The sequence below is a fragment of the Manis pentadactyla genome, chromosome 1 (genome assembly GCF_030020395.1).
Source record: "Manis pentadactyla isolate mManPen7 chromosome 1, mManPen7.hap1, whole genome shotgun sequence".
In the NCBI taxonomy this organism is placed as follows: domain Eukaryota; kingdom Metazoa; phylum Chordata; class Mammalia; order Pholidota; family Manidae; genus Manis; species Manis pentadactyla.
The window spans coordinates 85,712,403-85,849,682 of NC_080019.1; the positions used below are offsets into that span (position 1 = coordinate 85,712,403).

At 36.4% G+C, this 137,280-nt stretch overlaps 1 long non-coding RNA gene and 1 pseudogene across 1 annotated transcript; one reads left to right on the forward strand and one right to left on the reverse strand.

The window, feature by feature from the left end:
• Nucleotides 1-6,389: 6,389 nt before the first annotated feature.
• On the reverse strand, nt 6,390-120,507 carry LOC118921879 (uncharacterized). Its single transcript, XR_008996719.1, has 4 exons — nt 120,237-120,507; nt 118,155-118,220; nt 8,817-8,871; nt 6,390-6,443 (listed from the first exon to the last, which is right to left on the reverse strand). It is a non-coding gene; the product is annotated as an uncharacterized LOC118921879 (long non-coding RNA).
• A 3,261-nt stretch (nt 120,508-123,768) lies between these two features.
• LOC118921852 (dynein regulatory complex protein 8-like) lies at nt 123,769-127,671 on the forward strand (annotated as a pseudogene).
• Nucleotides 127,672-137,280: the final 9,609 nt, after the last annotated feature.

Genomic DNA, 137,280 nt, shown 5'->3' on the forward strand with positions numbered 1-137,280 from the left:
TATGTGTGGTTTTGGGAGGAGATTTCCGCTGCTCTACTCACGCCGCCATCTTCCGCACCCCCCAGCATTCATCTTTCTTAATTAAATGTTTTTACCAGGAAGAAAGTTGAATTCTATCAAATGCCTTTTTATTTGAAATACTTGATGAGCTACAGTGAACAAAATTAACAGCTTTTCAATTAAGCCATGCTTGCATTTCTGAGATCAAATATAGTTGGCCAGGCTATGTAACTCAGTAACATGTTACCACATTCTATTTGGGATTAATTTCATTAACATTTGTATTACTGTAAATAAGAAGAATGATTCTGAAAGTTTTTTGAAATTTTTGAAAATGACTTTGAAAATCTAAAATTGTTAAAATTGACATTTTTGACAAAGCACAAGATAAAATATAATGTGCTAGACATTCCTCCATTCCAAAGTAGGTTTTATACCTCATACAATATTTACAACAAAAATATCCCTAAACTGATAATGCATCTTAAACCCCAAAACCTCCCTTAAGAATTTAAATGGTTGAGAGTTGGTATTAAAGAGGAAGTTCTGTGAAAAGAAATATTAATGTCATCAATGTCCTGCAGCAGGGAAGACTTGGGTGGGTCTGGCTCTCACCTCAAGGGTAGTAAAAGAAGTTTGAAGGGACTACTTAGAAAGCTATTTGTGTTCCCTGAAATTTGTGACTCATGCCTAAAAAACGCTGAAGAGATTTTGAATAAAACTGGAGCTGGGAAGTTACTTCTTTCTCTCTGAATGTGGTTCAGTTGTGGGGTAATCATGGTGACCACATATGGATCCCAGGAAGAAATGCTATCCTAGAGTTATTTCAAGTGTGACTCCTCCCCCCTGTCCCCATCAGGAAGGTTGCCTTTTAGAGTGAGGAGTTCAGCTGGAAAAGGATGTCAGGTGTCCACCTAGAAGAAAACCCTCTGTGGTGGAGTTAGACCTGACAAAGGATGGAAGCTGCCATGGCCCAGGAGTTTTAGGAAAAGCACTCCACGGATTTATCTTTAGAAAACCCATGAGAGTAGCAAGTAAAAAAGTTGGCTTTAAATATCAATGTCCAGAAATCATGAAGATATCTGTCAAATATAAGCTTTCCTACTCGCCTTACTTCTCTCATATTTAACTCCTCTCCCAATCCCACCTGTCAACTTTGACTCAAATGCTGTTAGATTAAGGGATACCAAGTGGAGAGAGAGAGAGATCAGTGAGAAGGAAAGAGAATTAAGCACCCTATCTTCCCCTGCAAGTAGTCAGCATAATGGAAATCCCAGCTGGAAGGGAAAGAAGATTTCATTTAAAACCAACTTCAGGGTTTTGATCATTACACAGAACTAGTTGTTTCAAAGGTTTGCAACTTAAAGGGATGGTCAGAAAGTAGTGGAACCTAGTTCCACTTTTTTTATCTGGGGGCAAAGAAAGGATAATGCTCACTAATCAGGTTTAAAAGAATGGGAGAGTCAAAAATATACATGATTTTATAATCATACCTAGAGTTGTTTTTGTTCAGTGTACAGTATCTATTTAGTACAGTGAGATTTTGGTAACCATGAAATGCCTACTTCAGAAAAGTATTTAGAAACTTCTTTCTTGGAGCTTTAGAACAGTTTTGATAGACACCTAAACCACCTTTGGGAAAATCATAGAGCTATTCAATTATTTAATTTTCCTCTTTGCTTACAGACCAATGTTGGTCACTTTTTAGGAAGGCACAGCAACATATGAGATCTGTTTATCTTTTTGGGTCTTGTTCTTCCTGATCCTTATAATATCTTAACTTTGCTACTACTTACCTTCCAAAGACTACCAGAAAAACATGATAGTCAATCAAACTTAAGTTTATTATACCTACTGCAGCAAAGGAAAACTTTATCTTGACAAAGTCTTTGAAGGCTCTCAGAGGGGAACACCAAGAGAAATGTACCTTTTTAGGGCCTCAGCTGGATCATTATAATTTGCATCTTAAAAGGTAATAGAACAGCTATATTCAGGCAAAATTTTATGATATGACTTTGGATTGGTGGGCCCAGCAACGTGATAGTGAGAGAAGATTCTCTAAGCAACGTGAGCAAGCTCTGAATTTGATTTGTAAACTATTTTCACACTTGATCAGGAGCAACTTTTTCCTGAATCAGTAGCTAAGTACTTCTTGCTTATTCTTAGTATTGTTTAAATATGACTTAAGCAAGTATGCTTAATCACAGGAATTTTAAGCTGGATATGGAAAATTATGTTTCGTCCCAGTATTAACACAGAGAAAAGGACTTGTATCAGTTTCAGTTCTCAAAGTTCCACATACTCAACTCTTGGAAAGGAAGTGTCTTAAAATTATGATTTTACACCTTCAGTGAGTAAGCCTCAGTGAGTAAGCCTCATTGAAAGAACACACAGAAACATGTAGTAGCATGTTCACATCTGTTTAGTATGCAAAGTTTTCAAATGAATTTATGTGTATATTCTGCATAGCAAAAATTGCCATTCTAGAAATTTGCCATGAGGTGTCTAGTAAGACATTGCCCACAAGGTCTAAATGAAGAGATACGTAACTTGTATGAGACTCAGATGCTAAGTTCTACTCTAAGCCTGCAAAATAATAATGCTGAATTGTTACCTTACGTTCATAAAAATTATTCATTTATTAAACAACGTTAATCAGCATCAGTCTACCATTCATTGCAAATGTTATTTAAATCAATTTAAAGGCAAAGTTTTTAAGTGCAATTGAATGTTTATCTGAAACCATTTTTATCTTTTCCTTAATCATCTCACCCTGAATCATAAGTTGTATTACAAAGACATACCTCGTATCTTGCCCATTCATCTAGCACAGGGTTTTGCAATAATAGTGCAGCTGACATTTTGAGCTGGATAATTGTCTGTCATTGGGGGCTGTTTTATGAATTGCAGAATGTTTATCAACTCAGTAGATGCTAGTATCAATGGCTCCACCTCACCCTAAACCAGCTATGACAACCAAAAATTTCTCCAGAGATTGCCAAATATAGTGGAGTTGGGGGTGGGACCCCCTCCCAGTTGAGAAAACCCCTCCCTGCTGCTTTAGGTGAACATTAAGTTTTCCCAGTGTGCCTGTCTTGCATCAGCTGCTGTATCACTTAGAGAGCCATTGTTTATCACTTATTATGTCTGAGCTAAATGATGCTTAGTTTACCTTTCCCACCTCTTCCATACTCAGAACACACACGGCAAGAACCAGTTAGGGGACTGAGATGCCTCTAGGAGCAGCCTTGACTTTGTTTTCTTCAATTACAAGGTGTTATTTTCCGGCAGAGGACTTAGCTCTGTACTTTCTTCCCCCTAGGATCACTTCTGGTTTCCACATTATAGTTCCATGTCAGTTTCCAATAGCAGGATCCTGCCAACCAAGTCCTATCCATACAAGGTGCTGTTTTCAGTGACACATTTCATCGGTTTAATAAACTGTCTTACACAAGACACACCATTCTGAGTACAATAAAAGCATTCATTTTTGACTGAAATTTATATTGGTTTCATAAGAGGCTGTTATTGGAAAATCATGATTGCGGTTCACTCTGGACTGAGCTGTTAAGCAGGAAGAGTCACGAACTTCCCGTTTCCCATTCTCTGAGTGCTTCCCCCACTCCCACGGGAGCGATTAATGCAGTGGCAGAGTCAGTCTGATTTTCCTCCTTTGTTTCAAAAGGCAGCATGAATAACATCATCAGATCTTTATTGGTGATTCATGAAAATTGTCCTTAGTTTCTTATTTCACGAAAATCTATCATTGAAATGTTTACCTTTTAAATAAATCTTTGCACGACTCCACATTTTCAGCTTGTTTAGTAGTTCTTATATAAATAGAGGGAGAAGCGAATCAGAGAAAAAGAAAGGTGGCAACCAAAGATATAGCCCTTCAATGGGCTACATGACTCCGTCCACCACCAAAAAATTACATCCACAATGTAATTCCTTTGAGATACATTTCACATAAAAATCAGTGAAGATGTGATGGAAAGAGTAATAGTAATTGTGATAGCCAGTGAGAAATCTGGCTTCAACCTCCTTTTAAAACATTTAGTGTCTCCTTGTTTTCTTTATTCATAAATAAGGGTAGGTAGTTTTCATTAATCTATTCAATAAGAATTTATTGAGCACCTAATATGTGCCACATATTATATTTTGTGTTTAGAACGCAAAGCTAAATGTGAAAGGCTTCTATGTTGTCTACATTAAAAACTGTTAATATTAAAAAATAACTCATCTGATAAGCAAAATGTTATGCAAATAAAGCTTGGAACACAGAATATAAATCAAAACCTGAAGAGTTAAGCAATTAATGACAATATTCTATTAATATAAATTGTGTAGATTTTGCAAATTTATGTGCTCTATTTCTATACATAAAAGTTTCTAAAAGATAATTAAAGGTAACTTGAGGAAATGGTGAGAAACATCATGTAATAGGACTGCTTATATTATAATGCCCTGCATCAATTTATGCAATTAAAATAAATAAAATAAAAGTTCCTAAGGACCAGGGAATGGAATCTCTAATGCTTTGGTTAAATTAAATACAATATTAATTCAAGAATATTTTAGAAATATTTATTAAATCTAAAATGAGCATATCCATTTAAGAATATGGTAACTATTGAACCACTGTGTTTTATACCTGAAATCAATATAAGATTATGCTAACTATAGTTGATATAAGAGTATATCAACTGTACTTCAATAAAAAAAATTAAAAAGTAAAATGATCATATCCTTGACATAGCATTTTCACTTCTAGATATTTATCCTCCAGAAACAAGTGCTAAAATATAGTATATATGTACAAGAATATTTACTTCCACATTTTTTTGATAGCTAAGAACTTAAATTTCTATCTGTAGGGAAAGAACTATGACAAATCTATTTAATGGAGTAGCAGGAGCCACTAAACATAAGATAAAGACAAATTTAGCATCATGAAGAAACGTTCAAAATATTGCTAGATGAAAATAGTCAGATTTCAGAGCAGTATGTATTGTATGACATATTTCTATAAAAATAGGATAGAAATAATATTACTATATGTATAGTAGGACTATGTAGTCTAAAGGACTATATAGTCAGCAACTAAGCAATGGAATTAAAGAGGACTTTCATTTATTTCCTTAACATGTGAATTTTAACTTTTTCTTCATTATGTAATTAGAAAAAATAAGGCAATATGAAAATTTATGTCAATAACATTGTCTTTGTTAGGATTTGAAATTTAAAAAGTGATGGGTCAATTTTGCTTCTTTTGTTTTTATACCAGTTAGAACTTCTAAGCTGTGTAGCACTAACATTATTAAACATTGTTATCCCACGTTGTTCCTTAAGTAGTTTTTAATTAGTCTTTCCTAAGAGAAAACATGAGCTGCTATAGAGTGAGTCTGTCAAAACAAAAATGTTTTAAGAACTCATATCATAAGACTTACACACATGGAGTATTTGATGTCTTTCTCTGCAAATTTACCAGGAGTTCAACATTTTTCAGTTTCATTTTTTTAATGACTGTATTTGTGTGTAACTGCATTGTAAATGACTCTGATGAGTTACTGGAACATTTTCCTTGGCTGCTTCTGTGTTTTTTCCCCATTGAATTTTGATCTCTTTGAATTAACTAGGTTAGGAAACAAATGCAAGTTAGTTAACTGTGCTTAAGCCATGAAATCCTACTCTAGTTGGGTAGTAGTTGCTATATCAGTTACTAGATGAAAAATGTGAATTATAATCACTTCACCTCAGAATGTGCTAAAAATGAGAGCACTCCATGTATAGGCTAAAACAACTGCTTCAGAAATTTTTGGAAAATTTTTACACTTCTCCAAAATGCCAGCCAAGGTATATTTCCATATAGAATACATGGTAACATCAATATTTCCTTAGATTTTATTGTGGATGCTTTGTTTACTTTATATTAATACATGATACAACTTCAGGAAACTTTTAAAAGTTGATGAAGACCAACAAGCTTTCACTACAGGAAGTTTCATGTAAGATTTCCTTATGAATGTAATAATACTGGTGCATTGCACTCTAGTTTAATGATACACTGTGGAAAAAAATACCTGAAAGGCAACTTTTTGACAAAATAGAGTAAATCTGGATTATGCAGGGTAAATTGAACAAGTTCAGTAGTGCCTTGTGATGCTCTTTACAAGCTCATGACCTTATTGTTTTTAGTTTCAGTAGCATTATCTTGCCACTCTTTAGCCTCTACACTCTCCTAACACAATACCTAATATACTCTCAGGGAGGTATTAGGAGAGTGAAACATAAATGTTACAGAAAAACTAATAGAATGTTGTAAAGGCCTCTTGTCATTAGAATGCTATATTTATGTACTTGTATGTATAAAGAACATCATCCACTCTACCTTTATAGTGGACTGGGGCCAAATCCAAATAAAAGTGCCAGTGCCATTATGTCTGTTGAAAGATTTTTAAATAAAAGAAAGGAAAAGTTGAATTTTAGTAAAATTCTATTTGTTGACTAAATCAACCATACTTAAATTCTTAAATGCATTATTCTTAAATACATTAGCCCATTCAATGGCCACTTTTCAGTTCATACATTTTCATTATAGCCCAAGGTTCCCATTGAGACTCATCAGTAGCCTATACTTAGCTTTACTATGCCTGCTATTTAGTGACATAGAACAGGCTCCTAGCCTGTACTTGGAATTTAAAAGTGATTTTTTGGAGTAGGTGTTAGCTAGACAAAAGAATAAAACATTTCATTAGAGGGTATTGTATGTACAAAGATTTAGAATGAAGAGAAAGAAGTTCAGAATGGATTGAGTGCAGAATTCTATGTTCTTTAATTAATTACACTATTGTATCTTCTTAGAGCAAAAGTAAGGTTATAAATTTATATTTTCATTGTATACTTCCGGAAACCATACAACTTCTAGCATTAAATATTATTTTCATATAGGATGAACTATTATTAAAACTGTTTTTAGGAAACCAGTAGGAAAATAACATGTTGGTAATAGACAAAAAAGAAAATGTATTGTTCTATGTGCAAGTCTTTTTTTAATTAGTTGACATATCCATTGATTAATATTATGTATTTCTAATATTGAGACAGTTCATTAATAATTGTAGCTTAAAATTATTGAATAGATGTAAGTGCTGAAACCCCCTTTTCACATAAATAAGTAGATGGGAATTGTTATAGTGATGGCAGATAATTGTTTGAATCAAATCATTGAGTTATGTGAAAGAAAATGCTGTCATCAAAATTTATTTTTAATGAGTAGTTGGAATGCCAGTCATATCATGCCTCAATTTAAATAAGAATGATGAATTAGTGAATTAAAAAACTGATCTGTGTTTCAAACAATAAGGCTTCCCTCTCACTTACCAACTTCACATTTCCCTGTATGGCCCCGGAAGATGACTGGTTAGCCAGAGACGGGTAAGATTCCTCAAGGGAGGAACAACCTAAGACAGGCACAGTCGCAGGGGGGCCATCAGGTGAGAAATTGGGGATCAACAGAGGTGAGGCTTAGAACCTCACCCCCCCGTTCTGAGAGAAATCTTCTGCATACGTGGATGTTTTATTGCCCTGGTCTAGCTTGGATTAACACATAGTCTACAGGCACACACCTGATCATCTACATTTGCTCTCTTACAACACTAAACTATGTTTTCTACCTTTATCTTGTATCTACCTACCACTTCAGCATTTTATTAAAAATAATAATAATAAAGAGAGAAATGTGGTATCCACATATAAATCAAGTATAAAAACCAAATGAGTATTCATATTTGAACTGACTGTTTATAGTTCATAATGCATGAGCAAAACCGAAAGCTTCTGTGATGACTGCCCTTGTACTGTTCACTATGTAACTTATTCACTATGTAAGAATTTGTTCTCCATGTAAGAGCTTGTTTGTTATGCCTCAGAAGATTGGAGACTGATGAAAATTAGGCTTGGGGTGGATTAATGATTGTGCATTGAGCATTGACTCCCCTATACAGAATTTTATTGTCGTTAACAACCATTTGATCAATAAATATGAGAGATGCCCTCACACATACACACACAAAAAAGTATACACTTCCAATGGTAAAATAATAAGTAACCGGGATGTAATGAATATAGTCAAGATATTGTAACAGCTTGGTAGGGTGATAGCTGGAACCTAGAATTATGTATATAAATGTTTTACCACTGTGTTGTACACTTGAAACTAATGTAATCTAATACTGTGCGTCAACTACCCTTCAATAAAAATAATTATTTAAAAAAAAAGACTGATTTGTGATTAGTCATCCAGTCATTCAGTACTCATTTTCCCAACACCAACATCAGCCTTCCAATGGTCTCTTGGTTTGGCATGGAGGAGGTGACACCTTTGGGCAATTAACCTTAATAAGATGAGTATTAGAGAAGACAAAGAATTTTTGCTGTTATTTGGGAAAGAGTGCTTGTAAAATAGGAGGTAAAACAGAGAGCCAGCACATGTCCAAACAGATTCATTTTAGGCATAAACATTTTTTTTTATCCCAGGCATTCTATGGGAGATCAGTTCTAGGAAGCTGAGAATCTGGAAAATAATTAGTTTAAAATCATCCATCTCCAAATACTAACTGGTAAGTCTTCATGCATTCTCCCTGCAAGGGTAGGAGTTATCTGGTTTAAGGGACATAGTCATCTTAATGTTCTGGCCTGAGATCAAGATTTCATTTACATTTCCTTCTTCAAGTAAACCCAAGGGTTTGTCACCTGCCCCAGTTTCCTAGGGCCTACCCACAACAGCCACAGCACCCACTCACTCACTCACTTACCACTCTGTTTTCACTTCTCTCTTTGTTGTTGGCATCTGGGATCTCACTTTCTTCCCTGAGTGTTCAAAAACACATATGCAAAAATTTTGGTTATAGTTTTCCAGCGTTGTGTATTGGGAAAACTCTTTAAGTTATTTTAGTTTGCTATTCTATCTGATTAAGAAATTCAAGTTAGAACCCAGGTTGTTTAGAAATCTCTGTATGGGAGAGGCTTAAGAGTACATTCTTGCTGAAATGTAGAAACCAGTCATGACTGCATAGCATGCACACTATTTTTTTTCTTTAGAGTGTGTAATCAATAAAAAAGAATTTTATGATTCTATTCACACTTCCATAATATTTAGAAACTATAAAGATATCAAGGCGGGGGTGGGAGGATGGAGGCAAATGGAGCTAAAAATACCTTAAGACACCCTTTATGCCCTACAACATGCCAAGAAATAAAGCTAACACTGCAACAGATATACCAAGAATGATATAGTGAACCAGCTATCTACAGAGTCACTTAATAAACATTTTGATATCAATGAATTATAAATACTATGCTGTGAGTTGATGGAAAACAACATATGCAAAATAATCAACTGATGGGTAAAAGTGTGCCCAGTACTAAATAATAGTAATGACATTTGAATTTATATACTCTATAAGGTGTATCCTTTGAACTCAAAACTAAAAGACTTTTTAAAATTTTGTTTATTGCAATACCATTTACCAAGGGACCAACTGTATGGCGTTGCTTAATGGTTTTCCAATTACTGATAGGGTCTATTAAAGAAGATATTTAAATTGATCAATCAATCAATCAGTCCAAAACAAAAGATGGTAAGCTTTTTAACTGCAGGAAACAAAGAGTCATTAAACTTGCCTGAAGTCAGAAAATTGAATCCAGGTAACCTTGCTGATGTAAGTGATGTCACTGAAGTTTTGAACAGTGTTGGGAGATGGCAGAAGAAGAGGAAAGCCTGCAGGTTCCCCTCTGCATTTACTTTCATGCCGCAGAGGTTCTTGGATTACCTTACTCTCTGCTCTTTGGTCTGGAATGCTGAAATGCTCATGGATAATGACAGGATTGTGTAGAACTATGGCAATGGGCAGTGAGTAGCATTTTCAGTGCTCCCTGAAGTACTATATGGTTTTCTTCTAATTTACCTAAAAATAAGCAGTAGCCCCTATTTTCAGAGATCATTTTATGTTGAACAGGGTATTTTTTTATCCCCGACTTCTCACTGACATGCACTAATAAGGTTTGTTACTGTTCTTTTCAGCATGGCATTAAAATTGCTTCATGGAACAAACCTTCCCTACTGAAGAACCTCTTGACCCTCCCTGTGATATGCCCCCTCAAGCTCACACACACACTCTACATCACAGCCTAGATCACCAGGACTTCAGAATTCCATGTCCAATGGTCCTGAGTTTTCTCCAGGCTCTATCCTCTCAAGAGCAGACTGAATTATTATTTGTATATCTCTAGACCCAGGAAGTGGGGCTGGAATGGGGAGTCCACAAACATCACACACAAGACAATGTGAGATGGCACTTGGGGTGGGATACAAAGAAAAGGGGGACAGGCTTCAGGCCAAGTGCTGGCTCTCTCTCCATGCCCCTATGTTCTGGTGTGGGATTCAAAAAGAATGTCATAGATTATATTTGCTAAGGTAGAAGGAGGGTATATAATTAATTTAACAATTATTAGATGGAATTATTACTTTTAAATATTTAAATATGTAGTATAAGGACCTGGTACCAGTGCTTGTTTTTTTTTCCATGAGCCCTACATTAGATGAGGCCAGGCCGCTAAACATCCATCATAGCTAAAGCAGCCACATTACCAGAACTTCATAAGATACTATTTTCAGAAGATCAAATGCATATCCAATTAACCAAGCTATAAAGCAGAGTTTGCCAGGCAGAGATTTAAACACAGTACAAAGTCAGTATAAGGTCGGAAAATATTTTAGCCTGCTTATTTACTCTCCACCCCAAAGCAGAACTTAAGAATAGAGCTTTTGTGAAACTGGATTTTTTTCAGAAAGTGATCTCAAAAAAGTTGAGAACTGGAAAAAATGAAACAGAAATGACGGCAAAGTCAATCTAAAGCTGTATCAGTGAGCTGGGTTTCTGTGGGCCACTAGGGCTCAGTTCTGCTGGGGACCTGAAGCTACTGTGTAAAATGCACCTCAGAACAGCCATTTAAGGATGTTGTAGAGGAGTACTTGTCTGCTGGCTCCCACCTAATCAGTATTCCCAAGGGTGTTAACTCTGCTCTTTCAGATCTGTGCACATATCAGTGTGACTGAGCAATCTCTGCAGTCTGGAGTCCTATTTCATGGAAGCAGAGATGGTTGGGGAAGACAGCAATAGACATATGCTGCAACTGAACACAAGGTGCTGTCAGATCTGCATCTGTGGGCAGTGGGTTGCCATAGAAATGGCTAGAGTAACAAGGTAGGCTGAGAGGATGTGAAGTAGGCACAAGAGATTCCTGGTATGAGAGGCAGTGGGTAGCGAGTGGGAAATTGTTCCTTCAGGGAGGAATCAGGAAAAATAGTGATTCGCATTTAAACAGTGCTCCAGAGAATGTGTAGACAGTAACAGTTGGAGATGGAGGATGTATTAGTTTCCCAAGTCTGCTGTAACAAAATACCATTCATTGGGAAGCTTAAAACAGCACAGCTTATTCTCTCATATTTTTGGAGGCTAGAAGTCCAAAATAAAAATTGTTTTTTTTGAGGCCTGTAAGGGAGCATCTGTTCCATTCCTCTGTCCTGGCTTCTGGTATGGTCAACAGTCCTTCCAGAAATATCACCTCAATCTTCACATGGCATTCTCCCTGTGGATCTGTGTCTTCATAGGGCCTTCTTATCAGCACATCAGTTATATTGGATTAGCGGCCCACTCTACTCCAAAATGACCTCATCTTAACTAAATACATGTGTATTAACTTTATTTCAAAGAAAGGTCACATTCTGAGGGAACTCAATTCAACCCATAACAGAGGAAGACCATTGTTGGCTGAAAGAATTTTTGAAAAATAGTGCAGATGCTTAAAACTATTCAGGAAATTTCAGTAAAATGTTGTGGCTGGAACTTCGAGTGAGAAGGAGGAAATGGAGCCTTGTTAAGTGAGGCGTGGGTCAGGCCATTAGGGTTCAGAATGCAGGCGTAAGGACTAGGGGTTTCGTGCTTCTGGGAACCACCCGAATCCTGTTTGCAAAGAGGAATGCAGTCTATGTTTCCTTCTACAGAATCAGGTATTGTGGGTAAGGACTGGAAAATATTCAATTAATACTTCCTTTTACTTTTCATGTTTCTTTAAAATCAAGGAATTTCTGTAATCCTCTTTGTAACTTGTAAGTTCTGCAGTATATTTCCAATGGTATTAATGTTCAAAATAAACTTCTGAGTATTCTTTCTTTAGAATCCTAGGTTCCCTTTTACAAAAGAAAATTACAAAAGAGCTGTGTTGCTTCTACGTGTTTCTGTTTCTTAAATATCAAGGTCAGCAATGCTAAGGAACAAAAATGGTATGAAAATATTAAACCTTTTCAATAAAACTTTCTGTATTTTTACTCAAATGTCACTGGACACATAGAAAATCAATACACTTAACTACTTAAAGCCATAGTTACAATATGTAACCAAACTTAAATCACAATGAAAATGCAGCACATTATTAGTAGAGTTTTTTAAATGCTTGCTCTTCAATGTTAGGGCAAAGACACTAAAAAAAAAAAAAAAAAGGAAATATCCATAGAACATATTGTTACTCCAAATTAATTACAGTGGATAGACATGTGGTGAGTGATTCCAGATGGCTTGAGTGTCCACAGACTGATAGTTTGTGCTCAGAACTTGCTGAAAATTAAAGTATGTGAACTAGAAGACAAGAATACATGACCAGACTTGGTTTAATTGGTGTCTTGAAGGGGACCTGACTCCCATGAGCTCTGTCTTCCCTTAGGCTCTCCGAAGTTGCTCTACTCAGTTGGAAACAGGAATGTCTGCTCTCTACACAGAGTCTGGTTTACAAGTATTAACAATGAAAGTAAAGAAGGGCACTTGGTGTTCAAAGGGCTGATCTGCATGTGAGCTTGACTTGTACAATAAGGGAGCCATTTCCACATCATCACAGAGCCAGGAACAGCCAGGCTTTGACAGGGCAATGAAAACATGTGACCTCTCGCTGGTACCCATTCACTCTTGTCACAGACACTGGAGTGAATGGGCTTGGATAAATACAAAACTGGGCGTCACATGGCGCTCCTCCATTACACACATGTCAGTATGTGGAGATTTCTGCCTGAGAGGGAGCCATGAAAAATGGAAATCCAGCATATGGTCGATGAGGGCTGCAAAAATCATGGAGAGAAACAGTCACCCTCCTGAAGCTTTCATGGGCACTCTTCAGTAATTGCTTAATTGAAATTTTATTCCTTTCATTGAACCTCACAGCAGGAATGAATCTAAAATTACAAAGCAAGTTTTGATATTTCATTCCTGCCCTTTATACCTGTGGGTGAAGAATGGGCATTAATTAAGGGATAGCTATGAAACAAATTGCTTTGGAGGGGAAGAAAAAGGGGAGGTGTGAAAATACGTATGAATGTGACTTAAAAGGGGGGATGATCAGAAGCAACATAAAATTTATTTTTCCTCTGTAATTGGTAATAGCAACATAGGAGAACAATTTTACTGAAAAAGAGTTTATCCCTTATGGGTGGATGAGAAGGACAATAATTACAGTGAAAAATATTTTTAAAATCACTCAAAGTCCAAATTTTGTTATTTATAGGCCAAGTGACTTGAGCAATTCACTCCTCAGAGCCTCAGATATTTATAGAACATAGATAATCACTGCAAATTGTTTACTTTATAGGATGGTTGTGAAAATAAAGTGAGATAGTACACGGGAAAGCATGTTGCAAATTGTGCGACTTCTACACTCAGAAAATTGATTGATTCAGAGAGGGAGTTAGCCATTAATTTATTTGCTAATAGTGTAGTCAAGTATGAGCTGGGAAGAATCAATACACTCCTTATTAATATTCTAACAGAGTTTAACTTCACAAAACTAGTATGTAAAAGAGAAACTATGTCCTGCTACCAGTAATCAGCCACAGGAAAGAACTGTAATGGAACTGAAACTTTAAGATGCTTTTGGAACTTATTTAGATATGGCCTTATATGAATAACTGGAAGTAAATATGGTTTGCTGACAGTGTCTCATGCCAACTCTGTATCTTAGATGACTATGAATATAAATTTATTATTTTTATTTGTGAATAATCTTATGAGACTACTGTGTAGCTTTCATTAGTCTCTTAAATGTTCAAAGACAACATTTGCAAAAAGTTCTACAAAAGAGTCAAATTTAGGGTTTAAATATATTTTCCAGCTCCATTAAAAAAAGTATGTTCTTAGGGAATGGAGCAAAATGAAGTGGATTTAGATGAATAATAACAGGGTCAGCTAGGAGAAAACAAACTCAGCCAAACTGAGTCTTTATTTTTTTTCTCATTATTATAAATATATCCATGGTTTGAAGTCCATATGAGGCAAATAATTATAATAAAGACGACACTCAGCTAGTTGTAATTCTACTGGCCTATATCATTAAGTAATATTTTATTACAATAACCATATTCACATGTTTTTATCCAACTGGATACATACATAATATCCACTCTCCTCTTCTACTTTAGAAACAATTATACCCAATATTATTTGGAGTAGACAAAAATATTTTATTTCCCAATCTTCCTTTCAGCTACAGGTTTCAATATGACTAAGTCCTGCCCAATGAGTTAGTTGTAAGTGGAGTTTTGGAAAGAGACTCCTGGAAAGGTTCCTTAAGGGGTAATAGCTGCCTGCTGCTCTTTTCACTTTTGTCCTTCTTGCTATCTGGTAATGGATGTGAAGGCTGGTGTACCAGTGGCAATTTTGAACAATGAGTTGCTTTGAGAATGGAAGCCATTTACTATGTGATGATAGAGAAAAAATAGATATGGAGAATGAGTATGGTGATTCTGGAAAAAATATAGTGCATTAAAAAAATCTCTTTTAGCATTGTTTAATGCAGACAACCCAATCTTAAGTGATATACCACAACTAGACTGTAAGTTCTTGAAAGCAGAGGCCTTTTCCATTTTGTTCGGTGCCCAGTACACAGGCAGGTCCATAATAGAGGCTCAAAAATATTTGTTGAATCTGAACACCTACATCAGACCCTTTCCCTTTTATATTTTTCTTGAATAACTCTCCTCTCTACCTTTTCTATTTTCTACCATAATTTCCTAAATTGTCTTTTTGTTTACTCTTTCTCAAATTGGCCATTGTAATTATCTTGTCCTTTACTATTTAGATGAAAGTCTACCCCAGTAATAAATGAGCAAAATATATATCCGAAGGAAATGACAATTCTTCTTTGTTATTCTCTTTAAAATTTGGTTTAAGTAGAGACCAGGATGATGGGCCATTTTATCATTAAAAATGTTCCCACTTAAAAAAAATTATAGAGCTCTCTTCCTAAATGTAATTATTCTTTACATCCTTACAAATATTTTATAATGGAACTGTGACCTGAAAACAAAGATTCAAGTTTCATAGTCACTGTGAATTTGAGAATACCAAGGTTTGTATATTGGGTGGGTCAGCAGGGGATATATTTGCAAGAAGGTCTGAAGAGTTGACATAAGAAAATGACAAACCTAATTGGGGAATTGGCCCCAAAACTTAAAATTGTCAATCAATCGAGAGGCGAGAGTCAACTCCTAATTTCCAAAGTAAAATTATAAATTGGAAAAGAATTTATGCCAGAAAAGAAGAAATAAATTGTCTGAAAGCTGGTTTTAAAAGAAACATGATTCTGTTTTTCAAATTATGCAGCATTTGTTTTTGTACTTTTTTATGAGTTCCTTGGATAAAGGACTGTAGGATGAGTTAGAGAAATACATCACTATAAGGCTAGAAGGAATTGAAAGAATGAACTTTGCTGCTAGTGTGAAAACTCAATGTGGGTTGTTTTTTTTCCTTTACTCTGGCTGCTTTTAAGATTATCTCCTCTTATTTTTTCACTGGTTTTACTGCAATGTGCATAGATGTGATATTTTTGGTATTTATAATTTTAGGTAGGATTAGTGCTTTGTAAATCTGGGTCTTCATATCCTTTTTAACCTTTGAAAAATGTTTTGTTAGGGTCTCTATAAGTACTGCTTCAGTCCCATTCTCCCTCTTTCTCTTCTACATGTATGTTAAAATTTCCAATATCCCCAATGTCTCCTAATCTCTACTCTGTATTTTCCATCTTTCTTTTCTCTTTGTATTTCAGTCTGGTTATTTTCTACTGGCCTGCACTTCTGTTTTCTTGTATCTAATCTGTTGATAATTTACACAATGAGTACTGAATTTCAGTTATTGTATCCTTCAGTTCTAGAAGGTCCATTCACTTGTTTTATATACATTCCCATACTTTATGAAATTCTCCATTTTGTCATCTATTTTATTGAGAATATTAATATGTTTCTGTTTTCATCTCAATCCCTAGGTCTTCTACAGGTCTGTTTATAGCACTTATTCCTTCTCTTGTTTTTTGGTCATTTGGCACTGTTTTCTTGTAATCCTGTGGTTGTTTTTAATTGAGTGCTGTACATTATAAATAAAAGATTGCCAAGGTAAGAAGCTCTGGATGATGTTCTCTTCCTCAAAGAAGATTTAATTATTCTAGCCAGTAGTTATAGTAGGGATTCTCTTGGTCTAATCAGGAATTGATATAGTTTGAGAATAGGTTCCAAGCTTTGAGAGCTGTATTATTTTCACTTTGCCCACACTCCTGAAAATTTGGAGTGTTACCATTGTTTCTCTTCCTCAGCCAACTCTAATTTCCAATTTGTGTTCCTCTAGTGTTGAAAGACTGCCAGAAGTTTTCCTTAGCCTTTTTGCCTTTTCTTCTTAGTTTCTTAAACCTTGGACATTTAATGCTTGAAAAATGCCTCAAGGATGAGAATGCTGCCCTCACTTCTCTACAAATCCATTTCTCTGGATCTGGCCAACCTTGGTAGCCACTACATTTTGATCATCTCACCTCAAGGCCTTGACAAATTTCTAGGCAGATACTTTCTGCTTAAATTCTGTGTTCTACACTGTGAAATGGCAAATAATAGCAAATGCTTTCATTGGAAAAAGCAACCAAACAAGCATAGCTCTCCTTATTGTGTTTTCCTTCTCTTTTGGATGTTACTGCCAATCCTGCCTGCTTTAATTATTTGCTAATGCCTAAATAAGCTAAATTTTTTAAACTGAGATTTTACAGTTGGTTTTGATAGAGGATTTGTGTGGTACAAACTATTCCATCAGAGTTGGAAGATTTCTTTAGAAACAATTTTTTGACCTTTGATTTTCCCTCTAGGCCCGACTTTTTGTTATGTGGATTATATTGTACCAAGTTGAAATTTTTCTTAACATCCTGGTAAACATTTCTCATCGAACATTTTAGAAATACTAGCAAATTTATATGAAAAAATGTTTTTCTTTGTTGCTTTGTGCCTAATCAAAAAGGAAGAAGTTGGGGAGGGGGACATGGATATCCCTGTGGGATAAGTTTTTTTAAATTTATTTATGTGCCCATAGAGGAGTAGATAAGAGAATTGGTCAAAGTTGAGCCTCTTTGTTTTGTTTTCCTTAAATAGTAACCCCAAAGGAATTAAATCATATTTTGGCTAGCTTGTTACATTTATTTGCCAGTGGACAAGTCCAAATGTGAAGGAATTTTCTTTTTATTTGGACTGATATAATTAGACTGTCTATAAATAGATTTATAACTGTATATTTTAGCTGACTTATCTTATAGAATATAAGTTGTTATTTAAATATGTTCATAGTATTGAAGAGATCATCTGAAGGAAGTGAAATTTGTTCCTACTAATCTAGTGCATTTACTATACCAGGAAAGATGGTGAAGGGAGAGAATGCATATATGTATATGGAATTTCAGAACTAAAATGCATTATGAAAAGAGTAATTATAAACTATAGATTATAAGAAAACTATCCAAAGACATAGGAGAACTATAGGTAAAAATATAAAATGAGATAAATTGTTTAATGGAATTTCAGGAGTAAAAATTTCATGGATACTCTTGCATGATTTTAACTTATATGTGGGAATATAGTTTCATAGTCTTACCTGGTGTATTTAATTTTTTTTACTCCTCTGCAACCCAATTGAAATGACATACCTGGTATTTTGTGGCTTAAGAAACAAAATACCCATTACAGTTCTTTTTTTCCATAAATCCTTTAATATTTTATGTTATATTGACAATACTAAGGTACTTATCTCAAAGAACTGTATTTTGATGTGTTTATTGACCTTTCTCATCAATAATTCTAAATGGAGAGGTACAGAATTTAAGACTTTTTGTGCTTCGTTCTCATGTGATAACTGCTAAGGTCACATTCAATGAGTGTATTCAAAACATATGGTGTTTCTGACACATGAAGAAAAAAATGCCCATCTTCATGGGAGCAATCAAATTCTAATTAAGTATAGCTTAATTAAACAATGTCACTAAATATGTAGTAATTTGAAATAAGGCATTATATAGGGTCAATTGTATATCAATTTTAGGTGCTTTTAACATCTTTTAAAAAAATTCTTGCACAAAGTATTGCTTGTAAGCTTCCAAAAATTTTAAAGGCTTATTGTTTCCTCATAACTCACCTGAGGATAGCTGAGAGTTGACTTGTTCATGTGCAAAGACAGGAATGTGGCTCAATTTTTAATACATAGTCTACTATCCTCTTTTTAACTTCTAAATTTATTAATTAGCAATAGGAAATAAACAAAACAGATTTTGTCTCAATATGCCTACTAATTCAGTCAAATTTGCTCTGAAATGGAAAGATTAATGAAAATTATATTTTATCTTTGCTCTTCTTCTACTGATGAATTGTTAGTATAATTTCTGATCATAAGAATATTTATCTTCTTTTTGCTCCTATTGGCTGTTAAGCAAAGTAGTAAAGCATAGTAGGTGATAACCTACTATAATGTCAGTATTCAATCTAATACAATAATTATATATATATATATATATATATATTACTCTTCAAAGACATCACAAGGATATATACATTCAGGTAGATAAGGAACTGATTATTAAAGAGAATATCAGAAACTATGAAATGCAAAATGAAGAGCTATGACTGAGGTGGACATGAATGGAATTCAGAAAATTTCAACCAATCAGGAAGGCTGTGTAGAACAGGTGGTATTTCATACAGAAGAAAAATAGGTATTTTGATCAACTGGCAAAGAGAAGGCATTTTAAAAGCAATTTTGATTCATTTGTAGACTTATCCTAATTTTGTACTCTCTTTGTATTTTTCAATTTGCTGATAAAGTATAGTTAGAAAGCAATGTAAATTTTCTCCTCTGCCTGAAGATCCTTGACATTTAGTACTTCATTTTAACAATACCTTTCATACAATGTCATTACACTTAAAAAAAATTCTGCTTTCACAGAAAATAAATTTTAAAAACAGTATTATAATAGCTGAGAATTCAAAGGCAACAAGGGGGTCTTAAGTTGCAGATATCTAAATAAACATAAAAGGAAAGTTACATACTGCTCCTAAGAAAAATGAAATTATAGCTGTAAAAATACAAATGGTTCAATCTGTATTATCTTTTGTTGATTCTGCAGCTTGTTGCTATAAAAATACTGACAATTATAAATATAGTCCTTCTCCTTCTGCCAATGGAGCTATCATATCTTCTTATGAAAGTCAGAAGTGAGAGATGAATTTGACATCTTGTGTAGGAAATTGAATAAAAACTTGAAATCAAGTAGAAATTCAAATCTCTTCTCTGGCTCTCACAGCAGCATGTGAAAGTGACTTCCATAATTGTAAAATTTTCTGAGAACATTAAATTAGAATTTTAAAGACATGTTTATTCCAAATCAATATGACTCAAGAGAACGAAACAAATTCATGCCTTTTGAGAATAATGCATAGTGTCATTCTGAATAAGCAAACCATCCTTATAAAATGTTCTAAAGAACAGAAATATTAAATTTACTTTTATTACAAACTCTTTCCAGAATTTAACTTAATTTAAAATTAAAATATCATCATCATCATTTTTATAATCATTGCCAAATGTTTACTGAGCATCTACCAAATACAGAATAGAATTAAGTGTTTCCAGCCCAAAGAGACATAATAATCTCTGCCTAGCAAGGACATACTTATTTGGTTGGACAGAGAAAGTGAGTTTCAATTGACAGATGTTCCAATTACTTATATTGCTCTCTTGCCCTCTTTGGAACCATACATTTCTACTAATTCTTTGGGCTTTCATTTAATACAGGTTTTTGTTTTTTCCTCTTGTGACAAGGTAAGATAGTAGAGGCTGTGGGGAAAATCTACTTGAAATCTCAGTGTGCAGGGACTTCAGATATTAGTAACTCCCTATTGAAATCAGAGTTTCATGGTTAATGCATTTTGACAAGTTTGTGCTACAGTATTAGAAGTCCCCAATCTAACATCATTAGAGAAAATGAGAAAGCATTTTAAATAAAATCTACTTTTAATTTTTTTTCAGCTATGTGATTTACAGAATATCAAACTTTTCATGAAAAGTAGTCACCTACCAACAATTTATTTGATAGAAATTTTAGCATAAAACAGACATTTTTTCCCACAACTAATCTATTTAATGTCTACCACATCTAACTAATTTTTGTGTGGATGCTCTGATAGGCATCATAATAACCTAAACCAGAACAAGCATCAGGCAGATCCATGATAGTGCAAGGTGCTGTGGGAACTAAAGCATCAGATGCTGGGTGATTCTCTCTGACTCTGGACGTGTTAATGTTAAAGATGTGATTTCATGGACTATATTTATAAAGAGAAGAAAATCAATGGAAAAAGTTACTGGATTAAACATTATTATAAGGGAAACTTATGTATTCTTCTTTGTTCTTTACTCTTCTGGGCTTGCCTGTGATGTAGCTCTCTTCACATTTTATTGTAATGGTCTGTGTTTGTTTCTTTTATCCAACTAATCTGCAAATCCTTTAAGTGATTAGATTTTTATCTATCTTACTTATCAAGAGGTCGGCAAAATGCTTAGATCATAGTATATTTCAAAAATGCTTAAATGAACGAATGGTATGATGAACTAAGATAGCATGAATACCTACCAGGGAAATAATGGATGGGTAGTAAGTAGTATCATAGAATCTTGAGGACTGTGATTTTATGCAAACGGCATAATTAAGGAGCAAGAAGTGTGGAGGCTTGGTATTCATCTCAAGATGGAAAATTACTAGCCACAGTCTTGTAATGTGTTGAATAAATATTTTGCTAATGTGAAAGACAAAAACGAATAATACCCAAGCAATTCTGCCATTCACAATTTGGAGTTACTTTTGAAGTTTTGTTCCATCACAATTTTGAATCTCATTTGTAGACTTATCCTGATTGATAAGCTGTCAGGTCACTTAGCTGATGGTAGGGCCTACCTTGAACAGCCCAATCAATGTTTTGTCACAGCTGTGAGCCCTGAGAGTCTAGCCCTTTTGGCTCTCAGGCTGTAATGGTCTATATGTTGCAAGACAAGAAAAAAGAGAGAAAGTACCCATTTAATCAGTTATTCACCATCTGTCTCTTGGGGCAACTTTGATTTTCTCTGCTCATCATTAATTACACAGGGACCCTCACAAAGGGACTAAAAGCCTCATTTCAGTATGAGAAATGCAATGCTGGAGAACTTTTCATGGAAATTAAAAAGATTGTGAGATGATAAGAAGAGGAAACATTGCATTTAGATGAAAGCCAGGAACGTGTTTCAAACATTGTTAGTATGTGTAAACTTCAAGTTTCAAGAAAATTACGAGAATATTACTCATGAATTTTACAAGTTTACTGTGTATGAAAGAATAAAGGAAAGGACATTTGGGAAACAAACAAAACATTTATTGAACACCCACATCAAGGTCTCTTATGAAGCACTTGTCTTGCACAGGAAGTGGTAATTTATTGAAGTTCAGAAATCTGACTCTTTTTCAGAGGTACATAATAAATTGAATAAGAGGTCTGTTTTGGTTAAGATAAGATCAGATGAAGAAAAGATGAGCACTCAATAAGCTGGCACCATGATTTCTGAAAATAGGAAAGTAACAAAAGGCAGAAATTAACCTACAAGAGAAAGAAGACAAAAATTCAGAGATAAAACAAAAAGCAGTGAAAGCTTAAGTGGGAAACGGAGTGCCATGGTCATTAGAATTGTCTGTTAGAATTGTCTTGTCTAAATTTGATTGGAAATTGTCATGGAATTGGAGGCACATACATATCCAATCTAAGTAATAGAGTTAGATGCATTTTTATCAAAAATATGAACATCATACTTGTGATCATCAATAATATTTATAGCTCTCCTTCTGTACATTTGTCACAATTGTGCTTTGGATGTCACAATTATTATTTGGTTGATTATTGGTATAATGATAATTTTTCTGACAGACAGGAAGTGCCAAAAGATAAAACTGTGGCTGAGTTGCTCACTATTGAATCCTTGGTATCTAACATAGGGTGTGACACTGGATAGGCACCTAAAAATTACCTCACTGAACTTGTGAATGAATAGTGATCTGCACTGGTTCTGTGAGGATTCAGTTGTTAACAGTGCTATCTTTGAATACCATGAAACATTTTAAATTTGGAGAGCAAACAGAGCTGTGACTCCTACACCTACAAAGCGAGTTTGCTTTGAGTTGAAAAATCCAGGAAACAGGAAGGGAGAGATGCACATCTGGTAGAGGTATTCCCATGGGGCTACTCAGATGCTAACTTGCTCGCTACTACCTGGGCATATTTAAATCCAAATCTAGCTGAGTACCTAAATTCAACTGCATGAAGGACTTCTTTTTCTTTCAATCTATGGCATGTATCTTAGTGGATCTCAAAGTGTGGTTGTTCATGCAACAGCACCAGCATCATCTCTAAACTTGGTGGAGATGAGAATTCTTTGGCCTCCAACCAAACTACTCAGTCAGAAACTGGGAATGGGGCCCAGCAGTATGTGTTTAACAACACCCTGAGTAATTCTAAGTCAGGATAAAGCTTGAGAAACTCCAAATACTATATGAAGAGAGGATAAATTAAGCATGTTTTATGAATTGTCATCCTGCATCCCTCCTGAAGGAGTCCACAACAAGCAGTGTTGTAAGTATGGTTCTGGCAGCCCTATCAGTATCCACCCCAAGCCTTTCAAGGACCACATGAGTACCTATTGCAGCTGTGTTTCTTTGATTTTGGAAGAAGACAGAAACTTACAGTATTATAGATTGAGTATATCATTACACTTGATCCAAAAATCTTGCTGTTTTCAAATACTTTAAAGGAAATGCATTATAGGAAAAAGAAAACATAACTTTGCCAGTTCTACTTATAACTCCCTGTGACTACTTTGTTCTCCAGGTTCCCTTTTTTGGAGAACACACATACTGCATGTATTTAAAGTGTACAATTTGATTAGTTTTCACACATGTACACACTATGAGCCATCAGCACAATCAAGGTAATGAATATATAAGTAATCCCCACAGGGTCCTTGTAATCATTCCCATCCAGCATTCCCTGTCCCTCTTCCATCTCCAAGCAACCACTGGTATGTTTTCTGTCACTATAGATAAGTTTTCATGTTCTAGAATTTTATACAACTAGAGGCATACAGTATGTATTCTTTCTTGCCCTGTTTCTACCAGTCAGCATGATAATTTTGTGTGTATCAATAGTTCATTCCTGAAGCATTCCCTTATATGGACATCCCACAGTTTGCTAATCCATTCACCAGTTGTTCAACATTGAGTTATTTCTAGTTTGGGATATTAAAAATATAGTGGTTATGAAAATAAGTGCACAATTTTTATACAGGTGTATGCTTTCATTTTTCTTGGGAAAATGCTAAAGAGTGGAGTGACTGAATTCCATCATAGGTATATACTCTCAAAGTAGTTGTATCATTTTAAATTCCCATAATCAGTTTATGAAATTTCCAGCTCCTCTACTTCATTGCCAATATTTGGTAAGGTCAATTTTTTGAATTTTAGCCATTCTAACAATATTTCATTGAGGTTTTAATTTCTTGTCTATTGAATAATGATGTTGAACATCTTTTCAAGGACTTACTTGCCATAGGTATATTTTCTTTGGTAAAGTATCTGTTCAAATCTTTTGTCTATCTTTTATTTTAATTGTTTTATGTCTTACTCTTATAATTTTGAGAGTTCTTAATAAGAGGATTATTTGTCCTTTACCAGAAATGTAATTTGCTAATATTTTTTCCATTCCATGGCTCATTTTTTCATTCTCCTCACTGTGTCCTTTGAAGAACAGATTTTAAAGTCCAACTTATATATGAAACATGCTTTTGGTGTTATATCTAGTCAACATTAGCTAACTGAAGATTACAAATATTTCTCTTACATTTACATCTAGAGGCTTTATAATTTTAGGTTTTACTTTTTGGCCTATAATCCATTATGTATTAATTTTTATATGGTGCAAGTTAAAGATTAAAGTCCTTATTTTGCACGTAGACTTCCAATTATTTAAGCAACATTCATTGAAATAAATGTCTTTTCTGCATTGAAAGCCCGTCAACCATTGTCAAAACCAGTGGCCCTTATATAGATGGGTCTATTTCTACACTTTTTATTCTATTTCATTAATTTATTTTTCTGTTTTTATGCCAATACCACCCATTTTTTATTACTAGCTTTATGGTAAGTCTTAAAATGAGATAGTGTTAGTTCTCCAAGTTTGTTGTTTTTTTTCAGTCATTTTCACTCTTGTAGCTTCTTTGAATTTTGTTATGAATTTTAGAATGTTAGTTTTATAGAAAAAAATTAACTTTTGGTATTTTGATTGGGGACTGTATTGACACATGTGTGTATTTCAGTATATATACATACATAGACACATATACCAATCAGGAGAAAAATTACATTTTAACAAAATGAAGTCTTCACACCCATGTATATAGTTTTTCTCCATTTATATAGTCATTCTTTAATTACTCTCATCAGTGTTTACTAGTTTTCATTGTAGAGATCTTGTATATATTTTTTGGCTTTATACCTAAGTATCACATACTTTTATGTTACTGTAAATGTATTGTTTTTCAATTTTATTTTCTGAACATTTGTTGCTAATAGATAGAAATAGATGTTTATATATTGATGTCTTATTCTACAAGCCTACTAAACTCATTTAATAACTCTAATAATTTTTTTGGTAAATTCTGTCAGGTAAGGATTGTTATAGTCTCTTGAACTGACCACTTTGTCTTATGAAATGAACATCTTAATGCCTGGTAATACAATTACTCAGAAATCTACTTTGTCTGATACACATACAGGTATTCTAGCTTTCTCTAGTGTTAGCATGATGTATTTGTTTCAATCCTTTCACATGTTTATGTCTTTCTTATTGAACTGTATTTCTTATAAGCAACATATAGGAGGATCTTGTGCTTTTTGTCCATTTGGACAACATTTGCCATTTACCCAAAGTATTTTGACCATTTAAATTTAATGCAGTTTTTGGTATGGACGGTTTAAATTGACCGTCTTGCCATTTGTTTTCAATTTTCTCATGTTTTTATTTCCTTTTACCTCTGTTTCTGCTACCTTTTGAATTAATTAAATGTTATTTTATCATTTCATTTTATCTCTTTACTTATTAGCTATAGCTGTTTTGTTATTTTAGTGATTCCTTGAAGTTTAGTGTAAACATCTTTACTTATCACCATCTAATATCATATCATACTATACCTATTCTTTTTACCTGTAATATAAAACTGCATAATACTTTCATTTCTCTCTCCCTCCTAGACTTTGTGCTATTGTTGTCACACATTTTATTTTTACATGTGTTGTAAGGCCCACAATACATTCTTATTATTTTTATTTAAAGAGTAAATTATATTTTTAAAGTTTTGAATAATAAGAAACAAAAATCGCATATATTTTCCCATAAAGTTACTATTTCCAACGTTTTCATTCATTGTGCAAATTCATATCCATCTGTTATCATTTTCTTAAGTTTAAATGACTGTTTTTCCCTATGTTGTCATTTTCCTTAGGTTTGAATAACTTTTTTTAACATTCTTGTGGTGCAGGTCTGCTTGTGATGATTCCTCTCAGCTTATATATGTTAAACAAAGTTTCTATTTCATTTTGCTTTTTGAAATATATTTGCTGGACATAAAATTATAGTTTGAGAGTACTTCGTTCTTTCTGTATTTAAAGTATTGCTCCTCTGTCTTCTCACTTGCATTGTTTTTATTGTTATTTTAGAGATATCTGCTATCGTCTTTTTTTTTTTCCTGTATGTGATGTGCTTTTTTCTCTGGTTGCTGTTCAGATTTTTGTTTTCTTTATCATTAGTCTTAAATCATTTGATTATGATGTGCCTTGGTTTAGTTTTTTCATGTTTCTTGTGTTTGGTGTTTCCTGAACTTGTATCTGAGAGTGCTAAAAATTTACACTTTTTTCTTCATCAATGGAACCTTCTTCACAGACCCCAATTACATTTTAGCAGACCTTCATAAATTGTCCCAAAGATCACTGATCTTCTGTAATTATATTTTTATTATTATTCTCTTTTTTCCTGGTATTTAATTTGGGATAGTTTCTATTGCTATGCCTTCAAGTTCTCTGATTTCCTTTTACAATTGCTAATTTGCTTAATCTCATTCACATTTTCATCTCACACATCAGAGTTTGTTTATTTTGGAGTTCAGATTGAGTGGTTTTATATCTTCCCTGTCTCTACTTAACATTTTAAACATATGTAATATAGTTATATAACAGTATTAATGTCATTTTTTGCTAATTTTAACATCTAATGTCAGTTCTAGACCAGTTTTAATTTATTGCATTTTCTCCTGAACGTTGCCCATGTTTTCTTACCTCCTTGCAAATCTCTAATGTTTTTGATTTTTTGTTTTGCCAGTCATTGTGAATTTTATTCTGTTGAATTTTGTATAGTTTTGTTGCTGTATAAATATGCATGAGCTTTGTTCCATGGTGTAGTTAAATTATGTACAAAAAGACTGTTCCTTTTAGGTCTTAACTTTTATATTTGTTAGGCAGAATCAATCCAGTGCTTAGTCAAGATAAATATTCCCACTATTCAGGCAAATATCTTTTGTGTACTCTACCCAATGCCTTTTGAATCATTTGGTTTTTCAATTTGACTGGGAGGTAACAGAACTCCTAGTTCTCTGCGAGTGCTAGGCACTGTTACCTCTAATGCTATCAGGTGGTTCTTTCCTCAGCTTGGGGTAGTGTCCGTATATGAATGTGTTAGTCACTATCAGCTGCATACCCAAGTGGTGTCTTTGCCAGATTTTTGGAGCTCTCCATGTTGCTTTCTTCTTTCTGATACTCAGTACTGCCACCTCTGGCTACTTCAGTCCACACACAGTCACAGCTCTGTCTCCTTACATAAGGAGGCCACTTGACTTCTACTGGATCTCTCTCGGTTTGGAAACTCTTAAAGAAGTACATGGCAGCATTCCCTGGGCTCACCTTTTTTGTTTTTTATTCTTCAGGTATTACTATCCTTCATTGTCTGACACCTATTGGCTTGAAAACTATATTTTTATATATTTTGCTCTTTTTTGGGAATTGTTTCAGATGGGAGGAGTCTCTAGTACTCCATCTTTACTGAAAATGAAAATGTCTCCTCATATTTTTAAAGTCACATTTGAAATGAATGATCTTTAAAGATCAACCCAGCTGTAAAGTTAGTGATTCTTTCACAGGTCAGAATATCCATAACTGTGTCTGTTCACCAGTTCAGTTATGTGCTACCCAAGGGGTTCCTCTGACATTTCCTTTCCAGACCTCAACTACTTTCCTTTGTTCTTGGCCTGAGCAGCTCTAGTTTTGACTCACACATTTTTGGGGATGGTAAAGTCCAATTACTGCCATGATCATAAGAGATCTGGCAAGTAGAGACCACTGCTTCTCACCACTGGCCAGAAGACTGGTGCTGTGGAGGCCGTCGCCTTTCCCTTGGCTGTGTAATACAACCTAGAAGTACGGAGGAGTTTATGGCCCCTGGAGTGGACTTAACCAATGAGAAACAGCAGAACCATCAGATGATTACTCACTCTTCCCCAACCCTATCCACACCTAAGAGATAGCTCTGAGATGCAGTGATTTCATGGTTTGTCCAGAGATATCCCATATGACTAAGCAACTGACTGCATTTTTTGTGAAATTACAGACATCTGGATTCATTCCTGTTCCCCTTTCCTGCCTCATTTCTCTTTTTCTTCCACTTTCACTGTCTTTGTACATACCAACCCCACCCTACCAAAGAGTATTTATGTGTATGTTTTGGTTCAGACTTTGTTTTCATGAGTTCACAAGCTGAAAGTGGGGAAATAAAAGAATATAAGAAAGACAATAACCATTCCATTGTGCAATATCTAGTTGTTTCATTTTTATATGAAAGTTTTAAAATCTGCTCTGGATATTTTAAATGAAATATTTAAATCTTCCCTGGATATTTAAGTTAAAAATAATATTTTAATTTAACATGTTGAAAATTTAACCCAACTTACAGAACTGGGAGAAATATTATCAGAAACTATTGGTCTTACTTAATGAAAAGTAACAAAACATGAATCCTCAGTTCTACACCAGCTGCCAAACCAGAGCAGGCAGAGGATTACATATGCAGGTTCAATGTCATTGTGAAAGTGGAATTTCAGAGCTCCTGTCTGGAATATGATTTGGAAGGTTTATGGGAGAATGATGATCTAAACATTTGAAGCAACCTGTAATTGTACTGCATTTGTAAATACCAGTGTGACTTTAAATGGAAGAAGCTAAAAATGTTTTTGCCTCGGTGCTCTGTCCTGTGTCACTGCTTTGTGGTTTGTTTAAACAGTTTCTTCAGCACAGTGGAGTGATATTAATCATAACACCTAATCCAAATTACAGACTGTGCCTTAGAAGAAAAGATCGTTTAGTAACTATGAATTAAAAAGTAAGTAAATAAATGTTAACAGTTTATGTAGACAGCACATTTCTAATTTTAAAAAACCTATGATGTGAAACTTATTTGTGAAACAGTGGATTAGAAAAGTAGGATTCCTAGCCAGATCATGATTTTATTGACCTTCTTATTTATTCATAGGAACCAATAAAGTAAAATGCTGGGAACTGAAAGTTCTTCTCATTTTTAATGCAATTTTTAAAACAATCTTAAGGTCTAGTACTGTGGGTTGAATTGTGTTCCCTAACAAGATATGTTCAGGTCCTACGCCGGTTATATGCACATGTGACCTTATTTGGAAATAGGGTCTTTGCAGATGTATCAAATTAAAATAACCTCATACTGGATAAGGAGGTCCTAATCTGGGGAATGTTGTCCCTATAAGATGAGGGAAATTTGGATACTGACACACAGAGAGAACACCATGTGAAAGTACAGAAGACAGGGAGAATGCCATGTGATGATAAAGTCATAGATTGGGGTGATATATCCACAAACCAAGGAATACCAAAGATTGTCAGAAAGCACAGCAGCTAGGAATAGGAAAGTTCCTCTCCCAGAGCTTTCAGAGAGAGCATGACCCTGCCGAGCCCTTGATTTTGGACTTTAAGCCTCCAGTACTATGAAATAATAAATTTCCATTGTTTAAGCCACCTCGTTTGTGGAAATTTCTTACAGTAGCCCTAGAAAAATAATATCTTTAGTTATAATTTCAAAAGTGTTTTTTTTTTGTTTTACATGGTAGGTTTTGTAAAAATTCAGGGAAATTAATGATTTGTTTTCTGTAATTAGAAATTACAACAGGCTAAGGAATCTTTGAGGCTTACATTTGAACTCTAGATTATTTTATCAAAAAATGTATTTTTTTATTAATATATAGTTGATATATAGTCTTATATTGGTTTTAAGAATACAGAACAGTGGCTCAACTTTCCCATATTATTAAATCCTCACCCCACCTAGTGTAGTTACTATCTGTCAACATAGGAAAATGTTACAGAATCATTGTCTATATTCTTCATGCTGTACTACTCCCCTTGACCAACTTAGATTATGATTGAGAATTTTTGTGCTCCTTTATCCCCCTCTTCCTCACCTACCACCCATGCTAACCCCTCCCCCATGATAACCACTAGTCACTTTTCAACGTCTATGAATCTACTGCTATTTTGTTCTTTTTGTTTTGTGTTTGGTTTTTAGATACCACATGTAAGTGAAATCATATGGTATTTGTCTTTCTCTACATGGCTTATTTCACTTAGCATAATACCCTCTAGGCCCATCCACACTGTAGAAAATGGCAGAAGTTCTTTCTTTTTTATGGTTCAATAATATTCCATTGTGTCTATTTGCCACATCCTTATCCATTCATCTACTGATGAACACTTAGGTTGCTTTCATATCTTGGCTATTGTAAATAATATGGCAATAAACATAGGGTACATACATCTTTTTGAATCAAGGATTTTGTTTTCTTCCAGTAAATTCCTAGAAGTGGAATTACTGGGTTGTATGGTATTTCTATTTTTAGTTTTTTGAGGAACCTCCATACTGCTTTCCACAGTGGCTGCACCTATTAACATTCCCACCAACAGTTGTAGGAGGGTTCCCATTTCTCCACATCCTTGCCAACACTTGTTATTTCTTGTTTTTTTGATAATGGTAATTCTAACTGGTGTGAGGTGATATTTCATTGTGGTTTTGATTTGCTTTTCCCTGATGATTAGCTATATGGATCATCTTTTCATGAGCCTGTTAACCATCTTTATTCTTTGGAAAAATACCTGTTAAAAATCTTCTGCCCATTTTTCAATTGGGTTATTTGTTTTTTTGGTGTTAAGGCATATGAGTTCTTTATATATTTTGTATGTTAAACCTTTTTCAGATAAATCATTTACAAATGTATTATCCCATACTGTAGGACACCTTTTGTTTTGCTGATGGTATCCTTTGCTGTGCAGAAGCTTTTTTGTTTGATGTAATCCCACCTATTTATTTTTGCTTTTGTTTCCCTTGCCTGAGGGGATGTGTACAGGAAAATGTGTTCATGCTTATGTTCAAGAGATTTTTGCCTATGCTTTCTTCTAAGAGTTTTATGCTTTCAAGTCTTACATTTAAGTCTTTAATCCATTTCAAGTAAAATCCATTTACTTTTTTGTATAGAGTTAGACAGGAACTGGGTTTTATTCTCTTGCATGTACCTGTCCAGTTTCCCAAGGTCATTTATTGAAGAGGCTGTCTTTTCTCCATTGTATATTCATGAATCCTTTATCTTATATTAATTGACCATATATGCATGGGTTTATATCTGGCCTCTTGATTCTCCATCTCGATGCTCTCCATTGATCTATGGGTCTGTTCTTGTGCTGGTACCAAATTGTTTTGATAACTATAGCATTGTAGTATAGCTTGACGTCAAGGAGCATAAAGACCCCCATTTTGTTCTTTCTCAGGATTGCTTTGCTGATTCAGTATCTTTTGTGGTTCCATGTGAATTTTAGGATTATTTGCTCCAGTTCATTGAAAAATGCTGTTCATATTTTGTTAGATATTGTATTGAATCTGTAGATTACTTTAGGCAGAATGGCCATTTTGACAATATTAATTCTTCCTATCCATGAGCATGGGATAGATTTCCATTTATTGGTGTCTCCTTTAATTTCTCTCATTAGTGTCTTACAGTTTTTGGAGTATAGGTCTTTCACCTCCTTGGTTAGGTTTATTTCTAGGTATTTTTTTCTCTTCGATTGTAGTTATAAATGGAGTTGTTTTCCTGATTTCTCTTTATGCTAGTTCATTGTTGGTCTATAGAATGAACAGAATTCTGTGTATTAATTTTGTATCCTGCAACTTTGCTGACTCCTCTCCTTCCCTCCTAAGGTGGTTTCTGTGTTCCCATTTGGCCCAGTGAACAAGTGTTTGCAGTCACCTACACACACGTAGCACTGCACTTGTTGTAAGAAATGCAGACACAATAGATTTTAAAGTCCTAAGGTTTATATGGAGAGAAAGGTTATATATGTTCTTGTGGTGGGTTAAATAATATCCCCCAAAGTTTATATTCACTTGAACCCTTGGGAAAACTTGAGTTTGAATGCTGAGTCAACCCCAACTAACTGAGCAGCCCTGAGTAAATTATTTAAAATTTATGTGCCTCAGTTTCCTCTTCTGTATAGTGGAGGTAAGAAAATATATTTAAGAGTTTTCTGGAGATTAGATAAAATATTTGTACAGCACTTAAAATCATGGTGGGCTCAAAGAATTATAACTCAGTAATAAATAGCTGTTATTACTTTGACTAGTACCATTCATTTTCAAGGTGAAAGAACAAATTAGCAATTGGGATGCATGCCTTTGATATTGTCATGATGCTTGGATGAGGACCCAAGTTATAAACACTTTCTTGTTAGCATTAGGTTCTAATTAATTGGCTGGTCCCAGAACATAAAGAACAAGTATAGGAGGGAGTGATATGCTATCATATAGATCAGGTTCTCATATATAAGGTTCCTTGTAGTCCTCCTTTGAAACTCACTGGGAAATTACATTATGCTGAGTAGGAAGACATACACCTATTCAATGTGTGAGCTAAGTTAGTTTTTCCCTATAATGGGACTTTCTAATGTCAGTATTTAATCAAGTGTCCCCAGACCTCTGTAATATGCCTCTTTCTGTAAAGGCATTTCACAGATTTGTTTATCTGCTCATGCCATAGTTGACTCTAATATTCTCTATTAGTCTAGGTTACACCAGTCTTTACCATATCATATCCCTGAAGGCCATTTAGTCAGGCTTGCATATCAGTTTGCAAATGGGAAAATCAGTACATGTAGAGGTTAAAACCATTTATAAACTGGAAAAATCAAAGCCTATTGGAAAATCCCTGGAGAATCCTGTCCTCTGTAGTTCAGGAATTTGTGAAATAAGAATCGTATATTAAAGAAAAAGGATAAAAGTTAAACTAATAATTGAGTATTAATATGAGGCACAGCCACAGAAATGCCATGAAGTTAATATCTGAAAACATTAGGTATGGGATATAATAGAAGATTTTGTTATTTAAAAACCCAGTGCTTTATGTTTATTTTAACAGACCAATAGATAGGGAACATTAAAATTGTAACTATTCTTTTTTGTATTCCAACAATACAAGCTCATTATAGGAAAAAAATGAAAAATACCAAAAAGAATTTTTAAGTGACATAATTCTCACACCCAGAGATAATTAATTACAATTTGACTTATATTTCTATAATCGTTCTAAATAAATACTACATATATTCATTGAAAACTATAAGTCATATACTTGAGCTTATACCAGTGATACGGTTTTGTGTGAATGCTACTTTTTTCACAGTGATATAACAACAAACTTAGTTTAATTTTTCACATGTCATTATTTCAGGGTATTGTATATACAAATACAGCCTGTCTAAAGGACATCATTCACACAGACTATATACAACACACCTCCTGGATTTGTATGATGTGACAGCCTATATTAAACATCCTTAAAAACATTTGAAATGGCAGCACAATTGCTCATCACACAATTATACCATTCTTTATTAACTATTAGCCTACTGTTGGACATTTAACTTGTCTCCATTTTTGTTATTATAAATAATACTATGTGAAATTATCTGTGCATGAGTATTTGTATTCTCTGTTCATTCATTTAAGAAATATCCTTGGAAGTATAATATATATAAGTGAAAGGATAGGCACATTTTAAAGATTCTCTATACACACTGATATATAAATATGCTTTAATTTCTGTGTGGGCACTTTTTTCTTACTTAAGCATGAATATCCATTATAATTCCCTTGGTTTCAGGTAAAGAAATTCATGTCAATTAGAAAAAAACCCACATCTATATATATATAGGTTTATATATATATAGATGTGTATTTGAAACACAAAGTATTACACAACCCAAGAAGACACTCAAAACTCATAAATAAATGGAACCAGGAACTCAAAAAACATTAGAAAATTAGTCAGTACTAAAATCTCACCTGTTTCCACATTTATACATTATTCTCCTCTCTTTCTCTGTTCCTCCTTCCCTCCTTCTTTTGGATTTCCCATGGTCAAAAATGCCAACATCAACTCATTTTATATCTCCACTCAATTGACAGTCCAGATCAAAGCAGCATCTTTGATCCTTGATCCATGTTACATATTCCTAGGCGGTAAGACTGATTGACTTTTCTTAAGCAGTTGTTCCTTCTCATTCAACTGATAGCAACATTGAAGAGTCATGCAGTACAAACATATTTATTGTTGCCCACACAGGAAGGACATTTCCAAGAGAAAGACAAGCACTGTGATATGGACACTGTAAAATATGACTATGCCATGCCATAATCAATAATCGGATTGATAGAACTTTGGGTTCTAAATGGACAGATCGTTGAAAATAACCCAGGGGCTTCAAATTCTCTGTGGTTCATCTCTTGGGGTCCCGTGGTGGAACCACAGGCGCCAGCGCCGTAAGACATACATGGACACTGGGTGAACTGACTGGGTTTGGGGCCCTTGTTTCAACTACAGCCATCCACTTAATGTATGTTTTATATATTGGCCTTTCTTGTAAGCTTCAGGAGACAGAGTTTGAGAGAGAATGTGGAAGAAAGTAAAGGAGGAAGGAAAGGAGGGTAAAGGAAGGAAAAGGAGAAGAATTCTGTGGCTAAAAATCATTTGAAATTACTTATGTACTCCAACCTCTTTGTTTTATCTTAGCAGAATCTTTTCCTTAAATGGAAGTGGCTGTAGAAGGTGGATGTACAGATACTGCGTATCACATTTGTATCATTATAGAATGCTGTCTCTCATGGTTTCCTGCTTTTGCATTGATCTTACAATACAGTCTCTGTAAAGGGTTCTTTAGGGAACATCTTTTGGATACCATCCTCTAAGACTAATACTCCTGTATGGAACACCAGAGAACAGTTCTGAAACTACCCAGAAGCTCTAAAGAGCAATAATCTTGCTGTCTTGTTGTGGTAGCTAATGTAGAAATCATTGTTTTTCTCCTTGAACTACCACAGTACCACGTTTTAGTAACCTCTCCCTGGTGACCCCTTGAAACAACTTTGTAACCAGTTACCATGCATCCCTTCTGATGTCTTGTACACTTAACAACACAGGCTTTAAATAGCACCGGCTTGTCTCCTCCGCCCAGGACAGAGGCGGAGCTCACGTGCTCGCCTGTTGCTTTGTTTTTTCCTCACAAAATGGTGGCATTGCCGCTGGTTGCCTTATGGATGAAAAGAAAGTGGAAAGATGGTAGGATTTTTCCATTCTGTGCTGCATTTAGTATTTTCTTACAGTATCAGAAAACAAATACAAAGTTTCCTTCGAACTATCCTTCCCCAAGAGAAATTTAAATTTTCCATTTGCTCAGTGTTGACTGTTTCATGTAAACTAATACCCACGTTTATTATATTAAAGTCTCTTTACCCATTGCTTGCAAGCTCTGAGCTACTTAGGAAAGGATCTTCCATTACGTTGACAGTGAAAACCATTATCAAATAAATTATTTCTCACTAATCTGGGAGGCTAAATATTATTTTATTTCCTCATTGGGGGATTAATTAATATGTTTAATATAGGGAGAAAAGGCACTTTAAATGAATCAACATTAAATTGGCACCACAGTTTCATTTGTGAGATGTGATGAAATATAATCTAATATTTAACTAAATGTAGCTTACAATTGGACATAGCCCAATTCTTACAAAAAATGAAGAACATTGCTTTTCTTCTTGATGTAATTTACTGACAAACTTGTACTACTACGTGATACTATATTCTGCACAAAACATTTGATTTTTCAGTATGTTAATAAGGAAGATTATTATAGCATATATATACTTATATATATTTAATAAATTTCTACAGCGATCTCTCCTAAGGTTTTGGTTTTTTAACTCATCCTCTTTTGAAACTCCTATCTTGTTCTTACCCTTGCTAACTTTCTCTTCTCCCATTGTTAACTGCTCTTTTACCAATGGCTTCAAAAGAGATCTAAGTATTTTTCTAACGTCCCGTGGAGTCCTGACCTTCTGCAAAGCTTGAAGTTTCATTTGGCAATAAATTTGCAATATATTGTCCTTGAAAACATCCAAGAATAGAGTCAGGCCAAACCACAAAGAGATGGGATGTTGCAGGAGAGGTAGATAGATTCCACTGTTCAAGCACAGTAGAAGCTGAAAGATATTTGAGGGAAAACTAAATTTTCATGTGCTTTGTTTTATTCATCCATGAATTTTAAAAAATTCTTTATGTAATCTTATAATGCAGGTCCTTGGAAAACAAATAGAAAGGGACCCTGTATACAAGAAAAATGAGGAACAATCCAACCACCCAAGATCCCTCAGTGAATTAAGAAAATATAAATTAGCTGTACACTTCTTAATTTAATCTAGCTTTACAAATCTTGATAGATTTGTGTAGATTATGCAATTCCTTTGAAATCATTTGTAAAAGTGATAGTGCAAATGGTTGAACGTGTCTATATTGCCCCCTAGGTACTGTTAAGGTTGGTTCCAGGCAAAGTGATGTAAAATGAGGAGGCATTGGTGTTTACCTTCTTTCAGTTCCTGGTGGGTAGTTTTCTTAGGTGCTTCAGTGCTTGCTCTCTTTCTTTTCTCTCCTTCCAATCAGGTTGTCTATGGTTGTATAACAAGCCACACCACGATGCAGTGGCCTAAAACAGTAATGTATTGTTCTCTCTCATCATCTGTGGGTTTCTTGGTCCAACTGGGTGGTTCTCACTCATAGCCTTATATGTATCTTGGGGCAGATGTCAGCTGGGGCTGCAGTTATCTGAAGTCTGTATTAGCAGGACATCCAAAATGACTCATTTACATGGTTGGTAACGCTGGCTGGCAGCTGGGAGCTCAGCTGGGCTATTGAGTACAGCTCCTACTCTTGCCCTCTCTGTGTTGCTTGGGATAGTCACAAAATGGCAACCAGGTTTCCAGAGGGAATATCCCCAGTGAACATTCCAAGAGACTGAGGCAGAAGATGTAAGACTCCTTGTGACAGCACTGGAAGTCACAGAACGTCACTTTTGTTACATTCTATTGGCCAAGCAAGTCACCAGGGCCAGCCCAGATTCAAAGGGATGAGAAGCAAATCAGACTACACTTCTTGATGTGGGACGGTTGCATTTTGAAAGGCATGTCAAATGAAAGATATTATTTTAGTCATCTTTGGAAAATAGATGCCCTCCAATTTGCCTCCAGAAATCAGACTCCCCCAGTGTGGTCCAGACCCTTGTTCTTGATCATCTTTCCCCAGATACTCTGCATTATGAAATGCTTTTTTCATCTTCTTTCCACTTAAAAGAATTTTTCTTAGGTTAATGACCTATAGCCATGCTTTATTTTAGGAAACCAAAAAATAATGTAGGTTAACCTTTAAATGGCTACTGGAGTGTTGCCTAAAACAAACAAACAAGCAAAAACTTATCTTTTTCTAATAAGTTTTGGAAACACAAACTTGTTTTCCAAACCACAGTTTTCTCATGGTAAGTGATTTAACTCAAAATAATTATATGAAGAGAGAGATTTGGGGAAGTTTCATGATGTACCACAAATACCTTATGGCTTCTTAAGGGCCATGTAGTAAACTCAATGATATACATATAGTAACTCATTTATGAGTTAGACATTATTTGTATATTCTTTTTACAGGTAAAAAATTAATGCCTAGAGACAATAAAGAACTTAACGTTTCATAACTATTAAGAATTTCTTGGATTTATTCCTAGTGAATATCATAACCAGTAATTGCTCTCAACCACTACAGATGCTGCCTCCCAGGCTTACAAAATCTGTTTTCAGTCCCGAAAATAGAAACATTCTGAACTCCTTTTTCTTCTAGTGTTTTACAAGCTATTAAACTTTCATCATTTTATGAGACTGTCAAATAAGACACAAAATGTAATTGACCCTAATTCATTCTGTCCCTCATCATAGATGCAGTGGGATACATGACAGTGGCATGGGGAAAACAGTGAAACAGGTTGATTATGTTTGTTAATTAACAGCATGCAGATATATATACATATCAACACACATAATATACATATATGTAGGCACAAACATAACCCCCCACCACACATACAGAAACAGTTAAAAAAAAAAAAGCTCAGTTTTCATTTTGGAGTCCTGCTTCAGTCAGTACAGGGGTATCTCTATTTTACTCACGTTATAGCTAGTACATTTTGGAACCAAAACTCAAATTAGACTCAAGTTGAACTATATAAAGTAGTCCCACTGACGATGTTTACCTATTAAGAGGTGCAAAGGGAAAAATTAAAAATATATAATAAAAGATTTCAAATATGTCCATAATCTCTTTTAATTTGTAGGAACTTGTCAGTCCTATTAATGTTGCAATATTTATTATTGTCTGGCAGCATCTACTGAGACTTTCTTTCCTCTCATTCTCAGCCCATATAGTTTAGGTGCACCTGACCCATTCTTAACTTCTAGGGATGAAATATGACCTAGGACTTCCCACAGTGACTGTTCCTGTGGCAACAATAATTGATTCAGAGAGAGGCATGTGACAAAACCCCAACAATCAGAGTCATCGTGATTTTTACAGTAACTCCTAGGTAAAAGACACTGATTCTTTGTTCTGAGAAAGCTAATTATGAGAGCGATGTTAGCAAAAGCATACCCAGGCTGATCACTAAACTTGGCAAGTTGTCCTCGTTAACTCCTTCCATACCTGCATGCATGCCCTTTGCAATGTAACAGCTACTTCTTCTATCAAAAGGTACTCTTTAACTGTAGAAAGAGTATGCCTGTGAAGAAATCCATTAAGAGCAAAGCAAAAGGAGAAAGACAAAGAAAATGAGAGACCTGACAGCTTCATTTGAGGTCCTGAGTCTAGCCATACCTGAAGTCCATCCCTGGATTGTGTAGATAGATGAGTAGATAAGTCTAGTTTTACTAAAGCTATTTGAAATGAGGTTTCTGTCATATGTGCCCCAGTCAACCTTGGCATACTCTCCAAATTGTGTTCTTACCAACCTCAACTCAAATTGCGTAATTCATTTAAGACATGGAAATAATGAAATTTTGAGATTTGCTTCAAGCAGCAATTACTATATATATACTCATTAACTATTAAATGCAATACTTAGTATTTTTACTATAATACATGAAACAACATTTAAAAATTTTTATAGAGGTACATATAAATAGTAATATGATTCTCTCAATACATTTTCCTGATATTAGCAGATGTATTAACATACAATACCTGGATAGCATTTAAAATTTGTTTCATATATATATATATGTATGTCCCTATTTATGATTCTCTATTACTTTTTCTGATATTAGCAGTTCCATTAATAAACTTTATTTTCACAGTTTTAGAAGCTGAGAAATTTAAGATCAAGCTGTCAAACCATTTGGCTCCTGGTGAAGCTAGTCTTCCTGGCTTGTTGCCTTCTCACTGTGTCCTCACGTGACATAGAGTGAAACATGGGAAGAGGATTTCCTTGTCAGGGCAGGCTTCCAGGGAGAAGGCAGACTTGCTTAGGGTGACAGTGCCCCAAAAGGGTGAGCAGTGTTTCCTCATGGTGGGTGAGGGGAGAATGTCCCATTATATGTTGTTAGAGTCCAAGCAGGATCAGGAGTCTGCTCCTATGGAAAGGGAGAATGGCACACTGCTAATTGTTCCAGCTCAAGAAAGATGGGGAGGGTATGTCCTTTGGAGATAGTCCTGGAAAGGTTGGTAGCCAGTTTGATGAGACCATCTGTCCAAGGATGGTGGTGGCAGGCTGATGAAAGGTGTTGAAATATGAAGGGAGTGAGCAGAATATCTGCCTGGAGAAAGGGCCAGTGATAGCAATGGCCTTGCACAGCATATTGAGCCCATTGAGAGTGATGAGGGCATGCAGTTTGGGTGTGGTAGTGGTGGCACTGGGAGATTAGATACACAGGGTAATTGATCAAAGGAAATATACTGTGGATAATGAGAGCCTAGTGTCTCAATGTCAGGCAAAGACATTACAAATAGGAAAAGGGAGAAAACTGGAATGAATCCTGTAGTGGTGCTTTTGAAGTGGAACTATTGATGAGAACTGATAATATTCTAGGTAGATAGATAAACTATGTATGGATGTACATGTAAATACTGATGTAAATATATATCCCTACCTACCTACTATATATTTGCTTTCTGTATATGTGTGTATATATACTTTTATTCTTTTTTAATTCCCTACTTCTTTCCACTGAGGTTAGAATCAACAATCTCCAATAGTAATGAGCACACTTAGTCATCAGATCTTGGTTTCTAAATTCCATTATCCATTTAAGGGAAGCAGAACTCCTTGGACAAAAGATTCAATCTGTGATTGGGTAGGGAAATTAATATGATCCTGGAAAAAAACCCTGTTTTGATTGGAAGAAGGAAATTATCAGAAAATAATGGAGAAATATTAAAAGGATAAAGAAGGCCTTCAAAGGGAACCCAATAACCAAATGTTAAAACCAATTTTAACATTAAAGTAAAAGAGGATATTAGTAATTTGTTAAATAAAACAATCTATGCCAATACAAATAAATAGGAATTTTGATGAGAAATGGAATTTGTACATAGCCTCAAAATTAATTATTAAGGGAAAAAAGTAACTAACTTTATGGTAAGAATCCTGGAAGATGTCAACTAAATCCAGTGCTTAAAGTTAACATTGCCAGTAATGCAACAAATCAAACCCATGTGTCACCCAATAGGATGAAAAAAGAATCCATTCTCTTTTGTAATATGTCTACCCCAGTTGCATAACCTGTTTAATCATGAGGAATCATGAGATGAACTCAACTGAGAGTCTATTAAATAAGAAGCATATAATCTTCAAAAATGTCATGGTTGTTAAAGTCAAGGAGAGAACAAAGAACTGTTCCAGACTGAAGGGGTTTAAAAGAGCATGACAACTGAATATCACGCATCATTCTGGACTGCATCCTTCTCTTATCAAGGACCTTATTGAAATTTTTGTCAAAACTTGAATGGAATCTAAGGATTAGATGATAGTCATGTATCAATATCAATTTCCTTATTATATTGTGTGTATACAGGAGAATATTTTTTGTTCTATACTAAAGAATTCAACAGTGATGTGTGATCATGTTATTTCTCACTCTCAAATGGCTCAGGAAAATGTTATTTGGATAATTCTTACAATTTTTGTAAATTTGAAATTGTTTCAAAATAAAATTTAAAAAAAATTAAGTGACATCTGCAGACTCATTCAGCAGCACCCAAGGATAACAAAATGAAAGTAAGAATTATGATTAGTTATTATTAGGGCTGAGCAACATCAAGAAGCTATCTCAGCACAAGCCACAGAGGTTTAATAAAGAGTATCAGGGACTCAAAGAAGAGCTCTCTCATAGGCTCATTCGGTTACCCATTCTGATTTAGGCTGTCTTCAGACAAGCTCTTAATTCTCAGTGTGAGGAACTGGAAATTAATTCTACTGTACAGATTTTGGATTTTATTATAAATTCTAGATTGTTCTCCTTAAAATGTGTGGTTCAGTGATTCTAAGCCATGTGTTTGTCTTTAAAACTCCTGAGCCTTTGATGAAACCTCTAGGTATACATATTACAGATCGCATCTGTACAGATGATCATACATATGCCACAAGTAGGCAGAATCAGGAAAGTAGTTCCCCATATAGAAGTCTGTCTTAACGCATACTGTTCTAAGTTTGCTATCTATGATATATTGAAAAATACTTGGGTAAATTAAATGTGCTATATATATTTACATAATAAAATTCCCAAATTAAGTCTACACAATTAACTATAAATGAAGATCTAATGTAAACATTCTTTGGATTTTTGTGCAGGAGTAATACTTAATAATCATAATAAATAAATAAATAAAGTAATTCATAATACGTCATTCCACCCCCAAGAGTTATAAATCTATTTGCATTTTAAAATCTCCATTCTTCTAAACTACATTTTAATGTTTCTTTCTTTGGAAAATGATGAAATTTACACAGAATCAGAGGATTAAGTCTCCTTAACTCACTTTGCTCTCCTGAAAAATGGGAGTCATCAATTTTAATTGGAAGGTACTCTAATGGAGGAATTGATTCCTGTTTGTCTAGTCCTCTGAAGACTAAGTGTTATCCAAATACAATACTATTAAGATTTATTCATCACTCTCAAAAGCCAAGCCTATCATAAATACAAACTCCCCATAAACAATCTTTCATTTACATGTGGGGTCAAATTAATTCTATTGACAAAAATTAAAATAAAATGTAAGATTCCAATAACTCCCAAAAAGATAGCTACAGTTAGAATCAGTGATTGTGGCAAATGATACAATGCAACAGTCCTTTGAGAATTGTTTTATCTAGAAATATTACAATTATTACAAAGTATACCAAAACCTATCACACTTGCTGCATATATATAATATAATAGGAATTTTATATACTTTGTGTTGTTTCTCTTAATTATTCCATAAACATAATCTGATGCTTAATCTGAATACAACTTCTGAAGTCTTTCAAAACTTTATTATAGAACCTTCTTAAATTAAATTTTTTTGCTGTAGTTATTTTTTTTTAATTTATCTGGAGACAGTGGGAGAAATTATATTCATGTATGTTGGGACATCCAAAAATAATCTCTAAGTATTGTTCCTAGATAGCATTTTTCTTGGTCTACCATGACAATGAATAAAATTACAAATTAAATCACGGACCATCATGTGCTCTTGAACTTAGTGCTAAACAAATTTTTCAAAAAAGCAGCTAACACTAAAGTAGCCATGTGATACCTCTTATTTTATTTTAAATATTCATAAGACTATGTAAACTAAATGACAATTTATTTTATCTAAGACCAAAGTGAATTCTTGGCTCCTTTCAGTGGAATTTCATATGATATTTGAATATATCTGCTGTCTCACAAACCAGTCATACAAATGTTTATTAAATGTCTTTCATAATCTCAACTCACTGATAGATGTTGGTCAGGATTGAAGAGAATTTTAAGCACACCCCAACGTTACAGAAAGGATTCAGAATGCTTTATACAGATGAAAAAGAAACAAGTTAGTATGGATTAAAAATAAATTAAGGAAGTAACATTAACAAGTGTAAGGTCATAAAACGTTATATAATCAAGTGCAAAAATGTAAACTTCCTCCCCAGCCTCATCCCATGCACTTACTCCCATGTTCACTCACTCCAGTCACACCAGCCCCATTTCAGACTTTCCACTTGCCACCTCTTGAAACTTGCTCTTCCCTCTGCCAAGTTCCTTCCACTCAGAATGCTGACCCTCTCAATTGCAACAGTTCTCTACATTTATTCTATTTATCATCCCCCTCGACTACCTTTAAGACACTTTTCACTTTGAGAAATTACCATCTATTTGATAGCTTGTGTGTCTACTGTCTGCTGGAAACTTAACACCATCACGACGGGAACGCCCATTTCTAATACCCTAGCCCCAGTACCTAGCACAATGTCTACACATCATAGGTGCTTAATGAGTGTTTGTTGAATGAATGAAATAAATATAGAAAACTATTATCATATCACTTTCCTATCCCATTCAGTAATTTAAAAATCTCTTTAAAATTGCCACCAGTAATACATCCATGATATTATTGGTTCCATTCCACCCACTGTATTTACCTTTTTTTTTTTGGTATCATTAATCTACAATTACATGAGGAACATTATGTTTACTAGACTCCCCCCATCACCAAGTCCCTCCCACAATCCCATTATAGTCACTGTCTATCAACATAGTAAGATGCTGTAGAATCACTACTTGTCTTCTCTGTGTTGCACAGCCCACCCCGTGCCCCCCCATTATACATGCTAATCATGCCCCCTTTCTTCTCCCCCACTTATCCCTCCCTTCCCACCCATTCTCCCCAGTCCCTTTCCCTTTGGTAACTGTTAGTCCATTCTTGGGTTCTGTGACTCTGCTGCTGTTTTATTCCTTCAGTTTTTTCTTTGTTCTTATACTCCACGTATGAGTGAAATCATTTGATACTTGTCTTTCTCCACCTGGCTTATTACACTGAGCATAATAATACCCTCCAGCTCCATCCATGTTGTTGCAAATGGTAGGATTTGTTTTGTTCTTATGGCTGAATAATATTCCATTGTATATATGTACCACCTCTTCTTTATCCATTCATCTACTGATGGACAGTTAGGTTGCTTCCATTTCTTGGCTATTGTAAATAGTGCTGTGATAAACATAGGGGTGCACCTGTCTTTTTCAAACTGGGCTGCTACATTCTTAGGGTAAATTCCTAGAAGTGGAATTCCTGGGTCAAATGGTATTTCTATTTTGAGCTTTTTGAGGAACCTCCATACTGCTTTCCACAATGGTTGAAATAATTTACATTTCCACTAGCAGTGTAGGAGGGTTCCTCTTCTTCCACAACCTCACCAACATTTGTTGTTGTTTGTCTTTTGGATGGTGGCAATCCTTACTGATGTGAGGTGATATCTCATTGTAGTTTTAATTTGCATTTCTCTGATGACTAGTGATGTGGAGCATCTTTTCATGTGTCTGTTGGCCATCTGAATTTCTTCTTTGGAGAAGTGTCTGTTCAGCTCCTGTGCACATTTTTTAATTGGATTATTTGCTTTTTGTTTGATGAGGTGCGTGAGCTCTTTATATATTTTGGATGTCAAGCCTTTATCAGATCTGTCATTTATGAATATATTCTCCCATACTGTAGGATGCATTTTTGTTCTATTGATGGTGTCCTTTGCTGTACAGAAGCTTTTCAGCTTGATATAGTCCCACTTACTCATTTTTTCTTCTGTTTCCCTTGTCTGGGGAGATATGTTCATGAAGAAGTCGCTCATGTTTATGTCCAAGAGATTTTTGCCTATGTTTTTTCCTAAGAGTTTTATGGCTTCATGGCTTACATTCAGGTCTTTGATCCATTTTGAATTTGCTTTTGTGTATGGGGTTAGACAGTGATCCAGTTTCATTCTCTTACGTGTAGCTGTCCAGTTTTGCCAACACCTGCTGTTGTATAGGCTGTCATTTCCCCATTGTATGTCCATGGCTCCTTTATCATATATTAATTGACCATATATGTTTGGGTTATGTATTTACCTTTTGACAGACTTCTCTTTTCATTATTTGTTATGTTTGACCAACATGATCTTTCTCCAGGAACTTCCAGCACATGCCCTGTATGCCACAGCACAGCCTTTGCTCACAGTGTTTCCTCTTTCCATCTCTGCCCACGTAATATCATATCCTTTCTCCCAGGCAGGACAACAGTGTGACTTTTGTGAACCCAAGTCACTGTCTTCAGGGGTCCTTCCTCCATAAAAATATTAAAAATTATTGTGTTGACATAAATACAAATATAATCCTATTTGAGTTCATTATTATGTATCCATTACTATTCTATTGTATGTTTCTGATTTTAAAAAAATTGAAATTAAAACATTTTATTTGTGAGCCCCTATAAGTATCATGGATCTTAGGCCCTGTGTTTATTGTTTCTTTTATGTTAGTTGACTCTTCTTCCAAGTGTAATTCTAAATGTCAGCTCACCCTAGAAAACTCTGAGCATGTTCCCCTAACACACACACACATACACATACACACACACACACACACACACACACACACACTCATGCACACCTACACACAATATGCACTACTCTTTCGTCTCCTCCATGCTCATGGCACTTTCTATGGGTCCCATTCAGTAACAGACTGGAAGCAAAGATTGTGCCTAATTCATCTTTATGCTCCTTAATATTTCTGTTCACTGAGCTTGACATTTCTTAAGCAACAGTAAGTGTATTTTGATTTGATATTTAATGCAGGTGCTACTAATATGAGTTCTAATAGCTGAAGAAGTTTTCAGTAATGAAAACAAGTTTAGGTGGCCCTAGACATTGATAAGTGTCATGGTCATCAGATCCATAAACTACTGAATCTCTATGATAGACAGATTTTTATGGATCACATGTACTAGAAAAATAGGTGATGAAGTTGGGTATATAAATCAGTACCAAATCATGAAGAACCTTGAATTTTGGCAGAGAATTGGGGCCTTGATGCAGTAAGCCATGGGGAGATCTATATGTTCTTATTCAGAAAAGCAACATGCTAACAATGGTATTTTCTGAAGATTTATATCTGATTTGGGCATTGCAGGGAAGAGCTAGAGAGACTATAGACGTGGACCAGTATGGCTGGACTATGTACCAAGTTCTAGTTTTGTTCTCTTTTTTCACGGTAAATGCAGGCATTCTATTCAGAATATTCATTTTCTAAGCTACTTCTAAAAAAAAAAACATTATCCCAAATATCACTGGATATACATTTTATCAGGAACATTAAGCATTTCTTCCTCACTTGAAACAATAATGTCTTCTTAAGTTTACAGTTCAGTCAGCCAGTAAACAAGCAATTTTTAAAAAACACAACTGTTTTGGTTTAGACCATAGCAGATTCAAACAGAAAAACATAATAAAAATAACTATTAAGTATGTGGCAGTTTTCAATAAAATGGTTTTCAGTTACATTGTTTCATTTAGCTGTATCAACTTCCAGTATCACATTAACCCCATTTTATCGAAAAGGAAGCTGATGACTTATGGTACTAAGAAGAGAATCTGTGGCATCTGACACAGAGGCCATCTGCCTTCAACTGATCTCTTCAAGGAAGGCAAAGCATATATATATGAGACAATTATATCAGAAACAGAGTTGATGCCACAAAGACCAAATGCCTGCCCAAGAAATTACAGCTAATGGAAAAATTGACGCTCTAGCTGAGCTTTGAAATTGTAACTTGTTCAGAAAACATTCCAAGTGGAGAAAACAGCATGAATGAAAATGTGGCAGTAAGAATCATCTTGTCATATGGCTGGAAAAGTGTGTAAGTGATAATACCAGAGGAAAGCTATGTGTTAAGCAGAGGAGAGAATTACAATGGATCAATAAGATATAGCAAGATAGAAAATGGGACATCAAAAAGATGTCCAAGATGTCTAAATGCAAAACTGAGTGTCTGGTTATGCTATCCTCCAGGAAAAAGAATATGGGAAGACACAAGGGAAGGAGGGGTGATGAGAGAAAGGACGATGACTTTAGTGTTGAATATGTAGTATTGACATGCTGTCATTCTTCATACAGAATTGTCCAGGAGGCGAGCAGGGATGGCAAAACACAGCTGGATTATGAACAGGGAGACAAGAAGCCCCTAGAGTTACCAGAGAGAATGCAGGCCTCTATCAGGGAAGCCTGGAAAAATGTAGTCACATCTTCAGAAAAGCGACATTTAGAGAAAGAAATGAGTTTTATAGTTGACATACATATCAAGTATATAAAGTCAAGAAAAGACTGTTGGAGCTAGTTAAAACAGGGATAAGATACAATTATGTAAATATAATGATGTTGAGGTTTTCTTCTCTGTTCACCTTGCACAGAAGAAACAGAAGGGCAAGATTTTAAATATTTTTCTGAAGCATTTACCAGTAAGGAATGATGACCCAAGCCACAGGAAGCTCTCTGCTTGAATGGAGCCAGAAGTGATTTGTCAGGTCTCCACTATCCCAAGGGTAGAAACAGGCCTTTGCGTATGTGCTCTTGCATTAAACCTCTCAAAAACTCATGAGGTGGTTACTGTCATCATCTTCAAGTTGGAGAGTTAGGACTTGAGTCTATGCTACTTGTTGACTGGATTGGAAAGCCAGTGTTCAACCCCAAATCTATCTGGCTTTAGAACATGCACCCTTGCCTGCCATACTGCAAACTTCAGCAAAATGAATGGGCTATAGAGAAGCCTTGATACTGGAGTATGAAATGGTAACTGTGTTCTCAATTATAGCTCACATTTCACCACAGTGCAGCAAAGGTGAGTTCCTCACCAACTCTAATTACCATTGCTCAGTACCAAAGAATTAAAGATATTTAACATGTATTAAATTAAACCCACTATAATTTCATTCCTTTTTTTTCTTTCCAAACCTTTTAACATATCTACAATGTGAAAGCATATATGTGTCAACTCCATTTTTTTTCCATAAGCAAGTAGAAGTGAGATGTAAGTTGCAAACAGATAAATAAGAAATAATAGAGTTTATTTTTCTCTGGTCTTCCTCAGCTTCTGGTGTAATCCCATTTAAATATTTTGTGGTAAGCTCATTCCTTTCCTAGCTCTCAGATGGTGAGCCCTTTAGTCATCGTTTTAAAAGGGCAACACATTTGTTATCTGAGCAGTCATAAAGAGGCCAAGAGCAATAACTCTTACCATTTTATTCTGAGGGAGTGAATCTATTTTATACCATCTTTGGATACAGTGTAAATCTCAGAGAGAATCAGAAACTAGTCTGTTTAATTGAATTAACTTCATACTGAAGTAACCATGATACTTTGAGCCATAAATTAGGTTGATTTAAAAGAATTCAGCAGAACATTCCAAAAGTGATTACAGTATCAGAGACTGAGCTCTTTTACTTTTAAAGGAAGTTATTCTTAATAGCATTAGCTAATAAAGTTCATAGTTTTCATTGTGGTATAGTGTATGTTAGAGCCCTAGCAACGAAAGAAAACTGTATTACCATTATTAGCACACTGTAGTAAGACTCCTTAATAAGAGCCCATTCAAAAATTTTCCCTTCAAAATTTTCATGAGAAAAAAATGCATGTATTTTCTTCTGAAATAATAAAAGATACAGAAATAACACTTCTATATTAGAAAAAACTAGAACATGTATGCTCTATATCCTGAAGTTGGCATATATGTGTGTGTGTGTGTGTGTGTGTGTGTGTGTGTGTCGATTTTAGTTTTATCAAAGAACTTATAGCTAGGTTTATTATCCAGATATTTTAGTAAAAAGTGTTCTTATTAGCCCTAAGTTGGCTTTACAAGTATAGATAAAGATACACATTCATGGATCTCTTCTTCTATACTTTACATAAATTACCACATTTTCTTAAACAAATCCTAGGGGACAGATACTACTGCTATCTCCTTGATAAAGACCCTGAGGTTCAGAGGGGGCATCACTTGCCCAAGGGCTCTCAGCTTGTAAGAGGCCCAGCAGGAATTCAGACCTAGGTAGGCATACTTCCTTAACTGGCAAATTTACTATTTTCTGTATTCTTTTATTCTTTCTAATTAACTTTGTTGCAGTATAACTTACATATAATGAGGCAGTGAGGTTGGCTTGAGTGAAAGATGTTGAAGCAGAAAAGTACACGTTGTTTAAAAAAACAATGATTAATCTGCTATTTTGAAGATAGATTTAACATGTGTTTAAATCATAGTGTAAGGTAAGATGGAGTACTTTAAGTGTACGGTTCAATGAGTTTTGACAAATGGATGCACCATTAGAAGAAAAATATAGAACATTTCTGCCATCCATAAGAGTTCCCTTTGGTCCCTTTATCCCACTCTTTCTTCCTCCCTGTTATCATCTGCTTTCCCATTAGATATACTTTTAAATGTTTTTGTATTCAGGTTCTGCTTAGCAAGACAGTTTTACATAAAAGGCCATATGCACATTTCATCTTTTGTAGTAGTCTGAAATAATATGATCCTTCTCTCAATATCTGTTAATATTGCCAAAGCTAATTTACAAACAGACGTATGACAGTTCATTTAGGAATTAAAGGCTTAATGGCAGTAAAGAGGGGAGGTAAAAAGCATGTAAGTTTATTTTGTAAAACTGACTAAATGAAAAATTAATTCAACAAATGTAAATAAGTTTAATATGGTCTAGGTGCACCCAAGTGGTGGTACCTGACTTGCAGGGGTGACCGTGAGGTCAAGATAACATAAACTTCAGAGTCATGGAATCATCAGTCTTCTTTGTGCCAAACAGGGTACTTCCAGTCTCCTTTACCTTCCTCCCTGCCTATCAGCATCTCTGCTGCCTTCCCCCAGGGGAACATGAGACTCACCAGACACCTTCCATCTTGGGCCGTTAGTTGCTTGTATCCTGTGATCCAGGCATCAAATGAGAGAACCAAGTTGTAATAAGGCTTGATCAACCAGCATGAGATCTTTTCAGTCCTCTATTATAGATTGTTGTAGTTTAATTAAAATAAACAAATAATAATTTATAAATGGATGAAGCACTTTGAGTGGTAAGCAGAAAAATTATAACTACATTCAGATATTAAAAGCAAATACAGTTTTATTTTCTATGACTGATGTGATTTTCCTTTGAGAACCTCATCACTTTGAGAACTACTATAAGGGAAAACAAAACAATCTTTAAAATTCCTGAACTATGATATTTCATCTTTTTCCTATTAAACTGTCTCTTCTGGTGGATTCTGCCTTTCTCAGGTAAGGTTTTCAGATGCCCTCTTCCTCTAAGCTTTTTGGAGACTTTCTGCTTGGGTATAAACGAGCTTTCTCAGCTAGGTGGAGATAGCAGAGAAGGAAGCTCAAGGCCACAGTGTTTTCAGGAAAGTGTCCGCCCACAATAGATTCTCCTTTCTATTCTAATAGGTTTTATCTTCTCCTTCCTCGGTCTGATAGAGCACATAGGTTGGGCTCTCTACTTTCTCTTCTTTTTTACATCACCTCTTGCTTCTTCCAGGGTGACCTAGCCTTAAAACAGTCCATTCCACACTGGTGAAAGGGTGCTAAGATCTAGTCAGACCACTGGCTCCAGATCCCTCATTCCTATTATACTGCAACAACTCTAAAATTTTAAGGCTATTATTGTCTTGCTAAGAACACAAAAGTACAATTTTGCAATTCAAAACTTAGTACTGATGTTCTTCTCTTCCACTCCTTTGTTGTTGTTTGATTCTCTGATGGAACAATGCTAATCTTCCTTGAAGCTGGGTAAAGCAATGTGAAGGCAGAATGAAGGATTATAGCCCAGAGTAAAAAGAGAAAATTATATTAATGGACATGTGTTACCATTATTTCATCTATAAATACTGAGGAGAAAAGAAAAAAAATAATATATCTTTGCTTAGTTTTATTCCATAGTATCCCTTTCTTACAGGATCAAAACTTCACAGCCAGACATTCAGAATTTTTCATAAAATTATCCATCTTACCTTACACTATTATTTAAACACATGTTAAATCTATATTCAAAACAGCAGATTCATCATTGTTTTTCTAAACAATGTGTACTTTTCTGCTTCGGCATTTTTAACTCAAGCCAACATCACTGCCTAAAATGTCCATCCTTGGTATTCTCGGAAGCCTTTTTCATTCATTTAGGCCCAGCTCCAATCTTCTCTCTGCCATGAAGTTAGGCAATATTGTCTTATCTCTATCTTGTACTCCTCCATACTTCTATAATATATTGTGCCTCCATTTTAACAATTTCTCTCTTTCAGATATGTCATTGAGATACATTTTAATCGGCTTATCTCCCACACTAGAGTGGCTCTAGGGCAGAACTGTGAACAATTCACCCTGATCTCACCCACAATACCCACAAGGTGCCTCATACATAGTACACAATAAGTGGTAGGCAATCATACATATCTGTGATGTTACTTAATTGCAAATGTAAGAGAAAAAGTCTTCTAATTAGCTATTTCTTATGAAATACAAAAGAACTATGCCTGACCTTTTGGAACTAAAAAGAACCTAATATAGAAATTCCACCCACAGTCTATATAATATACAGAGGACTTCACAAAAAACAGAATTTATTCCATTAAATGGACTACTTTTCTAGCAACTTATGTATTAAAAGAGACTTCTGAAATTTTTCTTTAAAATCTTTTTTCTTCACAAATAATGCATTTTCTTATACCACTTAGAAAATTACACAGACCTAGATATTCAGGCCTTGATATCCAAATATTGAAACAATATAGATTATTTATTGTAATTTCAGAAGAGCATCTACAATAATTAAAGGGTCAAGGATAGTAACTCAAGAGAAATTAAAAGTAAAAAATTAACACTATGTCTAAGTACATCTTAGAGTATATTAACATATCTAAGGAATGGGAAAGCAAGAGGAGAAAATATTTTTTGCAAAAACAAAATTAGGAAAAATTTAAATAGCCAAAAATGGTGTGATGTATTAGGTAAGAAGGAATGGCAACAAATTTTTATTGGTTGGATAAGATGAAGGTAGAGGGAACATGATGAGCAGAGACAAAACAGCAGCAGACTCACAGAACCCAAGAATGGACTAACAGTTGCCAAAGGGAAAGGGACTGAGGAGGATGGATGGGAGGGAGGGATAAGGGGAAAAAGAGACATTATGATTAGCACACATAATGTAGGGGTGGGGGGCACAGGAAAGGTAGTATAGCACAGAGAAGACAAGTAGTGACTCTATAGCATCTTACTACGCTGATGGACAGTGACTGTAATGGGGTATGTGGTGGGGACTTGATAATGGGAGGAATCTAGTAACCACAGTGTTGTTCATGTAAGTGTATATTAATGATACAAAAATGAAAAATAAAAAATAAAAGAAATACATTGACATTACTGTTGACAAATGATAGCCATAGTGACTGAATGGACCCAATGCCTCCCAATCTCCATAGGTCTGTGGATAAAATATACAGAAAATGAAAAGAAATGTAAAAAATTAAGAACTAAAATTGCTCAGAAGGCATAAAAGTGTAAATAATTAATGTTAAAGAAATAGAAAAGCACAATTTTAAAGTTGTAGTGCCACTTGCCATATTACCCATGAACACTGCTGTTATTCATTACTTGATCTCTCCACAGCAGCACAGAGAAAGGTTTTCTGAGTCAGATCGTTTATTGAGAAATGCTCTGAGAGCAGTGCCAAGGGACATGGATATAATCAGCATGAAGTCCTCTATTCCCACTGTCATGCTTCATCCAGTCACTAAATGTTATCTGTACTTTTATGAACTAGTTCAATACTAGTTCTTTGATTTTTCTTTCTCACGCCACTTCCTCACTACCAAACCGCGATCCATTCTGCACACCACTGGAAGATTGATCTTTAGAAAGTTAATCTAATTTTGTTTCTCTCCATTTGAAAATAGTTCAATAATAATTTTTAAAATAATCAACATGGTATATACTGGTACTTATGATCTGGCCATTAACCATCTTTCTATCTTTACCTTTGATCATCCTTCTTATTCTCTGTAAACCAACCATTAGTGAATTTGCAAGTCCCTAGAATGCCCTCGTTTGGTTCCATATAATTACAAATGTTTCTTTTTCTACCTTTTCTCTGTCCTACATCTGGTTAATACCTACTCATACTTTAAATATTGCTCTTAGGACATCTCCTTAAGAAAGCTCTCCTAAACCATTGTAATTTTCTATATACAACACCAAATGTAGTGGACAGATTGTAATCTCTGATGGAATCTTTGGTGTAGACATGAGTGTTTCTCTCAGATCAATTTAAGACTTTCAGGACCTTTCTTGCTACTGAGAAAACTGAGTGCAAAGAGAGTATAGATTAAAGTTATCATAGCTCCAAATATCAGTGGTTAGGAGTTACTGATCTAATGACATGACTTTTAATCCTGGCTCTCTCAATTACCATTTTGGTGACCTTAAGCAATTTTTTTAGCCTCTAAGCTTTCTACTCTTGGAAATGGATATCTTTAACTCAATGGGTTTTTATCATATTAAATTTAATATTAGATGTGAAGTACTTATTACATTGCATGGAAGTAAATAATTACCCAAGAAAAGCCCTCCAAGTCATCTTTTAAATACACTATATATAATTTTTTAATATTTTTAAAATGTATAGTCTGAGATATTTATGGAAAAGGTGATATAGTATGTGTGATTTTCTTCAAAATAATCCAGTGAAGGAGAAAATCAAAAGTATGATAGTATAAATGAAACAAAATTGTTTATGAGTTGCTAATGGCTGAAGCATGGTGATGAGCATGCGGAGGATTCGTTACACTATCCTCTTTATATGGGTTTGTGTTTCATATTTTCCAGAATAGATGTTCTTTTTAAAAAGTATACTGTTACATATAATACATATATACTTTATACTTCAGTGCAAAAAGATATGCAATTACTTTTATTAGGATCAGATAGGAAATGCTGGCTTGCATGTAAGAATCCATTGCTGGAAAGTATATATCTTTGACTAGAGTCATCCTTTGTAAAGTGGGAAGCTCATGCTTTGAAAGGTATGAGGGAACTGAAATAATTAAGGAACACTGATTCAGGCCTCTAATCTCATGCTTACTTCAAAGATGTATGCCATTATATGCTGTGGCTGGCAGATGTATTAAATTATTTGTCTCTCTCAATGAGCATGAACAGTTGAATTCATGTAATATAAATGCATGTAGATATGACACCAGTATACATGGTTTTAAATAGTAGAATTGTATTGGTTTTTTACCTTGGTGGATTTGCAACTGCTCTAAATTTTATACATTGTGGACCCTTACACATTTAATGTAGAATTCATGTCCATTTATAATGAAAGAATAATTTTCCACTTACAAAAAATACATAAATACATATACAGCACTACATAAAGAAAGAAGAATTTTATTAATTATCAATAGACTTGGGTTTTAAACATGGTTTCAGATTTTCTACCTGCCTGGTCATGAATGTGTCTGAGCCTCTCTTCACCTGTCAAGTGGATGCTGTAAGGTCTCATATTCAATGTTGCTTTAAGGAGTAAATGAAAAAGGATGAGAAAAATTCATTTCTTGTGCATCTTACAGGTACTATACTAAGTTCTTCAGCATAAAAAAATCCTTCAGTGGTATATTATTTTCTCTTTTTTATAATTGGGCTTCAAGGAGAATCAACAATAAGATAATATGGGTTAAAGGACCAAGCAGCTAGTGCATAGTGGGTACCTACCAAAGATTCTTATCTATAATACATATTCAAAGCTTCTTTGGAATGAATGGATTTTAGTAGCCAAACCTAATGAATTTGTTAACAGATCTTTTCTCAGATTTAAAATCACATAATATTCTTTTGATGCTTTTGTATCTTACAGGTCCTCTTCTTTCTGTGTTTTCTAACATTACATTGTGACAAATCCATAATTGGCCACATTAAATTCTCAGAGTAGAGTTTAAATGTAGATTTTACAATTAATATAATAAAAATTTATTTGAAAATTTGAGGTGTGAGAATTAATATACATGATCTACATGTTACTTTTTAAATAAATGAGTGAATGAATAATTGCATGAGTAAATATAGTCTATGATGCTTCTGAGTCTTTAGCATATACACCTTTGTTATTAAGAATAAATATTTTATTTTCCAAAGTCAAAGTTATTTTTAAAGAAAAATTTTATGTTCCATGTAGTCTGTCTTTGTGAGATTTAGGAAGTATTCATGCTTGGGACTTTCAGTTGAAATGGGACATGAAATATTTTGAGCATTGATGTGCCCATTGAAATATGCAAAAATCCAACTCAATATCTTTATTTACATTTGATGTCTCAATTTATATACAGAGTGGTGATCATTGGGAGCTCTATAACTCTTGGCTTTAAGAATTTATGACTTTGTTTGCAACCAGGAAGTCATATTTTGGAGACCAGAATAAATGAAATTACTCCCTAGGACTTTCAGAAATTGTTAAAATACTTTAATGATGCTTTTCATTGTGTTTATGAAACCATGAATATTAAAATGGTAAAAATAAAATCTTATATAATTTGAATATTTCAAAAGGTTTTCCTGCTTTGGTTTGCTATGTCCTGGAGCTTACCACCCTTTTTAGAAGTTACACATATACACCATAATAAAGAATGAAATTTAGAAGAAAACATAAGCAAAAATATCTTGAACATAACTATGAGCAATTCTTTTCTGGACACATCTCCCTGAGCAAAGAGAACAAAAGCAAAAATGAACAAGTGGGACTACATCAAAGTAAAAAACTTCTGTACAGGAAAGGACACCATCAGCAGAACAAAAAAGTCATTCAGTGGTATAGGAGAATGTATTTGTAAACAACTCATCTGATAACGAGTTAATATCCAAAATATATAAAAAAACTCATATGACTCAACACCAAAAGACATAAAACCTCAAACCTTGCTTCACACCAAGTTTTAAAAAAATTAATGCAAAATCAATCATGGATTTAAATCTAGGGAAAAAAAATCAAGCTCCTAGAAGAAGACATAGGATAAATTCTTAGTGAACTTGAGTCAGGAAAGAATTTTTAAAATACCTAGCAAAACAGAGTAATCATTTAAAAAATTCGGAAAAGTTGAACGTCACAAAAACTGTTCTTCAAAATTTTGAAGAGAACTTGTATCCAGAATACACAAAGCATTTTACAACTTAATAATAAGAAGACATCCCAAGTGGGAAAAAAATATGAACAGATACTTTGCCAAAGAACATGTATGGATGGTAAATGAGTACATGCAAAGATGCTCAATGTGATTAGTTATTAAGGAAATGCAAATTAAAGCCACTGGAATATAATACTACACACTCACCAGAATGGCTAGAATTTTAAATATTGATCATACTGAAGTATCAGTGAGGATGTAGAGCAATCAGAATTCTTATACACTTCTGGTAGGAATGCGAAATAATAACTACTTTTGAAATGAGTTTGACACATTTTTAAAAACTAGTGAGACCCAACCATTTCCCAGGTATTTACCCAAGAAAAATGAAAGCATATATCCATGCAAAGACTTGTATACAAATTTTCACAGATTTATTTGTAATAGCCTAGAACTGGAAACAATTAAAATATCTGTCAACAAGTGAATGGATAAAGTTATAGAGTAAATGAGGTATTGCTCAACAGTAAAGTAATGAATTACCAAAACACCTACTTAAGTTTTTTCATTTGTACCATCCTTCAAATAAAGTAATCTGGTAGCCCCCATAAAAAGTAATGGATTATTGATACATGCAACAAAATGGGTAATTCTCAAAATTATTGTGATGAGTGAAAGAAGCCAAGCAAAGAAAGAATATAGAAAATATAATGCCATTCATATAAAATTCTACAAAATACAAACTAATATCAAAGGATGCAATGAGAATACAATATCACTTCAGTAGTTTTCCTACCAAGCATGCATAATTGAATCTAATCATGAGAAACTATTAGAAAACCCAAACTGAGAGATCCTCTGTAAAATAATGGTATGTAATTTTTCAAAAGTGCCATGAAAGGCAAAGAAAGACCAAGGAAGTGTTCAGGAATCTAAAGAAACATGACAATTAAATTCAAAGAAAGACACTAAACTGGACATATTTTCTATGAAGGCATTATTGAGACAATTGGGAAATTAGGATGGGGTGTGAGGATTAAAATTAGACTCAAGGACCTTATTGGAACTGTTGATGTATTTGCATGTAATCTGATTATGGTAATGTGTTTCAGAATGAATTTCCTGGTTTGGTTTATCTTGTAGTTACATTGGAAAATGTCCTGGTTTATAGGAAATGCTAAAATATTAGGGATAAGGGGGAGACGTCAATTTGGCCACTTTTTCTGAAATGCTTTGGGAAAAATGAAATTGTTCTTTGCACCATATTTGCAATTTTTCTATAAATTTCAATAGATAGATATAGATACACAGAAGTTATTGTTTATCATTTCAGCCCATTCTGTTCATTTTAATCCCACATAGCAATTCAGAGTCCTTTTATATAATTCTCAGACTCTTATGGTAGAACTTCTCTGCTTTCTACCTCTGCTCTGTTCCTACCTGCTCTTTTCTACAATTATATCTAGGTGTGTAGAAGTAGGAAGGCTTAGGTAGGCCAAATTAAGTTGTCCATAGTCAACAGACATAACCCAGAATCATCCTGAGAAAACTAGAAGAGATGGTCAGTTTAGCTTGAGATGTTGGGGATTAGATTGTCTCATTTTCATTCCAGATGCCCCCCATCTTTTCTCAAAGTCAATGACACTCTGCTTGCTGTGCTGGAGGTAGCAACTGGACAGCCCATTATCTCACCTCTGGGGCCCTCTCAGGGCCTCAGTGTCTCCCGCCTACCTGGCTTCTGACTTCCTTTAGCTTTCACAGACATTACAGAGCCTCCTAAGGTCTGCTTTCTATGACTCCCATTTGGTCCAGTCCTGTGAGGTTCTTTCTGAAACTCCTCAGCCCTGAAAAGCTCCTAGATGGAGGTTCTACCACCAAGGGGCCCTGCCCATGCCACAGGGGAGCATGTGGTGGCTCCAAAATCTAAATACTGTACCTTCCTCTCTTCTTCTAACAATATCCCTGGGCTTCTTTGTTACATCATCAAAGACATATTCTATTTCATTTGGACTCTAGCCTCATGGCTGAACTTTAATAACACACATGGGTACTTTCTCAATATTAAGGGAGAAGATCTAAGATCTGATTATTAAACATGGTCCTTGATGCTGTTACATGTAAACTAAAAGAATTTGGAAATGATTCCTGTTCTTTAAAATATCTGCTTTTTGTGATGCTACCAAATCCTATTTTAAATGCCAGATGTTGAATATTAACCCTTGCTTTCTTACTGCAGTCTTTCTGTAACAATTCTAATATGACTCTTTTCTTAAGCTGGTCTGAGAGAAGCTCATTGCAGAAAGACAAAAGAAAAAAAAAACAATATTTTTGTAGTGCTTCCTTTGCAATACATTTTATGTTAAATAACTTAAGTCCTGTCCCATGTAATTTCTGGAAGCCCAGAAACTTTTCTAAATTTCCAAGGATCCCAGGGGTTTGTGAGGGGAAGGGTAGATATGCACTCTTGATATTTATCTCATGTCTCTGAATACCCATTTTTGTTACTGGTTTATCAACCTCTTCTTACCTGTGTCTTCTTAACAGTGTGCAGGGCTAAGCATTGGCCCTGACCATTCTCCATCATTATGCAAAACACCTCATATGGTGGTTGTGTGTAACAGTCTTTTGCTGAAATTTCAAGGAATGTAAGAAAGGAAGTTAAAAAACTTAAAATTGAGTAACAAACATCACTCTTTTCTGTACCAACCTGTAGTTCTATAATTGCTCTCCTTCTAGTTTTCCAATACCTGTTGAGAAATCCTCAGCTGTCCTAATGCCTTCCCACTGTATCCAGGAATTCAAAACCTTTTCTTTCTTATCTGTATGGGATGCTTGTTACTATGTTATTCGAAGAAAATCCTTCCTCTTTTTGCATCAAAAATCTTCCAGACAGGCTCTTGGGCCTTCCCTTACCTAACAGAATGTCTTAGTGGATCTCCTCCCCTTGTCCCCACTACCAAATGTACAATTTCTCCTGAGAGAACCTTCCATCCTCCTCCAGCAGAGGTCTTCAACGAGGTAGACAAAGGCTTTAATCTAGCAGGGAGACATATTTTATTCATCTGCAGAATTTGTGTCGTTTTCCCTCATGCCTGTTTCACCATGTATTTTGGAAGCAAACAGTTTCCTTTCTAGTTTTACAGACCCAGAGTTGGAAAGAAATTTTGTTCCAGGGTGGCTTCTAGCCAGAGGCTCACTCATATCTGATTTAGATGATGATATTTAGAATTGAGGCCTGGAAAGATTTAGATGAAATTTTAGACTTGAGTTGATGCTGCAATAGGTTGAGATCTTGGGGGATGTTGGAATGGGGTAAATGTCCACATGGGATGGATGTAAGCCCTTTAGGTAGACTGTGGTAGGCTGAAAACTATCCCCCACCCAACCTCAAAATAAGATATTTACATAAAATTTCTAAAAGCATATTATCTTATTTGGAAAAGAGGCCATTTCAGATGTGATTAAATTAAGTATATTGAGATGGGGTGATAGTCCTGAGTTATCTGGGTGGGCTCTAATTCCAATGACAAGTTTCCTCCCAAGAGAAGGGCAGAGTGATATTTGAGACAGATTGAAGAGGAGAAATACAGACACAGAAAAGAAGTACAGAATTTGATGTGAAGACAGTCAGAGAATGGAGTGATGTGGCCACAAGCCCAGGAATGCCAGGACAGCCAATTGAAGTTAGAAGAGAAGAGAAACTGGCTGTCCCCTAGAGCTCCCCAAGGCAAGTACAGACCTACAGACTTCAGACTTCCAGACGCCATGACTGTGAGAGGATAAATTTCTGTGGTTTTAAGCAATTAAGTGTGTGGTAATTTATTACAGTGGCTTTCGGAAACAAATAATGTCTTCTCTCTTACATCTGTGACCACTCAATTACCAGGCTAAAATGAAGCAGTTATAGGAGTAGAATTTATCAGTATTTGTTTTTACTTGAAAAATAATAAAGATTAAAGTGTTATAAATTATATAGACCATTCACATACAAAGACTAATTCAGAAACAAATACTGGAAGAAATACCACTATATTATATTGGGAAAGTGAAAAAGATTATCTGAAAATAAATCCCCTTAACTTCATTAGATTATATAAAAGATAAAAATGCATAAAGCATCTTCTGAAACATAAAAATGGCTGAATTTACTCAGCCCAAGATTCACATTGCTGTGGTCCTGTGCATCCTAGTATGTTATTTGAGACTCAGAAACATTTTTGGGACAGAACAGACCATGTATTCATTAATTTCTTCATTCAACATTTAGGCAATGGTTACTAGTACTGGGCACTTGTTCCAAGCCCTGGTTCTATAGTGGTGAGCAAAACTAACAAAGTCTTACCTGAAAACATTTGTATTCTAGGAGGGGAGACAGATAAGAGACAGATTTATAAATATCAAATAGTGATATGTGTGATGAAGGAAAATAAATCAGTATGAAGACTATGTGTTTAGTCAGGACTTTTAATTATCTTTAATATCCATTTCTTGAATGATAGCAGGAAACAAGTCTACACAGGTAGAAACCACACTTCACAGCTCCTGTGCAGCTTGGTTTATCATCTGACAACACTTCAGTCAGTACAATATGAAGAAAAAAGATATATGTAGATTCCAAGACACGTACTTGATAAAGGACACCTTTCTTTCTGTTTCTTCCCTTGGTTAAAATGTGAACCAGCTTGACTATGGAACTCTAGGCAATGGTAGAGCCTCCAGATAGAGTGGTGTATCCCTGAATGATGTCTGGAAGAAGAGTTACCTTCCTATCTTGAATCTCCTGCTGATTTCTGGAATACTATGTGAGATAAATAAATTTATTTCTTAAAAATCTCAATTTTTTCACTCATATGTGGAGTATAAGAACAAAGGAAAACTGAAGGAACAAAACAGCAGCAGAATCACAGAACCCAAGAATGGACTAACAGTTACCAAAGGGAAAGGGACTGGGGAGGATGGGAGGGTAGGGAGGGATAAGGGCGGGGAAAAAGAAAGGGGGCATTACGATTAGCATGTATAGTGCGTGGGGGGCACAGGGAGGGCTGTGCAACACAGAGAAGACAAGTAGTGATTCTACAGCATCTTACTACGCTGATGGTCAGTGACTATGAAGGGGTATGTGGGGGGGGACTTGGTGAAGGGGGGAGCCTAGTAAACATAATGTTCTTCATGTAATTGTAGATTAAGGATACTAAAAAAAAAAATCTCAATTTTGGATCTCTTTGTTTTTTTTTTTTTTTTTTTTTAGATAATTATTTTTTATTGAAGGGTAGTTGACACACAGTATTACATTACATTAGTTTCAAGTGTACAACACAGTGATTCAACATTTATATACATGATAATTCTAAGTACCAGCTATCACCATACCAAGTTGTTACAATATTTTGACTATATTCCTTATGCTATACATTACATCCCGGTTGCTTATTTATTTTACAATTGGAAGTGTGTACTTTTTCTTGGTTGTTGTTGTTAGGGCATCTCTCATATTTATTGATCAAATGGTTGTTAACAACAATAAAATTCTGTATAGGGGAGTCAATGCTCAATGCACAATCATTAATCCACCCCAAGCCTAATTTTCGTCAGTCTCCAATCTTCTGAAGCATAACGAACAAGTTCTTACATGGAGAACAAATTCTTACATAGTGAATAAGTTACATGGTGAACAGTACAAGGGCAGTCATCACAGAAACTTTTGGTTTTGCTCATGCATTATGAACTATAAACAGTCAGTTCAAATATGAATACACATTTGATTTTTATACTTGATTTATATGTGGATACCACATTTCTCTCTTTATTATTTTTAATAAGATGCTGAAGTGGTAGGTAGATACAACATAAAGGTAGAAAACATAGTTTAGTGTTGTAAGAGAGCAAATGTAGATGATCAGGTGTGTGCCTGTAGACTATGTGTTAATCCAAGCTAGACAAGGGCAATAAAACATACACATATGCAGAAGATTTCTCTCAGAACAGGGGGGGTGAGGTTCTAAGCCTCACCTCTGTTGATCCCCAATTTCTCACCTGATGACCCCCCTGCGACTGTGCCTGTCTTAGGTTGTTCCTCCCTTGAGGAATCTTACCCGTCTCTGGCTAACCAGTCATCATCCGGGGCCATACAGGGAAATGTGAAGTTGGTAAGTGAGAGAGAAGCCTTATTGTTTGAAATGGTTAGCTTTTTATTTCTTTGCATATTTATGCCCTGTGGCTTCTATGCCCAGCATTTGTCTTGAGGTATCTTTACCACTTGGAGGAGTTATGATACTCGGTAAATTTGATATGAGGCACGAATTCTATTTAAGAATTCGTTGTAATTAGGAAGGAAGAAGAAAAGCTATAGAAGTAGCAGGCGGGAGAAAACATGGGAAGATTGATTATTTCTTTGACATATCTTCTTGTAGAGTAACTTCAGCATGTATATATTTTAAGCTACTACTTAAATTGCGCACACACATTAACATAATAGGAGTATAGTTACATAACCAAAGCATACCTGTAATTACCAGCCATCTCCAGTGAAACCAAGAAAACCAGTTAGGCACCCTAGGCATTTGTGAAAACTTATCAATGATATGATGGTTATTATCTAACTGAATTTGAATAGTTTGAGAAAAATCAGACAAATTAAAACAACCCATTCCTGGGCACTGTTCACATCCCATATGTTCTTTTAACAGTAAATAGTCTGTAGTTGTAAGATTTTGGAGCGCTACAATTTGCACTTCTCCTAATTCTTGGTTGAGTTCCAACAGTATAGATCCAGTCAAATTTGTTGTTTTACTGTATGCACAGGCCAGCTTAGATATCTCCTTCATTCCCATGGCAAGTCCAGGAGCTGGTGGGATGAGTGCATCTACAGCTGTAGCAGTGCGTGGATCTTTGTTGGGGTTTTTTGATGATCATCTTCTGGCATGAGTCTTCCCGAGAGTGCTGATGTTGGAAGTTCTCTTTCATATCGTTTCTTAGTTCATTTTCGGGGTAGCCAAATTAGGCTTTGATCCTCTGTATAAACACAAACAGACCCTTTGCCTACACTTTTATATGTCCTTTATATCATTGTGTAGAACTCATTAGAGGTCACCACATAGGAACTGCATTTTTTTTTTGCTATCACTAATCTACACTTACATGACGAATACTTTGTTTACTAGGCTCTCCCCTATACCAGGTCCCCCCTATATACTCCTTTACAGTCACTGTCCATCAGCGTAGCAACCTGTTGTAGAATCACTACTTGTCTTCTCTGTGTTGTACAGCCCTCCCCTTTCTCCCACCCCGCTATGGATGCTAATCTTAATACCCCCCTACTTCTCCCCCCCTTATCCCTCCCTACCCACCCATCCTCCCCAGTCCCTTTCCCTTTGGTACCTGTTAGTCCATTCTTGAGTTCTGTGATTCTGCTGCTGTTTTGTTCCTTCAGTTTTTCCTTTGTTCTTATATTCCACAGATGAGTGAAATCATTTGGTATTTCTCTTTCTCTGCTTGGCTTGTTTCACTGAGCAAAATACCCTCCAGCTCCATCCATGTTGCTGCAAATGGTTGGATTTGCCCTTTTCTTATGGCTGAGTAGTATTCCATTGTGTATATGTACCACATCTTCTTTATCCATTCATCTATCGATGGACATTTAGGTTGCTTCCAATTCTTGGCTATTGTAAATAGTGCTGCGATAAACATAGGGGTGCACTGATCTTTCTCATACTTGATTGCTGCATTCTTAGGGTAAATTCCTAGGAGTGCAATTCCTGGGTCAAATGGTAAGTCTGTTTTGAGCATTTTGATGTACCTCCATACTGCTTTCCACAATGGTTGAACAAGTTTACATTCCCACCAGCAGTGTAGGAGGGTTCCCCTTTCTCCACAGCCTCGCCAACATTTGTTGTTGTTTGTCTTTTGGATGGCAGCCATCCTTACTGGTGTGAGGTGATACCTCATTGTAGTTTTAATTTGCATTTCTCTGATAATTAGCGATGTGGAGCATCTTTTCATGTGTCTGTTGGCCATCTGTATTTCTTTTTTGGAGAACCGTCTGTTCAGTTCCTTTGCCCATTTTTTAATTGGGTTATTTGTTTTTTGTTTGTTGAGGCGTGTGAGCTCTTTATATATTCTGGACGTCAAGCCTTTATCGGATGTGTCATTTTCAAAGATATTCTCCCATACTGTAGGGTTTCTTTTTGTTCTATTGATGGTGTCTTTTGCTGTACAGAAGCTTTTCAGCTTAATATAGTCCCACTTGTTCATTTTTGCTGTTGTTTTCCTTGCCCAGGGAGATATGTTCAAGAAGAGGTCACTCATGTTTATGTCTAAGAGGTTTGTGCCTATGTTTTCTTCCAAGAGTTTAATGGTTTCATGACTTACATTCAGGTCTTTGATCCATTTTGAGTTTACTTTTGTATATGGGGTTAGACGATGGTCCAGTTTCATTCTCCTACATGTAGCTGTCCAGTTTTGACAGCACCATCTGTTGAAGAGACTGTCATTTCGCCATTGTATGTCCATGGCTCCTTTATCAAATATTAATTGACCATATATGTCTGAGTTAATGTCTGGATTGTCTAGTCTGTTCCATTGGTCTGTGGCTCTGTTCTTGTGCCAGTACCAAATTGTCTTGATTACTATGGCTTTATAATAGAGCTTGAAGTTGGGGAGTGAGATCCCCCCTACTTTATTCTTCTTTCTCAGGATTGCTTTGGCTATTCGGGGTCTTTGGTGGTTCCATATGAATTTTTGAATTATTTGATCCAGTTCATTGAAGAATGTTGCTGGTAGTTTCATAGGGATTGCATCAAATCTGTATATTGCTTTGGGCAGGATGGCCATTTTGACGATATTAATTCTTCCTAGCCATGAGCATGGGATGCGTTTCCATCTGTTAGTGTCCCCTTTGATTTCTTTTAAGAGTGACTTGTAGTTTTCAGAATATAAGTCTTTCACTTCTTTGGTTAGGTTTATTCCTAGGTATTTTATTTTTTTTGATGCAATTGTGAATGGAGTTGTTTTCCTGATTTCTCTTTCTGTTGGTTCATTGTTGGTATATAGGAAAGCCACAGATTTCTGTGTGTTGATTTTGTATCCTGCAACTTTGCTGTATTCCGATATCAGTTCTAGTAGTTCTGGGGTGGAGTCTTTAGGGTTTTTTATGTACAGTATCATGTCATCTGCAAATAGTGACAGTTTGACTTCTTCTTTGCCAATCTGGATTCCTTGTATTTTTTTGTTTTGTCTGATTGCCGTGGCTAGGACCTCTAGTACAATGTTAAATAACAGTGGGGAGAGTGGGCATCCCTGTCTAGTTCCCGATCTCAGCGGAAATGCTTTCAGCTTCTCGCTATTCAATATAATGTTGGCTGTGGGTTTTTCATAGATGGCCTTTATTATGTTGAGGTAATTGCCCTCTATTCCCATTTTGCTGAGAGTTTTTATCATGAATGGATGTTGAACTTTGTCAAATGCTTTTTCAGCATCTATGGAGATGATCATGTGGTTTTTGTCTTTCTTTTTGTTGATGTGGTGGATGATATTGATGGACTTTCGAATGTTGTGCCATCCTTGCATCCCTGGGATGAATCCCACTTGGTCATGGTGTACGATGGTTTTGATGTATTTTTGAATTCGGTTTGCTAAAATTTTGTTGAGTATTTTTGCGTCTACGTTCATCAGGGATATTGGTCTATAGTTTTCTTTTTTGGTAGTGTCTTTGCCTGGTTTTGGTATTAGGGTGATGTTAGCTTCATAGAATGAGTTTGGGAGTATCCCCTCCTCTTCTATTTCTTGGAAAACTTTAAGGAGAATGGGTATTATGTCTTCCCTGTATGTCTGATAAAATTCCGAGGTAAATCCATCTGGCCCGGGGGTTTTGTTCTTTGGTAGTTTTTTGATTACCGCTTCAATTTCGTTGCTGGTAATTGGTCTGTTTAGATTTTCTGTTTCTTTTTGGGTCAGTCTTGGAAGGTTGTATTTTTCTAGGAAGTTGTCCATTTCTCCTAGGTTTCCCAGCTTGTTAGCATATAGGTTTTCATAGTAGTCTCTAATAATTCTTTGTATTTCTGCGGGATCTGTTGTGATTTTTCCTTTCTCATTTCTGATACTGTTGATTTGTGTTGACTCTCTTTTCCTCTTAATAAGTCTGGCTAGAGGCTTATCTATTTTGTTTATTTTCTCGAAGAACCAGCTCTTGGTTTCATTGATTTTTGCTATTGTTTTATTCTTCTCAATTTTATTTATTTCTTCTCTGATCTTTATTATGTCCCTCCTTCTGCTGACCTTAGGCCTCATTTGTTCTTCTTTTTCCAATTTTGATAGTTGTGACATTAGACCGTTCATTTGGGATTGCTCTTCCTTTTTTAAATATGCTTGGAGTGTTATATACTTTCCTCTTAAGACTGCTTTTGCTGCGTCCCACAGAAGTTGGGGCTTAGTGTTGTTGTTGTCATTTGTTTCCATATATTGCTGGATCTCCATTTTGATTTGGTCATTGATCCATTGATTATTTCGGAGCGTGTTGTTTAGCCTCCATGTGTTTGTGAGCCTTTTTGCTTTCTTTGAACAGTTTATTTCTAGTTTAATGCCTTTGTGGTCTGAAAAGTTGGTTGGTAGGATTTCAATCTTTTGGAATTTACTGAGGCTCTTTTTGTGTCCTAGTATGTGGTCTATTCTGGAGAATGTTCCATGTGCACTTGAGAAGAACGTGTATCCTGTTGCTTTTGGATGTAGAGTTCTGTAGATGTCTATTAGGTCCATCTGTTCTAGTGTGTTGTTCAGTGCCTCTGTGTCCTTACTTATTTTCTGTCTGGTGGATCTGTCCTTTGGAGTGAGTGGTGTGTTGAAGTCTCCTAGAATGAATGCATTGCATTCTATTTCCTCCTTTAGTTCTGTTAATATTTGTTTCAGGTATGTTGGTGCTCCTGTATTGGGTGCATATATATTTATAATGGTTATATCCTCTTGATGGACTGAGCCCTTTATCATTATGTAATGTCCTTCTTTGTCTTTTGTTACTTTCTTTATTTTGAAGTCTGTTTTGTCTGATACCAGAATTGCAACACCTGCTTTCTTCTCTCTGTTGTTTGCTTGAAATATCTTTTTCCATCCCTTGACTTTAAGTCTGTGCGCGTCTTTGGGTTTGAGGTGAGTCTCTTGTAAGCAGCATATGGATGGATCTTGCTTTTTTATCCATTCTATTACTCTGTGTCTTTTGATTGGTGCATTCAGTCCATTTACATTTAGGGTGATTATTGAAAGGTATGAATTTATTGCCATTGCAGGCTTTAAGTTTGTGGTTACCAAAGGTTTAGGGTTAGCTTCTTTACTGTCTTACTGTCTAACTTAACTCGCTTGTTGAGCTATTATAAACACAATCTGATGATTCTTTATTTCTCTCCCTTCTTATTCCTCCTCCTCCCTTCTTCATATGTTGGGTGTTTTGTTGTGTGCTCTTTTTAGGAGTGCTCCCATCTAGAGCAGTCCCTGTAGGATGCCCTGTAGAGGTGGTTTGTGGGAGGCAAATTCCCTCAACTTTTGCTTGTCTGGGAATTGTTTAATCCCTCCTTCATATTTAAATGATATTCGTGCTGGATACAGTAGTCTTGGTTCGAGGCTCTTCTGTTTCATTGCATTAAGTATATCATGCCATTCTCTTCTGGCCTGTAGGGTTTCTGTTGAGAAGTCTGATGATAGCCTGATGGGTTTTCCTTTGTAGGTAACCTTTTTTTTCTCTCTGGCTGCTTGTAATACTTTGTCCTTGTCTTTGATCTTTGCCATTTTAATTATTATGTGTCTTGGTGTTGCCCTCCTTGGATCCCTTGTCATGGGAGTTCTGTGTACCTCTGTGGTCTGAGAGGCCATTTCTTCCCCTAGTTTGGGGAAATTTTCAGCAATTATTTCTTCAAAGACATTTTCTATCCCCTTTTCTCTCTCTACTTCTTCTGGAATGCCTATGATTCTTATATTATTTCTTTTATATTGATCACTCAGCTCTCTTAAAATTCTTTCATTCCTGGAGATCCTTTTATCTCTCTCTGCATCAGCTTCTCTGCGTTCCTGTTCTGTTTTCTAGTCCATTAATGGTCTCTTGCATCTCGTCCATTCTGTTTTGAAGTCCTTCCAGAGCTTGTTTTATTTCTGAATTCTCCTTCCTTAGTTCTTGCATATTTCTCTGCAAGTCCATCAGCATGGTTATGACTTTTGTTTTGAATTCTTTTTCAGGTAGACTGGCTAAATCTATCTCCCCAGATTCCTTCTCAGGGGAAGATGTAGCAGATGCTGAAGCTGTCTGGGTTAGTCTTGTCTGGATCATATTTTTTTGCCTTTTCATGTTGACAGGTGCTATTGACTGTCAGCTGGGAGGGCCAAAATTTTCACTTACTACTGGCCTTTCTTTACTGGGGCAACTTTGACCCCTAGTGGCTTGTGTTGGGTAATTGCGTGTAGAGTGGGTCTTTGTGTCTTGCCTGGACGGAAGGGAGAAATTTCCCTTTCTGTGGGCGGAATTTGTCTCAGGCTGCTTCTCTGCTTTCGCAGCGCCCGGTGGGGTGATGGATGGGGGGGCTGCTTGACTGTTTGCCTCCGTGAGGGGTCTCAGAGCTGTTGCCCAGGGGGTTAGTGCACCCGGTTTTCCCTGTAATTTCCAGCTGCTGTACTGTGACCTGGGTTGTTTCCGTCAAGCTGTTAAGTCCCTGTCCCTTTAAGACTTTCAAAAAGCCCCCGCTTTTCTTTGTCACAGGGGCATCAGCTTCAGCACCCGCTCTGAGGTCTTACCCCCTGTTCTCCCAGTATCCAGGGCCCCCTGGGCATATACTGTGTCTGCACTCTGGCCCGGATGGCTGGGGCTGGGTGCTCGGCAGTCCTGGGCTCCGTCTCCCTCCCGCTCTGCCTATTCTTCTCCCGCCGGGAGCTGGGGGGAGGGGCGCTCGGGTCCCGCAGGGCCGGGGCTTGTATCTTACCCCTTTCACCAGTCGCTGGGTTCTCGCTGGTGTAGCTGCAGTCTGGCCACTGTCCTGCGTCTTCTGGTCTCTCTTTTAGGGCTAGTTGTGTTTGTTGTATTTTCAAAAGTATATATGTTTTTGGGAGGAGATTCCCACTGTCCTACTCACGCCGCCATGTTGGCTCCGCCCCCGGATCTCTTTGTTATAGCAGCTATAAGCCTGTGTTCTGACAAGTAAATATTTTAATTAACATGGTCTTTAGGGTTGGAACCAGTTCCAGTGTGTGTGTGTGTGTGTGTGTGTGTGTGTGTGGTGGGGGTTTGGGCTGTGGGGGCAAGGAAGTCCCCCGCATCAACACCAAGCAGTACTTCAGATGCCAGCTGGGTGTTCTGTGATTCAACTCAGTTTTGGCACCAGCTTCCTGGAGAGAGCAGATCCTGCAGGTGGCACCCAGTTCTGCAGAACTCTTCCCAGTCCATCACCATCACTTCACATGGAGTTGCTGGCCCAGGTGTCAACTGTACTTCTGACCAACTGGCTATAAACCAGAGGTTCCCACAACCCTTTTCTTAGGTGCATTTAATTTGTTAGAGAAGCTCACAGAACTCAGAGAAATATTTTACTTAGTAGATCACTAGTTTATTATAAAAGGATATAGTTTAGGAAGAGCCAGATGGAAGGAAGAGATGCATAGGGAAAGACATGGGGAAAAGGTGTGGAGCTGCCGTATCCTCTCTGTGTGTGCCTTTCTCTCCACATCTCCACATTTTCCCCAGCCTGGAATCTCTCCTAACCCTATCTTTTTTATTTTTGTGGAGGCTTCATTACATAGTCATGATTGATTAAATCACTGGCTAATGGCAATTGGTTCAACTTCCACCCCTTCCCCGGTTAAGGGGAGTTACTGAAAGTTCCAAACTTCTAACCACTCCATTGGTTCCCCTGGCAAGTGGCTCCCATCCTTAGGTTGCCTAAGGGCTTTCCAGAAGTTACCTCATCAACATAATAAAAGGCATCTTTATCACTCTTAACAGGTTAAATTCCAAGTGTTCTAGAACCTCTGTCCTAAGACCAAATGCATATTTCTCACTACAAATCACAGTAACACACATGGGAAGGACAGACCTTCTGAGCAGAGGCCAAATAGACTAAGGAAGTGAAGATTGTGGAATGGCAGTATAGTGTGTTAAGACTGCTATCTGCCCTAGTTTGGTTTACTTGAAAAGGAAATCTTGAAGTAAAGATTTACGGGCAGTTCCTTTTCCTGAGAGGTGATCCTAGGAAGCACGGACGAAAGAGTAGGAAAGAAAATGAAAAAAGAGACATGAATGTGTGCCAATGAGCAGAGTACCTCTGATAGCATCAGGAGCTCCATCCCGTAGGACCCTCTGAAGAACTTTGTAGAGCATGTCTCAGAGTAATTCCCCCTAAGAGATGAGAGAACAGGGTGTTCATCTACTACATCCGTCCCCCACAGAGAATTTTCTCTGGAGGCAGTAAAGACCTTGCACTTTGGAGTTGCCCCTTGGGTGAGCTAAGCAATCCCGCAAACAATAACCAGGTGGACAAATACAGATATCCAGGCTCTTGTGGTAGGAAGCTGTAAGCATTGAGGAAATTTAATAATTACACAGCAGATGAACTCAGAAGTAGGCCAAAGAATTATGTGGCAGGACATTAACAGTGTCTGATAGCTAAGGACCAAATCCTGGCTCTGCCACATACCAGCAGTGTGACCTAGGATAAGTTGCTTAGCTTCCCTATATCTCAGTTTCCTCATCTGTAAAATGGAAACAGTTATAGTACCTACCTACTTCATAGGCTTGTTGTATTGTATATTGAAAGAGTTAAGAGATGATGCTTATTACAGTGAGAATTATTTGTTAGCTTATTATTATCTGATAAAAGATAATACATTTTTAAAATCTAACCATAATCTGTGTCTTATTGAATCTTCAGTGTTTGTCACAGAGCATGATAATTGTACTTGTTCTATAGATGTTTAGTTAATAGACAACAATGAAAATTTGAGAGTGTTACCAGAAAGTGGTTATCAGAGGGAGAACCAGACTAGTCACCTCTGATCAGTATCCTTCAGGAACTACTAAGTAGCCTTGTATAATATCACCCCTAAGATGAAGTTTGCTTCATGAATGGTCTGAGGTATAATAGTTTCACAGACCTATTTTTCTTGGGTAATTTTCACATTTCATAGAAGGGTCAGCTATAAATAAAATTAATAAAGCTTCTTGGCAAAATAGAAGAAAATCAAAGTCTAGGCAGCTAGTTTATGAAGAAACTCTAAATGCCAGGAGATTGTGCCAGTGGTTAAGGATGGGGCCACTTGAAACCAAGAATTGAAGCTAAACTTGAATATTTACAGAAGATTCTCCAAAGAACAAAAAGCTTTTTAAAAAGGCCAGGGGGCTTTTATTATGCCTCTGGGAACAGATAGAACACAGAACCTAGATGTAAGACATGAAAGAAGAAAAAATGAGAACTCCACACTCATTAGAGCCATCCATGGAGCATAATGGAGGGAAGAACACCCTCCGTATTGGTACACACTCCTTAGTGAAAGGAAGGAAGAGGAAGAAAACGAATACTTACTGAATGTTTATTATGGGCCTCAACTCCTTGCATTAAGATTTAGAGAAGCACTTTTATTTAATCCTCGCTATAGTGTTTGGAAGAACTACTGTTATCCATGAAGTCTTGCTAATCTGTTTCTCTCCCAAATCCATGTTTTTTCTAGGCAGTTTAAAAGGAAGGAGGATGTCCTACAGTCCCTAAGCATCAGCTGTGACCTACACCCTGAGTGTTAGGAAAAAACTCCTGAAGAATTTACAAAAGAGCATGTGGATGAAAAAAGGCCTTCTAATCCTATGGTTAGCCGCTCTGGTCATTTTAATTATCTGAAAACAAGAAAGGAAACATCAATTGCATTAATCCCTCAAAAGTATCTTCATGATTAGGATAAAACTTCATAGCATCCTACAAAACGGAAATGCTAATGTCCTAACGATGACCAAGTCAGTTTCAGATTCCAGCAACTTCAGTAAGAGGTCCCACTGAGACAGGGACCATAGATGCAGTCAGAATAGAGTGAGGGCCTCCGGAGGGGGCAGGGTGGGATATCTGCAGTCAGAGCAAAGTAACTGCATGCAAGGAAACCCCCCCTGCTAAAACTCTATGTTAAACATTGAGCTCTAGAATCATTCTTCAGTGAAATCAGTTAATGTTCCCCAGATAATGAAGAGTCGCACATGTTTTATTATGCTAATCATTTGTAACCATGTGTAAGATTCACTTTAGCATGCTAAAAGGCCCAGGCCTATGTGCTGTCTTTCCTCCTTCAGATCTGACGAGGTAATTCTGCAGACTGAGCAACTAACTTAGCAAGCAGACCCAGCTGTAGACGGTATGGTAAAAGGCAGGAAGAATTCCATCTTATAGATAAGATTGCATTTTAACACCCAGGAAGTTCAAGAGGCAGGATTCTTTAGCAAGTAGACAATACTTCAGCCCACCTTGGGGGCTGGGCAGGCAGCCTTTTGATATGCTCCCAGACCAAGGCTCCGGTGTCCCAGAGAGAAATCAAGGCAGGAAATTCCTTATAGTTAATTTTTAATATTCAGGAACCACTTAACAAGTCCCCACCCCTAAGTTTCTTCATGTTCTCGAAAAATCCTCAACTGCCTATAAAACCCCCTAGACAACGCACGACTACTGACTCTCTTGTCCCCACCTGGCATGAGCCGGGAGCTCTGTCCTTTCACTTTATCTCTAAATAAAAGCCTGTACCTTGCTCTCCTACCTTGGCTGTTTGGGAAGCTCATTCTTCAGCTCCACAAACAAGAACCCCGGCATCACCACCAAGCAGCAGTATTAGAACTCAGGTTCTCAAGGAAGATGAGGTGGTGAAAACTTTGAGGCCAGCAGGAATTTCAAATGAAATAATTATCATGGAAATGTGCTCCACTTCGGTTTGGTTTGGTTTTGAATTGAAACTACTTCAACAATGAATCTGGTGTGAGCCACAATAGAAACCTTAACTTTTTAATTTAGATAGACTGTGGAATACATTTAAATAAGCACCTTGGGTTTTTGTTTGTTTTGTTTTGCTTTTGCTTTTCATGCAAAGGTGTACTGCTGACATTTACAAATATGAGGTCTTTGGGATATGTTTGATTGTTTAAAAATTTAAAGGTGACTTTTGGAGGGGTGGTTTGCTTCTGTTTGTTTTTGTTTTTGTTGTTGTTTTACTCTTTTTCATCACTGGGAAAATACAGGTAAGTGAGTGAGAGCAGCGTCTAAATATCCTTGTTAAAATTTTTGCTAAAATTTCCTTAAAGGGGCTGGCAAAGAAAGAAGCACAAGCATTTTGAGTATGCACCTGTATTCAATACCAATATATCAATTATCTCAACAAGCACAAAGGAGCAAAGGGAAGTGGTTTCCTTTCAGATACTTTGTGAAATTTCTGTGGGTGGGTTTCCTTTGTATTTTAATCTGGCAATAAAATTCCTATTGACATAAACCATGTCATCTTTCACTTCACAGAGGGCCCAGCCCAGCCTCATACAGTTAATTTAATTTAGAAAAAAAAAGATTATTATTTGCATTTCTAGTAACCAAAAAAGTTTTTATTGGGTGGAACTAATAAAATTACTGATGTTGAACTATTTTTTGCTTTGAAATTGCAATTTCATATGCTTCAGCTTAATGTATTGCTCGTATTTTTACCCCACTAGTAACTCTACAACTCAGTAAGATTCTGAAGTATATTCTTGATTATAAAATATAAAGTATAATTATGAGAGATTATCATCTACATTTTTGGAAGTGGTACTATTCATAAAACACAGCTGAGTATCCAATTAACCATATACTTTATTAATTTTTGTTTGTTAATTCAATAAGTATTATTGAACATCTACTATAATATGGTGGTTTTAAAATATAGGACCTAGAGTAAAAATTCGTGTATTCCAGTCCTGGCTTCCCAATATTGAAATGTATAGCACTCTCCATATCAATTATGTCTTCATGTCAAATGTTCCTTTTCTACAAATAGGGCAATAATGATATCTAACTCATAGAACTGTATGAATTTAGTGAAATGGTACCTGTGCTTCACAGTACCTGGCTCTTAGTAACCATTCGGTATATGTGAGCCAAACAGGAGATTTTGTTGTCATGGATATCATAGTCTAGTAAGAGAGACAGACAGAAATCATCACAACTGTCATAAATTTTCTAAAGGGGAAGTACAGAGTTGTCCACAGATATGAGAAAGAGTACTCTCTGGCAGTCAGGAAAGGCTTCCTTTGGAAGATGAGAACTGAGCTGAGGTCTGAAGGATAAACACTAACCAATCAGGTGAAGGTTTGTTGGAAAGCATTCTAAGCAGAGGAAAATCCATGCCCTATATATTGAGGAACTAAATGGGGCCAGCAAGGCTGAGAGGCCAGACCTCTGCAGGTGAGGCACATGGGGTCTTTTAAGCCATGTACATTCCTTTAAATAGAGGGATGAAATCATTACCCAACTACACCTTATAATGAAACCTTATACTTTTAAAATATGTGGTGTGACATACTTGTTTTGTGACATTTATTAAAAATAATTTGATGTGCCTTGGCTTCCTGTAATAGTTGTATTTTTAAATGAAATATATATGGACAGAGTATTTCTTTGTTCCAGTTTCTCCATTTTAAATATGTATATAATTTCCAAAGTACGCTAACATGTGAGGTTTGAGGTCAGTTTGAGTCCTCCAAATAGCCAAGTTTTCCCAAGACTTCTGACACCAACTACAAGTCTGGGGGTGAGGTACCCCAAAACCTCATGAGGATTAATTCACTAGGACTCACAGGGCTCACTGAGAGCTGTTGTATACATGATCATGGTTAATTAAAGGACAAGGATATGTTAAAGTCAGCCAAGGAAAGAGATGCCATAGGACAGCATCTGGGATGGTTCCAAATGGGAAGCTTCTGTTGTCCTCGGGATGCATTACTCTTCCAGCAATAGTGTACGAGAATATGCACAGAGTATTGCCAACTGGGAAGTTCACTTGAGCTTTGGTGTCCAGAGTTTTCATTGGGGCTTCATTACATGGGAATGATTGAATGTCCATGGTCGCACTCAGTCCCTAGCCCCTACTTCCTAGAGGTCAGGCTGATACCAAGTAGCCGAAGGGGCCCACCATGAATTACCTCACTAGCATAAAGTATTAAATGTGGTCTAGGAGGCTCACTATGAATAACAAAGACACTCCTTTCACTCAAGAAATTCAGAGTTTACCTTCCAGTTGCTGGGGTCAAAGACTAGATTTTCCTTTGGCCAGGACAAATGATTCACTACAAAGGCCACTGCCAGGCCTTCTGCCAAGTCTCCCCTATGACCAAACAATCATATTTGTCTGGACATCTACTTTTATTGTAGCTTTTATGTGACAGACACAGGAAGTCTCATTATGAATGTGCCTCACATTTCAAGGATCTAGTGTTGAGTAGGAATAGGTTTAAAGAAATAATCTGTTCTATAAAATCATAATATATTCATATTTCATCCTTTGATTTGCTATTATTTGTACTTTATAATAAACTTGTGCAGTTATTTAACATAGAAATTAGTTGGTGATTGGCTAAATCCAGTTCTTCCTCAGGTCAGTCATTTTCCATCAGTCAATGCATCTTGAGGAGGCTTTAACTTACTTTCCTAATTTGACCAACTGTATCAGCATTATCACCAGTGTTATACCATATCACATTATGGCAGTGGATGTGACTTAAAAAATAAGAATAAAAATGACTGGCACATTACTAGAGTCCCATTTAGTTATGAATTTGTCCAGTGCATCATCATATTGTACAACCAAAATGTCTTCCAGAGTGATGCCACTTAGGTGTGCAGCTTCCCTTCAATGCTGTCAGATTGTAAAAGCTCAATGGTCTTCACCTTCTTAGGCATCCAGTATAATCGACCTAAGAGACAATATCATCTCTTGTTATGAGCCTTTCTCAAAGTAGTAATGTAATATTTGACTTCCCTCATTGCATAACCCATTTATTCATTCCTTTCTCTCAGCTACTATGCCTCCCTCACTCTATTAATTGTTGACTTTCATCTAAACTTTTCCACCTTTGGAAGAGAAATGACGGTAAGCTGAGCAGGTCGACATGGCCGGAAGTACTAGACTAGCAAGTACTTCCTCTTCAGTCCATTCCCATAACATATTGTAGCATGGCATGGGACATACCTGGGGGCTATCTCAAACACGAGGCAACTAATGTTACATTTTGCATCAACCCTAATTATGCCAGGTGGATGAAGGCACAAGCAACTCATCCAGCACTAAGGAATTCTAATATAAAGGCTTAAAGATACAGATAAGCTTTTTTTTAATTTTTAATTTTTATTAAGGTATCATTGATACACACTCTTACAAAGGTTTCCCATGATCATCATTATGGTTACTACATTCACCCATATTATCAAGTCCCCTCCATGCCCCATTGAAGTCACTGTCCATCAATGTAGTAAGGTGATACAGAGTCACCACTTGTCTTCTCTGTGCTACACTGTCTTCCCTGTGACCCCCGACACAACATGTGTACTAATCATAATGCCCCTTAATCCTCTTCTCCCTCCCATTTGGTAACCAGTAGTCCTTTCTTGGAGTCTGAATCTGCTGCTGTTTTGTTGCTTTAGTTTTGCTTTGTCATTATACTCCACAAATGAGTGAAATCATTTGATACTTTTCTTTCTCCACCTGGTTTATTTCACTGAGCATAATATCCTCTAAATCCATCCATGTTGTTGCAAATGGTAGGATTTGTTTTTTCTTATAGCTGAATAATATTCCACTTTTTATATGTACCATATCTTCTTTATCCATTCATCTACTGATGGACACTTAGTTTGCTTCCATATCTTGGCTATTATAAATACTGCTGCAATAAACATAGGGGTGCATATGTCTTTTGAATCTTGGATCTTGTTTTCTTTGAGTAAATGCCTAGGAGTATAATTCCTGGGTCAAATGGTATTTCTGTTTTTAGTTTTTTGAGGAACCTCCATATTGCTTCCCATAATGGCTGAACTAATTTACATTCCCACCAATAGCGTAGGAGGGTTTCCCTTTCTCCACATCCTCACCAGCATTAGTTGTTCCTTGTCTTGTTGATATTGGCCATCCTAACTGGTATGAAGTGATATCTCATTGTGGTTTTAATTTACATTTTCCTGATAATTAGCAATATGGAGCATCTTTTCACACATCTGTTCGCCATCTGAATTTCTTCTTTGGAGAATTGTCTGTTCAGATCCTCTGCCCATTTTTTAATCAGGTTATTTGCATTTTGGGTGGTGAGGCATGTGAGCTCTTTATATATTTTAGATGTAAACCTCTTGTTGGAAATGTCATTTCGAATATATTCCCCCTTACAGTAGAATGCCTTTTTGTTCTACTGATGTCCTTTGCTGTACAGAAGCTTTTTAGTTTGATGCAGTCCCATTTGTTCATTTTTGCTTTTGTTTCCATTGCCCAGGGAGATATGTTCATGAAAAAGTTGCTCATGTTTATATTCAAGAGAGTTTTGCGTATGTTTTCTTCTAAGAATTTTATGCTTGCACGACTTACATTCAGGTCTTTGATCCATTTTGAGTTTACTTTTGTGTATGGAGTTAGACAATAATCCAGTTTAATATACTTACATGTAGCTGTCCAGTTTTGACAACACCAGTTGTTGAAGAGGCTGTCATTTCCCCATTGTATATCCATGTCTCCTTTATCATATATTAATTGACCTTTATCATATATTAATATCATATATTAACATATATAATGCTTGGGTTTATGTCTGGGCTCTCTAGTCTCTTCCATTGTTCTATGGGTCTCTTCATGTGCAGTACCAAATTGTCTTGATTACTGTGGCTTTGTAGTAGAGCTTTATCTATTTTGTTAATTTTCTCAAAGAAACAGCTCCTTGTTTCATTGATTCTTTCTATTGCTTTATTATTCTCGATTTTATTTATTTCTGCTCTGATCTTTATTATGTCCCTCTTTCTACTGGCTTTGGGCTTAGTTCTTCTTTTTCTAGTTTCATTAATTGTGAGTTCAGTTCTTCTTCTGGTACCGCTGTATTGCAATGTATTTCCCTCTTAGTGCAGCCTTCACTGTGTCCTACAGATTTTGTGGTGTTGAGCTATTGTTATTTGTCTCCATATATTGCTTGATCTCTGTTTTTATTTGGTCACTGATCCATTGATTATTTAGGAGCATGTTGTGAAGCCTCCATGTGTTTGTGGGCTTTATTGTTTTCTTTGCATACTTTATTACTAGTTAAATACCTTTGTGGTTTGAGAAGCTGGTTGGTACAATTTCAATCCTTCTGAATTTACTGAGGCTCTTTTCTTGACCTAGTATATGATCTATTCTTGAAAATGTTCCATGTGCACTTGAGAAGAATGTGTATCCTGTTGCTTTTGGGTGGAGTGTTCTGTAGATGTCTGTTAGGTCCATCTGTTCTAATGTGTTGCTTTCAGTGCCTCTGTCTCCTTATTTTCTGTGTGGCTGATCTGTCCTTTAGAGTGAGTGGTGTGTTGGAGTCTCCTAAAATGAATGCATTGCATTCTATTTTCCCCTTTAATTCTGTGAGTATTTGTTTCACATATGTAAGTGCTCCTATGTTGGGTGCATAGATATTTATAATATTTATATCCTCTTTATGGACTCACCCCTTTATCATTATATAATGTCCTTCTTTGTCTTTTGTTACTTGGTTTTGAAGTCTGTTTTGTCTCATGTAAGTACTGCAACTCCTGCTTTTTTCTTTCTATTATTTTCATGAAATGTCTTTTTCCATCCCTTCACCTTTAGTCAGTGTATGTCTTTGGGTTTGAAGTGTGTCTCTTGTAGACAGCATATACATGATCTTGTGTTTTTATCCATTCAACAACTCTATGACTTTTGATTAGTGCATTCAGACCATTTACATTTAGGATGATTATTGATAGGTATGTACTTATTGCCATTGCAGGCTTTAGATTTTTTGGGATCAAAGGTTCAAGGTTCTTTTATTTATAATCTAACAGTCTAACTTAACTCACTTAATATGCTATTACAAACACAATCTAAAGGTTCTTTTTTTTTTCCCTCTTTTTTCTTCTTCCTCCATTCTTTATATTTTGTTACTTGGTTTTGAACTTCATTCACTTTGGGGGTAGTTGATTAGATTTTGCATCTGCTTAGTAATTAATTGTTCTACTTTCTTTGCTGTGGTTTTATTTCCCCTGGTGACAGCTATTTAGCCTTAGGAATGCTTCCATCTATAGCAGTCCCTCCAAAATACACTGTAGAGGTGGTTTGTGGGAGGTAAATTCTCTCAACTTTTGCTTATCTGAAAACTGTTTAATCCCTCCTTCAAATTTAAATTATAATCTTGCCAGGTAGAGTCTTCTTGGTTCAAGGCCCTTCTGATTCATTGCATTAAATATATCATGCCACTCCCTTCTGGCATGTAAGGTTTCTGTTGAGAAGTCTGATGATAGCCTGATGGATTTTCCTTTGTATATGATCTTTTTTCTCTCTCTAGCTGCTTTTAAAAGTATGTCCTTATCCTTGATCTTTGCCATTTTAATTATTATATGTCTTGGTGTTGTCTTCCTTGGGCCCCTTGTATTGGGAGATCTGTGCACCTCCATGGCCTGAGAGACTATCTCCTTCCCCAGACTGTGGAAGTTTTCAGCAATTACGTCCTCAAAGACACTTTCTATCCCTTTCTCTCTCTCTTCTTCTGGTACTCCTATAATGCAAATAGTGTTCCATTTGGATTGGTCACACGGTTCTCTTAATGTTCTTTCATTCCTAGAGATCCTTTTTTCTCTCTGTGCCTCAGCTTCTTTGCATTCTTATTCTCTAATATCTATTTCCTTAACTATTTCCTCTACCTCATCTAATCTGGTTGTAAATCCCTCCATTGTATGTTTCACTTCAAAGTTTTTATCTCTTTCTTGAATTCCTCCCTTAAGTCTTGAATGTTTTTCTGTAGCTCTGTCAGCATGCTTATGATATTTATTTTGAAATCTTTCTCAGGAATATTGGTGATTTCATTTTCACTTGGCCCTCTTTCTGGTGTTTGTGGGATTTTGGTTTGTACCAGATTCTTTTGACATTTCATATCTGTAATGAGTAATATGGAATAATAACTTTGTGTAGGTAGTACCCTCTAGTGTCCAGAAGCTCTACTCTCTAGAGCTGCTCAGCTCCTAGAGTAATGATGGGTGTCGCAGGTGAGTGATGCTATTTCCCACTGGGAGGAAAAAGCTCTTTCCTGTTTTCCAGCTGCAGTGCCTGCCTCTACTGCCAGAGCCTGTGGGCTGAGTATGCAGGGAGCAGCCTCTATGATATGCACCTGTAGCTGCCATATGCAGGGCCACCCACTGGCTGTCCTGGAGTGATGGTGGAGGGCAGCAGGCTTGCAAGCCAGCGTCAGTAGGGTGGAAGGAGCGGCAGACTGCATATCACAGTGGGGGGCCTCGTGTCTGTGTTGCCAGCCAGGGGAATGGATCACCTGATGCTCCCAAAAGTTCCCAACTGCTGGGTTGAGTGTGCCGGGATGATTTTGTCCACCTGTCCTTTCTCCTGAGCAGCAAGCTCTGTGCAGTCCTTGCCCCTTTACCATCCCTCTCACTGTTGGGAATTCTCTCAGAATGTCTGCCTTTCTTTTGCCCCAGAACAGCCAGTTTTGGGTTCTTGCTCTCCACAAGTGGCTGAAATCTCAGTCTCTCCAAGTATTCCACCCCCACTTTCCAACCCCACTAATCTCCAGAGCACCATGTAATGTAGTTTCTTGCACTCAGAGAAGATCTCCAGGGCTGGGTGTTCAGCAGTCTTAGGCCTCCACCCCCTCCCCGCTCCATTTCTCTTTCTCCTGCCCATAAGCAGGGGAGGGAAGGGCTTGCATCCCACTGGATCATGGCTTTGCTACTTTACCCTTTTCCATGAGATCTTCTCTTTTCCCCAGATGTACACAGTCTGTTGTAGTCTTCTTTCCTGTTGCTCTTTCAGGATTAGTTGTATTTGCTATATTTTCATATTATATGTGGTTTTGGGAGGAAGTTTCTGTCTCACTTCTCATGCCACCATCTTTAATCCTCTATTCTAGTTACAGCTTTTTGTTTAGGGATCAACCTGCTTCTGACACCCACCATTGAAGGCCTGGTCCTAGAACCACTGCATTATGTAAGGAAAAAAAAATTAAGATGGTGTAAGTAATAAAGAAAACAGTGCAGTAAGCAGCAAGGCCTCCCCTGTGGAGAGAACTGTACAATCATACCATAATACTCCCTGACTCCCTTCTCCCCAGATTACCCACAAAGTGGAGGGATCAATCTTGTGAACAACTTCTGAAGTGGCACTTTTATGAAATTTCCACTTTAGTCCTGTAGGGAACATAGGTGCAGGTTCCCAGTGGGTGTGGGACATGCTACCAGCTGTCCATGAAATATCCATTCTACCCTTCATCCCTACTGATTAGGAAATGGTGAACATCAAATAGAAAACAAAGATAGGAAAACGATCACCAAAGCTAGGACAAATTACTATTTCTTTGAGAAATCTGTGGCAAGGTTGATGAAGAAGGTGCAGGAACAGAGGAAGATGCAGTAGGTAGTGAGGAGAGAGAGGGGAGCTTAAAGGATTAACAGTAGAAATATATGGTAGACATAGATGCAAAAAATGTAAACAGATAATATAAGGGTATTAGGAATTTTAAACAAGGAAATTTAATATTTACATAAATTGGTCAAATTCCTAGAAACTGAAGCAAAAAGAAAAACTCCACAGTCCCATAACTGTTGAAGTGCTCAAATTGCTAGCTAAATCTTCCCATTAACCAACAACAAAATAAAAAAGTCTAGATATGGCTTTTCCAGCAAGTTTTACCAAACACTCAAGAAAGAAAAAAGAAAAACCTACAATCTAGGGTCTTAGACTCTACCTCTTGTCAGAAGAATAGCAGAAAACTTATGGCTCATCTTTAATTTACCACAAAGTGGTTTTGTAAAATATTGTGATAAGCAGTGTCATTGGATCTCTTCATTTCTTTCTAAGAAAAAAGCAAAGTAGACATACACTTATTTATAGTAGTAGTAATTTGAATTAAACCTACAGTAGAATTAATTTTATTAGTGATGCTTTAAAATGGAATATTCAAGCAAATGGAATTGCTGATACTACATGTATCATGGAGGACAAGGGGCCAAACTACATGTATATAGAGGGATTAGGGCTATCATATTACCACACGTCTTGTAATCATATAAATTGTCTCTTTCTGTGCTTTTCAGTCTTTGCCTTTGTTACAATTATGGAATGTAACAAATTACTTTTATGAAAAATGTATGTATTTTCATTTAAGTATGCTTTTTATATATGTGTTTAAAACAGTTGCACAGATTTTTATCTCCTGTTACAGATATTATTGTGCCTACATTAGGCTTTCAGTATTTGTTGAAATTCATGAAAGAAAAGATAAGCATAAAAATGGTCTTAGCAGACAAAAACCGTTCTGTAATTTATAGGAAATAATCATGTCAAACAATTATAATGCTGATGAGGAAGAACAATGACTCAATTTCCCCAAAACCTTATGAAGGCTATTTTCTAGTTTCCCTTGCTATATCTATAGCTTGATCTGTAGAGAATTATTTCATTATAACTACCTGTCAGTTTCACATGCTTTACTTAAATCAACATTGTCAAAAAATTATAGGAACCCTTTTGTCTCAAATTCAGTTTTTAGATCATTTAATGTTATATATATGATTTTTGTTACATCTTATACATAGGAACCAGGAAGGTTAAAACTATATTAATGGCAGAATTCTAGTGTGACATTTTTATCAATAACTCTGTGGAAGACTTTATCTATGAGCTTGATGAATTATTCCTTGTTTTAAAAAATTTACTTCAAGAAATTTTTTGGGGGGTGATGGATTATAAGTATACAAGTATGCATTCTTATCCATTGTCAACTATCTAAAATTTTATAGTTCCTTCCTTCCTGCAATCTTTTATTTATTTGTTCAAGAAATTTTAATTGATCTCTTACAGCGTTCCTAATACTATAATGGGCACTGACAGGCAAAGTATGACTAGAAAATGTTGCCAGATAAAAATACAGGATTTTCAGTTAAATTTGAATTTTAGATAAACATACTTACACAAAAATATATTATTTAATTGAAATTCAACTGTAACTGGGTGTCATGTAATGTTTACTTTATTTAATTTATTTATGAATGCCTGCTAAATGATAGCCATAGTAAAAATAAACACTGTTCCTGATGTGTTATAATTTAGAGTCCACTATGTAAGGCAGAGACTAACGAAGTAATCTTGCAGGTAAATGAAAAGTTTAAAAACTGAGAAAAGTATTACCAAGGATAGGTACGAAGCTATTGAAGGAGAAAATAATTTGGAGAGAAACCTGGCCAGGAAGGGACATTCGGGAAACTTTCCTGTGGCAGTGATAATGGGCCTTAAGTACTGTGGGGAAGGAAACAGATGCTCCTTTGAAATGGCAATTTTATACTAAAGGGGAATGCGTCTAACTCTAATGGTGCAAGCAGTAGAAAGCCTGATTGTTCACTGGATGCAGAAAAACTGCAGAAGCAAAACTTCATTGTAGAGGCTACCCAGTATTTTTCCATTTGGCATCTCACTGAGAGTGAAGCCGGAGACTGCAAGTTTTAGCCCTGTGTGTAAGGTGGTACAGAATAGTTCCAGTTCATTACTCAATTCCAAATATTATGGACGTTCTCTGGGATGGAGAAGAAAAGTTGCCTGTCCCATCAAGCCTCTAGCCTTTACTCCTGCCAGAAGTGAGAGGGAACATGCCTGGTTCTAAGTAGGAGGGAGCAGGCCGGTGGGAAAGAGTGAAAGCTCAGATCCACTCACCTGGGAGTTTCCAGACAGGGGTGTGGTAAGTGACCACACCCTACAGTGCCTCTGGCAGGATTCGGGCTCTGAATCTTTCCCAACTGCCTGCCTGGTGGTTCCTCCCAAGTTTCTCTCTACATGCAGTATAAAGAGTAGTCCTGTATACTTTGTATTTATTATTTAGCTTCTGAATATGATCATTGTTCATCATCATCATTATAACTAGAATAGTCCTGCTTCAGGTTTATATATTTATTCCCATTTGTTCAGGCTCCTTTAATTATCTTATTTATCTTTATGATGTCTGCTAAATAAAAGGAGTTGTGACTTATTAACAACAATTTTTTACGGATGTGAGCATAATCTCTCTAGGTGAGATACCTAAATTCTTTTTCTGACATAATCCACAGCATGATTGACTATTGCCCTAGTCTCCTTGCTCTTTCTGGAGTTATTTCAAGCCAGTGAGAAATTGACTGACAGAAAAACAATTTTTCTGAAAAAATATTAATAAATATAAATAGCATTAAATCACAAGGTTTGTAGTTGGTTAGTTAAAAGTTATCAAAAAATAAACTGACATATATAAATAACTATGTCAAAATGACACCTGTTAAATTATAAAATGATTTTATTATCATGGCAAACATTATTATTGACTACAGGATTTTATCCCCAAAGTAGCATATGCTCTAAATTTCACTCATAAATTATGAATATTAGAAGTCTGCAAATGTGGGAGTATTTGAGCCTTTACTCCAAAGTTATGAAGTACTTTTAAATTGTAATAAAGTAGTGTATGCCTTCATGAAAACCAATGCTTGTGGGGGAAAATTGAAGAAATCTGTGTTTTTAATATCTCAACTTCTTTGTGTAGCACTTTGTTTTCTCAATAACAATATTTTTCATAATCACACCTATATAGCAATTTAATGTGTATTGTGCAAAGCAAAAATCCTCCTGCTTTCCAGTTTTATGGAGAGCTGACACTGTTGGTGCAATTGACTCTGGTTTGTGTGAACTTCACGATGGCCGGGATTTCACAAATCATGCCTATCTTCCTTGCTTTTATGTGCCTTCAATTCCTAAATATGTAAGGACTTGAAAAAGGCCCCTTGTGAATTGTCTTGTTGTTATTTGGTTTCTCACTGTTGATGTTTCTTCATTTGAATATTTTCTCAAACAGTCTTAGCAAGTTGAACTTTTATTAGGTCCTTTTTGCATTACTAGGAAGGAACGATCACCTAAATCATATTTTAATGCATACTGACTGTCTATTCTTTATAATAACCATATTCTTAGCAATCACAAGTAGTGTCATATTTCAAAAGCTTTGTTTTACTTGTGATTCTGATCCATTTTCAGACTTATCTAAAATTAAGCTGTTTCTATGATGGTATGGTCTTGTAATCTGTCATAGTCAAAACTACTGCCTCTCTATCATTTAAACTTACTACAAAGAACTAACAAAGAAATTGACTAGATTCTGAATAATTAGTTCCTCATAAGACTTGTCATATAAAAAGAGTAATATTTTAGATTTTCTTCCTATAATCTACAAAATGTTATTTATAAATGGGAGTACTGGAATAATAATCTTATGAAATTCCAATTTTGTTTTACCTGAAGGAATAAATTATTCCTGCAATGTTTAAGTTATCCATGACTGGCATCTCATTTTTTTTCCAAAGATTGTCATTATTAGACTTACATTCAGAGGACATTTTAATCCAAGTTAGAAACTCTTAGGACCTCGGAAAAAAACTGGCTATAAACAGAACATCACCTGACATTCAATAGGATATTTTGTAACACTAATTCTTGCAAAGGGGCAGAACCCATTGCAGCATATGCATTGGAGTCTGCAATAAGTATTTCCACTGGTTCTGTAGGTCGCCAACAGTAGAAGCCTTTCTCACAAACGTGGTCAGCTAGCTTAGTTTCTTCAACTTAAATGGATCTTATAGGAATTTGCTGAATGTCACACTTGACCTCATAAACAGTGATGTATCTTGGACCAACACCAAAGAAACTATGAGAACATATGAATCTGACTCTATCAAGAAAGGTGCTTTGTAATTAAGAGGTATGATGATATATTGTATGCCATAAACATCTGAACACATTCTAAAGTTGTAAGATGTGCATTTCTCCTCTGCTGTATGATGCTCCCATACACACTGTAACAATTATCCTGTAAATGTTATTATTTTACTCTCCTGCATTGACTGTTACCTCTCTTCATCATAGGTGTCTCTTCAGTTTGAGGAAAAAAACAAACAAAATAGATATTTCCAATTTATGTAAAAGCATGGTGTTAAAGTCAATCAGTCATCACACAAAGATATTTTTTAGAAAACTCTGATACATCCAGATGGATGAACCCCAAATAATAAGACTCAAACAATATTGTGAGGCCCAAAGAGATTTGACTTGTGTTTCAAAAATTAAAGTGAAACAATGCTCTATGTTACATTTCTGTATTTCCCAAAACTATCTATCAGATAAATATAATTTTCTTAGTTTAGTGACTTGGAGTAGGAAGAATGTGAAAGTACTGGCAGATGAGAACAGCATTGGTAATAAATTTTGAATCTAATAGAAACCTAATAGCTTTTGAAAATCATGCTGAAGGCCAATTTTTTTTCATTGTGAAAGCAAGAACTTCAGCCAAGTTTTGTATAGTATTTAAAGTATTTCCGTGATGTAGTTAGTTTCTTGGAAAAATTTTTTTTTTTTTTTGATTTTTGGTTTCTGATTTGTTTTTGAACCTAGGATCATATGCTGAATCTCAACAAGGGCAGACCATGAGATTTGTAAAGCCACGTCAAGGGCAATCCAGTTCAGCTAATATCTAGGATGTTTGCCTGTTCACTAATGGACTACCTAGATACTGAAGTTTAGTCCAATTCCAGTTATGCAGACGGAAATCATTCTTGGCCTAAAAGTTACATTTTGATGTCATGTCATACTAGAAGTGAACATACAAACTACCACTTCTCAAAGAGATTGAAAACCTTTAGCTAAAAAGAACCACTACGTATTCCAATGTAGAAAGATAAGCTTGTATATTGAAATACTTAATAGTGCAGGGGAACTTTAAACACCCTAGACAGATCATCATTTCTAATTTCTCCATTCCTGTCACTACTGTCAGTATTCCCCCACTTAGCTAGGCTCACAACATGAATGGTTAATTCCGTACTTAGTGTAGCCTCCAAAGCAATCAGGCATATTTCTTTTTCAGCTGTTCCCAAACCCTATCTTTATCACCTCTTTCTCATGGCATTTTTATATCTAGTTGTGTTTCCTGTATACATTCCTCTTCACCAAAGGGAAAATGTTAGTTGCTGATGCTACATTAACTTTTCTAAAAAATTAAAAAAGAAGATAAACAGATAGTTAGGTCACTAGATAGATGGGAAGAGTATACTGTTTGAGAACCTGAACAAGTCCTCAGTCTGGTACTCAATCCATTTTCTCTGTCCTAGTCCAGCTGTCTGAGATCCTGATAGTTCAGGTCATACCTTCTTGAATTATAGTCATTTACTACTCTGCCATTTCTTGCTCTTGTTCCTACCTTCTATACCTTAAAATGTTCACTTCTTTCTATACATCTAAATGCTGAAATGCTAAGGCTCAGTTAGAGGAAGGCTTCTCCAGATATTTACACTCAAGTATCTTGTTTGTACTTTCAGCATTTCCAGAACAGTTTTTTGAAATGGCCAATGTCTATATGCTTGTTTTCTAGTGGCTTCCTGTGTGTAAGTTAAATTAGGGATTATACTTCCTTTTTATCCCACAAATCAGAATTTTTTAAACTGCAGGTCACAACTCACTTATGGTTTATAAAATTAATATAGTTCATGGGCAAGCCTTTCTTTAAAATGAAATATAATAGAAAAATCAAAGAGCAGTGCCTAGGGTGAGGATGAGCACTGATTTGCAATTCTTTTGTTTCAGATAGATGGGTAGATGCAGATAGAGATTCGATATTTGTATTTTTCATCCCAATGTAAAATGTATTTTTCCTGTGCACCATAGTCGTGAATGTTTTTAAAAATTTACAAAAATGATGTTTATACTTATTCATGCATAGTTATTCATCCATTCAGCATATACACAATATAAAAAATAATAAAATGGCTTGTTTGAGGACCTCGCATACTCTTAAGAGAAACTGGTATGTATTTAAATAATTTTGGTGGGACACAAATAAATTCTAGAATTCAGAGTATGGATAAATCTCTGGGAAAATAGAAAAGGAAGTAATAGCAGCTCCTCAAGAGTCTGTTGTTGACTCACATACTTTATTCTCCTGGTGAGAAATCAGCATGCTAAGTTTTAATTAAAATATTTGTTCCATGTCCATTTTCTTCTTTTAATATTGTATGGTTGTTGGCACATAGTGGAGCTATAATACAAAATTCTGTGTGATAAGTTTGTGAAAATAATAAATTCCTTTTCTACAGGCTTGAGTTATTTTTAAAAATTAATACTTGGGCTCATAATTCAGAAAAGTCATATTTATTTGGTGGAAAAATTTGCTTGAAAAAAATTGAACCTGATAAAGTTCCCCTTTATATGAAATGAGAAAACTTCATCACAGTAAATCATCTGTCTTAATCTTTTCTTATATTATTAAAATAATGTGCAAACATATTACAACATAATATAAAATATTAATGGTAGTATTGACATAAAATTCCATATTAATAAATATCAATGCCTTAAAAACACATCAATGAGTCAAAAATATTTGGTAAAAATAGAAAATTTAAAATGGTAGAGACTGGTACTATGTTTTAATTTTTCTTTCCCTGAAATGCAGTGTACTTTGGGTTGACTCAACATACTAAAAGCCAAATAAAGAATTATTTTTATAGGAAAATATAAAAATCACCTGAGAGTCTGACATAGCAAGAAAAAGAATTCCAGTCCTATTAAAAAGAAAGCAGCAGAATGTTCTTCTGCAAATGTAACCAAAACATGCTACCAATTTTTAAATAGAATGCTTTCTTGAAACCTCATTAAACATACCCTGAAAAGTAATCTATCTGTTCCCTTGAATTCTTAGTACATGGTTTTTGAATAAGCAGTATTTATTCTTTCTCCAGGCCTAATTAATTTTTGTCATTATTCTTTGTTCATAGTCCATTAGAAATTTTTATATGTTCTGGTTAATTTTAAAGTTAAGGAGGTTTTCTAGACAGTTTAATGTATATACACACTGTCCTTCCCTACTCTAGTAAGTTAATAAGAGCTTTTTTCTATGTTGTATTGCATGAAGCTTTCTGTGCAACATATTTCCTATGGCTAAATCATTCTGTAAAGCCATGGGGAACTGTTTACTTTATTTTGAGGAATCAAGGTTCAGTGTCCAAGCCTTTGAAATTTATGTCATATTAGGAGATTGATTGATTGAATGACTTAAAAAAATTCTCTATTTTATTAACTTTTTGCAACAGCTTAAATTGTACTACATTTTCAATATATTACATTTATATTAATAGTAAGTATAAACTCTAGTAATAAAATCACCTGGACACTAGTTTTTTTAGTGAAATATTCTAGTTTTATTTGCTAAGAAGTCCTTGGTTTCTCATAATGAATATTGCATGGGTCCATGCTATAAATATATGAGAAGCTTTGTATAGTTTTTTTAAGTGTATTTTTTATTGAAGTAGAGTTGACATACAATATTATATTGGTTTCAAGTATACAGCACAGTGATTCAACAGTTACACATGTTATTAAAATTCTCACCTCCAGTAGTGCAGTTACTATATGTCCACATAAAAAGATGTTAAAGAACCATTGACTGTATTCTCCATGCTGCACTTCCATCCCTGTGACCAACTATATGATCTGCATAAACTGCTTTATATATTGAAAATATTTACCTCTTTGAGAATTTTCCCTTTGAGATGAAATAGCATTTTAAAATATATTCAATTTATCTTACTCTCTGTATCTCTTCTGGTGTATGATACATGGTTAGTTTATTTAGACCAAGAGGTGAGAGCTAACAACTGTATAGGTCTGATATTTTCAAGAACTTATACACCAATACATTTGCTTCTCCTAATAATCATATGAACTATACACAGCATGAAAAATTTTTTCTGCCAGTTTACAGATGAGAAACCAAGGCCTAACTAGGCGAAGATATTTGCTTAAGAACTGATTAGTAAGAGGTGGAGATAGGACATAAATCTGTATCTTCTGATTCCAAATTCCATATTTTGCATAAAAACCAAATATGAAAAACAGTAAACAATTTGGTACTGGCACAAGAACAGAGCCACAGACCAGTGGAACAGATTAGAGACTCCAGACATTAACCCAAACATATATGGTCAATTAATATTCAATAAAGGAGCCATGGACATATAATGGGGAAATGACAGTCTCTTCAACAGATGGTGCTGACAAAACTGGACAGCTACATGTAAGATAATGAAACTGGATCAATGTCTAACCCCGTACACAAAAGTAAATTCAAAATGGATCAAAGACCTGAATGTAAGTCATGAAACCATAAAACTCTTAGAAAAAAGCATAGGCAAAAATCTCTTGGACATAAACATTAGCAACTTCTTCATGAACATATCTCCCCGGGCAAGGAAAACAAAAGCAAAAATGAACAAGTGGGACTATATCAAGCTGAAAAGCTTCTGTACAGCAAAGGACACCATCAATAGAACAAAAAGGTACCCTACAGTATGGGAGAATATATTCATAAATGACAGATCTGATAAAGGCTTGACATCCAAAATATATAAAGAGCTTATGCACCTCAACAAACAAAAAGCAAATAATCCAATTAAAAAATGGGCAGAGGAGCTGAACAGACAGTTCTCCAAAGAAGAAATTCAGATGGCCAACAGACACATGAAAATATGCTCCACATCGCTTGTCATCAGAGAAATGCAAATTAAAACCACAATGAGATATCACCTCACACCAGTAAGGATGGCTACCATCCAAAAGACAAGCAACAACAAATGTTGGCGAGGTTGTGGAGAAAGGGGAACCCTCCTACACTGCTGGTGGGAATGTAAATTAGTTCAACCATTGTGGAAAGCAGTATGGAGGTTCATCAAAATGCTCAAAGTAGACTTACCATTTGACCCAGGAATTCCACTTCTAGGAATTTACCCTAAAGATGCAGCACTCCACTTTGAAAAAGACAGATGCACCCCTATGTTTATCACTGCACTATTTACAATAGCCAAGAAATGGAAGCAACCTACCTAAATGTCCATCAGTAGATGAATGGATAAAGAAGATATGGTACATATACACAATGGAATATTATTCAGCCATAAGAAGAAAAGAAATCCTACAATTTGCAACAACATGGATGGAGCTAGAGGGTATTATGCTCAGCAAAATAAGCCAAGCGGAGAAAGACAAATACCAAATGATTTCACTCATCTGTGGAGTATAAGAACAAAGGAAAAACTGAAGGAACAAAACAGCAGCAGAATCACAGAACCCAAGAATGGACTAACAGTTACCAAAGGGAAAGAGACTGGGGAGAATGGGAAGGTAGGGAGGGATAAGGGTGGGGAAGAAGAAGTGGGGTATTATGATTAGCATGTATAATGTCGGGGATGGGGGAAAAGGAAGGGTTGTGCAACACAGAGAAGACAAGTAGTGATTCTACAACATCTTACAATGCTGATGGACAGTGACTGTAATGGGGTTTGTGGGGGGGCCTTGGGGTAGGGGAAAGCCTAGTAAAAATAATGTTCTTCATGTTATTGTAGATTAATGATAACAAAATTTTTTTTAAAAAGTAATAATAAATAAATAAATAACCACAGCAAAAAAAAAAAAGGACAATAGGAGATATATAGATACATATAGAAGGACATTTATTATAGGAATTGGCTCATGGGGGTAAGGAAGCCTATCACATCAGTATTCTTAGGACTGTCGGTGATGGTGGACAGTATGCTGAGATTCTGTTTTTGAAAGCTTCATATAGCCCTGTTTATGCTGACAGATAAACTCTCCCTACTCTTCTACTTCTTCACCCTTACCTAAGCTATATGCTTTAGTATTTCTGTGTCCTAAATTCTATTTCAGTAGATTTGGGGAACTCATAGTAGTGAAAAACTCTGCAAGATCCAGTGTTAAGTTAAAACCTGAGAAGGAGAGTCTGGTCAGGAAATGGATTTTCTAGAATTTAAGGGCCTCTGTTGCTAGGTACTCTAATGCTTTCTGTGTGGTTATTCTCCTATTACACGTAATAATCTATGACTCGGGCATTCACAACCACACTTTATGATGAGCAAGCTGAGATATGGAAAAGTTAAATGTATTGCTGCCATAATTTGCTGATACTCATGTGGGAGCCTGGGATTCAACCCAACATCCATGTGGCCTGAAGTCTAGGATCTTTCTGCTGTATCGTTTTCTAGGAAAATGTTTGCCAGAGTGCTTGTTCTGAGTTGTGGGTTTTCTGAAGAAAGTTGTTGAGTTGTTAAGTTTTTCTGCTGACCTTTGTTCAAAAGTAGAGGAACATCTAGTGTTTTTTTAATCCAGGAGTTCATATCAGCTATTATTTTCACTTACGTATGTAGAAGGCCTGACATATACAATGAGGTTAGAACTTCCTAACTCAGATCATTGAAAAAGATTTCCTCTGAGAAGCTGTGCAGTCTGTGATTATCAAAGAGGATTGGATTGAAACCAAAAGCAATTTTTATGACTATCAAAGAAAATCAAGGTTAAGCTGCATCACATGATGTCAGTTTATAGATTAGCTATCCTCCATAGACGACATATTTAATTCATGATAGTTTTTGCAACCCCAGCAATAAGGAGAGAACTTGCAAAGCATGTACTGCTGGATAAAGACAACCAAGGAAATGAAAATGCAGAGTAGGAAATGCTTGTTAAAAATTTAAATAGGTATCTGTCCTTTAAAAAAGTTGTTCAGAATTTCACAGTCACCTAAATAATATAATTTCTAATGTCCACACTAACAGTTCATAATTCATCTTTTTTAAAAATGAAAATTACCTCAGCAATCTAGTATCACTCTTTAATTCATATTTATTTGTTTGTAGCATATGATGTATCAGTCAGATATGTTAACTCTAAAGCAATGCAGGTATTTAAAAAATAAACTAGTGTGAAGTAAGGGAGATGGACTGGTCTAAAAATACCAGTAGTTTTCACAAAATAATCAGTATTCCCAAGTTTACAGAGAAACATAACAAGTAAATCTCAACTTAAATCAAATACATGAATGTTCAATGTACAAAACAGACAAATCATGCTTTATTTTTATTTTCATTGTAGAAAAATCTATTACATTCCTTCTAATACCGCTAAAACGGATTTCAGTTTATCAAGACAGCAGGAATATTTATAACCAAATTTCCCTGGTTCTACTGAGTGTTAAACTTGAAGCACATTTATTCTTGACTGTTGATTTCATTTTTCTAATTCCTTCACAAGAATCCCCCATAATCCCTCTCTCTCAAAAAGTTCTTCTCCTGAGTATATTTTCTAAGTAAACTTGGAAGTGTTTTTGTATATGCAGCATAAAATATGTACTGGTCTTTCAAACTTCAAGTATCAGAGAAAATGTTCTCTTCTACAGAGCAACTGGTTCAAAGAACAGGCTAGACTGAGTAGCAATCTTCAGAATGCTTGGAACTTTTACAGGACCCCAGAGGGATTTCTCTGGGTCAGGCTGTTTGGTTAATTCCTGGGAATTGTGGGCCTTCTTTTTCTGTAGCTTGAAAATATTAACCCTTCAAATGGCATGCTGTTAAGTCAAGTAATAAAATGATACTGACTTTGTATCATTTTTCAAATGGCTAAAGGGATTGACTAAATCTTTGAGATAAAGTAATTTCCAACAAACATCTTAATGTGCTGACCAATGGAAACTAAAAATAACTCTGTCATAAAAATTTCAGTGGAAAAGCCAAATAGAGTCATGTTCACCAGCCACTTGAGAATGCCCCAAAAGGCAATACCCTGCTCATAAGGGATACAACACATAGTTAAAATTATTGGTGAAAAAGAATTTTGACATAAGCTGAGGAAAGAGTGAAAATATTTTAATGCTAAAACCACCAAAACATGTTTTCCACCTTCAAGTTTAGAGGTAATTGAAATATGATTGTAGTGTTTGGGTTCAAAAAATCCTATAGTAAAAGATCATAAGGAGTGTTTCATGTAGACAAAACTTTATCTTTATATTTTATTAAAAATTGTAGGGTTGAAAAATATCAAAAATAATTACTGCTTGGGTAATTTCAAAATTTGACAATTTCAAAAATAATTAACCCTTGACAAAATCAGCTAAAAGCCTGAAAAAAAATTGTTACATTTCTGCCTCACACAATATGTATATGAAAATTCCAAGTGGATAAAAGAGCTAAATAGTAAACTCTAATAATAACCACAGACTAACTACTATAAAAGTTAGGTGAACAGTAGGTATATATATCTATAATTATGATTAGGGGAGATCTTCCTAAGAAAAGGATAAATGCCAGAATTCATCAATAAAAATATTCAATATTTGCTTTGAAAAAAGATTTCTTAAACAGAGATAAAGCAGATTATAAATTGGACAGCAATATATAAAACAAATATAAGGAAGAATTAATAAAATATATAAAGAGCCTCTGTAATCAATATGAAAGGACAACAAAATAGAAAACTGAATGAAAGAACAATAAATACAAATGATCAAAATATGTGTGGAAAGATGTTTTACCTTCTGATAATAAGGTAAAAAAAATGAAAATAACATTACATCTTTTTTAAACCCATTTTATTAGCAAAATATTTATAAGATTGTTAATATTCAGCATTGGAGAGAAAATGGATACTTAAAACTGTTGGTGGACGTATCATTTGGTAGTGCTTTTTTAGAAGGCAATTTAATTACTACATCCTTATTTTAAGCATTAATACCAGCATGAATTCCAGTAGTTATGATTCTAGGAATTCATTCTAAAATTCTAGTTTTTCATACACATCAAAGTGTGTGTATTAGGAATTTTAATATTACTTAAAATAATGAGTAAAACATTGAGATAATTAGTTTCTGGGTTTTAGAATCAGACCACCTGTGGTCCAATCAGGGAGCTTTAGATACTAACTAGGTGACCTTTATTTGACTCATTGGTTTACTCATCTGGAAAATATTTCGTGGAGTTATTATAAGGATTAAATCATATTATTTAAATTAAGAGCTTAGAACTCAGTAGCAGAGAATACCCATTATCTACTAGGTTCTCTCCCCTTAGTATTAGAAATCTGATTTTGAGGCAGCAATTAAAAACCCTATTTCCCAGGCTTCATTGCATCTTAGGATAGCCAAGTGACACACTTCTAGTCAATGTCATGTAAACAAAAAATTCACTGAGTACATGTATTAGTTTCTTAGGGCACCATAACAAAATACGGTGCAGTGCCTTAAACAACAGAAATGTATTTTCTCACAATTCTAGAGACTAGAAGTCTGAGATCAAGGTGTTGGCAGAGTTAGTTTCTTCTGAGGCTTCTCTCATTGACTTATAAATGACCACCTTCTCCTCTTATCTTCACGTGGTCTTCCCTTTGTGTGTGGCTGTGTCCTAAAGTCCTATTCATATAAGGACACCAGTCAGATTAGATTAGGGGCCCCCTATAATGACCTCATCTTAAATTAATTGACTCCTTAGAGACCTTATCTCCAAATACAGTCACATTCTGAATACAAGGAGTTAGGAATCCAAAATATGAATTTAGGGAAAGGGGGACACAATTCAGCCCACAATAGTATGGTTTCCAGGAAAGCATCTTCACAGGAGCATTAGCTCTTTTTGCATGTTGTATTTATCCTTTCATTCTGCCAGGAGTGTGGCTGAGAGGGCGGAAGTTGGAGCAGCCATTTTGTGACCTTAACATACTTGTCAAAATCCATAGATTTCGTAGCACAAAGAATACATCTTCATGTATACAGATTTTTAAAAATCATTCAGGAGTTTGAGGGATCCCAGAATGGAATGCAGAAAGCAAAAAAAAATGTAAATGTATTAGAAATCCTAATTGGGGAACATTCTACAAACTATCTGACCAATAATTTGCAAAACAGTCAAGACCATCTAAGACGAGCGAAGTCTGAGAAACTTCAGACCAGGAAGAGTTTAAGGATACATGACTATTAAGTTTAATGTGTCCAAGATTGGATCTTAGAAGAGAAAGGAAATTAAGACACAGTTAAGAAAAACAAAAGACATACCACAAACGGGAAGAAAATATTTGCAAAACACATCTCTGATAAAGAACTTGTATCTAACATAGACAAATACTCTTAAAACTCAATGACAGAAAACAAGAACTGAATTTAAAGCTGAGTATGGGGGGAGTACCTTAAAACTCTCTGTACTGTCTTTGAAATAGTTCTGTAAATCTAGAACTATTCTAAAATTAAAGTTTTTTTTTTTTTAATGCTTAATGGTTTCATATCCACTTAAAAACAACCCAAACAGAAGACTTCACCTCAGAATAGACAAGTTGGGACAAAGCAGTGAAGTCCATTTATGCTGCATTATTCCTGAATAATGAGTGATAGGCTTTTGCTTGTTTTGTTTTTCCCTAAAGCCAAGGTGTGTGTATGTTTGGGGGTGGGGAGAGGACAGTGGAGGAGATAATATAAAACATTTCTTTCATTTTATGACGCTGTTTTTTTCACTTTTTAAATTTCTAAAGCTGGGATGTAGTCTACAATTGGTGGGAACATTAAGTATGATAGAGTTTTTATTTAGTTTGGTTTTTTTTCTGTAAATCTGCTATTAAATCAGTTGTGCATCTTATAATCTATGGTGTTTTGTAATTGAAGAAAGATGGTATATGAGCTCCACACAAGTGTAGAGAACAATAATGTCCTTCCCAAAGAATCTTTCAGTTCCCGTTTCAATTCATATGACCGGCTAGCTCTTCCGCAATGGGGAAGTTCATTTGTTTATTTTTGTATTCACAATTGTACTTTATGCAAACCTAGGTCAAGGTTTCCTGAACACGGTTTTCCACTTTACCTTCAAATGCAATTTTACATACATGCCAAGGCCTTCTAACTGTCACCAGCCAAATTAAAAAAGACCTCAAGCAATGCTGTGCACTTTTTCATTTTGTAGCAAACCTCTACAGAATTGAGTGTGACATTTGGGTAATATCAGTACTGAAACCTGTCCTAGACCTCAGCAAAAGTGCAAAATAGGTGAGATTTGCATTTGTTGCGTGGGACACTCTCTTACAGATGATGTTACCATCCATTCTCTCCTCCTTAAAACCCTCAGTTGTCCATGGTGACTCCTTGAAGTGGGTATCCATCTGATTCCCTCAGGGAAAGCTTTTCATCTTCAAATTCCCTCCCTGAGTTCCCTCATCTATTAAAACTATATTCTCACTCTTTTCAAGACTCCTCCATACTTTCAGATATTACAGATATGATCACTGACAATGTGTTAATGCTAATATATTAATACAGGGCTCAGCAAACTGCTGCCATTGGCCAAATCCAGCTTGCTGCTTGTTCTGGTAAATAAAGTTTTATTGGAATGTAGCCAGGCCCATTTGTTTAGTATTATCTTTGGCTGCTTTTTCTCTCCAAGGGCAGAGTTGAGTATTTGTGGCAGAGACCACGTCACCTACAAAGTCTGAAATGTTGACTATCTTGTCCTTTACATAAAAAGTTTGCTCTTTCACATTTTAATACATTATTTGTGTTGGGGCATAAGAATAATATCCGGAGGTAACTGATTTGAAAGCGTCCTACTGCATAACAGAAAGTGGCCACTGTATTCCACCTCACTCATTTCACAATGTCATTGTAGAAACAACCCATTAAACAAAAGTTGTAATAATACTGTTGAGGCAGAGCTTATGAAAAGAAAATGCTGGAAGTATTTCAGCAAGATATCTGACATGTACCATGCTACACGTGTAACTGAGATTGAGAAATATTGGTCAAATTGCAGCAAGATTAGGTGAATTTCATAAATTTTATTTTCTAAATAGTTTATGTGAATCCAGAGAATGACCATCTGGTGAAGTACTTTAGAGTTCCATCTTATTAAACACTTTTATTAAGACTGTTGTAAGGATTTTATTGTATGCTGATCAAATCTGCAGATGAAAAAACTGGAGAGCAATCAATAATGTTGACTGAAAGAATAGTGATCTGAACAGGTTGAACAAGGGCCTAACTATACCCAGATGTCGTCTTACAGGAACTTAATTAAAAGTCCTAACTGTGATACACAAAACATTTGCACAGTCATAAAATACGGGTTTCCTGACTTAGTAATCTGGGTAGGAAATGCATTAGGAGCTAGCTGACAGTAAACTCAACATGATCCCACCTTGTGTAGCAATTGCCAAGAAAATTAATTATATTATTATACACTGATCAGGAAACATGTCAAGAAAGAGGGTGGCTATAGTCGTAGGAAAGTAGAAGCAATAAGAGGGACTATAAATGATCCCCAACAGTGGTTTTATTTATTCATGATTTTTCATCTCTCCAGTGGTACAAAAGTGATATGCATTCAGTAGAAACCATTTGTTGAATTTTGATCTCCTCCTGGACTACCGGTATGTGGTGAGATACTCTCTGGTGATGCTGGGCAGCCTTGGCAAGGGGCAGTGAGCCACAGCACCCAGTCAGCCACACGGTCACGAGGGCCAACAGCCGCACTTAACAACCATTCTGTGCCCATACAGCCATTCTGTTTTTTTCACTTCCAGTACAGTATTCAATAAATTACATGAGATATTGAACTCTTTATTATAAATAGGCTTTGCATTAGGTAAGTTTATTCAACTGTAGGCTAATGCACATGTTCTAAGCACGTTTAAGGTAGGCTAGGCTAAGCTAGATGTTTGATAGGTTAGGTTTATTAATGCATTTTTGACTTAACAGTATTTTCAGTTTACAATGGGTTTATCAGGAGGTAACGCCATCATAAACTAAGGAAGATTCTATTTAATGTGGCATCTTTAAATGTTTGAAGGGATGACCTGAAGTTTTAACCTTGCTACAAGCACCAGTCCTTGGTTCAACATCAAATGAACAGACACACAAAACAATAAAGAAACAAACTGTAAGAGTTGATTCAAAAGATAATTAGCTGAACTAGGTGTACATTCGTTATCACTAGGATAACAGAAAGAGACAGTGAAGGGTCGTACAGGGATCGCAAGTTACCCTAAGTTTTTCCAAGGCCCCATCCATAGAATATTCTCAGATTAGTGGTTCTTTGGATTCCACATGCTGTGCTGTTGCTGAGCGTTAAAGGAAATACTGGAAACATCCCGCTGTGACATTCCCAATTCCTTATTTGGCTCCTAACCCACATATCCACCTTTGTCTTTCAGCAAGCCAGGCTTGCATTTTACAAACTGGTACTTGATCATCTCTCACCTACAAAAACAACAATTTGTTAAATCTAATAATATAAAGTTTCCCCATGCATGCTTTAACTCTTCCAACCTCTAGGCATACATGGTTCCATTTCTCCAACATGAGATAATTCTCAGGACACTCTCTACCTCTTCCTAGAGACTGTCTTTTCTGGAAGGTTCAATTTGTCCACTCATCCATGAAGCCTTCTTTAGAGATTCCAACAGTCTGATTGTATCTACCCCTGCATATCTTTAGGACTGCTCACCCAGGACAAATGGTAATGCTTTATACCGGTGTTTGCCTTTCCTGTATAAACCCTGGCTCTTACGGGTGTCATAACGCAGCTCACACATTAGGGGCTCAATATACAGCCGCTAATTACAAGACCAAAACGTCCAGCAGTGACCAACCACGTTGCTTCCAAATAGAACTGCTCCTGAATGAACAACATAATGAGATAATTCCTCACAGATTCTCTAACCCATGACTCACTACAAAACATGATTATTATACATTCTTATTCTTTGCCGTTACCAGAGACAAAACTGAGCATTTGTAGGTAACTGCATATTAGGAAGGCTTCTGGCAGTGCTGTTACTGGGGTGGTTTGCACAGAACTGTGAATTGAGCAGTTCTGCCAACGCAGATCTAATACCCTTTTATGCACAATAAAGTAACTCTTCAATTTTTACATTGACTTCTTTTTTCACTCCTTTCTCTTCCTGAAAATTGTTTTGCAAGAACATTTGAATGCATTTATCTCTTTCTCTCAGCCTGTGAAATTACTCATCCCTGGGATGCATAATTGAGAGGTGTCCTATTACACCCATGGGATTAGAGGCTTTATGAATCACTCCAACATGAGAAAAATGTTTGTATAAGAAGCAGTAGATTTATATGAAAAGGGCACAAAGACATTTTAACAACCCTGGCTCTTGGTTTGAGCAGGACTGCAAGGGAGAATTTCTGTACATGCAGGCTGCAAATTACATATCATTGGCAACATTTAAATGTGCAAATACCCTCATGCTGGCAAGTGCTTTTTAACTCAGAATTTACAGTGTACATTTTCACTGTTTTCTCCTCCTCAGAAACCTAAGACTTTGACACGTCCTAAGGGAATGCCTTTAAACCTCAGATCAGTGCATGGCAGACCTTTAAAATTGGAATTACAGTTTCCCCAAGCCTAGGGACGTATGTGGTGTGGGAAAGGAATAATTATCTCAAAAGGAGTTGCTTTTGACTACTAAGAGGAGTCGCCTGAGAGTGGATGTGAAATGCTCTGCGCACATCTTTCAGAAGAACACAGCAACTCTTTAAAACTTGGATTGTAAGCTATCTTCTACTTGAAATCAGGAGTTTTGTTTTATTAACCAGAAGTTCTGGAGTTCTAGATTCATCATGGTCGAGACAGTGTGTGTGTGTGTGTGTGTGTGTGTGTGTGTGTGTGTGTGTGTGTGTGTGTTCATTATAATTTAATTTACATACATGAAAATTAGTTTTAAGCTATCAACAAAATTTTGGGGGAGTGCTCATGGCTCCTTGTTAGGCAGGAATCATTGGAAATTCACTAAATGATTTTTAGTCTAGTGAGGCTCTTTGAATGAAATGGCTAATATTAGCAAGTGTTCCGGGCCTCAGAAAAGTATGGTTTCTAGTTCTCTAAATGGTCCTCCTTTTTGATGCTCCTTTTCTCTCCATCTTCCTTTTGAAGGGCTCTAACATACTTTTTAGAAGCCACTTTCATGAAAATAGCTGAAGCTCTTCAACATCAACGCAAATTAATCATTGAATGTAACACAAAATATCTGAGCTGCAGTGAGTACTTGAATCTATTTCAACTCTGTGACTCTGCACAAATGATACACAGTCCAAAGAAGTTAATTATGCAACCAAACTATTGAAAAGCTAGGCTCAGGGAAAGTATGCCCATTCCTTCTTACCAATACTCTTTTAACATCAAACTCTTCTTCCCTGGTCGGGGATGAAATCTTAGGTAGAAAAGATTGCTTTTCTAGTTCATATCAGATATGTACTAATAGTGTGAAGCAAGAGCCATATTTTTCAAGCATTAGAAAGTTTAATATCTTAATAACAGGTCAGGCTACTGTAACAAAATACTATGTATTGGTTGGCTTAAACAACAAAAATCTATTTCTCATAGTTCTGGAGGCAGGGAGGTCTAAGATCTGGGTGCTGTTCAGTTCGGTGCCTGGTCAGGGCTCACTTCCTAGCTGGAAGGTGGTCGTCTTTTTGTCATGTCCTCTCAGTGCAAAGAGAGAGAAGAGAGAGAGCTCCCTCTCCTTATAAGGTCACCAATCCTATGGAATTAGAGCTCCACCCTTATGACCTCATTAATCTTAATTACCTCCTAAAAGATCTATTAAATATAGTCATATTTGGGGTTAGTGCTTCAACATAGGAATTTGGAGGGGATGCAATTCAGACCGTAGCAATATCAAAGCTTCACTCTCTTATCTGATTCATAGCTAAAGTTCTGGGAAGGCATTAGCCTTGTTCAGATTCATTTTATCATGTCTGGTTTTTGCCTTCCTTACCCATTCACAATGCTGCTGCTCTCCTCTGTGGTGTGGGGAAAGGATGGAGAGCAAAAAGAAGGGGAAGTGGTACCGTGCAGTTCTCTCTTAGCTGGCCCTGCGCAGTGGCAGATCTTTAAGAGTTAGTCATTTTTAGGTTCACCTTTGGGGGGCTCTACAACTCCTATCAGCAGAGATCCTACTTAAGACCCCCCATGAGGCATGTCTCCTCTTGTTGACTGTGTAGGACACCTTCCCAGTCCCTGCTGCCAGATGTCCCACAGTGACTCCCTGTCACGTCACCTTGCTTCTCCAGGAACCTTTTTATTCAGGGTTCTTTTTCAAATGACTCAAATCCAGCTTCCTTCTGCAGGGCCTTGAAAACGTCTACCTTAACCTGTAAGAAAGAATGATCAAAGCTAGCTTTTACTATGTGCCAAACCTGTTCCAAGCACTCAATGTATTTCAACTCATTTCATTCTCACAACACTCTGTTGAATTATTTCTACAAAGACAGGAAAATTAGTTATATAACCATAAACAGTCAGCAAGTAAGTGGTTTGAAATCTAAAACTAAAGCAGAAGTGCCCCACAACCTACATGCTTAACCACTGCGCCACCCTGAGGGAACACCAAGAGTGCTTCTCTGCGTCTGCCTTCCCCCTCTGCCATCTGAGGCCCTCAGCCTCAGTTACCTTCCCAGATGTAAGTCAGGAAATGAAGCCTGAGGAGCACAGGCGAGGCTCTGCAAGGATAGGATTTCGCAGGAGCCTGCCTCCCTGGGTTTGTGTGGAGAGCACCACTTGTTCTCCCCCATGAGGAAGAGAATAACCAGGACTCTCAGGTCCCTGAAGAAAGTCTCACAGGTGGGCCCTTACAAGTCCCCATGGTTGGGCTGAAGATCAAAGAGCCAACACGGGGACCCCTCATTTGCAAATCCTATTCAAGTTGCCTAGACCCTTCCATTGGAACATGAGGGTACTTGGTGCCTGGTGCTTTCAGCTTTGAGACCTCAGCAGAAACTTCCAAGAAAGGAAACATCTCGTTTTAATATTCTATTCAGTGAATTGCTCACCATCACACAAATAGTTAGTTGCAAAGTCAGAAAAAAGGGTGTTAGCTGGCTAGAAACAAGTTAAGGTTGTTAATATCCAGAGAAACAGAAAAAAGATCCCATTTTTCAGGGATCAAAGCTAAAGTAAAATCTGTATATAGGTGTATGAGTATATTTCTGTGGTGTGTTGTGTGTGTGTGTGTGTTTAATCTGCCTGCTATCCATTCTCCCTTCTAATAACAATAACCTGGTTTTCTTCTTTGAAGCACTCCCCCCAGCCATCAGGCTGTGTGACTCAAGCAAGGCTTATCCAGTCTCCACGGTTCTCAGGATGGGTATGTGAACTCAGTCCAGACAAACATCAAATTCCAGTTCTCCGGCTGCAATGACTGATTGAGGGACATATAAGCAACATGGTGTAGTACAGTGAGAGCTTCCTTAGACTCATTCTGGACTTTTGAAACACATGCTGCTTATTTATTCTGGGCTCACTAAACAGTTGACTCTAATTGGTAGACAATTTTGCCAACAATGGAGATGACCTACCTAAATATGAAGCCAGATGTAAGAAAACATTCCAAAAAGAGAGAGAGAAGCATGACAGCAAAATAAAAAACCCTGGATCCAGTCATGTCTGAAGCCAGAGACCTGAAATTTTCAATGATATTGACCAAATAAAGTCATTCTATCGATCAATTTGCAACTAAAAATTATAGTTGAGTATTGCTTTCAACATTAGTGAAAGAGAGTCTTTACAGGGGCTCTCATTGAGTGTTGCCTGATCTTCTTGACACTCCCAAAATTATATTTCATGCAGAGTTGTTTGCCCTGTGCCTATGCCCCAGATGCAGACCACCAATACCCTATCTACAGCTCTCCAGGACTCACATTTGTGCAGAACCATTAGCTTCCATAGTCAGAATCTGAGTCTCTTTGCTTGAGGACTTTAGGCCAGGGAAGACTTCCCTGCTCATTTTCTGGTAGATCAGAACTTCTGGGCAGTTTATGCCTCCTGTACATAGTGCAGAGCTAATGACTATCAGAATCTGGTAAGTAAATACCCAAGTCCTGTCTTCACTTACTCGAAGTGACACACAGCCTACCAGAGATCCTAGCAAGACTGAACCACTGTATCCACAGAGGTAGTCTGCTCAATAATAAACCATCACTGGCTTCCTTCTCTATCCTAACTCACCATCTTCCACTTCCCTATTAAGTACTTGAGATCACCTCCCAAATAAACAACTTGCATGCACGGTCTGCTTTCAGGGAAACGTACCGTAAAGACATTTGCCCTGGCCGTATGTTCGCTGACACTCTCATACATGCTGTGGTGGTTATTCACACTGTCACTGAGCAGAGACTACATCTGGGCTTTCATAAGCACCTCGAATACCACTTCACCTCTGATCCATCTCACTGAGCAGGTGAAAGGCAGATCCTTTATTCAGTTCTAAGGCTCTCAACCTCTCAATACACAGAAAGACCTTCCCCTAAGTCACCTTTGCCGTCTCTCATGACCATGCTAACCTAGACAGAGACACAGTACAGAGGGTGAGATGGGGGCTCTCATAGAGAAAGGAATCACGGGGTTACCTTGGATCTCTGAATATCAGAGGCTCTTTGCCTCATATCTAAGAGAAACAGGATAAAAATAGCTTTTCCCATAAAGTTCATCATGCAAACTGGGACAATTTTGAAAGTGAAATCATTATTCCAGGACAGCAGGTGTAAACTGGGCCTGTCACATGCAACCTGGGATATAGAGTTACCCTAGGCAAGATCTAAGGTGAAAAACAAAGAAACAGACTTCTCTCTTAGTACAAAGCTTTTAGAGGTGTCCCCCAAAACCTCTGCTAAGTAGGACTTTCATGCTTCCAAAGTGACCTACCCTTCCTTGCTAGATTTTATATTCCAAAATTACCTTTCCTTTCACCAGCGTGTTTCCAATACTACCTACCATCTATTTTCTATTTCCTCACACAACATTTATGTTTCCTGAGAATATAAGCACTTTACCTGCCCTCCAGGAATATTTTCATTTTAAAAGATAATATTTGTTTGGTTATGGAAAGTACTAGTTAAAGGAAAGAGAGATAATAGGGCAAGTACAGATTTTTAAATAATGTGAAACAGATAGTTGGGGACAAGGAAACTTTCATATATTGTGTTACAAGAGAAATTAAGCTATTGCTCTAGATTTCCAAAACAGAGATTTTCAGTGAAGTCTCAGAATAGCTATCTGCCCCATGCAGACCACCGTTTGCAGGCCCTGCTATTGAAGGGTAGGTGCCATGCTGGAGTTTCACAAGGATAACGCCCTGCCCTGGATCTTTGCCTCCATGACTCAGAGGGCAGGCCGTGGACAGACAGTTTATGTGCTGGGGTTTGGGTACCCACCTCTCCCCAAACATTAGCATGCTTGTGCTAATATGGTAAGGTTTCAGAGTCATGGAGTACCTTTTCTTTTCCTCTATCAGGGTGCCGCTACTTAAGCATTTTTCATAAGTTACATTCAGTAATTTAATCTCTTGCACTCATGCTATTACCATAATCTCTCCTAGTTGTTGCTATTCTTTTCCAGTCTGTTGAACCAAGGAAACAGGCACATATCTACATGCACACAAACATCCTATCTCTATGCCCTTTAGACACAGGTTTTCAAACAAACACAAAGACCATTTCATTTTTTCAGTCCTGCACAATTACTCAGGTAATGTTCTAATGTGTTCTTTTGCATCTCTGAAAAAAATAACCTTTGTGCTGAGTGCATAAAATATATCTAGGAGAAAATGATAAATCCTAAATATAAGAAATTCAAAGAGAAAAAAAACTGTTTCAGTTAGGAACTGAGTTTGGCTGTTAGTAATAGACAACTGACACTAGTGACTTAAATTTGAGTTTTTTATTATTTCACTCAAGAAGGTCCAAAGAGAACCCTCCAGGATAGTGTGGTGGTCCAGGCAGTCATCCAGAGCCCAGGCCCCTATTTTCTTGCTCCACCATATTTAATGTGTAACTTAAATTGTCAAGGTCAAAAAATGACTCATGGAGGAAAGAAAAGGTAAGGCTCTTTTGGGGTATGGGGTTCCTCTGGTAAGCAGAGGAGAAGAGTGTAATATGATAAGTAGAAGACCAGTTTCCCTTAAACCTTTGTCTAATATGGCTGTTTGTTAAACAATCACTTTAGTTAGTGCTCAATCTTCTTTGGGGAAAAGATGCTCAGTTTCTTTTACAATTGATTTTTCCCTCTGCTTCTTTCTCTAAGGTGACCTCAGTGTTCACAGGAAGAAGTGTATGGCTTAGCCAAGTTGGTGTCTTTGGCAGGGCAGGGGAGTGCAATTCCCTGGCTTCACAGTGGGCCTTTGCTGACACCCACAGGTCTCCCATGCCTAGTCTTTAATGTCCTGCTAGTCAGATGTCTTTGCGAATCCCAGGGTCAAAGCTTGTAGCTGTTGAACTCATGGTACATTTTCTGGCTACAGTGAAGCATTCTATATCTCAACCTTCTTGATTCAGTTTCCTCTGAGCTCCTACTGGATGTAGAGTAATGCACCATCTCTCCATCCTAAATGTAGCCTCCGACTTGGCAATCCACTGATTGTCTTTACTCTCAACTCAATGTCTTTACTACATGAGAAGTGAAAGAGGCTCTGGAGTGTCCCTAGAAATTCTATGTGTCTGACCATGCCACTCTCCTCTTACATGAACCTGGCTGTCCCCATGGTAACGTGGGATATCCTCCACAGCAATCTCGTCCGTATGTACCAAGGAGGGAATTAGGGCTGGAATCCATTGTCCTTGTTATTACCATCATTATCAACATTCTGCCCCTCTCTGGGTCAAAGTTGGAAGAGGGAAGTCTGGATAGAGCATCTGACCTTTTGGAAACTTCAATGCATTTTTCACTTTTGCCATTCTAAATATGTGAACTCATAATCTTGGTACTAATAGACTTAAAGTATTCATCTGTTGAAGGAAGATTAGAATTTATTACTAAAGGAAGCCATTTATTACAGTGAGAATGAAAACAGGAAGGAGATATTCTGCTTCTGATATGCAAATAGGATAATGCAGTAAGAAAAGTGCCTTGCAAGCCAGGACATTGTCTTAAAAAATGATTTCCTAAACTTCTTCCATCTGTTTTCCTCACTCTTTTGCATTTTAATAACCAAGCCTGGAGAATCAACGTCAAAGTTTTCACCCATTGTAGAGAAAATACTTCCTTCTCCATCAAGGTTTGGGAGAAGGTCAGAGTCATAAAAGACGGTGGGGTAGGGTGTAAGCTCCCAGGAGATGCCAGGAAGAAGCATAGGTGCAAAGGTTTCAGAAGAGAGAGACAAGAGACAAAGGTTTACTCAAGAGCAAGACTCTTCATAGCAGAGCGGAAGCCTTGAACGTCCATACCTACCCGGATGCTGTCATGCGGAGGTCCTGAGATTTAGTTTTCCTTATCACCTTTGGTTTCTGTATGGCAAAAAGAAGACATGGTTGAGAATCTGGTGTGAGGTTTGGCCATTGACATGGCTTGGGCAGGGATGGGTGAATGTACAGAGAGGTGCAGAAGAAGCCACCAGGTGGAGCCCAAGTGAGCATCCTGACCTGTCATCGGAGGGTCTGTGGGACCGTCAGAGACTGAAGGGGGCCTGCCTCATCCATTTCTTTATTCCATTCACTAGATTCTTCCCAAACTGTCAGAAAGGCAAGAGTGTTCACCACCTGACCCCAGCCACAAGTCGGTTACAGAATGCTGAGTGGATGAGTAGCAATGAGGTGGTAAAAGGACATTGCCTCGGAGACGAAGGTTGTTCTATGTGTGTCTTATAGACACTTAAACTTACATAGCCCATTACTTAAGAGACATAGATAGGGTAAGGGAAGAAGAGGCTGTAAGGACTGAAAGTAGCAAGAAGGACTTGGCCTAGTGGGCCTCAGATTAATAGCTTAAGTAGTGCTGTGAAGAGTTCCTCACCCTGCTTCAGCTCATCAGTACAGCTCATGAGGATTTGGAGGCAGATTTGGTTATTCCTAAAATTCACCCCAAGGCAGGCTTATTGTAGAATATGTCCTGTTTCATTTCAGGTGAAGGGGTTGGCGGCAGTAGAAGCTGTGCCAAAGTATAGCAGTGCTTTCCTGTCTCACCCCTCACACCAGATAATTAGTCATCACTTAGGAAGCAAAGCAAAGGAGAAGAGGTGGCCCAAACTGAGGTTTTCCTTTTTCCATATGCAAACTGAATATGAATTACCTAAAGGAATTATATAGATTATCTAATTGGTTAAGTTTAAAATTGGATTTAATATTCAGTGATTTCTTTTCTCAGTCCCTGGTAGGTGGGAGTTATCCTCGCCCATTTGAGTTACAGTGACAATGATGTTTTGGCTCCCATTACATTAGGATTCTCTCTCATGCATTAGACTCAAAATCCCATCCAATCCTTTGATCCTCCATTTTGATATCCTGGAAAAAGAAATAAAACAGGACATATCCTACAATAATCCTATCCTGGGCTGACTTCTAGGAATAACCAAACCTGCCTCCAAATCCTCATTAGCTGTATTGAGGCACAGAACCAGACAGTGAGGAACTCTCACAGGCTACTTAAGCGTTTAGTCGGAGGCCCACTAGGCCAAGTCCCTCTTGCTTCTTGTTGTCTTCACAGCCTGCTCTCCCCTTAGCTTATTTGTATCTCCTAAGTAATGGGCTGAATAGCTTTTATAAGGCACATTGAGAACAGCCCAATATCTTTAGTAGAGAAAAGAAAAGGGAGGTAGTCATATAGGTCTAGATAAATCATTTTTATTAAACCTCCTATTAAAGACTCAATCTATTTTGGCCCTCAAGTCCTTACAAGGAGTGATGGCTTTATTCTGCACACTAAAGAGCAGCGGCCCTACTTCCTTCTTCCTACTTCTACTTTTTTTTTCTTTGAGACAAAACCAAGAGCCCTCCCTGAGGATTTTGGTTGTCAGAGCAGTGTGGCAACATGATCCTCTGCTCACTACTTAATAGTATTTGCAGGAAGATTGCATAAAACATGAGTCCTGCATGAGATTTTTACTCCAGAGTCATGAAAGACTTTCCTTCAGGTAAACTTTTTTTCCCACTTTGTCCATACTTCTCAAAGGAGGTAGTTTTCACATATGTGGGAGCAGACCAGCAAGTGTGAGAAACCACCAACGTTTCTCCCAAAGAAGCAATTATACTTAAAGACATGAATAAAAATCAATATGAAATTCACACAAATGTATGCTGAAGCAGGACTTCGAAGCAATTTCATACTTGAAGCAGGTAACTTCAAGCTGTAGTCCCACATCACCCCACACTCCTTCCCTGGCGCCACACTGCCCTCCTTTCCTCAGAGACAGATGTCTCTATCCACTGCCAAATGTCCTTACTTCACAGAGATTTAGAAGCTTTGGCTTTCTTTGAATACACCCAAACCCAAGAGTGATCATATTAAGAATGGAGTTATTGTAGGGATATTTTTTACTACTATAGCCCAGTAGTGAAGTAAGTCAGAATTTGTGGCACTATATGATTGCTGTATATTTTCAAGACAACCTGACATGCAGGTTCATGATACAAATTCTCAAAGGCAGAGTTCTTGAATATTTTATGTGATTTGTTCATATTTAATAAGCTAAGCAGTACCAGTTAGGTTTTGAAACAGGGAAGATTAGGAAATGGCATTCATAACTTATGTTTTTATTTGGGCCTGATTGTGTGCATGTGTGTGTGTGTACATGTGTGTGTGTCCATTCTCTACTCCAAGGTGAAGTTTGTTCTGCAAGCTACTGGCTTGGTCAGAAAACTTTGGAACCATGAGTGCAGCTCCAGTCATAACATTTAGACCTTTGCTTCAATCCCATAATAGTTAGCTTAAGTAATGTCTAAATATTTCCTTAAGCCACAATATCCTATTTTCAACAATGGACTCTAAATCATAATACACTTTATCTGTTTCTTTCGGACTTGGAATAAGTCCCCGGGTGGAATAGTTGTGCGCTCCTTTGAGATTTGTCAACTGCAGTGACGTATATAGTAATACTGACATAAGGAGCTATGCTGAAATCCTTGGTCTGATGGAATATTTTAGAGAAATGTTATCTGTGGGCTGTGCACCTGATCGGGTTCTGTCCTGGCATTTGCTTCACACTGAGCAGAAGTACCTCTGACTAGGCCAAGATCTGTCTTTGAAATCACAATGATGTGCAATTAAGGAGAAGTTATTTCAGTTATCAACATACAGTAACTCAACTGGTCACAGTTAAGAAAGTATATAAATTCCAAAGACATTCAAAACATCTGGCTTTGGATGCCTCTCCCTTTCCATAACTGGTGTGTTAGCTGTTCATGGGGAAATTACTTGCAGCACATTTTAGTGACATCTGTTTCAAGTTAGGGTTAATTGATTTCCATTTGTGTGAGCATAGTTGCCAGGGAGCTGTCTTGTCTTTTTATCCCCAAAATGTGTTAGAAGATACGGATCATGAAAAACAAATGCATTTGCAGACAAGACTTTGTATTTCAATTTGTATATTAAGAGAGAAATATACAAGTAAAATGAAACTTCATAGAATCCTTCACTATACCCTGACTCAATTGTGAAAATTGTTTCTAAAATCTTAGCCAGGACCTCTCGAATGGTTGGTGTGTCCAAGTCATTGTGTTAAGTAATCTACATTACCTTTATTAATCACAACAGCAACCCTATAGGGCCAACCTTTCCACTGACGCAATTTTCCAATGTAAATGTAATCTGCCCAAAGGTACAACTCTAACAAAAGGGACAGACAGAATCCTTACCTAAGTAATTTGCTGCTAAAGCCTGTATTGTGTAATTGCACTAATGGATTATAAAATGTTGTAGCAACCAAGCCATCATGTGGCATTGATTTTGCTGTGTGCAGAGCCATACATGAGATTCTTTCAGAATTAGAGAAAACTCACAAAACCGGCTGCTTTGCCATCTGAAGGCCATCTCACAACATTTGACAAAGTGATCAGGACCAGATTTTTATTCCAGTCATCTGTGTGACTTTTTGCAAGTCTCAAAATCTCTCTGAGTCTGGGTTTCTTAAGGTACGTCGATCATGCCTGGCTGACATTCAGGAGGATTGTTATGAAGGTCCAGGGAGTTAATCTGTATTGAAATGTTTTGCATACTCTAAAGAATAATTTTCCGAAGTGTTAAGTCAAAAATTTACTTCCCAGAAATGGTACCAGATGTTCTGAGAGGAAAGAGTTCACAGGCAAATTAGTTTGGGAAACTCTGCATATCACTGTAAATATCCCAAGTGTGGAGGACATGTGTTGTCTTAGAATCTCTGCCATCCTTTCCTGGGGGTGGGGCATTGCTCCCTCGTGCGCCACCCCCCACCCCCACCCCCAAACACACATGCTGATGGAGCTGCTACTCTCCCAGGGACAACAGCAGAGCATGTGACCTGCTGCTCTGGATCACTTTAGTCACTGCAACGACTGTGGCATAGCACAATGTGAAGGTGTGAGCCCAGAGCGGCTGCTGGTCACGCCTGGCCTCCTGCCGAATCAGCCTGCAGCAGACACAACACTGTCCTGCCTCCTGCGAAGCTGCTCCAGCTTGGAGTTCTGTCTCTGGTGCACCCTTCACAGAGATTCACTATGAGAAATACTAGGAAATACTAGATTTCAATGAAGTACAACTTAATTAATCAAACACATGTAGTGGATTTTTCTATTTTTATTCATTTAAGCCATAGTTGCCAGGGAGCTATAAAAAAGTGCCACTTAACATACCAGTAAATTGTGATACTAAGTAGGAGAATTAGTGGGCTGGAATTACTTGTAAATGATGTTGTACAGAGTAATCAAGCATTTAAAGAAATCAACAAAGTACTTTAAAATATTCTTTTTAATTTTGATATTCTGAAGATTTTCCCCCTCAAATGCTCTGGCCAATAGTTCTGTTGATTCTCTTGGCAATATCCCCAGCAGATAATTTATATGTGACTATGGACTGCACTTTCTATATATGCCAAAAAACCTATGTCTTCTTGAGTAAATTCTCAGCCGTCACACCACAGATTTTATTGTCTCAATATGATAATAGACCAAAACATTTCAGATTCACTTTTTCATAATCTATTGGGCAAATACAGAGAGAGAGAGAGAAGAGGAAGTTTTCAAAATGTAAATGATATTCTATAGAGAAAACTATAGCAGCTTAACCCTTTGACTATATAATCTTGAATGTTAGAATATTTTCAAACATATAGATAGTTGAAATTATGTAATTTCAGCCTGAGCCTAAATTTGGTCTTCGTCTAATATCCTATGATCAAATTATAAAGCTTAAATGGCTGAGTCTGTTCATTCAATAAAAAATACTGAATTAAATGCCATTTTCTGGTATTAATTCATAGCTTTATTCTCAGTAAAACCACCAATCTCCACAGTGATGTATCTCTTAGTATGGTTTCAATGAAAGGAACAGAGGATGCTACTTAAAGTGGCTTAGCAACATAAGATGGTTTGTTAACTCATAATGATTTTATCATTGACTCAGTATCTGTCCACCTTTTTTTCTAATTCCTTAGCATTGCCCTCAGGCTCCTCTCTTCCACCTAACTGCAAGTTCACTACAGAAGCTCCAAGTATTGCATCTTCATCCAAAAACGACCATAAAGGCCATGTTTTTTCCTTGTGTTTCTTATTAATTGGTGTAATAGTTTCCCCAAGTGCCTCTCAGCAGGCGTTCCCTTGGTTAGAATTGCACCATATGACCATTTCCATTTTTATTACTGGAAAAATGATTAATTGTCTTAAATTAACTCACATTTACCCTCTTATGGAAGAGAGAGTGGTCTCCTGATATTTCAACAAAATGATGCTTCTGTGTGTACATGGAAGCAGTGGGGGTGGGGGTCAACAGTGTATATCACAAGTCCCTTGAAAATAAAATTTTCTGGTAGATGATTACAAAATGAAGGACAATTAAGGGAAAGAAAGTGTAAATTTAAAATAATATGAGAAAAATTAAAATAAAATACAAATCACTTTTAAAATTGTCAATAAATAAATAGTATTGCATATATTATGTTGTTATTGGAAATTATGTTGAGAAGAACTGGTGCAACTAAAAATAGAAAGGAAAAACTTGCTTGAAAAAATACCTTTACACAGCTATATTAGAGGAAAAGAGAGCTATATAAGTTTTCAGAATTTTGTTACATTCTTTTATCCTGCTTTATGAAATAGGTCTCCAGTTGGCACCTACTCAATATACTTAAGTAGATACACATATTAAATTTTTCTACTACAAGTAAATTAACTACTTTGTAAGCAGATTATATATACATACACACACACACACACACACATACGTGTGTGTGTGTGTGTGTGTGTGTACTTAAGTTTATCTTTAAGTTCTGAAAGGACCAGAAGGAGAGAAGCTGAGACCAGTCTAGAATGGTCTTGTTTATAAAAAACATTCTCTACAAGATGTCTTTTATACATACCTGTGAAATATTTCTCACTCTCTAAATGAATGTGTTGGCATCTGCCCCATGGAATTTAATACATTTTTTTACATGAAAATTGTATTTTGTTTATATTACCTTACTTTTAATTCTGTTACAGTGAAAGATGGTAGAATATAATAGTTTCTTCCACAAAACACTTAACTGATGTGTATGTGGAATTTAATAAATTTGAAATATAAGTATAGAAATCAATGTGCCCTAATCCCTTTTATTAAATCAGATGTTCCTATCATCTGACAAAGAAATGTTTAATAGGCTCTCTAACTGTGCTTCCACATCCCCCATCTAGAGCCTGTATTTTCAGGGTAGAAGTTGAAAGCGAGTGCCTTCTTTCAGATGTTAGTGCACAAGCTAGGCTCTTCAGAGAGCAAGGGTGAGTCTGCTCATTCACCCCAAGGGTGAGGATGTGGTTCACTGAACAGAGGCATCAAAGCAAGCCTTGTGTTGTTTGCTCTCTGAAACTCTACCTCCTTCTGCCACTTGAGCTAGCCTTGCCTCCAAGATAGAAAACACCGCTTTCTCTCTACCATCACACATGGGCATGTTCTCGTATGTCCTTACAATATCTGGTATAAATATCCTATTGGTTCAGAGTGCCTTTCATAGGTTTGCTAGTTCAGTGTCACGGACCAGGAGATACAGATAAACAAGGTATAATTTAAAAGAAGAATGTTCCAGCCATGATTCAATATTCATTTAATAAGCATTTATTATCTACCAAGAACTGTGGATAAAAATACCAAGAATATCCTGACACTCAAAGACTGGTTTTCCTCTAAAGGAAGAGATAAAATGATAAAAAGAAATAAGTACAGGGAGATTAAGAGGTGCCAGGAGAGATGTACAGTGCATGAGTAGGCTGCTACCAAGGAGGAATTCTCCCCCTGAGGGATTCAGAGAAAAAAGGTGGAGGGATGATATTTTGTTCTTAAATAATATAGGTTCACTATATTCCACCCTTCGAAAATGAATGTGTGCTTTTAGCAAGTGGCTAACTCTGTATCTCCAAATAATTGGCAAGTGTACTTAAAACTGAGTTTATTCTGTCCAGCTTGGTTACATAGGCCTAAATTTCACCTTCTCTCAAAGCAATACTTGTAACGACTAATTTTACAATCTATTCTTAGCTCCTCTGAAAGATGATAAAGTACTGCAATTATTATTAATAAAAAGAGTTTTCTGTCCTTATTTGTTTAACAGAGAGTAGTATCCGAAGCCCAAGCTCAGCGCATTCATGAGATTGTCTACTGGGATCCTTAAAAGGGTTACATGAAATAAACTAGGAATCAGTGTACTGTGTCAACAGGCAATGAATTGACAGGTATGTTGTTAAAGTCTTATTTACTCTGTAGGCACCTTTTTGACTCAGTGCTACAAGTGTAGAAACTCCTCTTGAGCTAAGTAGTTTAAGTTGTCAACTGCACGGAAGAAGCCATAATCCATGGATCATTGACCAGACAGATATTGCAAGCTCAGCCTGTCACATTGAAGCTTAGTAATAAAGTGTTGATTGTAGCTTGGTGAACTGGTGGATGAGCTAAAAATCCATCTGAATTCTCAAAGGGGCTTCTCAACTGGAAAGAGCAACTCAGTCAATAACTCAATATTTATCCCCGGTTCTCATGAATACTTCCCAGCACTGTGTTTGTCTAGACTAAGAACTAAACTACTTCTTTCAGGCCCCCAAAGTGACAAGGCTTCAGCTCTAGCAGGTCCAGTTTCATTCACTGCCAGGCACAAATATAATGTGGTTAATCCTTCCAACTGAAGGTCTTTGCTGCTTTTGCTTTTTCTGCAAACTTCTGTGGACTCATCAGCAGAGGCCTGAATGACATGTATTTCTCCACATTGATATCTCTAATTCATACTTGCATTATGTAGCAGGAGGCAGAAGAATTCACAAAGTGCAAAGAGATGAATGGCCTGGTAAACAAAGCCTGGGATTTTTGACTTATGCATCTTCTAATGTTGGGGATATAGATTTGAGAAGTGATGATCATAAAGAATATACCTCCACTGAACACAACCTGGAGATCAATTTAGTATTGAAGAAATAGTACACCTGAGGACCAACGACTTCTTTTAAAGGAGAACTTTTCCACTTCTTAGTCTTCCTCACATAACTGAGAATCATATGGTGTTCCTGGAATAAGATAGATCCGAGAAGAAAAAATACCCTGCAGAATTATTCCAATTAGATCCTTTTAACCCTTGAATCATTTGTTCACTCAGAAAGTTTGTATTTATTCAAGCTTGGCTACATAATTTTAGGGATTCAGTGAAAAATAAAAATATGGGTCCCTTTCTGCAAAAACTATTAAGAAATTGGCAATGGTGGCAGCAGAGCATTAAAGCAAGAGTGGCCCTCTTAGCTGTTCACCAACACATCCCCATGTCCTAGTTTGGTACCAAGGGTATGGTGACACTTAATAGGTATTTGTTAGGTAAATACCTATGAAATATAAACCCTACCTTCATAAGAGTGTATATCAATAATACCTTAAAAAAATATAAAACCTGACAGAGGCATGTTACCTGTTGTAGATGTAAGAAGCTGAGAGAGAGAAAATGTAAGTAAATTATAACTGGAAAATAGTAGAGAGTCTACTTTGGAGAGTGGGTTTGATTTATGATGGAAATAGAAGGAATTAAAGTGCTTGAGAAGAAGGATGGGGTCATACTGTGGAAATATTGAGATTGAGACTCTAATTGAGGAGTTTGTATGTAAACGTAGGTAGGCATTAGGGAATGGCCAAAGGTGGTTGTGTTTTTTTTAACCCAATAACTTTTCTTTAAGAAGTATATAAGAAAATACAAAAGACGGTAGTATTTTAAACAAAAGTGCTTCTAAGCAAGTTATGGGCTTATCAGAGTGGGTTTTTTGGAAGAGATGATTGTCTAAAGAGCATATTTAAAGAAAGTTACAGCATGAATTTGAATAAAGGGAAAGGATTTGGGGAGGATATGTGGGAACAAAAATATGAAGGCAAGAAAAACACTTGACATTTTGTTAATAGAGTGAATTTAGTCATCTAACTTGTCAGTCTTGGGAAACACTTTTTAAAGCAACCATTCTCCTTTTTTTCTAATCCCCTGTTGAATCAGTAGAGAAACTACTAACTGTATAGTACATTTGCCTAAAAGAAGGAACTTAGGTTGAGAAACGTGTTAAGTTCAGTCTACACTAACCACATACAAAGTTTCATTTTCAGTCATTTTAACTTACAGAACTGCAAAGAGAGACTGAGTCTTCAATGCTGTGGCTTCACTTTTTGGTGATTTTTAAATGGATTTTTAAAAAATCACCATCCACTAGAATTCATATTACTCAGAAGCATCTGAAGATGTTCTGAAGTGAAAGTGTTTAAGTAGAAAAAAAAATCCTCCTCCCCCACTGACCAAAATTCAGGACCTAACAAAAAATTACAAAGGTAAAATGCATTCATCCTTGGAAAAGACTTTTTATATAAATCAGAAGTATGAAACAGAAACCAAATAAACCATTTATAAAATACACACAAAAACTGTTGTGCATTCAATCAGCATATATCAAACGTGTTCATTAAAGTGCTTTCAAGCGTTGATATAACACAAGAGTACAATCACAATTTCTACTAAAAGAAAGAAAAGTGCTACATAAATGTAGAAGAGAAATTATATCTGTGTGTTCTCCATGACAGGCTGGTCATTTCACATCTTGACATACTGTTACTGAGCATGGCATGTAAAGTTGGATGATACTAAAAGGATGTCAAAATTTAATGATTATAACACATGCTTTAAAACCAGCGCTTCCATTACTGGGTTATGACTCAGATGTCATGTCTAACAGGGTTATTTTTTTGTTGCTGTTCAGTTTTTAAACTCTTACTAGTTAATCTGTGAAAGTGAATCACAGCCTACTTCAGATCTTTCATCCATTTGGGGACTTTCCTTCAAACTACCCAAATAATTAATCAAGCCAATGTGTGTTAGTAGTTATTCACTCATGATTTCAACATGTATTAATTGTCTGTAATATGCCCAGAACTGTGCCAAGTGCTGATGATATAAAGAATAATAAAATCATTTTTATGCCCCCAAAATTAATTTCAGTGCTCTATCTTCTACTTTGATCATTATTCAGAACAGTATTGGACATTTGGTTGGTCTCACTCTGTAAAGTAATAAGGATACAAAAGCATTTTGTTTCCCATACAAGCAGCTCATAGATTCTATTCCTGAGCAAAATGCGCACCATAGACCATGTAAACAATATTCCTAGATATCGTTCCATAGCCTGGAGGGAGAAGAATAGCTTTGCTGTAAGCTAACAGGGAGAGAGATGAAGAATGACTATCCTTTGGCGAGGAGAGTCTCTGTCTCTCAGATTGCATTGTATTCACTTTCTCTTTGCATTTAGGTTTTGTTTTTGATATTAAAAAAATCTTTGCAAAATGTTCCTAAATTCCTCATTTTCTGATGAAAGCATTATGGCACAGAAGGTGTATGGTCTGTTGGGTCTTAAAAGAAATATTCATGGGTAGTAAAGGAGCAAATCCATTGAAAGAAATTTCATTACCTGGGAAGAGTAAGCGAACAATCACAAAGATCAGCCAGCACCGGGATCAACCACAGAACCATCGAGCTGTAGACAAGGTAAGGATTTAGTGTCAGACTGCCTAGTCCACGGTTTGACTACTGTTTCTCATATCTTGAAAAAGTACACAGGATTTTTGTGCAGTGATGTGAATAGCTTCCCTGACTTGAAAAAAAAATTTTGGAAGAGAAACAAAACCAAAAGGAACAAAGCAACATTTATCAATGTAAATCAAAATGAAATTTAGCTTTTTCATTTTCTATTGCTGTATGAGCATATTCGTATGTATTTCACATTGACAAGTCATGTTAGGAGTTAAGAAGCTCAGCCCCACTTTGTGTTTATGTTGGTGTTATAAATAGGTAGAGGAGACAAAACTCTGCCTTATAAACAAAAACGTTGCCGACATTGAATACACCTGTGTGATACAGGCACCTCCCTTCGTGGTCTCAAGCATTTACACAGTGCTTAAATTTTCTGTTACTTTAAGGACTTGGTTTTGGGGGGAGCGGGGTTCTGTTTGTTTTCTTTTCATTGTTTTGGTTAGGTTTTTGTTTTGCTTTTACTTTTTAATCTATAAAGTGAGTCACTGGCTTCCAAACAAAAGAGAAGATTAAATTGTTAATATTTAAAAAGAACCCTAAAGTTAAGCCCTCTGCTCACCTGCCCAGGTCTTAAGGGTATGGTAAACAGGGAATGGATTAAGGGGGAGGTCATAAAGACATAAAGATATGCTCTGCATATCATTTTTGTGAGATTATCGCAAAAATGAACCCTCCCTGCCTAGGCTAACCTGAGCCACCACAAAGTTGCTGAACATGCCCATAAGAAATCAGTGATGTCAAACATGTAGTAAACAAGAGCTGGATTTGTAAGGGTTTGGGGATTGGGTTACCGTCAAGAAAGCTAAGTGCTAGCATTGATTCAGCTGTAACCCTCTATAACACAGATTCTCAAAATGTAGCAGATGTTCCTGGATGATGCATCAAAACATAGATTGCCGGGTCCCATCTGCAGAGCTTGTGATTCAGCAGGTCTGAGGTGGAGCCCAAGAATTTCTAACAAGTCTTTAAGTGATGCCAGGGTTTGTGATGAGACCATTGAAAGAGAGGATTGAAATTAGAGGCCACAAAAGGAAAGTAAATGTGGGAAGTTGCCACATTAGAAAGTGATAGAGGTTGCAGGAGAGAAAAAGTACTCCCTGTCTGCAGCCTTCAAGTTGGAAAGAAAATAATCATAGTAATAAATGCTGTTTTAGCTCAACTGAAAAGATAGGAGCCTGATTCCTGCTATTCACCTCTTGAACTCTCTCTTAGGGTCCTTCTCTACATTATTGAGAGCCTATTAAATTTGGCCTCTATAATTTGATAGTTGAAAATGTAAGTTCATGGAGGAAGTGAGAAAATGGGAAAGTCACAGTGAAACAGCTCAAAAAGAGGAACTTCTTAAAAATAATGACCTGCACTTAGGAATCTAGGGAAAAGCCTGCCACCTGCTAACTGAAGCTCAGGTGCACCTAATACAAGTACTGGGATGAGTAGTGGTAGTCATAGTAGTAAGTACCTAAAAGCTGGGACTCAAGGAGAAGGGAACTGACATATCTGAGTTGCCCCCTATGTGCTGTGATCTCTTGGTACCCTTTGAATATTTTTCTCATTTATTCTTCCAACCACCCTGTAACATGGTATCATTAAACATTTTATAGGTGAGGAGTCTGAGACTCAGGAAGATGAGCAAACTTGCTGCATGTCACGTATTTAGTAAATGTGGAATCTAGGAACGAAGGTCTTTCTTACGCGGAGGACCATTTTGTTTTCTGTTATATCACTGGCTTTTCCTCAGCTGGAGAGTTGAGGACACTGAGGTCTGTCTCTACATTAAAGCCCTCCCTTGTTCTAGTTTCCTATATGAAAATAAAATTACCACGTTCCACTTTTTCCTACAGTCAAATACCACAGCCACTACCATTTTAGACAACAGACTACACGTTTAGTTCTTTCATCAGAGCACTCTGGAGAAAGCAGCATAAAATGCAGAAAGCAGAAGTTCTGGGGGCCGACTGACCTGGATTCAACTCCTGGTTCCATTACTTCTGGTCATTCTGCTTCTCTGGATGATTCCCACGGTGAGGTAAATCACATCCAGTTCATATGAGAATGATCAGGCCAATGTGACACAACTGAGAATTAAATGACAGAAGCATGATTCTTGCCATATTATAAATTTGACAGTGCTATTAATTTCTTCTACTTTGCTGAGTAGTGTTATAAGCCAAAACACTCAGAAAATGTTTTTGCTACTTGGTAGCAACCCTCTTTTGTTTTTCTCAGCAGTCCCTTATCTTAACTTTTTTACTTTTGTTTCCTGTTCCACTGGTCTCTTCCGCTTTGCAAAGCTTGTAATCTTTAACTGAGCAAAAAATGTCTTTTTTCTCATTACTGCCTTGGAAAATATATACTAGATCCTAACATTCTCTGGGGAAAAGGTGCTGTCTGAATGCAATCTTTAAGCCATCTGAAGTTGTACATGCTTAATCATATTCCATTTCTTTTTTTATGTTTATATTTATTTGAAATTAATTTTAATTTACCGGATTAGAAAAGTAAATATGCTAATGGTAGAAAATACTAAAAATGCAAACTTTTTTAAAGCCTTCCAAACTCCTGAAACCTAGGAAAAAACCTACACTGTTAATATTATCAAATATTTTCTTACAGGTTTGCACTTTGAGTGTGTGTGTGTGTGTGTGTGTGTGTGTGTGTGTGTCTGTGCCTGTTGTATTTATAATTGGGTTATAGCTTATTTCACTTGAAATTATATCATATTCTTTTTCCCTTGCCATTATAAGGTGATTTAATAGCATAGTTTTTAATGGTTGCATAATGTTTCATCATATAGCTATCCCTGCCTTTTTTGTTGTTGTTTATAATCCCACCCCCCCAACCCCACAGAAGGAACCACAGTGTACCTATTTGAATTACCATTGCTTGAAAAATAGGACTAATGAGAACAGACATGGTATAATGCATGTTCAATCTCATAATTGTTTACTTACTAATTTGGAAAAAAGTATGGAGTGTACAGCTGTGGATTTAGCAACAGAGGAACTAATTAAAATATTAAAATATTCAGTATCAGTGCCTCAAAAGGTTTTCTATGTTCATGTTACATATTGTTATTATAGAAATGTTCACTCGCATACGATTTTTGTTATTGTTTGGAAGGCAATCATTTTCCATAAATATCTGTTGAGACAAATAAAAAATGACTTTATATTATATAAAAACAATTTTTATATTTCTACATTACAAAAAGTATTTTTCAAGAAGGGAAATACTGGTTCTAACCTTATACAAAATATATGGTAGATGGATAAGGGCTTATATACTCACTGAGAGGAGAAAATTTCAGATTTTCAGTTGAAATTATTTTATTCATATTCACATTGCTCTCTCCTCTTTATTCACACCTGCTATATGAATCCAGGCCACATTTTCATTCAATGACTCTCAGTTTTCTAATCTACAAAATGAAGGCAATTGAACTAGATGATTTCTTAGGTCCATAATAGCCCTAAAATCATGAATTTCTATGTTCTAGAAGATTAGTTAATATGGTTTCTGAAAAAAAATCAAAGCACAATCAAATCATATTAGGTGCCTCATTTTTTTAGAATGGCTAAGAATATGCTTAAAAAGCTTTATTAGACTTTTTCAGACATACTGTTATAAATCAGTTACATTAAAACTTTAGAAATGTTTTTAAATGCATGAAGTACCATGGTTAACTAAGCCACTGATTACATAGAACTATATTGTGGGTGTTTCTGTAATTCATTATAATGATCATTATTAAATATTTATTGAGTTCTAACAAAAAGGTCTTTAAGGAGTATAAATACAACTGAACAGTGACCAAAGAAGTCTAATTAAATAGCTCTAATCTAATATCCATTTATATAAACATGTGTAGACACAAAACATGAATTTAAAAAAAACCCTGCTTAGTAGAAAACATTCCTATTACCAGAGCACTGTTAGTTTTAATAAGACAGATATTTCAGTAAGGGACAATAAAAGAAGACATGCCCTTATCTTCTAAGAGAAAGGATTATGTAGGAGAGGATGCATTATCCAGAATTTCAATAGTTTAAAATACTTGATAGTATAGAATTATTTGTTGGCTCAATAAATACATTTCATAAAAAGTTATTTTTGGGGAGCATTTTAGGAGTTTCAGTCACACCAGATGCAGGCCAATTATAATGGGCATTTTGTTTACAATGCCGCTTCAGCTTCTTTTTGAGTCCTTTACCTAAATCAGTTTTCACTTTTTATAGTTATAGCTAAACAGTGCCAGTATATTTGGTCAAACATAGAAGAAAAGGAGTCAGCTTTTGGTGGAATTCTCCTGTAGAGGAACACATTATTTGTTTACAATCTGCCACACGTACACAGCTGGGGGCCAGGAGGTGTGGTCAGAGTAGTGACAGCAATTAGCGAAGGATCGCTTCAGACACGATTGTGAGCAGTGCGGCTTCTATTCTTCACTTCTGTTTGAAAGATCGCTCAGAGTTTTTTAAGGAATATGTAGAAACATGTTTGAGGTGTAGCATGTTCTCTTGTTTTGTTGATAAAGAGTCTCTGGCATTAGCCAAACAGACTTCTTGGAACAGTGTCTATTTTTAATGGCAAGCTACCATGTCCGCTAACAGAAACTGTCCCTTCACATTTTCTCCTTAGCAGTTTGCTTATTTCCCTGTTATGTTTACTTCTTTCTTCAGAAAAACCTAACAAAAAAAGCCTTGCATTTTGGCAAAGTGAACTAATTTTATTTTTGGCTTCTAAATTATTTAAAACAAATAAGAAACATTGACTGCTTACACTTTCATTTTCATAACAATCAATATGCCTGATCTCCTTTTCAGAGGCACTAATGTTTCTGAAGGTGCACAAGGGCCACCATTTCAGTAATAAAAGTAAATAATAAAGCATGACTATTTATTATTTTCATCTACCAAAATTTGTAGCACAGAATCAAAATGTGCATATATCCAACCTGAAAAATAGCTGCAGTTAAAATATAAGCTGTTTAACATTAACTTTTAATGTTAGCAACCTTGCAGATGCCTTCTCTAAAAGCCAGGGCCTTGCCAAAAGCCATAAAAGGGAAGGAATATAATTTTGTTTGCTGGCACTTACTGAAAAGCTAAAATAGAATAGTAACAGATATCATATTTGCCAGCTCTAACTGAAGGAGTTGTGAAACATCATCTCAGAAGATTCTAAGTTATTGTAAAAATGTTGTAGTTACCATGTTATTGACTATGTTTTATAGGAGTTGAAATTTCTGTCTAGCCAAAAATTATTCAGAGCAACAAACAGCAATTAAGTAGCATAGAAAGATCTAACTATGTTTTGCAAAGTATATTCTACCCAGTGATGTGGAGCATTTTATAATTTAGCTCTAAGTTGAAATATGATAATCCATATTTTGCTCCCTGATGGGAATTAGTGCTTTTGTAACAAGAGTTTGCAGTATGGTAATATGGTTTTCAAGTAATATCTTTGATAGCATTCACTTCTTTTTGCAGTCGATGGGCTGGCAGGACAATAAAACTGTAAGTTGTTTATTTCATAAATTCTGAATTTTTTAAAGCAAATTTTGGCATGCAAAAGTTAGCAGAAGCACACTTGTACTAAAAAATGGTTTGATTCTAACAGTGAATTATTCCTTTTTAAAAATTGATCATTGGCTATAGCTTTAGTAACATAACCCTTTAAAGTACATGTATGTGTTTACACAAATTGAACATATTTTGGAAAATTCATAAGCTTTAAGTTATAGGTTTGTGTATGGAATTGTGAAACACATAGGGAAAGTTTGAATAACATGCCACTTTGACAACTCTAAAAAATTAGTGCTATCTCTGGGGTCTTTTTGCTGATGTTACAATAATGCACACTTCAGTCCACCTTAAAAAATGGCTCCCTATTGACTACTGGATTATATCATTACATTTTTTGTGGATTTTCAAGTGTGAGGGAGCTTTACAGAATTATTTTTCATTCCTTTTCTAATTACAATTTTTCAATCTATGTAGTATCCAAGAGAACCTAACAGGAATGTAAATCAATGTTTAACTGTGGGGTTTTTAATTAAAAAGAATAACTAAAATTTTCTGACATTTTTCCTGAGATTTCTTACTCTGTCTGAAAAACAAATTTATCTTAAAATTTGAATTCAAATATGAAGTCCCTTGCCAAGATATGCATTTAGCATTTTTTTTCTTTCAAAGAATTTTGCTTCCTGTGAGGACAATTTCTATTATTTGGAGCTCTAAGTCCCAAAATAATTTTAAAGTGGAAAAAGTGGCTTTTAAGGAACCTAAATACTCATTTTTCTGTCTTAACTGAATTTACTAAAGCCTGTCCTCTTCCCTCCACTGCATTCATTCACATGCACTTCAAGGAACGCACCAGTCGAAGAATCTGCATGCTCTTTCCTCCCTAGATCAAGTGCTTTGCAGGTGCCTGTGGGTTGTCCAGGGTCTCAAACGTTATGCAGATGAGTCCCTGGGATACTTGTTAATAAAAGGTATACAATGCAATGCTATGCACTAGCTGGCTTCTTAGTCTCAAAATACTAAGCTATGACATGTTTGCAGAATAGATGTAGGCAATAGATGAATTTACATGCAGATGCATGCTCTGTAGGGAAATTTGGTTGCTTCAGAATCAGCAAGGCAACGCCTGGCTCTTCTAAACCTAGAAGAGAAACTCTTGACCCTGCCTACTTCCTTATTTTACTGGTTTGGCTAACCAAAGGTAAACACCCTCAAACTATTTGGTGAAATAACTTCTATTACCAGTTTGGGGACTTCTCTAGACTTTTCTTTTATGTGCTCTCCACCTCTAAGATGCCACATTTCCTGGTGTCTTCCAACACCTGAAAAGGCATTTCTCTGCTTTCAGTTCTATGTTAGCTTTTTGTCACACTAGGAATTATCTCTCAAGGTCAGCTGCCATAGGTTTTTTTCTTTCTTCCCTTGGTTTTCCACCCATGATATTCCTTAACTTAATTTACTGCTTTGAATTTCTATATCCATGACCATCCATTTCCTATACATTTCTTTCCCTCCTCACTCTTCACTTTATCTGTCACTGCAACTGATGCCTACTATTCTTAAAAGGATGAGGGAATAAGATATAGAAAGCTCTTATTATATAAGTAGAAATTGAGAGGTTATTTTAAATCTCAAACAAGAAAATAACTGACCCAGCTGGTATGAATCTATACACTCAAGTATTCAAGAAATTACATATTATTTATGATCATAATTTTAAAAATTTAATTCTGACTCTGTGACCCTTTCACAATGGGATAACAGGAAAATCAACCCCAGCCATCCTCAGTACTCCTTACCGCCCCTCCCAGAACTGTATTAGGGGACAGAAATCAAATGAGTTGCAAAGGCAGTAACAGTTGGTGCCTTTCAAGAATTTGCTCTCCCCTCACTTAAGACCATCTAATTGTTGATCCTGCCTCAACATCTCTTCTGTGTTTTCAACAGAAGCCATAAATCTTAATTTTTATGTGAATACTCCCAAATTGTAAATGTTTTTATTTAAATGGTGAATTTTTAATAGAATACAGCTTTGAGCCAATTCAGACTAATGACCACTACTTCACATGTTCTGCTTTGGACTTGATAAATGTCATGAGGCACTGGACATCAGGATGCTTCTGCTTCCTGCTCTGCCTGAAAGCAGGTGGTCAGTCTGGCTATCTGTTTCTTAATTTTTCGGGGTCAAGGGTCTCAGTAGAGATATTCACTTACATAGCGTCCACTCTAACATTTGGTGATTATTATTTATTACAAACACTTTGTGCTTCTGGATTTTTCTGATGCTAAAGCATGTACATATAGGCACAACAATAACAAATTAGCTCTATTAAGTAATAGGCATTTCATGAATTCTTAATTTTAAAAGTATAAATGAAACAGAGTTAAACCATGCTAACAGTGATGGCATTTGTTTTGCTATCAAAATTCTAAAAATGGAGCACTGTCCCAAAGCTATTTCCAAGTGTTTCCAGTAGTTCAGCAGTAAATCACAAATTTCAGTGGTTTCTAGGTTCAGATTGATCTACACCATGTTCATTTTGAAGCAATTAGCGTGGTTTATTTTGGGTAGTAGGAATACTGTTTTCATTGAAGAGATACCGGGGTAAACAGATACCTGGTTATGCAGGTGACTTGCAATAAGAGATTAGCCTATCCAGCGTGTTTAGGGACAAAAATTACCAAATTAAAGTTGAAGTAGGAGATTCAGGAGAGGGAGACGCTGGCATATACAGAGAGGACATTGTGTTAGTATTAATGGGGAATTGTGCAAATGTAAAATAAGCCAGTACAGTTTCTCTGAGACAGTAGTTGCTCAACAAAGATTTGGTAAAAGGAAAGAAAAAACTTCATATCAGGTGGAACTGGGCAAGTGTTTGCCGTATTTATTTATTCTTTGCAAAGATTCCATAATTTCAACACTATGGAGAATATATTAGTAAAAAGACACACATTAGAAGCTGGGACCCCAACACATGATGTGTTTCAAAAGTCCAGGCAAGAACTACCAGGTGATGTTTGAATCTCGACACGGAGGAATGGAAGACCAAGTTGCAAGACATAATGCAGAATAAAATGGATAGGATTTGGTACCAAGACACAGAGAGTGACTGGGGAGGGCTGACGAGATATAGATGTCTGACTAGATAAAGATGTTTAAGTTTTAAAGACTGAATGGTTAGAAGGATGAAGCTTCCCTTCATCAAAATTTTGGTGAATGAATAGTTAGTTTCAGAGGATCTATAATCTTTTCTATTTTGGACTAATCACATCATGAAGCTCTACTTCTTAAAGGTCTCTGTTGAGCACTGTAGGGCTGGAGGCGGCAAGGCCGCTGCTACGGGCTAAGACGGGCTCCCCTAGGAGGCCGGCCCCGCAACGAGGTGGGGGCAGATGAAGAAAGGGAAGGCGCAGAGGTAGCAGTAGCAGAATTTCACAAAAAAGTCAAAGATGCTTTTGAAGTGTTTGACCATGAGTCGAGCAATACAGTGAACGTGAGAGAGATTGGAACGATTACCAGGTCACCAGGATGCTGCCCTACTGAAGGAGAGGGGCATGATCTGCAGACACAGGAAGAAGAGAACCCACTGGATACACTGGGTACGAGAAGCTTCTTCCAGTCATGACCGAAATACTGCAGGGAAGAAGATACAGACCGATTCCAGAAGATACCCTCCTTCGAGTTTTTGAGGTATTAGATCAGTCTAAATGTAGGTTTCTTTCTAAGGAAGAACTCATCAAATATACGACAGAAAAAGGTAAGCCTTTTTCTCTGGAAGAAATGGAAGAAATGTTGCTGCTGCAATTGATCCAGAATCAAATTAAGTTCATTACAGGGACTATATAACAATGATGGTGAAAGATGATAATTAAATGCTCCGAAGACTTAACCTCTAATTGAAAGGATAATTTTTTTTTAAAAGTCTCTGTTGGCTTCCTAGTACTAATGGGACAGATTTTAACCTCTAATACTTGGTCTAAAAAGTCCTTTAACATATGACCTCAAACTGCCCCTCTAGTCCCTATACCACACACTGAATGCACTAAACCTTTTTACTAAAAATTTTACTGTTTCCAAAATACAGCAGGCAAGTGCCCCAGATCTGTTGTCTCTGCAATGCCTGCCTTTCTCTTCTCCAGCTAGCAGAGCTGATCACTCCTTCCCTCTGCTTTAATAACTCGTGTTCGTAACTTCAGTTGTGTATTCCATCTCTAATCCATGGGTTTCTTAAGGAAAGGGACCATATAATATTTATCTTTGTATTGCATGTAGTAATAGTTTAAACATATTTTTTAAAAAGATGACTTGGATACTTGAGGAGATTGATCTGCAGTATTAGAGTAAAAATTGAGTAGTTTAGGGGGAGACATGAATATGGGGATGTGTGTGGTTATCTGGGAGAAAACTGTTCCAACGGACCAGGGAAGAAAGTCTAGACTCTGAGTTGCTAAAGAGAGAGAATGCCAGGGAAGGAACAGGGAGCAGAAAGAACAAACTGCCTTTTAAAGAAGTCTGCTGTGAAGTAAGAGGGAAAGAAGAGGGAGGGCTTCTTAGGTTGAAAGCAGTAATGAGAAAACTTTGCTCAGTTTGGTGACAATTTGGGCTTCTCTTTATGAAGGAAAAGAGAGACAGACTGAGGAATGCAAGTGAAGGGAATTAAAGGAACTGGAAACAGTGTGTTCAGGAATTGGAAAGAATTGGGCTCAAAAATCTGTGGAAAGGTTTCACAAGGAAAATGGAGAGATCTCTTTTATTCTGAAACGTGAGCAGAAAGAAAAGGATAGTTGGGATGAGGCCCTTTGATGTTACAGGAGAGAAGTAAAGAATTCATATTAAATGGTCTAACTCATCTAAATTTAGGGGTGTAAAGGTCACCTGCTGAGAGGGAGAGAGTAGGAAGTAAATTCTAGGTAGATAACAAGCAATAGTGAAGTCAGTAGAAAATAAATAAACCAGTAAAATAAAAATAAATATTACTGAGAAACAGTGAGAACCCAGCTGAAGTCAGAGAGCATAAATTTGTAGTCCCTGCAGTCCACATCACTAAATGAAGTCTTGAGCAATATGCAGCCATGGAAGAGGAGACAGTAGATTGTGGAATGTGTTCAGGATTGGGGATAGAGTGAAGGTGCTAATCAGAGCAAAGCTGAAGTGGTTACTATGTGATCCTTTACTGGGTAGTGAGGCAGAGAAGGTGGAGCACTTTCTCATACCTGAGGACCATCCTGAGCGTGAGAAACCAAGAGCCATGACAGGAGCAAAGCACCGGATCCCACAGGAGCCCACTAGGTGAGGGGGAGGGTACTGTGGACTGAGGGCAGGTTTCAGAATTTGGTATCTTGAAGGGCCAGTTCTGAGTAATGACCGGAGTTGAACAATTGGGCTGAGAGGGTTGGAAGGATCACCAATGATCAGGCTGGTCGGAGATGGAATGAAAAGAGCTGGAGTTCAACCCAGGTGATGAAGCTGTAGAACTCAAGTCTCTGGGAGGCTGGTAAATGGCAGCTGTAAGGAGAACAGTAGTGACATAGGGGTTTCAAAGGAGAAGAGCTCAACAGCAAGGCCTGCAGAGCCATGCAGCCTGAATGGGAGTGGGAGGCACGAATAGCATCTCGTCCTCCTGCTTCTGCTTTGGGGGAGTAAGACAGGTGTCATGAAGGCAGAAGGGAAGTGGTGTCATGAAGGGAAACCAGTAAAGCTAAAAATGAAGAGGGATAGTGTTTTAGGCAAAGTTTATGTATATGAATTATTTGTTCACAATGAACAGACATTAAATATGTACTAAGGTTAATATAACTAAGACTAAAAAAACTAATTTTCCATTCAGAGGTTTCCAGTTTAAGACATAAAATGTTTGCAAACACAGGAATTTGTGGCTGCATATTTTGTTGATATTCATGGAACACTTTAAAATAAACTTACATCCCAAAGTGTCTTGTAACTAATAGTCGTAGACTGGGATTCATTTGATTATCAATTTATGCTTTATTTTAGACCATAATTTGTGGATGCTTAAACTTCTTAGAAGTCCTCAAATAGATGAGATAAAACAATTCACAGTTGTTTACTAAATTTAGTAGTTTGCTAAATTTTACGGAGTATATAAAATATATACCTGGTACCGTGCCATGGACTGAAGATGCTGTCAGTGAGAGGAGTATGCAGGATCTACTTGCTTTTTTTTAGAATGCTGAGGTTTCAAACTATTTTTAATTTAGTATAAGTTTGCAAATAATATTTGAATATAATCAAAATTTGGCAACATTTAAAAAATAGACTATTTTGAACTTCAACCTTATTTTAATATATTTACATGGTTCAAACAAAAACAGGATTAAGATTACAGTGTTACTTTAGAACATTAAAATATAATGAAATTATAGTGAAATTCTCTCACATAAAACTCTTGAATGTAAAGCATTTCATCCTGAATGTACTTATGCTCTGAGAAGATTTGGAAAATCTAGGTTTAGGTCTGTCCTATTTGTAATTATTACTGTTTTTTATAATCTATTTAAACATTCAGAAATTTGTTTGTTTGGGTATAAAGTAGAACAAACCACTGTCTTATATGAAACTTCTAAAATATTTGTGATTTTCATATCATCAGAAGATTTCATATATTTTCAGCTTCCAGGATAGTCTAAGGTGAAAAACAAAGTCACTGAACCACCAAAAAAACCCAGTTTTGAAATACAGTCCTTATGGTGGATATGGAAAGCAATCTTTTGCTTATCATATAATTGTCCTATTGGGCAAAAAGCGGCAAAACTATTTCATGAACCACATCTTCTTTATCCATTCATCTACTGATGGACACTTTGGTTGCTTCCATTTCTTGGCTATTGTAAATAGTGCTGCAATAAACATAGGGGTGCATCTGTCTTTTTCAAACTGGGCAGCTGCATTCTTAGGGTAAATTCGTGGAGTATAAGAGCAAAGAAAAAAACAGAAGGAACCAAACAGCAGCAGACTCACAGAACCCAAGAATGGACTAAGAGTTACCAAAGGGAAAGGGACTGGGGAGGGTCGGAGGGAAGGGAAGGATAAGGGGGAAAAAAAAGGGCATTACTATTAGCAGATATAATGTGGAGTTGGGTCATGGGGAGGGCTGTACAACACAGAGAAGACAAGTAGTGATTCTACAGCATCTTACTAAGCTGATGGACAGTGACTGTAAAGGGGTATGTGGGGGGGACTTGGTGATGGGGGGAGTCTAGTAAACATAATGTTCCTCATGTAATTGTACATTAATGATACCAAAATTAATTAATTACTTAATTAATTTAAAAAAACTATTTCATGTTTAAACAGTGACCAAACAGCTGTTTGCCCTTTCCTATCTTTCTGGAAAGTCACAGGTATATGGCTGCCAGATCTCAAGGAGCCACAGAAAGGTATAGACAGGACCAGCGGGGAAGGACTGTGAGGAATGCTAAGGGAGCTGTTTTCATTATTATGCTGGTCACTGCCTCTCTCAACTGGGTCACTGTAAATGAAATCCACCGTGTTTACAAGTTTTGTTGTAGACAGCAATATTTCTCCACATGCTACAAGAAGAAGGCTGAACTATAATGTTCATTTTTCACTTTCTATGATTATTTTACCGCCAAAGCTGTCTAGTTCCAGGTATGCTTTGTAACATCGGCATAATGAGTCTATTCAGATGGGTTAGTGTGCGCCCAGGACACTCTGGGTTTTAACTCTTGCCAGGACATCCCCCATCCAGGTCCTTTGAAAACAACTTGAGGTTGTGTGCACAATTTTTTATCATTCTACAAGGCCTTTTTTTAGGCTAATAACTGAATCCAAGGGAAATGAAAATTCTCTACTATATTTTTACTAGTGGAGTGGCTTTAAACTAAACCTCTTTTAATAATAATTTAGAAAGATCGGGATCCTTATTTCAAGCATTAAATGAGACTACGTTTGTATAGTAGATACTCAGTATATGTTAGATTCCAATTACCTACTTCACTATTGGCCAAAAGATTTGAGGCCACAAAAGTACAGGGCATTGAAAGGTGGAAGAAAAAAAGGAAAAAGGAAAGTAGAAATAGTTTGTCCGTCCAAGAAAGTTCCTTTCAATGCCTTTGACTCAGAAACTTCCACAGGCTTTTCTCAGAATATTTAAAACACATATTTGTTAATTTAGCAAGTTCTGGGAGTATATATTTATTTAATAAAATACTACTTTAATGGAAGAATTTGGATAGCTTTATGGATTTGGGTCTCATATTCTATTGTATTAGAAAGCTTTTTTAGAAAGTGTTTCTCTTTGTCAAAAATCACTCCTAATACTGTATTTCTGCATAAAGTAAACTTCCTGACAACAGATAGGGTCAGGGGAATGGAGTATAAACATGCTTGAGGATATTCTTTATATTTCTGTGCTTCCCAAAATATTTCTCAATGGTGAACTGTGATAGCCATTTTTTTTTCCTCAGTGGCAGTTACCTGCATTTTGAGAAATAGGAGAGAATAAGCTTGTCCTGGAAACAGCCCTGTACTTCTGGCACAGGGAAGAAAGGAGACAGTCTCTGTCTCCCTTTGTCAGGATTTCAGCCTCAGTTCCCACCCTGTGTTTGCTGACCAGCTGTTCCTTGTCCTGCAGCTCAGTGCTGATCCTTACCTAACAGTTAATTGCTAGATGCATCTCGGTTCTCACACTCATATCTGGTTTTAACTTGACTAAGACCTGCCATATTCTATTCTCTTTTCCCCAAAGATATTACATGCTCACTTCCAGCTAATGACTGTCTTGTGCCGAAAGTCATCTGCCACCTATTCAAGCTTCTCCATCTCAACTCTGTCTGGAGAATCTGATTCACAAATCCTCCCACACATGCCTTTACCACTATCTACTGTGCAACCCCTCATTCTTTCCACAAAACTGGACACTCATAAGAAGAGTATTTTAGGAAAGATTGTTGATGGCTAAGACAATTTTCAGAGATATCCCTCTGCCTCGAGGTAGGACTTAATTTAAATCATCTCAACCAGACTAAGTACCTCTCTCCTTCTCCATCTTTCTCCCACAACCCACACCACTAAAAAACATGTCTAAAAGTGATAGTGGTTAGTGATACAGCTCTTACAGTAAGGTGGGCATTTGTAGTCACAAGATAGAGGGTTAAGTCTATCTAAGTCTTTGTACCAAAAAAAACCTTGGAATGAGAAGGTGCTTACATGGACAAATCAGTCAAGATGAAGCTCTTCAAAGGATCTGTCAGGAGGAGGCATCTAACAGCAGAGGTTGTTAATGAAGGTGCTTCATTTGTTCCCACCCTTCTCTTGTCCTATCACTCGTCAGAAAGGTTCAGAGAAAAAAGCCACACAGCTTTCACTGTAATTCATTCTAGTGACTCTCCTAGCCCTGTGGCTAAAGGAGTTCAGTTCTTTGAAATGTCCATCTCCTTTCTTCCTACAGGCATTAGTGTCCATTTACCCTTTTGCTGAATTCATGGCAGCTGTTCAGTCTCCCACTACTTCTGCTTAATCATCTTTGATAGTGTTTGATGTGTTCATTATGTCTAGCTTATATCAACCCTGTTTCTTCTGCTTGCTTCCTTAGACACAGTCTCAAAGTTTTCATCATTGTTCAACTTTCAAGATCTCCATTGTAGTTACCTGTGTACTTGATGTATCAATTAAGGACTTAGATTGCAGATATTCAGAGTCTTAGAAGGAGATAACTTTTTTTTTCTCATGTAACAAGACATCTGCAGATAGTTACTGGTACTGGTCCATCAACTCAAAAATGTGAGGACTTAAGTCTCTCTGGTCCTCTTGACATTTGTGATACAGGATGTCTGCTCTAACTTTAGTCCTCAGATCCAGGCAGGACAGAGGAGGACAGTGAAGGGACCAGGTGGCCGCATGCCAGCTGAATCAGCTTGTCTCTTTAAAGAGTTTCCCAAAGCTTCGCCATATAACTCTGCTTAGATTTCGCTGGCCAACAATAATTTACTCTTTTAGATAGGTTCATTGGCCTTCACACAAAAATTATATGTGTTAGAAAGAGGAGAATTAGGATTAGGTAAGCAACAAGCAGCACATGCTACACTGTTCCTGCTGTGCTCCCGGATACTAAACCCTCATTCACAACAGACAGAGCACAGCACTTGGGATTAAGAACCCTGAGTGTGATGGTTAACTTTATGTGTCAACTTGGCTAGAGCACAATACCCAGACATTTGGTTAAATGCCAGTCTAATGTCACTGTTAAGGTAGTTTCAAGATGCAATTAACATTTAAATCAGTAGACTTTGAACAAAGCAGTTTACTCTCTGCAATATGGGTGGGCCTCATCCAGTTGGCTGAAGGCCTTTTAATAGAAAAAGACTGAAATCCTCCAAGGAAAAGGGAATTCTCCCTTCAGACTCCAGCTGCAAAATTAACAGTTCCCTGGGTCTTCAGCCTACCAGCATGCCTTACAAATTTCACACTTGCCAGCCCCCAGTTGTTTGAGCCAATTTCTTAAAATAAATCTCTCTCTCTCTCTCTCTCTCTCTCTCTCTTTCTCTCTCTCTCTCTCTCTCCCTCTGTCCACACACACACACCACAAACACACACACACACCCTTTTGCACTATTGGTTCTGTTTTTCTGGAGAATACCGACTAATACACTAGGCTTGAGTTTGGGGTCCCAGACTTACTAGTTGGGTGACTTTGGGCAAAGTGCTTGGGACTCAGGATTAGTTGGAATGAATCTGGGATGTTAAAGCTCTGCTCTAAAGGTTTGTGGGGCTGGGGAGTGAGGGGAGGAATCTTGGACCTTCTATTTATGTACTCTTGATTCAACTTCACCTTCATTTCTATTTAGTTGTAGGTTTTTTAAATTGATCTTCGCCATTGAATTCCACTTGAGGAAGTAAATCTACTGATTAAAATAACATGCCATGTGATCTTTAAGTTTCATTCTAGTTCTAACAAGTGTCATAATTAAATGGATTCAGCTCAAGACATGCTGAGATCCTCAGCAGGTGAGGCCAGTTGGGACTTTGGCTGAGGGAACTGATCCCCAAAGTAGATGAGCTCGTCCAGAAGTATACAATGCCTCCAAATAACAGTGCCCTGACAGGAGCTGCAAGCCTAGACTAGATTAGTATAAATATACAGGGGGTTCAGTCTAGTGTATAGGGAACAGCAGTAAGAGTTTGCAGACAGTGGTGATGGTTAAAATCAGGAAGGTTATGGTGCCATGGGTTAAAGCCATTGTGGAGTTTGGTCTGAAGCTAACAAATAATTTGCTACCCCTCTGCCTGATATACTTGCTCCTGATCAGATTGCTTTAGGAACAAAGGGTTAATCATGATATGCAAATCCCTGTTATCAAGGGAAGCCTGGCTAAGGAGTAAGATCTGACACTAGCCCACATGACCCTTTTATTGTCTGAGACCCTTTGCTCTCGGAAGATACTCAATAAAACTATGTTAAATAAATAAATCCTCACCAAAGGACACCATCAGCAGAACAAAAAGGCATCCTACAGTATTAGAGAATATAATCATAAATGACAAATCTGACAAGGGGTTAACATCCAAAATATATAAACAACTCACATGCCTCAACACCCAAAAAGCAAATAACCCAATTAAAAAATGGGCAGAGGATATGAACAGACACTTCTCCAAAGGAGAAATTCACATGGCAACAGGCACAGGAAAAGATGCTCCACATTGCTAATTTTCAGTAAATTGCAAATTAAAACCACAATGAGATGTCACCTCACACCAGTTCAGATGGCCAACATCCAAAAGACAAGTAACAACAAATTCTGGTGAGGATGCAGAGAAAGGGGAACCTTCCTACACTGTTGGTAGGAATGTAAATTAGTTCAACCATTGTGGAAAGCAGTATGGAGGCTCCTCAATAAACTAAAAATAGAAATACCATTTGACCCAGGAATTCTACTCCTAGGAATTTACCCTAAGAATGCAGGAGCCCAGTTTGAAAAAGACATATGCACCCCTATGTTTATCGCAGCACTATTTACAATAGCCATGAAATGGAAGCAACCTAAGTGTCCATCAGTAGATGAATGGATAAAGAAGATGTGGTACATATACACAATGGAATATTATTCAGCCAAAAGAAGAAAACAAATCCTACCATTTGCAAAAACATGGATGGAGCTAGAGGGTATTATGCTCAGTGAAATAAGCCAGGCAGAGAAAGACAAATACTAGATGATTTCATTCATTTGTAGAGTATAACAACAAAGAAAAACTTAAGGGACAAAACAGCAGCAGACTCATAGAACCCAAAAATGGACTATTAGTTACAAAAGGAAAAGGTGAGTAGGGAGGGAGGGAGAAGAGGATTAAGGGGCATTATGATTAGCACACATAATGTAGGGGGGGCCACGGGGAAGGCAGTACAGCATGGAGAAGACAAGAAATGACTCTATAGCATCTTACTATGCTGATGGACAGTGACTGCAACACGGTTGAGGGGGGGACTCAATAATATGGGTAAATGTAGTAACCACAATGTTGCTTATGTGAAACCTTCATAAGATTGTAAAGCAATGACACCTTAATATAAATCAATCAATCAATCAATCCTCTGTAACACTGCAGCTCCAAATATGAGCCCAAAGATCAACACAGTATTTAAATATAAAAATATCATTTCCATGTTCTTAAGGAAAAGTTTTCATTAAAGATTAGATTATTCCCCCCAAAAAAACAAGTCCTTGTTTTTCTAGTGGTAAGAATATTTTTGGAGAAAGACTTTAAGTTAACAGGAGAATTGGTATATGGTGCTTTAGACCATCTTGCCAGGCTGTATGAAAAGATTTCTACAAGGAGAAAAAATTTTTTTTATCATAATATGGTATAATACAATACAAGCTAAGCTGATTGTTGGAACTGACTCTGTTACTGACCCCAAACCAATTCTTTGTGAAATTTGACTGGTCTGCTTTTTGAATTTCATTCATCTTATTCTGTAATCAGAATAAGGTCTGCTTCCACTTTTATTTTGAGCAAAAGGGCATCAGATACAGTTTAAAATTAATAACTGAAAAATCTGTGCTAGTATAAGCAATTAAAGAGCTTTTTTTTTTAGCATCTGATTTCAAGTCCAGAGTCTGAAAAGTTATGTGACCTTGGACAATTGCTTTGTCTGTGTAAATCTCACTTGTTAAATAAGGATTATAATAATAGTACCTATTGCATGATCAATACTGATTTTGATGATTAAATGAGGAATTTGTGTAAAATACTTAACCAGTGCCTGGTACATAATACAAATTGAATAAGTGCTAGGTATAATTTTTCCATTTAGAAAAAAAGTGATGGCTAGGTTTAATAAATATAAATCACCTCTAATTTCTAAACAGAAGTGAAATCTTGTAAGGAGGTAGTAATTGCAATGATCTACTTACAGGGTTTCTTGTTCAAACATTTAAAATATTGTCTTGATAGTATCATGGTCTAAAGTGGGGTCTGCTCACCCTGACTTATGAAATGAA